Here is a 144,179-nt window from a genome sequence, read left to right on the forward strand (position 1 = left end):
GGACGGAATCATGTCCGCGACTTTCGTCCCTTAACGTTATTGAACAGCGACTTCAAGATCTTTTCGAGGCTGCTATCGGAACGTATTCGCGGCGCACTATTGCACGTCTTGTCCGGCGATCAGACGTCCTTGGGGGGACCCAACAACATCAGCACTGCGTTATGTAGTTACAGAGATCTCATCTCTCTTGCGCGGGTGAGACGTTTGCCGGCAGCCCTCGCGTCTATCGACTTTAGCCAGGCTTTTGACCGTGTGGGCCACACTTTCCTCACGGCAGTTCTACGGCGCATGGAATACCCCGACCCCTTTATCACAGTGTTGACACGCCTACTACATGGTGCAACTTCTCGAGTTCTTGTCAATGGAAGACTGACGGCACCCATGCCGATCCGCCGATCAGTACGACAGGGATGTCCATTATCAACATTGTTATTTGCATTGGCCTAAGAACCCTTGTTGTGTGGTCTGCGAGACAGGCTCACTGGGATACAGTTCGGCGGCTCCATCTATCGCTGCACCGCATATGCGGATGATTTGATGATCGTCATACGAGGAGCTGACGATATGGCCGCGGCTTTGGACTGGATTGAAACCTACGGTACAGCTTCTGGTAGCCAAATCAACGTTGACAAGTCCGTCGCCTTGAGCATCGGGATTGGGCTACCGCAGGAACACATTGCCCCCTTACGCTTCAGTGAGATTGTACGCTGCTTGGGCTTAGATTTCATGAACGACATGCGACGCGCGACGACGCTCAATTATCGACGCCTTCTTAACCAAATTAGGGCCGGAATTGCAAATCAGCGCTTGCGATCCCTCAACATCGTTCAGCGGGCGTATTATGCCAATGTATACCTTGCGTCCCGCATACCGCATGTCGCCCAAACGCTACCCATTCCGAAGCCCTTGGCTCGTAGCATTATGGCAGCGCTGGGATACTTCGTCACCGCTGGTATGTTACTGAAGATCAGATACGTATCTCTTACCCTCCCCAAGGAAAAAGGTGGTCTCGGCCTAGTTAACGTCCATGATAGGGCTATTGCCCTCTATGTTAGCTCACATTTATGTCTGCTGCGCCGTTGTCCTACGAGCCTCACGAGTCTGCTTCTGACGGCGCTACGCCCTGCTTCACTAAGAGCGCCGGTGCCACTACAGGACATCCCAGCGCACCTCTTTTATATAGGGCGTTTCTATTTAGAACAAAGTTATTGCAGTGTCGCGCTCACGACACCACAAATGGCCACAACTCGACGCCTATATCATGACATGCTGCAATGCCGCCCCCTAAATGTGGTCGAACTAAAATATCCTGACGTACGGTGGCGCGTGGTGTGGAAGACTGTACACGATGCCATGCTTGATTCCGATGTTGTTTCTCAATGGTACGTCGTCGTTAATGGGAAGCTCGTGACGCAAGAACGTCTCTACAATATTCACATGGCAGAATCTCCCAATTGTGTGGGTTGTAATACAGTAGATTCTGACGAGCACCGCCTCAGCTGTGGAGAGGCGGAACCGGTTTGGCACCTAGTGCGGCAGATGCTGGCTTATCTCTTGCGAGTTAGGCCGGAGCATATATCTGCACGCACGTTATTGTTTCCGGATGAGACATTTTACCCCAAGACTCGAACCAACTCTGTCACCTGGATACGTGGACATGCAGTCCATTACCTCTGTCGTGACGGACAAAAGGATTTCCTTGACTTCTGTCTCTATTTGCAAGAAAGACATCATGCTATTTCCGGGCATACCAGATATCGACAGTGCTTCGCAAACTACCTATGGAGTGCCTTTCACAGGCCGCCGTGTAGCTGGAATGTTCCAGGCAGTGGCAGATGAGGTCAGAACGAACTGCAAACGACCATATATTGAACAATCTTATCAGTGGGCGCAGTCGCTGGGAAGCCTCACTACGACGTGGTAGCTTTCTTTTCATGCTATTTATGTTTCATATCTTCGATGGCGTCTTCATTCTGTTTTAGTTTTCCAGGCTTAGTGACTGTTCGCACATTGATATCTAGGAGACCTGCGTTCGAATCCAAATAAATACACAAGAACAAAATGAACAAGAAATAAAATTTAATAAAGTATTATACCCTTTCCTTTCTCCTTTTATTTTATTTTTTTATACAAAGTTCAGAGGCATATTTAATTTTTGTTCGTTGGCGGAACCTGAAGTGGCGGCGAACGGCCGTCCTAGTTAGCTTTAGGATGAAAGTGGCGGTGGCACTAGCTTTGTTTTTGCTTATAGGCTAGATGGGTTTTTGGGGGTAGTATGGGTGATAGGGGCCAGCGCCTGAAGTGGAAGAGGTAATTTTCTTTCTTAAAATAAATAAATAAATAAAAATAAAAATAAATAAAAAAAAGCGAAAGGTTGTGGGTTCAAACCTTGCGTAGTGTTTAGTATTTTCTTTATTTAAAAACAATATCGTAGTGTCTTACTTCACGAATTTTATTCGTTTGAATGCAATTTTTTAAAATTTCTAGTGCTTTGTCTCTTCATTAACCCTTTCGCTGCTGCAGACACGTGCTCCCCGCATTCCACGCTGTGCGCGATTTTGCCATCACTGCACTGCTCGCCTGTGCAGACACATGGTGTTCCCACTGCTTTGACACACTTATCATTCGATTTCACAAAAACTATTTGGACCAAAAATTTGATTTTTACACGTCTTCTTTAAAAACAAAATCTTCCATCGAGTGAAAAGTTTAATTTTTTATTTTCAGTTTATGTGGCAAACTCTTATGTTTTCATCACTTTTTTGGGAGTGAATATCACATCCACAAGAAAACCTAAATCGGGTAAGGTAAAAGAATCTTTTTACCCATTCGCCAAGTGTACAAGTTAGGTGGGTCGACAACATATTCCTGTCATGTGACGCACATGCCGTCACCAGTGTCGTATAGAACATATCATATGTGTTTTCCTGTGGAGGAATCGGTTGACCTATGACCTTGCGATCAAATGTTTTCGGTTCCCATTGGAGAGGCACGTCCTTTCGTCTACTAATCGCACGGTTTTGCGATGCGGTCGCAAAACACAGACACTAAACTTATTACAGTGAACAGAGACGTCAATGAACGAACGGACAGATAATAACTATGCAAAAATAAAATTTTCACTCCAGAGAAGACTCGAACCAAGGACCTCTCGGTCTGGAGCTGCTCACACTACCACGGGACCACGGCGCTCCTGAGTTCATATGGTCCATGATGTTACCTATGTCGCCCATGGACTACTCAGTTTGTATATTTTGCTTATTTTTTCACAGTTCCACACAACTTCTTCCTGTTTTCTCAATTGATCTGTGTTCAGTTTATCAAAGCCTATCCACTGTGCCAACTTATAACTAAATCTGAGGGGGGTGCGATGGGGAGGTTCCCTTGTAAGTTTCATGATCCAAGATCGATGTTGGTAAATGGATCGATATGAAAAATAAAATTATATTACCAGAAAAGTAGTATGTTGATGAGCAAGTATATGCAAGCTTATCTTTGGATGTGGAATGTGTAATTTAAGTGTAAAAATTAAGTCAGGCCGAAATTTGTACGGAATTGAACACTTCAGCTGAGATGCTAAAGTTCTGACGTGGTAAGACTCGTTACAACCCACAAAAATATATCATTCTACGACATATACACTCCTGGAAATTGAAATAAGAACACCGTGAATTCATTGTCCCAGGAAGGGGAAACTTTATTGACACATTCCTGGGGTCAGATACATCACACGATCACACTGACAGAACCACAGGCACATAGACACAGGCAACAGAGCATGCACAATGTCGGCACTAGTACAGTGTATATCCACCTTTCGCAGCAATGCAGGCTGCTATTCTCCCATGGAGACGATCGTAGAGATGATGGATGTAGTCCTGTGGAACGGCTTGCCATGCCATTTCCACCTGGCGCCTCAGCTGGACCAGCGTTCGTGCTGGACGTGCAGACCGCGTGAGACGCCGCTTCATCCAGTCCCAAACATGCTCAATGGGGGACAGATCCGGAGATCTTGCTGGCCAGGGTAGTTGACTTACACCTTCTAGAGCACGTTGGGTGGCACGGGATACATGCGGACGTGCATTGTCCTGTTGGAACAGCAAGTTCCCTTGCTGGTCTAGGAATGGTAGAACGATGGGTTCGATGACGGTTTGGATGTACCGTGCACTATTCAGTGTCCCCTCGACGATCACCAGTGGTGTACGGCCAGTGTAGGAGATCGCTCCCCACACCATGATGCCGGGTGTTGGCCCTGTGTGCCTCGGTCGTATGCAGTCCTGATTGTGGCGCTCACCTGCACGGCGCCAAACACGCATACGACCATCATTGGCACCAAGGCAGAAGCGACTCTCATCGCTGAAGACGACACGTCTCCACTCGTCCCTCCAATCACGCCTGTCGCGACACCACTGGAGGCGGGCTGCACGATGTTGGGGCGTGAGCGGAAGACGGCCTAACGGTGTGCGGGACCGTAGCCCAGCTTCATGGAGACGGTTGCGAATGGTCCTCGCCGATACCCCAGGAGCAACAGTGTCCCTAATTTGCTGGGAAGTGGCGGTGCGGTCCCCTACGGCACTGCGTAGGATCCTACGGTCTTGGCGTGCATCCGTGCGTCGCTGCGGTCCGGTCCCAGGTCGACGGGCACGTGCACCTTCCGCCGACCACTGGCGACAACATCGATGTACTGTGGAGACCTCACGCCCCACGTGTTGAGCAATTCGGCGGTACGTCCACCCGGCCTCCCGCATGCCCACTATACGCCCTCGCTCAAAGTCCGTCAACTGCACATACGGTTCACGTCCACGCTGTCGCGGCATGCTACCAGTGTTAAAGACTGCGATGGAGCTCCGTATGCCACGGCAAACTGGCTGACACTGACGGCGGCGGTGCACAAATGCTGCGCAGCTAGCGCCATTCGACGGCCAACACCGCGGTTCCTGGTGTGTCCGCTGTGCCGTGCGTGTGATCATTGCTTGTACAGCCCTCTCGCAGTGTCCGGAGCAAGTATGGTGGGTCTGACACACCGGTGTCAATGTGTTCTTTTTTCCATTTCCAGGAGTGTAGTTCAGCAGATACGACGTCAAATACTCAGAAGCGAGAATAACATTGCCGCATCATGCACGACGCTTTAATCTATTACTACTTTGCTACTAACACTATTCGTAACACATTCGGCAAGACAGCATCAATATATGCCACTGAATGTACCTAGAAAAATATACCATTTTACGACAAATAGTTCAGGAGATACGATTTCATAAACACTGAGATGCATGAGAAACTTCCGCATCATACATGATGTTTTAATTTACTACTCATTTTTACTAACTCTATTCACAACACGTTTTGCAAACGGCAGGCACGTAGACTACTGGATGTGCCAGCAAAATTATATAATTGAACAGCACGTAGTTCAAGGCATACAACGTCGTAAACATTAAGCTTTGTGAAAATTAAACTGCAGGTCGAAATTTGCTAGACGTACAGGTGAAATATGTTTATAAATATGTGTGAAAGATGTTAAATACGTGTGAAATATATTTGACATGTGCGTATACAAGCAAAGTCACTCGTATAAAGCTCATCCTAAACCCCTCGAACAATTTCAATCAAACTTCCTGGCAGATTAAAACTATGTGCCGGACCGAGACTCGAACTTGTGACCTTGGCCTTTTGCGGGAAATTTGGTAGAGCACTTGCCCGCGAAAGGCAAAGGTTCCGAGTTCGAGTCTCGGACCGACATGCAGTTTTAATCTGCCAGGAAGTTTCATATCAGCGCACACTCCGCTGCAGAGTGAAAATTTCATTCTGAAATTTTCAATCAAATTTGGTACAAGATACTTACAATCTGGAAAGAAATACTCTGGGGGAAAGAACCGCCAGCCTCCTATTGGGGTGAGTGTGATAAGGTGGAGAGAGAGGGGAGGATATATGTGAGGGAAGGAGGAGATAGGCGCAGATAGGAAGAGAAGGAGGAGGAGATGGACAGAGGTAGAAGAGGGGAAAACGTATAGACAGAGGAGGAGATGGACAGAAAAAGGAAAGAGGAGAAGAGGGTAGAGACAGGAGAAGGAGGAGATGGACAGAGAGTGGGGGAGGAAGAAATGGACAGAGAAAGGGAGAAGAACGAGATGGACACAGAGAGGAGAGAGGAGGAGATGGACAAGGAAAGGGGGAGGAGAAGAAGAAGAAGAGAGAGGGGAGGAGGAGATAGAATTTGAGGGGGAGAAAGAGATGGACAGAGGGGGAAGGAGCAGATTGACAGAGAGAGGGGGGAGGAAGAGAAGGAGACAGGAAGAGGAACAGGAGGAGACAGACACAGAGTAGGTGTGGAGGAGATGGACAGAGAAAAGGTGTGGTGGAGGTGGACAGAGAGGGGGGAGTGGTAGAGGTGATGAACAGGGAAAGGGATAGAGAGATGAGGTAGAAAAGCTGGATAAAGAGAGAGGGGCTGGGTAGAGAGTGTGGGGAGGAGAAGGTGGATTGAGTGAGAAGGGGCAGATGGACAAATGGAGGAGAGAGGAGGAGATGGACTAATAGAAGATTGGACTATGCCAGGTTTCTCAGCCAGCCTGAACATAGGACTCACATCATTACTCACACAGAGCGCTGCTATATCCCGGTTGATTCGACATTGTCTACTTTATAGTCAACAGCTGGTAAAAAAGGTACCATCATGGAGTCCCCACAGCCTAGCTGATAGCTCTTACTGGTATGCGTCGTAGACTTGGTAGCACACTTATAAATCCTTTGAGGGTGTGATCGAAATTATTGTTATACATGTACTCCTCCTTGTACATAAAAATACGTTCATGCCTAAGTCGTTCTATAAAAATAAACCAGACCTTTAAAACAAACTTTGTAAAGCTTTAAAACTGAAAACTTTCATAGGTTGACAAGACTGTAAGTTGTCACACAACAGGACATATTTAATTGCGTTTATATCTTTCCTTTCCATCAAATTCTGTAAAAAACTTATGCTAGGAAATTCTGTTTGATCGTTCTTGTTTTTAGGATGCGTGTATATTTGTATTTGCTAGAGTGCATTCATAACTCTTCCTTACTCGCCTGAGTGTAGAATTTGTAGTGCTTTGGTAGCCTCTGAAATGGTGTGGGCGATCGCTTTCAGAAGCGTTGGCACTGTGCCCTTGTTGCTCTCAGTCAATCTAGTGTGCTCTTTAAATCCGGTCTTGAAATTACGTCCCGTCTGACCTATACGAAATTTCAGGCAACCGCCATAGTTAACTTCGCGGATTGAAGACCTTGATAAAGGATCAACTTTTCTCTTTTTGTGGTCCGTATGTTCAGTAAGGAAAGTTGCATTTACTTTCGTTTTCATTAAAAACCCGTCCGATTCTGTCCTAGATTTTACCAATTACGGTACTGAGGCGCACTTGGTTTTCCTCACTACTTCATTTTCTATAGCTGTGGTGATTTCGAAGTCAGTTGTCGTTCTACTCTTCTTCAATTTATCTGCGTATACTCTGTGTATTATTCGTGGTTTGAAATCATTGTTTTGAGCTACCTATCGCAAATTTCCCAATGGTTTACCTACCTAATAGCCTCCTAATGGACTGATATAACTCGATGCAGCGTGGAGTTGTTCTCGCTCGTACTTTGAGAATGTAAGAGAACGCACTTGTGAACGGCTAACGGCCGAAATCAGCCGATCTTTGCGTAAATAACAGTGATTATGCGACATTATCTCCAACGCTTCTGAAGATGATACCAGATTTCTGTCCTTTTGGGACGAATGTTTGACTATAAACTTGTGTGTCTGATCTATTCCTCTCTGTGAACGGGGTACTTAATAGATCACCGGCCCTTTGGAGCAGTTTCTCTAACCTACAAAAAAGTCCTCACGCTCACGACAAATGAAGAAAAGTATTCCGCCGTGGTCTTATGAGGAAATCGTTTCGCAGCTCGCGTGAGATGGTGTGGAAAAAAGATGAGGAAAATCAAAGTGACGTTAGCTAGAGAAATACGTCAGTGCTACTTCAGACGTCCGCTTGTGGCGGTACCTAGAACACATTATAACCTCACACTCTAAGGCGTTCTTAGAGGAAATAAAGTTTCTCTCATCTGATCAACACGAATACGGGAAAACCACTCGTCACAGGTCGCTGTATTCGTATACGACATCCTGCAGGCAACAGAGGCGGATGAATTGGTAAATTCTGTCATCCCAGACTTCCGAAAGGTGTTCAACACCACACGAAACCGTCGATCACTAATCAGGATTATTGGGAGTATTTTCGCAGTTATGTGGTTAGGTCCAAGAATACTTGACAGATAGAGCCCTGTACACGACACTGGAAAACGAGCGTTCGACAGTCATGAAAGTAACTTTGCGTGTGCCTCAATGAAACGTAGATCCACAAGCTGCGACACTGTCTTGAATAAAACAGTGACCCGTATATAGAATAAATTTACGTTAATTTACGTCCATGGTCACAAACTTTTTGTTCACAGATTACCGGTTTCGGTCTATAATGACCATCTTCAGATACGCTACAAAAAATATGGGAAAAACATAAATACTCTCGCAGATTGTCTACAACTTAAAAACAATAAGTAGTCTATAAGAACGAAACTTGTCTGGCTTCAAGGGGGAAACCAAATGGCGCTATAGTTGGCCCCCTAGATGGCGCTGCCATAGGTCAAACGGATATCAACTGCGTTTTTTTAAAATAGGAACCCCCATTTTTATTACATTTTCGTGTAGTACGTAAAGAAATATCAACGTTTTCGTTGGACCACTTTTTTAACATTGTAATAGATGGCGCTGTAATAGTCACAAACATATGGCTCACAATTTTAGACGAACAGTTGGTAACAGGTAGATTTTTTAAATTAAAATACAGAACGTAGGTACGTTTGAACATTTTATTTTGTTGTTCTAATGTGGTACATGTACCTTTTGTGAACTTATCAATTCGGAGAACGCTTGCTGTTACAGCGTGATTACCTGTAAATACCACATTAATGCAATAAATGCTCAAAATTATGTCCGTCAACATCAGTGCATTTGGCAATACATGTAACGACATTCCTTTCAACAGCGAGTAGTTCGCCTTCCGTAATGTTCGCACATGCATTGACAATGCGCTGACGCATGTTGTCAGGCGTTGTCGGTGGATCACGATAGCAAATATCCTTCAACTTTCCCCACAGAAAGAAATCCGGGGACGTCAGATCCGGTGAACGTGTGGGCCATGGTATGCTGCTTCTACGACCAACGCACCTGATCATGAAATATGGTATTCAATACCGCTTCAACTGCACGCGAGCTATGTGCCGGACATCCATCGTGTTGGAAGTACATCGCCATTCTGTCATGCAGTGAAACATCTTGTCGTAACATCGGTAGAACATTACGTAGGAAATCAGCATACATTGCACCATTTAGATTGCCATCGATAAAATGGGGGTCAATTATCCTTCCTCCCATAATGCCGCATCCTACATTAACCCGCCAAGGTCGCTAATGTCCCACTTGTGGCAGCCATCATGGATTTCCCGTTGGCCAATAGTGCCTATTATGCCGGTTTCCGTTACAGATGCTGGTGAATGGCGCTTCGTCGCTAAATAGAACTCGTGCAGAAAATCTGTCATCGTCCAGTAATTTCTCTTGTGCCCAGTGGCAGAACTGTACACGACGTTCAAAGTCGCCGCCATGCAATTCCTGGTGCATAGAAATATGGTACAGGTGCATGTAGCACTCTCAACACCGACGTTTTTGAGACACCCGATTCTCGCGCAATTTGTCTGCTACTGATGTGCGGATTAGCCGCGACAGCAGCTAAAACACCTACTTGCGAATCATCATTTGTTGCAGGTCGTGGTTGACGTTTCACATGTGGCTGAACACTTCCTGTTTCCTTAGATAACGTAACTATCTGGCGAACGGTCCCGACACTTGGATGATGTCGTCCAGGATATCGAGCAGAATACATAGCACACGCCCATTGGGCATTTTGATCACAATAGCCATACATCAACACGACATCGACCTTTCCCGCAATTGGTAAACGGTCCATTTTTTTTCCTTTATTGTATTTCGATTCCCCCCGAAGGGGGCGGGCTGGCAGCAGATTATTACGCTGCTCTGCATCCTACAGACTTTTTAAAATGTAAGGAGAAGTTAAGAAACAATAAAAGCAGGCGATAAAACGGGAACTTAAATTGTAAAACGGCGGGAAATTGTGGAAAGTTAAAACATAAAGCAAAGGGTTCGCGAAACTAATAAAATACACAGGATGCAGACAGATAACATAGTAGACAGACAATTAAAAAAACATGGCGACAGTCTGGTTTCTGTTCGCAAGAGGTATAAAATCACACCCAGCAACAGTATGATGGCCGTTCGCAACTCTTCGGAAAAGACACACAACACCGAACACTCACTGTAAACACTGCACTAAAATGTCGGCACAAAGAGGACACACTATAGCCTAGGGCGGATAGGGGGGGGGGGGTGTGGACCCGGACAGATGAGGGGGAAAACAAGGAGGGAGGAGAGGAAAAACGAAAGAGGGGGACCAAAGGAGGGAGAGGAGCCATAAGGGGGGGAGGGGCAGGGCAGACACGAGAGGGTGTGGGAAAAGGCAGAGGAGGGAAATGCAAAACGACTCGGGGGTGAAGGGGTGCTGAGAGAGGATAGTTGGGGAAAAAAAGAGGATGGATGGGAGGGAGAGGGAGCCCAAGAAAAGGATGGAGGAAAGAAGGGTGGGTGAGGATCAGAGTTGATAGGAGGGATAAATGGAGGGAGAGAGGGCATCATCCGGGAGGGGGAGTTGATGGAAGCCACCTTGGGAAAGGAGATGGTGTAGAGATGGAGGGTAGGGGGGACACAACAGTGAAGACGTGGCACGGGGTGGGAATGGGAGAGGAGAGGAGCAACCAGGGGGTGATGGGGATCAAGGCGGCGGGAGGTGTAGAATATGCAGATATGTTCGAGGAATAGGAACAGATGGGGGAAAGGAATGAGGTCATAGAGGATCCGCGTGGGGGACGGGAGGCATATACGGAAGGCGAGGCGGAGTGCATGACGCTCCAGGATCTGAATTTGGGGGGGGGGGGGCAGATATCCAGGCGGGACTGGCATAACAGAGGATGGGTCGGATTAAGGATTTGTAGGTGTGGAGGATGGTAGAGGGGTGCAACCCCATGTCCGGCCAGAGAGGAGTTTGAGGAGTTGGAGGCGGTTGTGGGCTTTGGATTGGATGGAACGAGATGAGGGATCCAGATGGTGAGGCCAAGGTAGGTGTGGGTGGGGGTGAGGCGGACAGGACGGGCACAGACGGTAAGGGAGAAATCCAGGAGCCAGAAGGAGCGAGTGGTACGACCTACAATGATTGCCTGGGTCTTGGAAGGATTGATTTTCAGGAGCCACTGGTTACACCATGCGGCAAAAATGTCAAGGTGATTCTGGAGAAGGCGTTGGGACCGTTGGAGGGTAGGAGTGAGGGCGAGGAATGCGGTGTCATCGGCATATTGCAAGAGGTATACTGGAGGAGGGGGGGGGGGGTTGGGGCATATCTGCCGTGTACAGGAGGTAGAGGAGAGGGGAGAGGACAGAGCCCTGGGGCACACCTGCAGAGGGGTAGAAGATGTAGGAATTGGCATTATGGATGGTAACACAGGAGGGGCGGTGGGAGAGGAAGGAGGCCATCAGACGGACGTAGTTGACAGGAAGGGGCGTAGGTTTGGAGTTTAAACAGGAGACCGGGATGCGAGACACGGTCGTAGGCCTTTTCGAAGTCGAGGGAGACAAAAATGGAAGAGCGACGGGAGTTAAGCTGGAGGGAGAGGAGGTGAGTGAGGCGGAGAAGGAAGGTCAAACGCCACATTGGGTGTCGGGGAGGAGGTGGTGTTGGCGTAGGTGGTGATGGATGCACCGGGAAAGGATGGATTCCAAGAGCTTGCTGAACACCGATGTGAGACAGATAGGACGATTGGAAGAGGCATCAGATGGAGGCTTGTTGGGTTTGGAGAACATCAGGATACGGGAGGTTTTCCACAGGTTGGGATAGAAGCCAGTGGCAAGGTGGCATTGTAGAGGGTGGCAAGGACTGAAAGGAAGGAGGGAGGGCAGTGTTTGAGGTGGTGGTAGGTAATGCAGTCGTGGCCTGGAGCAGTGTTGCGTTTAGTGTGGACTGTGAGGCTGATGTCCTGTGTAGTGATGGGAGTGTTAAGTTCAGATGGTGGTGTGTGGCCCAAGTACTGGAAGCTAGGAGCAAGGGGAGGAACAGAGGTATTCATACGGTCCATGACGTCAGGAAAGAGGGAATAATCAAAGTGGGGATCATCTGGGATGGAGAAAACATCTGAGATGTGAGAGGCAAAGTGGTTGGCCTTACTGAGGTTGTCAGGAAAGGGACGGTCATCAAGGAGGAGAGGGTACTGGGGAGTGGGGCGGTTCGGAGTAAGGCGATGGGAAGCAGACCAATACTTGGAAGAGTTTATGGGGAGTGTGGTGTAGAGTTGCATACATGTCTGGCGCCAGACATGGCGTTTCTTCACAGTAAGCAGGTTGTGGATGTGTCGTTGTAATTGCCGGTGGTGGGCAAGTGTATCCTGGTCAAGAGTGTGGAGAAAAGAGCGGTAGAGGCGGCGGGACTCTCGAAGGAGAAGGACGGCCTGTGGAGGCAGGGCGGAGCAGTCAGGGTGGATGGCTTTGGTGTCGATATGAGTGGCGACGGCGTCAGACAAGGTCTGGTGCAGGAAGGCACCAGTGCGAGAGATGTCACCAGGAGATTGGAGGGTAAAGTCGTGGCCGTCAACCTGGGTGTGAATGGAGTCCTGGTAGGCATCCCAGTTGGCATGGGAGTAATCATGGACAAGTTTAGGAGGGATGTCGGCGCGAGGAGCGTTTCGGGGAGGGCGACCATTAGAGATAGTGAGGAGAACAGGAGCATGGTCACTGTCAATGAGGTCAAGGACATCTGCGGTGATGCGCGCAAGGAGGTTGGGAGAGGCAAGGACCACATCGGGAGTGGTGTAGGATTCGGGTCGGGTGTGCTGAGGGAGGGGAACCAGGTCTCCCTGGAGGGTGGTGATAAACTGATGCCACCGTTGGAGGTCGGCAGGATCATGGCTGTGGATATTGAGTACTGCAGCAATCACGTAGGTGGAGAAGGTGTGGTAATGTGGGCCAGGAAATCGTATGGGATGGGGGTGCGAGGGCGGACATAAATGGTGGCACAGGTGATGGTAAGGGTGGGGAAGAAGAGGCTGAGGGTGAGATGCTCGGCAGGATTGTTAAGGAGAGCTTGGGGCTGGACAGGGAGGTGCTTGAGGTGGCCTATAGCAACTCTGCCACGCGCCAGAGGGTACGGGTTATCAGTGCGGTGAAGGGTGTAAGGAGCTGTGGAGATGGAGATACGAGGTTGAAGGAAGGTTTCATTTAGGACGAAGGCATCTATGCAGTGCTGATGGAGGGTGTGGAGGAAGAGGAGATTGTGGGTGGGCAGGGAGCGAATATTGTGGTACAGGATATGGTAGGGTTGTTGTACCATGGGAGGGGAGAGATAGACGAGGGTGGTGAAGGGGGTGAAGGTGAAGTGTGCCTTGTTGTGGGAGTATGTGGCATAGGTGGTAAGATGGAAGATGGAACGGGCAGCAAAGGCGATTTGGGAAAGGGTGTGGTAGCGCTGGAAGGGGTGGATGTTTTGGAGCACAATGGTGATGAAACGGATGATGTCCTCTGCAGCAGGTAGAGGGCGGAGCGAGTTGTTGGGGTGGATGGGGTCATCAACAGGACGGACAGGGACCATGAGCTCAGGGGTGACTGGAAGAGGTTTCGCTTTACACATCAAGGAGTAGGTAGGATGTGGTTCATTACAGGTGTTGCAGGAGGGGGAAGAGGTGAGGTTGGGGCAGTTCGTGAGGAAGTGGGATGCTTTGCAGTAGAGACAAGTAGGGGGTTTCTTGCAGGCAGAGGTAACATGGTCATTGTATGTGAGGCAGTGGTAGGATTGGACTGGGGAACGGGAGGGGTCCACCTTATGACAGTGATTGTAGATGAGGGCTCCCTCAGTGAGGAGGCGGTCAATGGAGGAAGAGGATTCAGTGAATATCCACATGAGATAAGTCGGCCCGGCATCATTGAAGATGCGATGTGCCAAGCAGATTTCGATGTTGGGCCAGGAGTTGAGTTCCACCAACACTTCAGTCTCTGTGGCCACAGGGCTAAGCTTTGTGATCACAGCTGTGAAGGTTGGCGGACGTCAGGGAGGTTGAGGCTGATGGGGAGTGGATGGGGTGTGGTAGGGGGTGAGGGTTGCACGTTGGCCAAATTGGATACAAGGGATGCGGGAGAGGAGATCGGTGTGGAAGGAAGCATTGGGGGATTTAATGAGGACCGAGTCCTTGCAAGGAATCGGAAGGGAGATGGGGGCATTGGGGAAGTATTTCCGGATGGCTAGGGTGAGGGAGCGGGCATCAAGGAATTGAGGGTCAGGATTGGAGAGGACAAAGGTGTGGGTGGCAGGCGTGGCAGGGGTTGGGGTCGGGGTCGTGTCCATGGGGGTCGGTGGGTCACAGGGATCAGGGGTTTTCTTTGAGGAGATTTTGGGGAAGGGTCAACATTTGGGCGCTTGGAAGGTTTTATGGTCACGACAGGGTGGAGAGGGGGCTGGGGGATGGGTTGCAGGGGGAGATGGCGGGGGTCAGTAACACCCTGAGCAGCGGATGACGTAAACGGTCCATTTTAATACCGTACGGGTAATGTATCACGAACGAAATACCGTCCGCACTGGCGGAATGTGGCGTGATACCACTTACTTATACAGCGGCATCTATCACAAAGCGAAAAAAGTTGTCCAACTAAAACATTGATATTTCTTTACGTACTACACGAATATGTAATAAAAAATCGTGGTTCCCATTTTAAAAAAACGCAGTTGATATCCGTTTGACCTACGGCAGCGCCATCTAGCGGGCCAACCATAGCGCCATCTGGTTTCCCCCTTCAAGCTAGACGCATTTCGTTCTTTGTAGTTTTTTCGTTTGATGCTTATTTCGTGAGATATTTGGCCCGGTCACTATCAATGGACCACCCTGTGTATGCATTTGTGCGCTTTAAGTATGAAGGGGCATATCTGTGTTTTATAAAAACAGTGTCCTAGTGTACTGCAGCCATAGTAGCATCGTCAAATGTTAAATGCAAAATTAGCACCAGCATCGTCAAATATATATAAATAACAGCATATGCATGAGTCATGTTGTCAGCAGCATTACTGTTCAAAACAAGCCACCGTACAGTAGCCACAATATGTCTGTGTTGCAAGTTCACCTGATGCCGTTACTGTAGGCATACACTAGTTTTCAGTGATTCAGTGATTAACTGGACAGCGTAGAATAAAGGGGGTGGGGGGATACAATCGTTGAAGTCTGTAATGAGCTTATAAGGTATAAAAGGCATTACAGTAATAAGAAGCAATGAAATAGAACACGACAGAAGTCAGATTGTTAAAAAGGGGAAGAGTGACGAGACAGTGATTGACATATGCTCAATTGTCAATATTCTAGATAATGACATAAGTAATAAACATCGTTCATAGTGCAGAAAATAATATAAAAACTGTAAAACAAATAGCTAAAGATCGTCCTGTAATGTTTTACGTAAACGATTTGTCACGTGAGGTCGGCAGCACTATGAGATTTTTGGCTAACTAGACAGTTTTTTATAAGAAAGTAAAATTGTAAGGCAATGCAAGGAGACTTGGACTAAACTTTCGTCTCTTTAAATGTGGATGAATGGAAGATAATGACTACAACTAAGAATAAATACTGACTACTGTTCCATTACAAAATAAATGGTGAACTTCTTTAATACATCAGTTCGTGTTACCATTTGACGCTAATACTAAGAAACGATGAAAAAGGGGCCGATCATGTAATTTCAGTATTAGGGTAGAGTATGGAAGGTTCACATACGCCAGAAGGGTTCAGGAAAAACGCAATGCAACTTTAATGGAAACTGCACTCAACGATTCGCCAGACCAAATAGGTCCAGAGTATCGTTCCAGTATTTGGAGCTCTTACGAAGTAGACATGATAGCAACAAAGGAACTGAGAGACGCTCTGCTGATCGTAATAGGTAGATGTAGCCATCTGAAAGTGTAACTGAAATATTCGGGGACTATGAATGGAAGAGCTTGCACTCGAAGAAGACTGTGGACAGTTTCCTTCGCTTAGTATGCGAATGTCCTTAGGTTAGTTGGGTTTAAGTAGTTCTAAGTTCTAGGGGACTGATGATCTCAGATGTTAAGTCCCATAATGCTCAGACCCATTACAACCATTTGATAAACAAAATCGAAAATATTACTTTGATGTACCCGCTATCACGCTCTGCACAAGGGATTGTGGAACATACAGAATCTTCAAAAAAAAGTATTCCAAGATTTGAGAAGTTGTAGTAAGGACAAAAGCAAGAAAACTATGTCTAGTAAGCATGGGCTTTAAGATGCATTTCTTAAGAGCTATGAGCATTCGTTCGACTTCGATACCGTGAAACGCATCTGTTCTACTGCATGTTGTTTCCTATTACGATCTTCAGAAACGGTAAATGTAGACACATACTGTTACTGTGAAACAGCAGAGCTGCTGACGTAATCTACTTGCTATTACACACGACCTGCACCTGTGATGCGTCGCTAAAGGAGGTTCTTAGTACGGTGGTCGTTCACAGTAAGGCACGCATCTGTCCGACATCTTAGGTCATCATGCGCTCTCTGAGTCCCCACGACCAAAAGTGCAAGGCATTAAGATGGAGGGAACGAGCTGGCTAACGTACTGGACCTTCAAGACCAATCCGTTATCCATTAAATATCTGTGTGAGGTGTTCTTGGACGTTTCTGAGGACTCGTGCTCCATAATGCACGGACCACAACTCAAGCCGTTGTTGGAATGGTACCTCCTCTAGCAGTACAGGGAAGTAGTTTCATAGAATGTGACAACTCGCACCAGTCAACCTGTTTGCTAGTATATTAGGTCCTATTAGTCAGTCTCAAATAATTCCATTACAGCTAATGTACGCACTATGCTTAACCAGAACTTTGAATAGGTTTACAGTAACATCACTAAGAAATTTTTCTTAAAAGACATCATAGTCGCCGTTGACTGTATAAAATATTTATTGTTACTATTGCAATTTCGGCCTTATGGACATTTTCAAGTAACACTGCAAAGTTACCTAAACACAAAAATACAAAAGTGAAGCCAGCCGCGGTGGTCTCGCGGTTCTAGGCGCGCAGTCCGGAACCGTGGGGAGAGGGGAGAAAAAGGATGCCAATGGCGGAGGAGACGGGGGCAGGAGGAGAGGGACAGGGGAGGGGAGGCCCGGGGGAGGAGGGGGGAGAAAAGGAGGAGGGAGGGAGAGGAGGGTGCCCAGAGGAGCAAGCACAGGAGGAGGGCGGGAGGATCAAAGTTGGTAGGAGGGGTAGATGGAGGGGAGGAGGGCATCATCAGGGAGCGGGAGCTGGCGGAAGCCACCTTGGGAGAGCGTAAGGAGAGTGGAGAGATGGAGACCGGGCGGGACGTGGGAATACAGGCGCGGCAGCGGGCGGGGGTGGGAGAGGATCGGGGAGACGAGCGGGTGAGGGGGGTCGAGTTTACGGGAGGTGTACAGGATCCGTATCCTTTCAAGGAAAAGGAGGAGGTGGGGGAAGGGGATGAGATCATACAGGATCCGCGTGGGGGAGGGGAGACGGATGCGATAGGCGAGGCGGAGAGCATGACGTTCAAGGATTTGGAGGGATTTATAAAAGGTAGGGGGGGCGGAGATCCAAGCTGGATGGGCATAACAAAGGATAGGGCGGATGAGGGACTTATAGGTGTGGAGGATGGTGGAGGGGTCCAGACCCCACGTACGGCCGGAAAGGAGCTTGAGGAGACGGAGTCGGGAACGTGCCTTGGCTTGGATTGTCTGGAGATGGGGCGTCCAGGAGAGGCGACGGTCGAGGGTGACGCCAAGGTACTTAAGGGTGGGAGCGAGGGCGATGGGACGGCCATAGACGGTGAGATATAAATCAAGGAGGCGGAAGGAAGGGGTGGTTTTGCCTACAATGATCGCCTGGGTTTTGGAAGGATTGACCTTGAGTAACCACTGGTTGCACCAAGCGGTGAATCGGTCAAGATGGGATTGGAGAAGGTGTTGGGAGCGTTGCAGGGTGGGGGCAAGGGCAAGGAAGGCGGTGTCATCGGCAAACTGGAGAAGGTGGACGGGGGGTGACGGCGGCGGCATGTCCGCCGTGTACAACAGGTACAGAAGGGGGGAGAGGACGGAGCCTTGGGGCACACCGGCGGAGGGGAAAAAGGTGTAGGAATCGGTGTTATGGATGGTGACATAGGAAGGACGGCGGGAGAGAAAGGAACCGATCAGACGGACGTAGTTAATGGGAAGGGCGAAGGTTTGGAGCTTGAAGAGGAGACCGGAATGCCATACGCGGTCATAAGCGCGTTCGAGGTCAAGAGAGAGGAAGATTGCGGAGCGACGGGAATTGAGCTGTTCGGAAAGGAGATGAGTGAGGTGAAGGAGAAGATCGTCGGAAGAGAAGGACGGCCGAAAGCCACACTGGGTAACGGGAAGGATACGGTGCTGGCGGAGATGCTGGTGGATGCGTCGGGTGAGGATAGATTCCAGGACCTTGCTGAAGACCGAGGTAAGGCTGATGGGACGGTAGGAGGAGACGGCGGACGGCGGCTTGCCAGGTTTAAGGAACATGAGGATACGGGAGGTTTTCCACAGGTCGGGGTAGTAACCGGTGGACAGGACTACATTGTAGAGCCTGGCCAGGGTGGAGAGGAAAGAGACAGGAGCTTCACGAAGGTGACGGTAGGTGACACGATCGTGACCAGGAGCGGTGTTGCGTTTTGTGCGGAGTGTAGTAATGAGATCCCGTGTAGTGATAGGGGCATTGAGTTCCGTGTATGCAATGTTGTCCAAGTACTGGAAACCAGGAGTGAGGGGAGGGACAGAGGTGTCAGTTCAATCGCGGATATCCGGGAAGAGGGAGTAATCGAACTGGGGATCATCGGGGATGGAAAACACATCGGACAGGTAGGAGGCAAAGTGATTGGCCTTACTAAGGGCGTCAGGGAAGAGGTGATCATCATGGAGAAGAGGATAGTAGGGGGAGGGCTTAGTTCCGGTAAGGCGACGGAAGGCGGACCAGAACTTGGACGAGTTTATAGGGAGGGTAGCATTTAAACGGGTGCATGTCTGTCGCCAGTCCCGGCGTTTCTTAGCCGCGAGCAAATTGCGAATGTGTCGTTGGAGTTGCCAGTGGCGTCGTAGTGTGTCCGGGTCACGTGTGCAGAGGAAGGCACGGTAGAGACGACGGGACTCACGGAGGAGGAGGACGGCCTGTGGGGGTAAGGTAGGACGGTGGGGGTGGAGGGCAACAGTAGGGACGTGGGCCTCCACGGCCTCAGACAAGGTCTGCTGGAGAAAGGAGGCGGCATGGGTGACATCATCGGGATGGTGGTAGGTGAGAGGGTGGCTATCGACCTGGGTGGAGAGGGTATCCCGGTAGGCATTCCAGTTGGCACGGGAATAGTCATGGACGTACTTAGGGGGAGGGTCATTACGAGGGTCGGGGCGGGGGCGACGACCGTCTGAAACAGTGAGGAGGACAGGGAGATGGTCGCTACCAATAGGCTCCAGGACATCCACCGTAATGCGACCAAGGAGGTTGGGGGAGGAGAGGATAACATCAGGAGTGGAGTTGGATTCGGGACGGGTGTGCTGGGGGATGGGAATTAGGTCGCCTTGAAGGGAGGAGAGGAACCGATGCCACCGCCGTAACTGGGCAGCGGAGCGACTATGGATGTTGAGGTCTGCAGCGATCACGTAGGAGGAGAAGGTACGGTCGATGTGGGAGAGGAATTCGAAAGGAAGAGGGGCGTTGGGGCGGACATATATGGTGGCGCAGGTAACGGTAAGGCCGGGGAAGAAGAGACTAAGGAGCAGGTGTTCGGTGGGGTCGGGAAGGAGAGGTTGGAGCCGAACGGGGATCTGGCGGTGGTGACCAATGGCAACTCCGCCGTGTGTCGTCGTCAAAATGCAGCCTTTTGACTGTGAGAGTCCCACAAGATCCGATGAGTACGACACTTATTACATCGTAATATGTTGTTAAATATATACTGAACTGTCGATGTTACCATCGTTCTAATAATTTATCACACATACAAGTTCAGGTGCACTGACAACTTGTGGAGCTAAGTCAGTTGGCGCGAAAATACATTTACTACAGATACTGCCTGTTAACGTACCAAAGATAGTGCACACCAAGGATACAACTCACAAGCTTTATATCGTAAAGTCTTTTCATCTGTCGACATCATACAGCTTACTAAATAGTGCTATGATTGTAATGGGCTGTAAGATAGGATGGGAATATTTATTTATTGCACAATACGGGATGGCCAACGGCCTTGCCGCAGTGGTAACACCGGTTCCCGTCAGGTCACCGAAGTTAAGCGCTGTCGGGCTGCGCTAGCACTTGGATGGGTGACCATCCGGTCTGCCGAGCGCTGTTGGCAAGCAGGGTGCACTCAGCCCTTGTGTGTCAAACTGAGGAGCTACTTGATTGAGAAGTAGCGGCTCCGATCTCGTAAACTGACATAGGGCCGGGAGACCAGTGTGCTGACGAAATGCCCCTCCACATCCGCATCCAGTGACGCCTGTAGGCTGAGGATGACACGGCGGCCGGTCAGTACCGTTGGGCCTTCACGGCCTGTTCAGACGGAGTTTAATAGGGGATAATACATGTGTTATCTGTTAATAAGCTCTCACATTGACTTAAGTGCTCGTAAATGAGATGAAGACAGATCTCTGATATACAGGGTGATTCAAAAAGAATACCACAACTTTAGGAATTTAAAACTCTGCAACGACAAAAGGCAGAGCTAAGCACTATCTGTCGGCGAATTAAGGGAGCTATAAAGTTTCATTTAGTTGTACATTTGTTCGCCATTTCAGCCAATAAAGTTTTTGGTCCCTTTTTCTTCGAAGGTGCTACTGTAACTGGACTACAGTATCTGGAGATGTTAGAGAATTGGCTGTTCCCTCAGCTCGAACAAGAAGCACAACAATTCATATTTCAGCAGGATGGAGCGCCACCACATTGGCACTTATCTGTCCGTAACTACCTGAACGTCAACTACCCGAGGCGATGGATCGGCCGCCAGGCAGCTCGTGACAGAGCACTTCATCACTGGCCTCCAAGAAGCCCTGATCTTACCCCCTGCGATTTTTTCTTATGGGGGTATGTTAAGGATATGGTGTTTCGGCCACCTCTCCCAGCCACAATTTATGATTTGAAACGAGAAATAACAGCAGCTATCCAAACTGTTACGCCTGATATGCTACAGAGAGTGTGGAACGAGTTGGAGTATCGGGTTGATATTGCTCGTGTGTCTGGAGGGGGCCATCTTGAACATCTCTGAACTTGTTTTTGAGTGAAAAAAACCTTTTTAAATACTCTTTGTAATGATGTATAACAGAAGGTTATATTATGTTTCTTTCATTAAATACACATTTTTAAAGTTTGGTATTCTTTTTGAATCACACTGTATAATACTTTGTATGCGTATAAATTTTACGAATATAAATGGCGTAAAACGCTCGCCAGCAATCCAGTTCACTGTGCAGCACCACAAATTCTGACAAAACACCACAATGCCTCCGCAGAAATACTTAATGCATCCTTCAACCAGGCTCTATTATAGAAAACAGGACTAAGTAAATATGTATACTATTCCATCGAAATTGTTTAAAATGTTTTCGGTAAGCGTCTAAAATAACTGTACAATTCTATGAATTACTGTTGAAGTAGATGGATACAATAAATCATAAGCTTCGGATACAATGAAATGTCGAGGCTACATTTCATTTATAAAACATACAAAAATAAAATACATTGACGTATGCTTTTCTTCCCTTGTTATAGTCCATAAACTTTTCTTTACAGTAAAATACACTAGAATATTGATAAAAGTTGTTACTTATGATTTAAGACAAAACTGGTCAGATACATCACATAAAAACCGGCGATCTTCAACTACATAAAATAAGAGAACAGATACATTGCGAGTGGTAGCGGATATGACATTACACATTTTGAAGCATCTACGTATTTTTTAAAACCTCGTTTACACGCTTGTCTATATAAAGTGTCAGGGTGAGAAGTTAAGCACTAAGAAATGTTTCCTTCATGCTGTACCCAAGGAGAATAACAGAGGAATGTCTCCTTATTTGTTTACCGTATTCTGTAGATCGTTTGTAATAGAAGAGACCTTGCAGTAGAAGAGACGTGTTTCACAGTAGAGAAGATTAGCATGTGCTCATAACTCTTAAGCTATGCATTTTAGAGCCCAGATTTAACAGGCAATTTTTTCCTTGCTTTCGTCCATCCTACTGTAACACTACGCTACTGCGCACGATACTTATTAAAGCCTGTACTATGGTAAGTTGACGGGCTTCACCTTATAAGAAAGGATTTTGGCCCACGCCCGGGTTCCCGGGTTCGATTCCCGGCGGGGTCAGGGATTTTCTCTGCCTCGTGATGGCTGGGTGTTGTGTGCTGTCCTTAGTTAGGTTTAAGTAGTTCTAAGTTCTAGGGGACTTATGACCACAGCAGTTGACTCCCATAGTGCTCAGAGCCATTTGAACCATTTGAAAGGATTTTGGTATATATGTTGACCGCGTGTACCTGAATGGAGGCAAAATCAGACTTTCACCCACTCAGTAACAACAATGATACGTCAAGCAAGCCTGAAGCGCAACTACACGTTATGACGGACAAGAAACAACACATCAGATGCTACCAATTTGTTAATAAAACGGTCGCCAGCCTAATTAGGCATTAGCTGAGTTTCTTCCCTGTACAAGTTGCTGTACTTTCATACAAAACAACACGTAATAACACTTCATAATATGGTAACTTTTAGAACCAGACAATCTACTGAACTAATAATTTCACTTTCTGTACTAATAAGGACAAGCCAAAAATACACAACAATACGCTATAATGTTTACTACAAACTTCGTACTGTCCATTGATCTAATTAAAATCGGGCATAGGTTACCCTAGAAATAGCACTTTCGAAACACACATACAATGTCAATTTTGAAAAAGGTAAAACACTAATAAATTTTGGTTTTGTATTGACTTTAACTTTGCTGGTCACATCAGTTCAGTACACTTCAGAATTTAGATGAATAGAAAAGAAAAAAAAAAAGGGGGGGACCCTGAAACTGTTATGATCACTGTACTGAAATTTTAATTATTGAGATCATGAAGCACTCAAGATTTCCAATATATGATTTAGTACTCTTTTTGTCTTATTTCCTGCTCATTTAGTTACCATTTTATCTGCCTCAAATAATTAAACTTCATTACTAAACCAATTTCAACATTATCTTCCAACTTTGCCAGACCTATATATTCATTAACAACAAAGTTCTTTAAACATCATTCTAACATAGATAGGTCTGCAGGTAAGTATTATTAACATAAACTTTAAATCTTCATTTCGGGACACTCGGATTGCACAATATGTGGAAAGGACCCTGTCTAGGTTAGTGATGAGGATAATTAAATGATAGGACAGTTCTGGTAAAAGTTAAGTTGTTATTGAACAGTCAGGAACAAAAGTAACACTGGTCCACACGAATACAGTACTAAAAGTTTCAACCTGTTCGCGTCGATGCGGCGGTTGGCGGGCGGTGAGATGGCGAGGCACAGAGCACACACACAACCACAGCTATGGCTCTTGATGTATCGGCACTTTACTTCTTCATAGCGTCGCAATATTTTTCCATTTAGTGCCTATGTAATTTTGCCATGCTGTATAGTCGTCGGAAACGGCACATCCGAGGCTCAATGAAACTACGGCTTCCAGGAGAGCCTCCTCGGTCCAGAACGTGTTACTCAGACCGATGCCCAACTCCGACTACTACTGCTGAGCCCGTTATGCCGTGCCGCGCCCGTGTGCGTTTTCCCGCGCTCGCCTGCCATCCACCTTTTACCGCTCCCCTACAGACAGGGTATTCACCAAAGGTTTTGCATTCCACATATCCTAATACATTGCCTACGTATGGACCAGGCGCACAATTACAGCTTTAACATCTTATAACAGTTTCAACATTTCTTACATTTCCATTTTGTTATATTATTGCTTGCAATTTGACACAAACATTAATATTCACATCGAAAATTGTTTACAGTTTCTTTAACATAATGACATGAAAAGAAAAAAGAAATGAAATCAGAACATCGCTTACACTAATTTATCGAAAATCAGAAGAAAAAAAAATTATATGTACAATAGAATAGCGTTGGTGTTGTTACACTACCACCTCTCAAAATATGGAATTGTTTTTTAATGCCCTGTACACTGTGGTGACAATGTCATGGGACACCTCCTAATATCGTGTCAGACTTTCTATTTCCCGGTGTCCGGCCGCAACTCGACGTGACTTGGGCTCAACAAGTCGTTGGAAGTCACCTGTAGAAATATTGAGCCATGCTGCCTCTATATCCGTCCATAACTGCGGAAGTGTAGCCTGGTGCAGGATTTTGTGTACCAGTGAACCTCACGATTACGTCCCATAAATGTTCGATGGTGCTCATGTCGGGCGATCTGGGTGGTCAAATCAATCGATCGAATGGTCCAGCATGTTCTTCAAACCATTTACGAACAATTGTGGCCCAGTGACATGGTGCATCGTTGTTTGGGAATATGAACTTCATTAACGGCTGGAAATGCTATCTAAAAATCTGAACATAATCATTTGCAGTGTTTCAGTTGGACCAGTGGAAACAGGTCATTCCATGTAAACACAGTCCATTCCGTTATGGAGCCATTTCCGGCTTGCACATTGCCTTGCTGACAACTGTGGTCCATGACTTCGTGGGGTCTGCGCCACACTAGAACCCTAATATCAGGTTTTGCCAACTGACATAGGCACTCATCTGATCAGGCTTTAATTTTTCGGTCATCTAGGGTCCAACAGATACGGTCACGAGCTGTTAGCAAAGGCGATCGCGTCGGTTTTCTGCTGCTATAGCTCATTAACAACAAATTCCACCCCACTGTTCTAACGGATACGTTCGTCGTATCTCCCTCATTGATTTCTGCTGTTATTTCACGCAGTGTTGCTTGTCTGTTAGCACCGACAACTCTACGCAAACGCTACTGCTCTCTGTCATTAAGTGAAGGCCGTCGGCCTCTGTGTTGTCGGTGGTGAAAGGTAATGCCTGAAATTTGGTATTCTCGGCACACTCTTGGCACTGTGGATATCGGAATACTGAATTCCCTAACGATTTCTGAAACGGAATGTCCCATGCGTCTAGATCCCGCTACCATTCCGCTCTCAAAGTACGAGGTGCGACAATAAAGTAATGAGACTGGTGTGAAAAAAAATGTTACTTACCGTTATAGTCAAGTTTAGTGTTGTCTCCTTCAAAGTAGTTCCCTTCTGATTGCGCACACTTTTTCCAGCGCTTCTGCCATTAATGGTAACATTTCTGGAACTCATCTTCTGTAACATTCTCCAAGCCCTCGTCACAGCTTTTTAGACATCTTGTGTTGTTTGAAAATGGCGTCCCACGACCGCCGTTTTGACTCTTGGAAATAGAGAAAAGTCGCACAGAGTGATATCTGGGGAGTAAGGTGGCTGTGGTAGTACTGAGCTTTGTATTGAGGTTAAAAATTGCTGTACTGACAGAGCAGTGTGGGATGGCGCATTATCGTGATGCAGAATCCAGTTATCAGCAATGTTGGCACGGACACGAAGAACTCTTTTACGAAGTCTTTCTAAAATTTCTTTGTAGTAATATTGGTTAACTGTTTGTCCAGGAGGCACCCACTCTTTATGAACAATTTCCTTGGAATCAAAGAAGTACACAAGCATGCGTGGTCTTCCACTGCTATCTTGATCTTCAATATTCGTTCTGCCTTCACTAAACATTTTATGCACACGAAAAACTTGAGCTCTTGACATAACCTCCTCTCCGAAAGCCTTTTGAAGCTCACTGTAAGTTGTCGTTAGATTAGATTAGGTTAGGTTAGTACTTGTTTCATAGATCATGAATACGACACTTCGTAATGATGTGGAACGTGTCAGGTTAATGAAAGGTGTCTATACAAGATATTACATTATACAAAATATTACATGGCACTCAATATTTTTAATTTTTTTGTGAGGGTTGGGGAAATTACCCACTTACTATATCCAAAAAGTCATCTAATGAGTAGAAGGAGTTGCCATTAAGAAATTCTTTTAATTTCCTTTTAAATGCTATATGGCTATCTGTCAGATTTTTGATGCTACTAGGTAAGTGACCAAAGACTTTTGTGGCAGCATAATTTACCCCCTTCTGAGCCAAAGTTAGATTTAACCTTGAGTAGTGAAGATCATCCTTTCTCCTAGTGTTGTAGCCATGTACACTGCTATTACTTTTGAATTCGTTCGGATTGTTAATAACAAATTTCATAAGTGAATATATATAATGTGAGGCTACAGTGAAAATCCCTAGCTCTTTAAAGAAGTGTCTGCAGGATGATCTTGGATGAGTTCCAGCAATTATTCTGATTACACGCTTTTGTGCAATGAATACTCTTTTACTGAATCATGAGTTACCCCAGAATATATGCCATACGAAAGCAGAGAATGAAAATAGGTGTGGTAAGCTAATTTACTCAAATGTATATCGCTAAAATTTGCAATGACCCAAATAGCATAAGTAGCTGAACTCAAACGTTTCAGCAGATCCTCAGTGTGTTTTGTTCCAGTTCAGCCCCTCATCAATGCATATACCTAGAAATTTTGAATATTCTGCCTTAGCTACCGGTTTCTGATCGAAGTCTATATTTATTAATGGTGTCATTCCATTTACTGTGTGGAACTGTATATACTGTGTTTTGTCAAAGTTTAATGAGAGCCCATTTGCAGAGAACCACTTAATGATTTTCTGAAAAACATCGTTTACAATTTCACGAGTTAATACTTGTCTGTCGGGTGTGATAGCTATACTTGTATCATCGGCAAAAAGTACCAGCTTTGCATCATCGTGAATATAGAATGGCAAGTCATTAATATATATTAAGAACAGCAGAGGACCCAAGGCCGAACCTTGCGGCACCCCAATCTTGATTGGTCCCCAATTTGAGAAATCACCAGTTTTTTGCATATTATGTGAACTGTTTATTTCAACTTTCTGCACTCTTCCAGTTAGGTATGATTTAAACCATTTGAGCACTGTCCCATTCATACGCGTTTTCACGCAATTTAACGCATACCATTGCGCAATATTATGCGGTTCCATTTCCGTGACGAGAGACACAAACACCTGTTAACTTATTACAGCACAACTCACGACTGAGCAGTTGCATCAATGTGTCGCTTCGACTAGAAGGAGCTTATACACCAAGGTCAAAGATATTGTGCCTACAGAAGCCTGCAGGGTTGCCACATATTGCAAAGAAAATCAATCTCATTATTGTCGCACCTCGCATGTTAATGCCCGTTGTGCGGCCTTCATCACGTCGGAAACCTTTTCAGATGTATCTTCTGAGTACAATGCCAGCTCTGCCAGTGCACTGCCCTTTTATACCTTGCTTACGCGATACTATCGCCATCTGTGTATATGCATGTCGCCGTCCCATGACTTTTGCCACCTCAGTGTAGATCCAAATGTCTATCTAGATTAAAAATGTGCCTCCAGTTTCTGTATCTGCCAACTGTAAGATCTCACGAAAAATTACTGTGCTCTGTGTCTTATCCTGATTTCCCTTTGACTGTAAAAGCTGCATGTCAATACTTACGATGGTTCCCTACACCGTAAAGCGACGGTAGCATCGCTTTAAACTATTACCACCGGTGCCACCTTTAAGGTTTGCCTAAGGTGAAAATAAATTACAATGCAGAGTCGAGGTCACTATGTCACGCTGACGTATGACGTAACGACGGCGTCGTCTCACGTATTCCGATGCGCGTCCGACTGCGGGATTCCCTTAACGCTGTTGCGCATGCGTCGGACGCTGAGCGAGATTAGCCGACGTAGAAAAGTGCGGACGCCGGGCGGCAGCGGTCAGTCGTTGGCGAGATGTCGAGGAACGCGCACGCCTTGTTGGTTGCGGTGCTGGTGGCGGCGGCGGCGAGCTTGCCCTGCGGCTGCCTCGCGCAGTGCACGGCCTCACAGACCACCGCCTCCGGCACCAAGGCGCCCGCCACCATCTGCAGCGGCGACATGATCTTCGCCGACGACTTCGAGGACTTCGACCTGAGCGTGTGGCAGCACGAGATCACCATGTCCGGCGGAGGGGTGAGTGTCGGCGCGAACGTCCCTGCACTGCGCAAAAAATGACGCACGCAGTGAATCTCCACATTAGCGAGAGGACGTTTCTAACATCTTACTGCAACGACCACTAGCACCTACTCCTTTCGGGTAGCACGACGGAATTCTGCCTCTACGTAATGCTTCGCAACCAACAATTACTTCTTCCCTTTTTTTGTTTTTTGAGGTTGAATGACACGTAAGCTGTTTTTGTTCTACTGATTTTTATTTCAAGCCATTTTTCGGTGTTTTGTCCTATTTTCAGGAAACCACTGACTATCGTCTGAAAGGGACACTATTTCTTAGGTAACCAAACATTATAAGCAAAGATACAATCCGCTTGTATATAGTGTTGTGCATCAGACTTGTTTCTTAAGGGGGGTAGGACATCAAACTGGCCGACTTGGAACAGGAGAGGCACCACAGGACATTTTAATTTCCACTGTCTATGCTTTTACAAATAAATTCATAAACTTTGTCAGCATGACGAGGAAGGGTTCAGGATTCACGCTCATAGCAGTGTAAGTTCAAAAATATAACAAAATATATTTTTTTACATGTGAAATGTCATCATTTTTTCACTTATTATTGGCTGCATTCGTTGCTATAGGTACACTGTTCTTCATAAGTAAGGGAGATCCTTCGATGAATTTTGCACAGCATACAAACCATACTTACAGGTGTATGAAACTCTAGAATTTTCTAAATCTATTATAAACTGTGCTAAAAATTGAGATAATTAAACATAAAATTTCAGTTTTTTCTAAACATGAAGTTTAAAATGTAACAGCTCATTCATTTTTTCATTAATTGAATAAATTCTAGAGTTTCATACTTCTGTAAGTATGGTTTGTATGCTGTGCAAAATTCATCGAAGAATCTCTCCTAATCATGAAGAAAAGTGTACCTATAGCAACAAATGCAGCCAATAGTAAGTGAAAAAATTATGAAATTTCACACATAAAAAAAATTTATTTGGTTATAGTTTTGAACTTCCATTGCTATGAGTTTGAATCCTAAATCCTTCCTGGTCGTGTTGACAAAGTTTTATGAATTTATTTGTAAAAATATAGACAGTGTAAATTAAAATATCGTGTGGTGCCTCTCCTGCTCCAAGTCGGCCCGTTTGACGTCCTAGCCCCCTTAATTTCGAAATTACAATTTATGCAATGGAAAATGTTAAGCACAGTAAATAATTAAACTACACAATATTAAAGGTTAAATGACGATAATGCTAAATTTTGTGAGGTCTTGACACTGGGTGAGAAACTGTCAAACTGAGCACTCTTCATAAATGCTATGCAACAAATATGTTGTTAAGATTAAAAGTTAAACTGGAGGCACTAACAGTATTATACACAACAATTAAAATGCACCATCTTACAGTATTAGACGTTATATTTTTATAATGCCATAGTTCATGAGGTTGTGACATTGGCTGAGAATTATACAAGTGCACTAGTAACTTACATTGAGCAACAAACATGTTTTACATTGTAAATTATTAGTACATTTTTATGAAATTGGCAATATTAAACGCATTACTTGGTTAAAATAAACGATGTTAAAGTACTACAAGTTATATTGTTGAATTGTGTAAGGTAAGCAAGGTAAGGAATAGGAAATTTTGTTGTGTTTTAATTTTGTGCAGCAATATGTGGTCATTGTGGTGGTTTTTGGGTGTAGGGCTGGTTGACTGCATCATGTGACACTTAAAATTTGTGATGTGCTCAGCTGTAATTGATCGTTTGCTTCATATGATGCAATCAAACGGCCACATACCCACAAAGCGCCACAATGCCCACATACTGCTGCACAAAATTAAAACACAACACAATTTCCTATTCCTTATCTTGCTTACCTCACAAACTTGAACAATACAACTTGTAATACTTTAACATTGTTTATTTTAACCACAGATTGCGTTTATTACTGCCTATTGCATGAAAATGTAATTTAAAATGCAAAACATGTTTGTTGTACAGCGTAAATTACTACTGCACTTAGGTAGTTCTCAGCCAATGGCACGACTTCACAAACTGTACTATCATAACCATATAAACTGTAGAAGATTGCGCATTTCAATTACTGTGTATAATACTGTTCGTTGTCTAAAGTTTACAGTCTTAAAAAACGTGTTTGTCGCACAACGTAAGTGAAGAGAGCTCGGTTTATCAGTTTCTCAGCCAATGTCAAGACCTCACAAAATTTAGCATTATAATCATTTAACCTATAATATTGTGTAGTTCAATTATTTATTGTGTTTGATATTTACATTGTGTAAATTGTAATGTCAATGTCAAGAAACAAAACTGATGCACAACACTATATACAAGTGGATCGTGCCTTTGCTTATAATGTTTGGTTACCTAAGAAGCAGAGTCCCTTTCAGACTCTAGATAGTGGATTCCTGAAGATGGCCCAAAACACCGAAAACCAGTTAGAAATGGACCGAAAACCAGTTAGAAATGGAAAAAAACTGGTAGAATGAAAACAGTGTACTTGTTATCAACCTTAAATATGGACGTTTTCTACCAACAAGTAATGGAAGAATCTATAAATGAAATTGTTTCGTCCATATGGAATGACACGAGTAATGGGCTGATAATTAAATACAAATAAAACATTGAGTGTAAGAATGAAATTTTTGTGCACTGCAATTAAATGCTCTTCAAATTTATTGTAACATCACTGCTCTCGTAGTCACTAATCTTTCTTGTATGAGAAGGTGTCAAAGTTGAGTGAATGTATGAAGATTCAAGATGACTTAAGCAAGATTTGTAGTTAGTGTGAAGAATGACAGGTATCTGTAAATGTAGAAAAATGTAAGTTAAGCGATCGGGTAGGAAAACCAAACCCCTCATAATAGGGTATAGCATTAGTAGTATCATGCTAGACACAGTAACGCCGTTTAAATATCTGGGCGTAATGCTGCAAAGCAATACTAAATAAAACGAGCATGTGAGAACTGTGATAGGGAAGGCAAATGACTTCGGTCTATTGGAATAACTTTGTGGAAGTATGGTTCATTTGTAAAGGGGACCACATATAGAACACTAGTACTGCTCGAGTGTTTGAGATCCCCACCAGATCGAATTAAAAGAAGATATGGAAGCAGTTGAGAGGTGAGTTTCTAGATTTGTTCCCTGTAGGTCGGGATAGCAGGCTAGTGTTACAGAGATGTTTCAGAAGATCAAATTTGAATTGCTGAATGGAAAGCGACGTTCCTTTCGAGGAACACTACTGAGGAAGTTTAGAGAACCGGCATTTGAAACTGACTACAGAACGACTCTACTGTAGCCAACGTACTTATTACGAACGCCAAAGTACAGACAGAAGAGAACTGAACTCCCATAGCACGTATCGAATATTCCAGAATATTCAGACATTACAGGAATAAGGAATTTCCAACTGAACTCCCAGAAGCACACATCGAATATTTCAGAATATTCAAACATTACAGGAGTAAGGAATTTCATGAACCTACCAGAAACGATGAACACTAAACAAATAATATTTCTGTTGTCAGGTCTTGAGATGGCGACCCGCAGCACGCCATCCAGACTCTCTAACCGCTACGCCACACTGCGTGCACCACTGATCGCGGCAATATGCAGGATATTAGGGATACAAGAGCAGATGTTTCTACTGGTGACGGAGGACGGTGTACCGAACAACATTAGATTAGTATTTACGTCGTTTGCACGAGGCGTGTTTTTTTTAAGTAAGGTCCGTTTTATTCTAGACACTAGTAGTTCGGAAGCTTACCGCAACGAGCGCGTGTGTCGTATACCAGCATGCCTCGGGAATAACTGTGCTCAGTTTCAGCTCTGTAACTAACCTGTATGGTTCTGTTCTGTGCTTTCAAAATGTTCAAGACTATTAACTCGCCCACCGCGTGTGAGGTTCGCTCAGCGATACGGTTTTTGTCAGCAAGAAATCTCTCTACAGCAGAAATTCATCGACAGATTTGCGAAGTGTACAGTGATACTGTTATGGGTGAAAGCAAAGTGCGTAAGTGGGTACGATAATTCAAGGATGGCCGTGACAACGTCCATGATGAGGACCGCTCCGGTCGCCCTTCTTTGAACACAGACGATTTGGTGGCTTCAGTTGAAGCGAAGCGCTTCACAATAACAGGTCTCTCAAGCGAACTTCCTGACGTCTCGAGATCAGTGCTTTTCAACATTGTTCCTGCGCACCTAAGGTTTAGGAAATTGTGCTCCCATTTGGTCCTGAAACTCCTAACAGAGGACCACAAAAACCAAAGATTTGAGTGTGCGATGAAGTTCTTGACTCGTTATCATGAAGAAGGTCACGGCTTCTTGAGTCAGATCGTAACTGGAGACGAAACATGGGTTTTGCATATCACGCCCGAATCGAAGCAACAGAGCATGGAATGGAGAGACACACACTCGCCTGTAAAGGCGAAGGCCAAACTGACTCTGCCCCAGCGCAAAATCATGGCGTCGGTGGTTTGGGATATCCATGGTGTTTTGTTGGTCGATTTCATGCAACGATGAACCACTATCAATGCAGAAGCATATTGCCAAACCCTGAGAAACCTACACAGAGCGATTCAAAACAAAAGACGGGGCATGCTGACAAAGGGAATTGTCCTTCTCCATGACAATGCAAGACCTCACACAGGTGAGACCCACGATTTATTGGACAGTTTTGGCTGGGAAGTTTTAGACCACCCACCCCACAGTCCTGATCACTATCTGCTGCTCGACCTCAAACAACACCTCAGTGGCAACCGTTACAATGACGACGACGTGAGAACGACAATGAACTCTTGGATAACGGAGCAGGAAGCAAGTTTTTATGATGAGGGTATTTTAAAATTGGTTGAGAGGTATGATATGTGTTTCAACAAACTTGGCAACTATGTCGAAAAACAGAGTGAAGTATATACTTTCTGTAAATAAATTTACTTTTTTTAAATAACCTTTCACTGTATAACTACACTCCCGGAAATGGAAAAAAGAACACATTGACACCGGTGTGTCAGACCCACCATACTTGCTCCGGACACTGCGAGAGGGCTGTACAAGCAATGATCACACGCACGGCACAGCGGACACACCAGGAACCGCGGTGTTGGCCGTCGAATGGCGCTAGCTGCGCAGCATTTGTGCACCGCCGCCGTCAGTGTCAGCCAGTTTGCCGTGGCATACGGAGCTCCATCGCAGTCTTTAACACTGGTAGCATGCCGCGACAGCGTGGACGTGAACCGTATGTGCAGTTGACGGACTTTGAGCGAGGGCGTATAGTGGCCATGCGGGAGGCCGGGTGGACGTACCGCCGAATTGCTCAACACGTGGGGCGTGAGGTCTCCACAGTACATCGATGTTGTCGGCAGTGGTCGGCGGAAGGTGCACGTGCCCGTCGACCTGGGACCGGACCGCAGCGACGCACGGATGCACGCCAAGACCGTAGGATCCTACGCAGTGCCGTAGGGGACCGCACCGCCATTTCCCAGCAAATTAGGGACATTGTTGCTCCTGGGGTATCGGCGAGGACCATTCGCAACCGTCTCCATGAAGCTGGGCTACGGTCCCGCACACCGTTAGGCCGTCTTCCGCTCACGCCCCAACATCGTGCAGCCCGCCTCCAGTGGTGTCGCGACAGGCGTGAATGGAGGGACGAATGGAGACGTGTCGTCTTCAGCGATGAGAGTCGCTTCTGCCTTGGTGCCAATGATGGTCGTATGCGTGTTTGGCGCCGTGCAGGTGAGCGCCACAATCAGGACTGCATACGACCAAGGCACACAGGGCCAACACCCGGCATCATGGTGTGGGGAGCGATCTCCTACACTGGCCGTACACCACTGGTGATCGTCGAGGGGACACTGAATAGTGCACGGTACATCCAAACCGTCATCGAACCCATCGTTCTACCATTCCTAGACCAGCAACGGAACTTGCTGTTCCAACAGGACAATGCACGTCCGCATGTATCCCGTGCCACCCAACGTGCTCTAGAAGGTGTAAGTCAACTACCCTGGCCAGCAAGATCTCCGGATCTGTTCCCCATTGAGCATGTTTGGGACTGGATGAAGCGTCGTCTCACGCGGTCTGCACGTCCAGCACGAACGCTGGTCCAACTGAGGCGCCAGGTGGAAATGGCATGGCAAGCCGTTCCACAGGACTACATCCAGCATCTCTACGATCGTCTCCATGGGAGAATAGCAGCCTGCATTGCTGCGAAAGGTGGATATACACTGTACTAGTGCCGACATTGTGCATGCTCTGTTGCCTGTGTCTATGTGCCTGTGGTTCTGTCAGTGTGATCATGTGATGTATCTGACCCCAGGAATGTGTCAATAAAGTTTCCCCTTCCTGGGACAATGAATTCACGGTGTTCTTATTTCAATTTCCAGGAGTGTATGTTGAAATGGACCTTACTTAAAAAATATGCATTGTACAGTAATGATTATAGCTATTAAAAATCTTATGTTTGAGGTTTGATAGTACCTCCAAGTACATGTGGCAAGAGCTTGATATTAATGCTTGTTCTCCCCTGGGCGGCAGGTCAGGTGTTGAAGAGTGGACGCTTGGCCGTAAAACCGGTAGTCTATACTGACAGACGTAATCCTCTTAGTGGTGCAGTTACGGCCGTGTTGAAAACATCAGGTGGTAAAGTTTGTGATGTGTTTGTGGAAAGACTGTTCGAGGTAGAGAAGAAAGAACCAACTCACTGATGTGTGTACACATCGAGATACCACATATAAAAATATTTGTATTCAGACCAGTTACATCCTATAGTTTGGTATTGTTGGTCGTATTATGGTTCACAGGAGCACAACATATGCTAATTTTGTATCACTCTAAGATTTATCGCCCAGTAGAAAGTTGACACTATTATAGTCCTGAAATGTATCGCACAGGAGCTGAACATCGAAATAAATCAGAGTCTAGTGTTTCTCCCAGCGTATTAGTTGATCGTCGACTGTTCGATTATCGAAATAATTTTTTGTACACTGAGGAAAAGTTCAACCGGACTCACTAAAAACGAAAACAAATAGCAGTTGTGTCCCGATGCCGCTGGACTTAAGAAATTTGATTTTTTGTGGACGGAAACCGGTTGTAGAATTAAAAATATCTGACATGGCTCATGTGGCTCCTCAAAAAGGGCGAAAGGGTGAGAAACAAGACAAAAGTAGTGAAGTGAAACTGCTTTCCTTAGCCTTCTGCACTGCATGTGTTTCTAGCAGTTTACTTAACATTCCGCCAGTACAACAGCACCTGTGACAATTTCACACAAGGGAACTTCTATAGTGTTATCTTTTTCGACAACTGTTTGTCCTTCAGACACAGGTAAGATTACCTAGTGTTATCTCAGCTAAACACTTCAAAGACGACTACTACTTCGTCAGATAAACAGTGCTCTTAGTTTGTATCACGTACGTGTTTTCTCTTCTGATGATATCTTGATTCAACAACGAGATATTATAGAAAACCCTAAGGTTACTGTAAATATTGTCAGCCGAATTAGTAATTACAAGGGGCAATCGAAAAGTTTTCGATCGATAGCGTTGCTGCAGAGTATGACTAACCTAGCGCTATTCCGATGCAGGTATATAGCCACCGACATGTAGGCAAGCGGTTAGTGTGGCATTTGTTTCATTCAGACCTGCGTCCGGTAAATGCGGAAACGTAAACTATGTTGACGTTATTACCAAACGCGTCCAACGAGGACCGACTTGGGGGTCTTGCCTTGGGTGCGGAAGGCGAAATATCGCTAGCCATCTAACGCAGAATGAAGAATGTGTATGGGGCAGCACGTCTGTCAAAAACCACCTTTGTGGAATGATGCGACAAGCTATGCTGTTGCTTTAGGATAACGCACGTTCCCATATCGCAAATGTCGGAACGCGGAAGCTACGCCAACTCAAGTGGTGGACGCGCGGATCCGCCCTATAGTCCTGATCTCTCTCGATGCGTATCTTACGCCTTCGGTACCTCTAAAAAGGTCTTCAAGGGTCTGCAATTCCAGTCGGGCGAGGATGTGCAACAGATAGTTAAGAATTTCTTCACGCAGTACGACACGCTGTTTTCAAAACGGGAATGTTCAACTTTGTGCATAGGTGGCATGGTTGCCTCAATGCTTCACAGCGATTTTGCCTGATTGGCATGCCGATTGTGGAGACTGTACGGCCTTCGAACGTGGCTTTTTCAATCACCCCTTATATAATATATCCGTTGAGGATCCCAACACAGTACCCTGGAGCAAGGCTAAACTTACTTCTTTCCGAAATAACGTGCTGCGTCCTCCCTTCCCAATAAGTCCTCAGTGCAGCCACGAATTTCATTTCATACACTAAAGACCGTACCTTAGTTAACGAATATTCGTGTGTAACTGAGGGAAATTCTTTCAGCATGTCATGAACCGAGTCTAAGGCTTCCATTCAGTCTCTTCTTGAAAAGTGTGGTGCAACAGCTGAAGACAGCAAAGCGAAAGCCGGCGTTTTAAGTATAACATTCAAGAAATCGTTCACACAGGAGAATCGTACAAACATACCGTGATTCGACCATCGGACAGATTCCCACATTAAGCATCCCTGTCGTAGAGAAACAACTAAAGGTTTTGAAGGCAAATAAATCACCAGATCCGGATGGGGTCAAAACTCGGTTTTACAAAGAGTACCCTATGGCATTAGCCCCTCACCTGGCCTGCATTTATTGTGGATCTCTCGCCCAGCAGAAAGTCCCAAGCGACTGGAAAAAAAGCGCAGGTGACTCCAGAAGAAGGGAACAGAAAAAAGCCGGCCGTTGTGGCCGAGCGGTTCTAGGCACTTCGGTGCGGAACCGCGTGGCTTCTACGGTCGCAGGTTCCAATCCTTCCTCGGGCATGGATGTGTCTGATGTCCTTAGGTTAGTTAGGTTTAAGTAGTTCTAAGTCTAGGGGACTGATGACCTCAGATGTTAAGTACCATAGTGCTTAGAGCCATTTGAACCATTGTTGAACGGCAAAATTACTGATCAATATCCGTAACTTCGGTTTGCTGCAATCATATTCTTACTTCCATTATAATAAACTTTCTTGAGAGTGGAAACCGTATGTCCACGAAGGAGCATGGTTTTAGAAATCATCGCTCGTGAGAAACTCAGCTTGCCCTTTTCTCACATGATACACTGAGAACTATGGATGAAGGGGAACAGGCAGAGTTGGGTATTTCTAGATTTTCGGAAGGTGTTCGACATGGTGCCGCATTGTAGGCTGTTAACGAAGATACGAGCATATGGATGGAATACGTTCTCACGTATGTGAGTGGCTCGACTACTTAAGTTATAATACACTGTGTGTTGTCATCGACGGCGAGTGTTCATCAGAGACAAGGGTACCGTCAGGAGTGCCCCACGGAAGTGTGACAGGGCTGATAGGAGCGCTGTTGGCGTACAGGGTGGGCAACAATCTGCAGTTGTTTGCTGAAGATCCTGTCGTGTACGCTAAGATGTTGTTTAATTAATCTGTGGTATGTCCTATGGGACCAAACTGCTAAGGTCAGCGGTCCCTAATCTTACACATTACTTAATCGAATATACAGAGTTAAGCTAAGGACAACACACACACCCATGCCCGAGGGAGGACGCGAACCTCCGACGGGGGGAGCCGCGCGGACCGTGACAAGGCGCCCCAGACCACGAGGCTACACCGCGCTGCTAAGATGTTGTCGTTGAGTGACCGTAGAAAGATACATGACGACTTAGACAAAATTTCTAATCGGTGCGATAAATAGCAGTTACTTCTAAATGTGGAAAAACGTAAGCTGATGTGGATAAATAGGGAGATAAAACCTGTAAAGTTCGGATACAATATGCGGTGCATTCAAGTTCTAAGGCCTCCGATTTTTTTTCTAATTAACTACTCACCCGAAATCGATGAAACTGGCGTTACTTCTCGACGTAATCGCCCTGCAGACGTACACATTTTTCACAACGCTGACGACATGATTCCATGGCAGCGGCGAAGGCTTCTTTAGGAGTCTGTTTTGACCACTGGAAAATCGCTGAGGCAATAGCAGCACGGCTGGTGAATGTGCGGCCACGGAGAGTGTCTTTCATTGTTGGAAAAAGCCAAAAGTCACTAGGAGCCAGGTCAGGTGAGTAGGGAGCATGAGGAATCACTTCAAAGTCGTTATCACGAAGAAACTGTTGCGTAACGTTAGCTCGATGTGCGGGTGCGTTGTCTTGGTGAAACAGCACACGCGTAGCCCTTCCCGGACGTTTTGTTGCAGTGCAGGAAGGAATTTGTTCTTCAAAACATTTTCGTAGGATGCACCTGTTACCGTAGTGCCTTTTGGAACGCAATGGGCAAGGATTACGACCTCGTTGTCCCAGAACATGGACACCATCATTTTTTCAGCACTTGCGGTTACCCGAAAGTTTTTTGGTGGCGGTGAATCTGTGTGCTTCCATTGAGCTGACTGGCGCTTTGTTTCTGGATTGAAAAATGGCATCCACGTCTCATCCATTGTCACAAAGACAAGAAAGTCCCAGTCATGCTGTCGTTGCGCGTCAACATTGCTTGGCAACATGCCACACGGGCAGCCATGTGGTCGTCCGTCAGCATTCGTGGCACCCACCTGGATGACACTTTTCGCATTTTCAGGTCGTCATGCAGGATTGTGTGCACAGAACCCATAGAAATTCCAACTCTGGAGGCGATTTGTTTAACAGTCATTCGGCGATCCCCCAAAACAATTCTCTCCACTTTCTCGATCATGTCGTCAGACCAGCTTGTGCGAGCCCGAGGTTGTTTCAGTTTGTTGTCACACAATGTTCTGCCTTCATTAAACTGCCGCATCCACGAACGCACTTTCGACAAATCCATAACTCCATCACCACATGTCTCCTTCAACTGTCGATGAATTTCAATTGGTTTCACACCACGCAAATTCAGAAAACGAATGATTGCACGCTGTTCAAGCAAGGGAAACGTCGCCATTTTAAGTATTTAAAACAGTTCTCATTCTCGCCGCTGGCGGTAAAATTCCATCTGCCGTACGGTGCTGGGACGTATTGACAATGAACGCGGCCTCATTTTAAAAAATGCGCATGTTTCTATCTCTTTCTAGTCTGGAGAAAAAAAATCGGAAGCTTTAGAACTTGAATGCACCTCGTATTACTAGTGTCGGGCTTGACACAGACAAGTTGTTTGAATATCTGGGCGTAACGTTGCAAAGCGGTATGAAATGGAACGAGCATGTGAGAACTATGGCAGGGTCGGCGAATGGTCAACTTCGGCTTATTGAAAGAATTTTAGGAGAAAGTGGTTCGCCTGTAAAGCAGACCGCATGTAGGACGCTGGCACGACCTACACTTGAGTACTGCTCCAGTGTTTGGGATCCATACCAGGTCAGACAGAAGTAAGACATCGAAGCAAGTCAGAGGCGGCCTGCCAGATTCGTTACTGGTAGGTTCGAACAACATGTAACAGTTACGGAGGTGCTTCGGGAACTCAAATGGGAATCCCTGGAGGGATGGCGAAGTTCTTTTCGAGAAACACCATCGGGGAAATTTAGAGAACCGCCATTAGAAGCTGACTACAGAACGATTCTGCTGCCGCCAACATGTATTTCGCGTAAGCACCACGAAGCTAAAATACGAGAAATTAGGGCTCATGTGTTGTTGCGGTCTTCAGTCGTGAGACTGGTTTGATGCAGCTCTACATGCTACTCTATCCTGTGCAAGTTTCTTCATCTCCGAGTAACTACTGCAACCAACATCCTTCTGAATCTGCTTAGTGTATTCATCTCTTGGTCTCCCTCTACGATTTTTACCCTCCACGCTGCCCTCCAGTACTAAATTGGTGATCACTTGATGCCGCAGAATGTGTCCTACTAACCGATCCCTTCTTCTAGTCAAGTTGTGCCACAAATTCTTCTTCTCCCCGATTCTGTTCAGTACTTCCTCATTAGTTACGTGATCTACCCATCTAATCTTCAGTATTCTTTTGTAGCACCACATTTCGAAAGCTTCTATTCTCTTTTTGTCTAAACTATTTACCGTCCATGTTTCACATCCATACATGCCTACACTCCATAAAAATACTTTTAGAAAAGACTTCCTGACATTTAAATCTATACTCGATGTTAACAAATTTCTCTTCTTCAGAAACGCTTTTCTTGCCATTGCCAGTCTACATTTTATATCCTCTCCACTTCGACATCATCAGTTATTTTGCTCCCCAAATAGCAGCACGCATCTACTACTTTAAGTGTGTCATTTCCTAATCTAATTCCCTTAGCATCACCTGATTTTATTAGACTATCCATTTCCCTTTTTAAATTTTCTAACCTACCTGCCCGATTAAGGGACCTGACATTCCACGCTCCGATCCGTAGAACGCCAGTTTTCTTTCTCCTGATAACGACGTCCTCCTGAGTAGTCCCCGCCTGGACATCCGAATGGGGGGCTATTTTACCTCCGGAATATTTTACCCAAGAGGACGCCATCATCATTTAATCGTACAGTAAAGCTGCATGTCCTCAGGAAAAATTATGGCTGTAGTTTCCCCTTGCTTTCAGCCGTTCGCAGTACCAGCACAACAAGGCCTTTTCTGGTTAATGTTACAAGGCCAGATCAGTCAATCACCCAGACTGTTTCCCCTGCAACTATTGAAAAGGCTGCTCCCCCCTTCAGGAACCACACGTTTGTCTGGCCTATCAACAGATACCCTTCCGTTGTGGTTGCACCTACGGTACGGCTATCTGTATCACTGAGGCACGCAAGCCTCCCCACGAGCGGCAAGGTCCATGCTTCATGAGGGGGGATTAGGGCTCATACGGAGGCATATACATGGTCGTTTTTGTTTGGCTCTATTAGCGAGTGGAGCAGGAAAGGAAATGACTAGTAGTGCTACAGGATAACCACCGCCACGCACCTTACGGTGCCTGACGGAGTATCTATGTGGACGTAGATGTCGAAAAACTATATCTGCCTGACTGCTCTGATCGTAGCTTTCAGGTTTTCACGTGAGAAAAACACGAGGAGGATTTCGCAAGGCTAATGACGGAGAAGTGCTTCCGGGCAGTACGATTGCCTGCAGGTTGTTGTCCTGCGTTGACCCCGCAAGGGACTTTTTACTCTGTTGCCTGTCTATTCGATGTTGCAATTCGCTGCTGCCCGCGGCGACCCTGTCCTCAAAACGATGTCGCCCGTGGCAGGCGACTCTACCGGAGTGGGCTTTCCCTCAAATCGAGCTACTTATGGTATGCCTTCGACATGGCGACAGGTGGGAATCCCAATGTCCGAAAGACCCCGAAACGAAGTGTTCCATACGGTGCACGACCTCGATTTGATCAGTATCAAACGCATCGATATCGGATGTCTTGCAATGTCGACGCCCACTACGTTGACCAAAGCAAGTCTTGACGACACATTGCTCACGTGATACGCTGAAGTATCCTTATCTCCGTAGCTATACGAGAGCTGTCACGTTAGCAACATTCATCCCTAATTCAGTTGCTTATTGATGTATTCTAAAAACACTCTAATACAGCAGATTTTCGTGGCCACCGACCACAGCTAGATTAATACCCTCTGGTGCTGCTGTGGATACGCGACGCTGAAAGAACCGTACAGGACTACTATAAATAATTCATTTGTTTTCAGAGCTCTATATTTTCCAAAGTATTATATGCCCAAATATGAATGACGCATGAATACAACCGTAAACTCACCAAGTTTGCATTATGCGCTCTACAAGTGTTCTACGAATTCCGTTCTGATCGCACGCTACTCGTCCAAGCGGTAGTGAAGTTCATTCCAAATCTTATATAACACCATTCCCTCACAGCAGCATTCATGCTTTCTCTGAGCTCTTTCAGTGTTCTAGGCCGTGTGGTATGTAAGCACCGTCCTTACTGTACCCCAAAAGCACAAAGCGTTACGTCAGAAGACCTGAGGGGGGAGGGGGGGGGGAGCAGAGGGAACAAAGGCCACATCATCATCACTACACCCAATCCAGCGATGCGCATGTTTGTCGTTTAGGTAGCGACGTACATCGATACTCCAATGAGGAGGTGCCTTGTCTTCTGGGAAGCTAATATTCTTGGAATCTGCTGTCAGTTGTGAAAACGACCACAACTGCAACGTAAGAGGTAGCTGTCACATACTTCTCAGGGAAGAAAAACGGCCCATACAGGTCACACTGCACAGAAAATATCAGTGTCCGCTAAATCTCCTCCGTGGGACATAACTTCACGAGGATTTTCAGTTACCCACATTCCCACGTCGTGACGATTAACCTAACCAGATAAATGGAACGAATGCCCGCTTGCAGGCCAAACGTTCATCCTCAAACGCTTCCTGCACTGTGGTACAACATTGGAGGCGCCGGCCATTATGTTCCGCTTTTAATTGTTGCACGAGCTCCAGACATTAAGGTCTTAAATGCAACAGCATGCATGCTTCCTGAGTCATCAGTATACTGACTGGTTTGATGCGGCCCGCCACTAATTCCTCTCCTGTGCAAACCTCATCATCTGAGAGTAGCACTTGCGACCTACGCCCATCAGTTACATGCTGGATGTATTCCAGTCTCTGTCTTCCTCTGCAGTTTTTGCCCTCTACAGCTCCCTCCCGTACTCGTACCGTAAAGTTATTCCCTGACGTCTTAACAGATGTCCTCTCATCCTGTCCCTTCTCCTCGTCAGTGTTCTCCATATATTCCTTTCCTCTCCGATTCCGCGCAGAACCTGACCATTTCTTACCTTCTCAGTCTATCAAATTTCCAACATTCGTCTGTAGTATCATATCTCAAATGCTTCGGTTCTTTCTTTTCCGGTTTTCCCGTAGTCCATGTTTCACTACCGTACAATGCTGTGCTTCAAACGTACAGTCGTGCTCAAAAGTATCCGAACGACTTGAATTGCATTTCGCCTGATTCGCATGCAACCCACATAACACAGCTGTCCATCAGGTCCTCTAATCGCTCCTTGGTACAGTCGTTTGACTATTGAAAATGGTTCCAACAAGTCACCACTAGAAAACACTGCTCTGTATCGCAATAACTCAAGATATAAAGTAATACTACGATACTACAAATATCAGAGAACACCTTATCACAGATAAGACTCTCCTTAACGCTTGTAGCTCACATTTATTACAATAAATGACATACCTGAAATGTCACCGCTCTCATTATTACGTCAGATAGGTAATGCACGTAGTAAGTTGGTCGTATTCATCATTTTCTCTTCAAAGTAACATACCGTACTTATTATTTAATGCAAAATGACATCAAAAACTTAAGTTATTCACGAGCAGCTAGATGAGAATATGCATGAACTTCAAATGACACGACGAACCGTCTCGTTCTGCATATGGATTGAAACCCAGACTAAGGAAAGATTTCGTGACTGACGGAAACTAACAGTCATTCCTGATTAGGTATACAGAGAGTGATGTACCTCCATTTTAGACAGTATCAATCAGCAGATACCAACTTTAAATTACATAACGCAAACATTTTTAACGGACGCGAATTCCTACCCAGCACCTATTGTCCCTGTTAACGAACTACGAGAGATGTTACATATTGCTTCTTAACAAGTAACTTACTTGAAATGCCGTGAGGTAAAGCTTTGTGTCGGACAGGGATTCGAACCCATAACCTAATAAGATAGATATCCAAGCACAATCAATTGTGACATATCGCATTTTCTCGGCAGTAGCTAGATGTTTTAACTGAAATGCCGAGGCGAAACATTAATTTTTTCCATCCCAGGATTCCAACCCAGCAGTTATCGCTGTTTTATTCTAGAGAAAACGAACGTTAAATATGGGTTTGTTGCACCAGCAGCGACATGTGAGCATGTTTGAACTAGAAATAATATGACGAAGAGTTCAGTGCTGACTGGGAATAGAGCCCCACACATATAGTTGTTGACTACACACAAAGATACGTCAGCTACCGAATTTTTCTCCACCAGCACATCGGAATAACATCTTGAACTTACAGTGATCTTGCAAATAGTTCTGTGTCTCACTGGGAGTCAAAAACGTCAAATATCGTTAGTGCTGACAACGAATGAAAATACATTAAAAATCGAAATTATTATCCACCAGCAGATAGGTATTCTCATGCTAGATCTTGATAATACATAATGAAATCTTTAGTGCCGGGCCAGGATTCGAACCCATTCACGCGCAATATGTGGAGATGTTGAGGAATCTACAGTTCTGAACAAACAACAAATTGTAGCCGAGCTGTATTGTCACGAAGGGAAGGAATTCGACGTTAAGGGCGGTCTGAGTTGCATTCCCAGTTCGGAACCAATTTTACCGAGATACAGAAGCTCCGATAAAAGATGGAATAAGTGTCCTGTGAGCCTACATAGCGTTTGTTTCACCACTAGAAATAAATAACTAGTATAAGAAAGGTTACTGGTGATAGATTCAAATGGTTCAAATGGCACTGAGCACTATGGTGGGACTTAACTTCTGAGGTCATCAGTCCCCTAGAACTTAGAACTACTTAAACCTAACTAACCTAAGGACATCACACACATCCATGCCCGAGGCAGGATTCGAACCTGCGACCGCAGCGGTCGCGCAGTTCCAGACTGTAGAGCCTAGCGCCGCTCGGCCACCCCGGCCGTCCTGGTGATAGAGTTCCTACATGTCGCCACTCCAGACTTTATTGTGGCTCAACCTAACGTCTACTTGGTAGAGAAGGAATATCATTTTTAATGTGAATTTCAGACCACAATGCCATTATATGTTTTTCACTTGGTGTAGCCAGAAGAAAATGGAATCTGTCTCTCCCTATCTAAAATCACTGACCGAAGTTGGAATCAAACCCACACCATAGATATATGAACCTCTCGTCAGCCCAACAGACCACCAAATCCTCTTCTCAGTGGCTCATTTTTCTATCATAACGCTGTTGTGCCACACTGGCTGAGAATTCCGAGACACAGGCTCCCTGTATCAATTTGCAGCATGTTCAGTAAATTCATTTACTTAGTTGACTGAATCACCATGAACTAGCTGTGTAGGCTACCCAGTGCATACATTCAACTTTATTTTGTAATCACCAAAAAAAAACTCACGTAACTGCCACCAACACAGAACTGCCAACAGTGTAGGATGCAGAAATTTAAATAGGAAGTGTTCCTTTCCACTTGAGCTACTCTATTGCGATATCTGTTTGTTGAAAACGTCGTGCAGTGCAAAAGAAAAGGTATAACTGTTTGTCTCTGGACATATGCATTATCCCACAGCGCTGTGGAATGCAGAAGTTCTGGAGGAATTGTTGTTGACTTCCGGAGCCATTGTAGCTGTGTGTTGGCTAGTAGCATAATGGTGTCACGCACGGTAGATAAGATGTCGCGAGTTCGAGTACATTCACTGCTATATTTTTTAAAACGTAATTCTGCTGTCTACTAAAGTTATCAATCTAATGGAACTTGTAACATAATTCACTTCACTTCTCAACCCAAAATAGTCACATGTGGAAAAAGGGCTAACTTCTGCGACATTTTGTTCATTTCAGGTTGAACAGACAGCCAGACAGTAGACGCATCTCGAAACTTTTGTATTATGTATGGGTAGAGCGTATCGTGCCAAAATACATTGGAAAAGTATTTTCTACATTAGCTGTCGTCTGGTAGTGTCATTTTATTCTTCTTCAAACCTTGTTTGACAGCTTTAACTCAGAACAAGTTTTCTACATGCATGTAATCAATAAACTGCATGTGCATTTTCAGACTGTTGGAATACTCTCTTTCAAATTCTGAAGGTGGCAGGAGTAAAATACAAGGGGGCCAAAGGCTATTTACAATTTGTACAGAAACCAGATGGCAGTTACAAGAGTCGAGGGGTATGAAAGGGAAGCAGTGGTTGGGAAGGGAGTGAGACAGGGTTGTAGTCTCTCCCCGATGTTATTCAATCTGTATATTGAGCAAGCAGTGAAGGAAACAAAAGAAAAATTCGGAGTAGGTATTAAAATCCATCGAGAAGAAATAAAAACTTTGAGGTTTGCCGATGACATTGTAATTCTGTCAGAGACAGCAAAGGACTTGGAAGAGCAGTTGAACGGAATGGAGAGTGTCATGAAAGGAGGGTATAAGATGAACATCAACAAAAGCAAAACGAGGATAATGGAATGTAGTCGAACTAAGTCAGGTGATGCTGAGGGAATTAGATTAGGAAATGAGACACTTAAAGTAGTAAAGGACTTTTGCTATTTGGGGAGCAAAATAACTGATGATGGTCGAAGTAGAGAGGATATATAATGTAGACTGGTAATGGCAAGGAAAGCGTTTCAGAAGAAGAGAAATTTGTTAACACCGAGTATAGATTTAAGTGTCAGGAAGTCTTTTCTAAAAGTATTTTTATGGAGTGTAGGCATGTATGGATGTGAAACATGGACGATAAATAGTTTGGACAAGAAGAGAATAGAAGCGCTCGAAATGTGGTGCTACAGAAGAATGCTCAAGATTAGATGGGTAGATCATATAACTAATGAGGAGGTATTGAATAGGATTGGGGAGAAGAGAAGTTTGTGGCACAACTTGACTAGAAGAAGAGATCGATTGGTAGGACATGTTCTGAGGCATCGAGGGATCACCAATTTAGTATTGGAGGGCAGCGTGGAGGGTAAAAATCGTAGAGGGAGACCAAGAGATGAATACACTAAACAGATTCAGAAGGATGTAGGTTGCAATGGGTACTGGGAGATGAAGAAGCTTGCACAGGATAGACTAGCATGGAGAGCTGCATCAAACCAGTCTCAGGACTGAAGACCACAACAACAACAACAACAACTACAACAACATAGATAACATCAGAGAATTTGCATATATCGTTGATGATTAATTTCTCTCTCACGTTTACTACTGTTTTAACAACATTAAAGGAAACCTTACGAAAATTGTGAGCTGTATTATAAAAAATGAAATAAAACTACCCACGAAAAACTTACGACGAAAGTCTGTTTTAATGAAACTGAGTATCTGTACACAAGCGTGCCTCTATCGTCACGAATTGGTAAAAGACTACTCACTTAGATTTTGATTGGGTCTGTGTTTAATTGGTATGCTGTGTCATACTCAAGATGCATGCAAATGTGGCATTTCATAAATAAAGTTATGTATTCCTAGAAACCCAAAATTTGCTTGTCAGCAGCGGAAAGAGGCGTTACCTGTTGTGCAGCATTGTAAGTTTTTCACCATTGCACTATAAGCCGAAAGTATTTTCTTGCGATTTCCTTATCGATGTTTGTCGCTCTTTCACAGGAGGGATAAAAAAGGTACACTTAGTTAGACTGGAACTGGGAACCATAACAGACGTGGTTTCATATTTCAGCACGTAACCACAGAGCTGGCGAAGAAGTATGTGTCTTAGGTTCCTCTTACGAAACCAATAATGACTAGAACTCGTAAACTGCTATTTAAAAGACGAGATTAGTTGCGATTTCCACGTGCAACGACTTTCCTGGGCTGAAAACCGTAAATTTACAATCTTTTGTTACACCTCAAGCGATAATAACTCAAATTTTTCAATGGAAATGACAGGTAAAATCAAGTGAACTTTGAGGCTTAATTCCGTGCACACCAGGAAGTAACTCGTCGATCACAGAGTTGCCAGACATACATTGCCTTGTTGCCAAATCTCAGTTACAATACCAGTAGGAAGAAAACGAACCGATGTGATCCTACAGTGGGCTGGGAAGTGACCATAGCTGGTGTCTCCAAATCGCTTCTGCAACGGCTTGGAATACGTAACGCGTCTGATTCGCATTTCTGTAACTAGGTTTAGGGACTGGAGCGTAGTTACTAATAATACTCATATCTGACTGCAAACTAAGCATAATACATTAGTAACTCTCATAGATGTTTTTCTATTTGTTTCGTAAGCGCACTCAAAACTAAGAAACTCATTCACACACATTTTCGTGCCTCACCGATAGTCGGGCACAACAAACAAATAAAAAAAAAAGAATGATTGTGTGTGTGTGTGTGTGTGTGTGTGTGTGTGTGTGTGTGTGTGTGATAGAGAGAGAGGGAGAGAGATACAAATAAAAAGAATGAGAGAGAGAGAGAGAGTAAAAAATTGTTGTAAAGAAATTGAATCATGGTATGTAAAGACATCTTGCATTAAAATGACACGTTCCACTTCATTACGAAATATCGTATTCATGAACTATGATAAAAGAATTGATCTAATCTAATCTAATCATATCATATTGATGACTAACCACGAAGAGTCATGAATTACCGAAATTTTTGCCAATACCAGTAACCAAATCTAGACTTGAAAATAAAAGAAGACAATTTTTGTAATAAACCTGGATTTCTATCAATACCCTTTCGTCCCCTGTTAACTAACCACGAAAGATGTCTGATATACCTCCATTCTGAAGTAATAAAGTGTGCATGCATTTAAAGGTGAAGTGTATGATGTAAAGTCCTGTGACAGAGATACGAACCCAACACGTAAATGGATTGTTAACTAAGTAAAATCAAATGTCACGTATCGGCTAGCTGCTAGGTGTTTTAATCTAAAATAGGGATACAAACTTTTGTTCCTAAGCGACAATCGAACTGCACACCTACTGTGCATCCACGAATATAGCTTAAATATCAGTTGCGTACTCACCAACGGTAAGATGTGTGCGTGTTTGACCAGAAATAACGACACCTATTGCGATTGTTGGCAACACATGAACAGACATTAAAAATGTACGTTAGTTCTCAATAACAGGCTGGTGTGCACGTGATAGGGCTTGAAATGAAATTATGAATATTTTTGTACTGGATCAGTATTCGGACCCACATACTTACCTTTTGAGGAGATCTAGAGAAGATTGCAGTCTTGACAAAAGGAACGAAATGATTGAACTATACTGTTCCGAGAGATTCAGATCCTTGAGATACGAATCACAGTCCAGCACCAAATTTTTCAACGTCTCTAGTTCAATCAAGTACAAGTAAAGTAAGAGCCCTGTTCCTTTAAATGCCTATCGGTTCATCAAATAAAATAAAATTTTCTAATGTAAGTAAGTTTACTGGCGACTATATTCTGTTTACCATGACTTCCGCTAAGTCTTTCCCAACGTAAACCGGCTCTGCCCGGTTGGTAATGAAGGAACGTGATGTTTAATGCGGATTCTGGATTATAATGTCTTTCTCTTGATGTTACCAGGGGTAAAGTGAATCTGTTTGGGCCTCTTAAAATTAAATGCCTGGACCCACGCATTGCACCTGTGATAGTTCGTTCCGCCAGACCATTGTGGCCACATTTCCTAGCCCCAGGAGTTTGCTGTAACAGATGATGTGCTTAGCTTACAAAATTAGTCACGGTGGAAAAAACGCGAGTCTATTAAATGGTTAAGTAGAAGCAAGCTTCTGAAGCGGAGATTATGCTATTCTCATGTTAGCAGGATGTAAAGACTCTTATAGGCACCACAGGCTCGATGTGAAGCCATTTTGAAATTTTCACAAATTTAGCAAATTTCTTAGTTCGAAAAAATCCACTGGGAAGTGTGAAGTTACCGGATAATTCGATTATTACCGTCATTATTACTATCATTTTCTTCATACCACTGCTGGGACACTGTACTTTAAGATCATGTGATGCCTTTTGGTCACTATAGAAGTAGTTTCCCAAGAACAGGTTCTTTCCCTGTCTACGCAATCCTTTTCATGTTAATATCGAACATCAGTAAATACTCGTAGATTACATTAAAACTAAAGTAATTGATGAAGACGTTACTTGGTAACAAAAACGCGCTGCCTTTCTTCATTTACTTGCGCCCAGAAATGGCTATCGAGTACTGCCAAACCTAAAGGCAAGAGATCTTACTGCCTTCCAATATACGTCGCTGTCAGTTCTTCCCTATGATTTGGTCGACATGACCTGTTTCAAGTTGTGTATGATAAACAATGTTATAGAAAATCAATTGTTTTCCTTTGCAATAAACAGAAAGATTTTCATTCTAAGCTATCCAAGTACAAAATTTTCGCAATATTAGTTCAAATTTAATATTCGCTCCTATCATGTAGGAAAGTATTTCGCAGTAGCAAAACTCGCATCCGACTCATTGACCTTACACTTAGTCGCTGACCATAAATTCTAGCTCAGAGTGACACCAGTTTAAGTAACCTAATGTAGCGAAGAGTGTTTGCCAGTGCTCTTTCTCACTGGAAATTACGCAATCCACTCATTGGGCTCCATAAGAACACTGTAACAGTAATTTCTGTGTGTATGCAATGCATACGAATTAGAATTTAGTGTTGCTCTTTCCAACTTCTGTATACAATATGCCTGACCTAAACGGGCCCTTTTCATTACAGGCCCTGGGCAGTGCAACATCATACTGACAACAGTAATGTGCTTATACTTACAACCTGGCTGTTCGTTTTAGGTGGTTTTGTAGTCATTTAAATAAAACAACATGATCTTCCAGTGGGAGACATTTCGTCCCCCTTTTCCTTCTGTGAAATTAGTCAGTAAGCTTTTTGCCTTGCAACCAGTGAAACGCGACAGAGAAACCAAAATTCTTACCTCAGTAAAACTGCATCTATATCTGCTCTTATTTTATGGCACAGATTCGTGCAATGCTTGCCCATGTTTAATTTTGATTCTTGGAGGGAATGCAAAGGAAATATTATTTAACTTGAAATGAATCTTTTTCTTTAAAAAGGGTTACTTTGTAGAAAAATTATTATTGGGGCAATTCTTGAACAAATTAATTACAATTAACATATGTTATTAGCTGAGCGCAATGCTGCTTCATTACCTTCGATAACAATATACCTCGTCCAGAACCGTGACCAGAGATGCAAGGAGAGCACGCCGCCGACCCATGTCGACGCCCGCTCAGTACAACTGTCTACTCGCTACTACTATTGCCGACAGAGTGCAACTCCCAACTCACTACTCGCTCTTCCGACTCCTCACACACAACTACTGTTCCTGCCGACTCGCTACACGCAACTGAACTCTCGCGCAGTCAAGCGCAGACTAGCAACGATAAATAACTCTCTGGTCAGAGATTCTGTCATGCCTCGCCATCGCTGTTAATGAATACATACGTGTTTCACTATTTGAATTTCTGCATCCTACACTGTTGGCAGTTCTGTGTTGGTGGCAGTTACGTGAGTTTATTTTGGTGATTACAAAATAAAGTTGAATGTATGCACTGGGTAGCCTACACAGCTAGTTCATGGTGATTCAGTCAACTAAGTAAATGAATTTACTGAACATGCTGCAAATTGATACAGGGAGCCTGTGTCTCGGAATTCTCAGCCAGTGTGGCACAACAGCGTTATGATAGAAAAATGAGCCACTGAGAAGAGGATTTGGTGGTCTGTTGGGCTGACGAGAGGTTCATATATCTATGGTGTGAGTTTGATTCCAACTTCGGTCAGTGATTTTAGATAGGGAGAGACAGATTCCATTTTCTTCTGGCTACACCAAGTGAAAAAGATATAATGGCATTGTGGTCTGAAATTCACATTAAAAATGATATTCCTTCTCTACCAAGTAGACGTTAGGTTGAGCCACAATAAAGTCTGGAGTGGCGACATGTAGGAACTCTATCACCAGGACGGCCGGCGTGGCCGAGCGGTGCTAGGCGCTACAGTCTGGAACTGCGTGACCGCTGCGGTCGCAGGTTCGAATCCTGCCTCGGGCATGGATGTGTGTGATGTCCTTAGGTTAGTTAGGTTTAAGTAGTTCTAAGTTCTAGGGGACTGATGACCTCCCATAGTGCTCAGTGCCATTTGAACCATTTGAATCTATCACCAGTAGCCTTTCTTATACTAGTTATTTATTTCTAGTGGTAAAACAAACGCTATGTAGGCTCACAGGACACTTATTCCATCTTTTATCGGAGCTTCTGTATCTCGGTAAAATTGGTTCCGAACTGGGAATGCAACACAGATCGCCCTTAACGTCGAATTCCTTCCCTTCGTGACAATACAGCTCGGCTACAATTTGTTGTTTGTTCAGAACTGTAGATTCCTCAACATCTCCACATATTGCGCGTGAATGGGTTCGAATCCTGGCCCGGCACTAAAGATTTCATTATGTATTATCAAGATCTAGCATGAGAACACCTATCTGCTGGTGGATAATAATTTCGTTTTTTAATGTATTTTCATTCGTTGTCAACACTAACGATATTTGACGTTTTTGACTCCCAGTGAGACACAGAACTATTTGCAAGATCACTGTAAGTTCTAGATGTTATTCCGAGGTGCTGGTGGAGAAAAATTCGGTAGCTGACGTATCTTTGTGTGTAGTCAACAACTATATGTGTGGGGCTCTATTCCCAGTCAGCACTGAACTCTTCGTCATATTATTTCTAGTTCAAACATGCTCACATGTCGCTGCTGGTGCAACAAACCCATATTTAACGTTCGTTTTCTCTAGAATAAAACAGCGATAACTGCTGGGTTGGAATCCTGGGATGGAAAAAATTAATGTTTCGCCTCGGCATTTCAGTTAAAACATCTAGCTACTGCCGAGAAAATGCGATATGTCACAATTGATTGTGCTTGGATATCTATCTTATTAGGTTATGGGTTCGAATCCCTGTCCGACACAAAGCTTTACCTCACGGCATTTCAAGTAAGTTACTTGTTAAGAAGCAATATGTAACATCTCTCGTAGTTCGTTAACAGGGACAATAGGTGCTGGGTAGGAATTCGCGTCCGTTAAAAATGTTTGCGTTATGTAATTTAAAGTTGGTATCTGCTGATTGATACTGTCTAAAATGGAGGTACATCACTCTCTGTATACCTAATCAGGAATGACTGTTAGTTTCCGTCAGTCACGAAATCTTTCCTTAGTCTGGGTTTCAATCCATATGCAGAACGAGACGGTTCGTCGTGTCATTTGAAGTTCATGCATATTCTCATCTAGCTGCTCGTGAATAACTTAAGTTTTTGATGTCATTTTGCATTAAATAATAAGTACGGTATGTTACTTTGAAGAGAAAATCATGAATGCGACGAACTTACTACGTGCATTACCTATCTGACGTAATAATGAGAGTGGTGACATTTCAGGTATGTCATTTATTGTAATAAATGTGAGCTTACAAGCCTTAAGGACAGTCTTACCTGTGATAAGGTGTTCCCTGGTATTTGTAGTATCGTAGTATTACTTTACATCTAGAGTTATTGCGATTCAGAGTAGTGTTTTCTAGTGGTGACGTGTTGGAACCATTTTCAATAGTCAAACGACTGTGCCAAGGAGCGATTAGAGGACCTGCTAGACAGCTGCATTATTCAGGTTGCATGCGAATCAGTCGAAATGCAATTCAGGTCGTTCGGATACTTTTGAGCATGACTGAACATTCTCAGAAATTTCAACCTCAAATTAAGGGCAGTTTTTGATACTAGTAGATTTCTCTTCGCCAGGAATGGTTCAAAAAATGTTCAGATGTGTGTGAAATTTTACGGGACTTAACTGCTAAGGTCATCAGTCCCTAACCTTACACAGTAATTAACCTAAATTATCTTAAGAACAAACACACACACCCATGCCCGAGGGAGGTCTAGAACCTGCACCGGGAGGGAATGGTTCACAAAATGTAAATAAACCAAAGGGCATGCCGAAAGTTGTGTTCAAAGAGTTTGTGTTGAGGTAGAGAGTTTCTTCGTCTAGCACTTACATTGCACATTGGTGACAGTAATTGTGTATCAGTTTATATTTATTATATTCATTATGGCAAAAATAACATCTATTTACAATGCAATTGCGTTTGGCATTGATATAAACATCGCTCATTATTTATGAGATCAACGTTGGAGCTCTGCATGAAGCTTTTTTTAGAGTTAAATTTTGTGGGCATTTGTAAGGAGGGGTAGTGGGGAGGGGGCGGGGGGGGGGGAGGAAAGAGAGAGAGAGAGACTGTTCTTTGTCCTGACTTGTTTAGGTTTTCAGTTTTAAAGATTGTTTGAAATTTTGAAAAGTATGGGTTATTTCCTGAGACAATTTGTCCGTTGTTGCAGAACTGGGAGTTCCAGATCTACGTGAACAACCGGTCCAACAGCTTCGCCAGGGACGGCTACCTCAACATCAGGCCCACCCTGACCTCTGACCAGTACGGAGAGGCCTTCCTGTCCAGCGGCACCATAGACCTCAACGGCGGCTCGCCTGCCGATGAGTGAGTATGCGCCGAAACGCTCACGGCCGTTTAACTGTGTCTACTACTGAGCTTGTAACGTTTGACAAATAATCCGTTTACGACGGTGGGAACCCACACAGACTCAAACTCCGGAGAGCTTTTACATAGACGAAGCCCTGATTTATTGAATGTTACATAAATGTTCATGAACCAATAGCCAGTTTTGTAATGCTATCTGCTGTCGAAATAATGGCAGGAGCACACAGTACAGAAAATCGGCGCAACGTGAAATTAATATGCACAGCTTGCGTACCTGAACATCAAACAGTGTGTAGACACTCTCAAAATCCTCTCAAAATTACCTTGTAACTGAACACAGTGCCATGAGGTGACTTCCCTAGAATGTTATCGGAATACCTTAACCTGAAAATGGACTAGGACAGACAACACCTCACCAAGTAATTCAATAGTGAGGTAGTACAAGAATTAAATCGACACGTACTACTACAAAAGCTATGACCTTACTACCGTTACAGCACAAATTATTCCATGAAACATCAAAATATACATTTCCAAAAATGTGCCACAGCAAATCTTCTTCCTGGTCTCGTCTACGAAACTTGCTTTCCACAATGTGATAATTTTACATGCGGAGATACGGATGTTTATTATTCATTCGTGGGAGAAACAGTATGTGACTGAATAACTTCATTATCTGTATCGCAGACGATCTACATCTGCATCTACATTCATACTCTGCGAAACGCTTTGAAGTGGATGGCAGAGGCTACATCCCACTGTACCAGATATTAGGGCATTTTCCCGTTCCATTCACGTATGGAGCGCGAGAGAAATCATTGTTTAAATGCCTCTGCGCGTGCTGTAATTGTTGCACCTTATCTTCACGATCCCTGTGTGAGCCATACGTGGGGTTATATATTCCTGGAATCATCATTCAGAGTCAGTTCTATAAATTTTTGAAGTAGGCTTTCTCTGGATAGTTTCCTTCTATCTTTAAGAATCTGCCAGGTCAGTTCATTCAACATCTCAGTGACATTCTCCCCGAGTGTCAAACAAACCTGTCAGCATTCGTGCTGCCCTTCTCTGTACACGTTGGATATCCCCTTGTAGTCCTATCTGGTACGGAACCAACATCCCAGGATAAGTCGCACGAGAGATTTGTAAGCAATCTCCTTTGTAGACTGATTTCATTTCCCTAGTATTCTTCCTATAAACAAAAGTCTGCAACCTGCTTTACCCTCGACTGAACATATGTGATCGCTCCACTTCATGTCCTTTCTAAGTGTCACACCCAAGTATTGGCATGAGTTTTCAGAATCCAGCTGTCACCCACTAACATTTTATTGATAGGATACTGTGTTTTTTGTTTTGTTAAGTGTACAATTTTATTTTTTTGGACATTTAAATCAATCTGTCAATCATAGCGCCATTTTGAAATCTTATCTAGGTCTGACTGAATATTTCTACAGCTTCGTTCAGATTCTACTCCGATGGACATAACTGCGCCATCTGCAAAAACTCTGAGGTTACTATGAATATTGTCGGCAAGGAAATTAATACGGAACATGAACAACAGGGGTCCGAACACACTTCCATGGTGCACACCTGAACTTACTTCTACATCTGCCGTGCCTCTCCATCCAAGATACTATGCTGCGTTCTCACTACTAAGAATCCCCCAATCCAGTCACTTATTTCGTCTGAGACTCCATATGATCGTACTTTTCTTAGTAAGCGGAGGTGTGGTACGATTCAAATGCATTTCGGAAATCGAAAAATATTGTATCTACCTGACTGTCTTGATCCATGGCTTCCAGTACGTCGTATGAGGAAAGTGCGAGTTGGTTTTTATATTATCTATCTTCTCGAAATCCATGCAGGATGGCCTGGAGGAGCTCGTTCTGTTCGAGATACCTCACTATGTTTGAGCTCATAATATGTTCTAATATTCTACAAGTAATGGATGATAAGAATATTAAACTGCAGTTTTCTGCGTCACTTCTGCTACCCTTCATGAAGACCTGTGTGACCTGTCCTTTCTTCCAACATCTGGCCAGAGTTTATTTGTTAGAGGGATCTACGATAGATTATAGTTAACAGAGGATCTAACTCAGCCGTGACCTGGGTAAAGATTGTGATAGGTATTCCATAGGACCTGGGGTTTTGTTCCATTTCATGATTTCAGCTGTTTCTCAACACCATCTATTTGACTCATCTTTTCAGCTGGATGAGAATTAAGTTACGTCAATACTCCTGGATTTTCCGTTGGAAAGGAATGTTTTTTAACATAGTTAAGCATTTCTGCTTTTGTTTGGCTACTCTCAATGTCAGTTCAGTCTCGTCCATGAGTGACAGGGCACAAACGTTGGTGCCACTAACAGCCTTTACATATGACCAGTATGTACGAGGATTCTGTGAAAGTTGATTTGACAATATTCTGCTACGGTAATCATTGGAGGTTTCCTGCATTGTCCTCTTTACTGCCATACGCGGTTCCTTCAGTATTTCTCTATCTATAGGTCTAAGCTTTCTTTATAGTTACTATGCCGTAGTCTGTTTTCTACGAAGTTTGTTTACAGTGACTCTATACCATGGGGTATCTCTCTCATCATGAACTGTCCTACTGGATACGTATCTATCCAGTGCATGATCAGCTATTCTTTTAAACTTTAGCCACAGTTCCTCTACATGCTCCTATTACCAGCTAAAAGTTCCACATTACTTACTGAGGTATAACACTATTGTTCCTCTGTCTAGTTTGCTGAACATATAAATCTTTCTGCTTGCTGTAGTTGCGCTTTGCGTTTTGCTATTCACTGTTGCCAAAGCTGAATTGTGGTCCCTGATAGCAGTTTCGATATGGACTTCCACAAACAGGTCAGGTCTGTATGTTGCTATTAGATTTAGTACATTTTCATCATTAAAGGGGTTCTAAAGTATCTATTATAGGAGAAGACATTTAAAAAACAAAAAAAAAACGCTTTGCAGGATGACCTGTCACACCCACCACCAACAAAACTACACTGGTGTCCAAAATGAAAGCATCATACCTCTATTTCCCCGTGTTGTGTCTAATTCACAGTATAATCACACAAACTGCCAACAAATGTCCGTACAATCGTGTACTGCTCGGAAGGCTGCATTCCGGTCAACGGAAAACCTCGCCAACGATGACGTCAGGGCATTTATCAAACGGTGTAGTGTGTGCCGGGTAGTCCCACATCCACAATCGCTGTGTATGCAGTCACAGGCGGGGCGGTATGGCACAAAGATGGCCCTTACCAGACTCTCTGCGGTGGAAGACGATAAGAAGAACGGAAGAAGGACAGTCGCAAACTGGCTTGGCCTCGGATGTGGCGACAATATATGGAGACCGAAGACCAGGGCAGGGCCGACCAGGTGTGATAACATACAGAGAGGAGTGTTATTTGGCTGTAAGGGCACGACGGTACCGCCTTAGTACTGCATGGCAACTGGCATTTTACCTCACATCATCCACTGGACGTGTTCTATTGAGACAAACGGTGACAGAAGGCTTTAGAAGAGTGGCCTATATTGTCAGAGGCCGGCTGTATGTGTACCTCTGATACCCCACAGAAGAGAGAAGTCGTCAACATACCACCTGGACGTCGAAAATAGGCCAATGTTCTTTCCACAGATGAGCCCCGCTTTGGTCTGGAGAGTGATTCTCCAAGGAATCGCATCTGGAAGGAACGTGGAACACAATTTCGAGACCCAAGCATTGTGGAAAGAAGTCGATATCGAGGAAGATCCTTAATAGTATGGGCAGGGATAATATGGACCACTAGAACACATCTTTATGAAATTTTACCCGTGAATCGGCAAGGTTTAAGTGCTGTCAGGTATCGTGACGAGATTTTGGGACGTGTGCGGTCGTTGCGAGGTGGTGTGGACCCAAGCTTCGTAATGATGGATGATAATGCTCGACCTCATAGAGACTGAGTAGTTGATGTTTTCTTGGAAGCGGATAATGTTGCATGCATGGCGTGGCCTGCTCGCTCTCCCTATCTGAATTCCACAAAGCATGTCTGGGATGCAGGTTGCATCACGTCAGCATCCATCAACCAGACTCCAAACCTTACAGCTCTGCAGCAATAATGGGCGTTATTGCCTCAACAAGAGGTTGATGACGTCATTCCCAGCATGCTCCATCGTCTTCTGGCCTATATGGCTGCCAGATGTGGTCACGCCCCATACTGAGCACATTAACCAGTTGTCGAAATGTCGTGCAAATCTGTTAAGTTGGAAAAAGCGAAGAACATTTTTGTCTATCGTTATGCACATAGCAGTTATTTATGTTCTGTATTCTTTACATTGTTCCTACTTTACTATCACCTGTTTATGCAATCTTGCAAAATTTCAGTTTGTTGCTTTAATTTTGGATACCAGTGTTTATTTATCACAACTGCCAATTGATTGTTGGATGATTAAAGTCCTCTCCAGTGGTTACAGTATCTTTAGGGAACTTATGTACAGGCGAACTGAGGTTTCCTCTAAAGTTTTCGGTTACATCAGGAGGAGAATCTGGTGGTCGATAGAAGCACCCTAACATAATTTTTTTTGCCCATCTTTGATACTGAGTGTAGCTCAAAGAGTCTCACATGCAATTACAATTTCGATCTCGGTGGATCTGAGTTCCCTCTCTACTGCGACAAATACACCACCTCCATTTCCCGTTTCCCTACCCTTTCGGTATACTCTTTTCGCCAAAGATCTCACTACTCTCAACGTCAATATTTAACCAGTTTTCTGTACCTAATACTGAGCTTCAGTGCCCTTTAGGAGCGCTTCAAACTCTGGGACTTTGTTGCGAATGCTGCGGCAGTTAACGACTAGCATTTTGAAGCTCTCATCTGCGGGTGGCATTTCTCTGGATATTGCACTGGAACTTCTGGGTTCCCCGCAGCTATCGTTATCGGGATTGGATCGAGAGTCGCGTAATATAAAAAAAAAAAACCTTGTGTGCCGCCTACACACAGTCCGGTAAATGGGTAGCTGCCTCTGATGTGTAGTGAACAGCTGACTCATTTAGGAGGAACGTACTGTTCTCAACGCTATGGACCAAGTCTATCAGGTGACAGCCTAGCTTGTCACAGAATCCTCGGAGTCTCCGGCTCAGTCGGTCCACTCGACTCAGAAACGCGGGCCACGTTCTGTTCCGGGACAATGCTGCAGATTGGAAGTTTCGTTGAAACTCTGTGAGCAATGCTGGTATTCTCGTACCTCTATGTCAGGTATGACCTCAGAGCCCAGACGACAAGCATATTTTATTCGAACGTTTGCCACAATCTGTATTTGGTTGCACACTGTAAACTCAATCGCTGCCGGGATAAGCTCTTCACTGTGGTGTATTAGGCCTTCACGCAAAGAAGCGTCAATCACAGTCAAGTGGACGGGTAACGCACATTTCACCTAAGGACCATGAAGATAAGATTAGAGAGATTAGGGTTCGTACGGAGACGCATAGACAGTCGTTTTCCCCTCATTCTGTCTTCAAATGGAACAGGAAACGAAATGATTTGTAGCGTTATAGTGTACGCTACGCCACGCACCAGATGGTGGCTTGTGAATTATGTATGTGGATGTAGATGTAGATGTAATGATGTGGCGTGTATTTCCTGCAAAAGAAACGGTGTCCACAGGAGAGGAGAGTACTTGAGGTATCTTTGGTACGCAAACCTTTAGTACCCTCTCAGTACACCCATTCACAGCAGCTTCCAATCGCTTGACAGTAGTCAGGGGAGTTGTCGAAGGGAATATTAGTAACAGCTGTGCCCTAGATGGAGCCGCGTAGATGAGCATCAAGGTTATGTACGATAATTAAATAAATCCCTAAAAAAATGGTTCAAATGGCTCTGAGCACTATGGGACTTAACCTCTGAGGTCAGCAGTCCCCTAGAACTTGGAACTACTTAAACCTAACTAACCTAAGGACATCACACACATCCATGCTCGAGACAGGATTCGAACCTGCGACCGTAGCGGTCACGCGGTTCCAGACTGTAGCGCCTAGAACCGCTCGGTCACCCCGACCGGCTAATAAATGCCTAAGGAGAGGATACATGAGTAACCACAATACTGAGTTGGTACTCTCTATTAACCTCGAAACAATCAAACGGTACATTTATGCACCACATGGGGCTGACAGAATACGTGAACATGAATCGAATTTCTAGAAGTCTCGGAAAACATAAGTTTTGTATACACGTCTTCCAGTAATGGATTGAATAACCTCAAGAGCAGAAGAGAACGACGAAACTTACTGCACTAGGTTGAATAACTACAACTAGCTCCCAACTTGGGGAAAGTAATGGACCTCTGAGCCTCTGTAATACCATGTACCGTCATATGCCGAGCGGTGGGAAGTCGCAATGAACCCAGGAACATGGTCGAACATAATGGTATCGGTGGTCCAACTGGTGTGAGCAGACAGACATAATATTGCACCGTTCTGACTTCCAAACCTCCAGCGGTACGCTAACCTCTCGAGGTTATTATGACACTGTATTCCTTCATTATGTGCGTGGTTTCAGTGGTGCATTAGGTCCTGGAGCCGTTTTTATGGATGATAATTGGGCGACCGCGTCGAACTGCGCAGGTGTAGGACCCCTTGGAATGAGGGGATATTCGGCGAATGGACTGTCCCGCCTGTTGCCCATACTTAAATCCCACCGAGGACGTGTGGAATGCTTTGGGGCAGACGTACTGCAGTACGTCAGCATGCACCAACTACCATCCAGCAGTTGTCAGACGTGCTGGTGGAGGAATGGAATGACCTACCAGAAGAACTCCGTACGAAACTTGTGGCCATGTGGGAACAAGCTGCAGAGCACGGATTGTCGTTTGTGATCACACTCCTGATTAAGAACCAGTCCCGCCTTTTGTAATGTCCAGAGGAATTTTGCAAATTTTTGGTAAGATCTTATGGGAGCGAACTGCTGAGATAATCGATCCCTAAGCGTACACACTACTTAATCTAACTTAAACTAACTTACGCTAAGGACAACACACATACCCATGTCCGAGGGAGGACTCGAAACTCCGACGGGGACAGCCGCGCGGGCCGTGACAAGGCGCCTCATACAGCGCGGCTTCCCTGCGCGGCAATGTCCAGAGGACTATCCGAAATCGCGCTGACTTCAACGTAAATATTGTTTTTGAATATGTGTGTCATTTTTGTTTGTCCCATTGCGTACTTCTCTAAGTAGCTTCTGTACCATACCGTAGTAGTTCTCCGATCAAGCGAAAGCTACTTGCGTCCTTACGTTCTGCACAACCTGTCTATACAGCACATTGGTTAATACACTTTATCTGCTTTTAGGAAAACTCGGGTTGAAATCAGTGTCCAGTGACTTGCGTAAGTTAGATGGGTACTATGTACCTGTATACACTGAAGAGCTAAAGAAACTGGTACACCTGCCTAATGTCCGTCCCCGGTAGCTGAGTGGTCAGCGTGACAAGCTGTTAATCCTAAAGGCCCAGGTTCGATTCCCGGCTGGTTTGGAGATTTTCTCCACTCAGGGACTGGGTGTTTTGTTGTCCTAATCATCATCATTTCAACCCCATCGACGCGCAAGTCGCTGAAGTGGCGTCAAATCGAAAGATTTGCACCCGGCGAAAGGTCTACCCAACGGGAGGCCCCAGTCACATGACATTTTATTTAACTGCCTAATTTCCTGTAGGGCTCCCGCGAGCACGCAGAAGTGCCGCAACATGACGTGGCATAAACTCGAATAATGCCTGAAATAGTGCTGGAGGGAATTGACACGATAAATCCTGCAGGCCTGTCCATAAATCCGTAAGAGTACGAGACGGTGGAAATCTCTTGTGAACAGCACGTCGCAAGACATCCGAGATTTTTTATTTATTTATTTATTTATTTATTGTTCCTTGGGACCACATTTAGGAGAAGTCTCCATGGTCATGGAACGAGTCAATACATGAAATTATAACACGATTGTAGAAACAGATAAAATGAAATATAAGAAACATATTCAGGCGACAAGTCGTTAGTTTAAATAAAGAAAATCAAGAATGTAACACTGGAATTTGCTTAATTTTTTAGCTCTTCCAGGAGCTCCTCGTCAGAATAGAAGGAGTGAGCCATGAGGAAACTCTTCAGTTTAGACTTAAAAGTGTTTGGGCTACTGCTAAGATTTTTGAGTTCTTGTGGTAGCTTATTGAAAATGGATGCAGCAGAATACTGCACTCCTTTCTGCACAAGAGTCAAGGAAGTGCATTCCACATGCAGATTTGATTTCTGCCTAGTATTAACTGAGTGAAAGCTGCTAACTCTTGGGAATAAGCTAATATTGCTAACAACAAACGACGTTAAAGAAAATACATACTGTGAGGGCAATGTCAAAATTCCCAGACTATTGAATAGGGGTCGACAAGAGGTTTTCGAACTTACACCATACATAGCTCGAACAGCCCGTTTTTGAGCCAAAAATACCCTTTTTGAATCAGAAGAATTACCCCAAAAAATAATACCATATGACATAAGCGTATGAAAATATGCGAAGTATACTAATTTTCGTGTTGAAATGTCACTTATTTCAGATACTGTTCTAATGGTAAATAAAGCGGCATTTAGTTTCTGTACAAGATCCTGAACATGGGCTTTCCACAACAGCTTACTATCTATCCGTACGCCTAGGAACTTGAACTGTTCCGTCTCGCTTATAACATGCCCATTCTGTCTGATTAAAATGTCAGTTCTTGTGGAATTGTGAGTTAGAAACTGTAAAAACTGAGTCTTACTGTGATTTAGCATCAAATTATTTTCCACAAGCCACGAACTTATATCATGAACTACATTATTTGATAATGTTTCAATATTACACACAAGATCCTTCACTACCAAGGTGGTGTCATCAGCAAACAGAAATATTTTTGAATCACCTGTAATACTAGAAGGCATATCATTTATATAAACAAGAAACAGCAGTGGCCCCAGCACCGACCCCTGGGGAACGCCCCATTTAACAGTGCCCCATTGGGACTGAACATCATTACCACTCTCAATATTGCGGAGGATTACCTTCTGCTTTCTGTTCTTAAAGTAGGAGGCGAACCAATTGTAAGCTACTCCCCTTACTCCATAATGGTCCAACTTCTGCAGTAATATTTTGTGGTCAACACAGTCAAAAGCCTTCGTTGAATCAAAGAAAACACCTAACGTTCGCAACCTTTTATTTAATCCGTCCAAAACCTCACAGAGAAAAGAGACTATAGCATTTTCAGTTGTTAAGCCATTTCTAAAACCAAACTGTACATTTGACAGCAAATTATGTGAATTTAAATGCTGCAGTAACCTTGTATATACAACCCTCTCGATAACTTTAGCAAACACCGATGGCATAGAAATAGGTCTATAATTGTCAACATTATCCCTGTCTCCCTTTTTATAAAGTGGCTTCACTACCGAGTACTTTAATCGGTCAGGAAACCGACCACTCCTAAAGGAAAAGTTACAGATATGGCTAAGTACTGAGCTAACATACGTGGAACAATACTTCAGTATTCTGCTAGATACCCCGTCATATCCATGAGAGTTCTTGGTCTTTAGTGATTTAATTATTAACTCAATCTCCCTCTTGTCAGTATCATGGAGGAGCATTTCAGGTAACAGTCTCGGAACACTTTTTTCTAAGAGCGCTATATGATTCCCTATTGGGACTAGGTTTCTATTTAGTTCACCTGCTATATTCAGAAAGTGATTATTAAGTACTGTACATATATGCGACTTATCAGTAACACGGACATCCCCACTACGCACTGATTCTATATTCTCGACCTGTCTCTGCAGACCAGCCACTTCCTTTACGACTGACCATATGGTTTTAATTTTATCCTGAGACTTAGCTATTCTATCTGCATACCACATAGTTTTTGCCTTCCTAATAACATTTTTAAGCACCTTACAATACTGTTTGTAATGGGCTGCTGCATTTAGATTTTGACTGTTTCTAACGTTTTGATATAATTGCCACTTTGTTCTACAAGATATTCTTATCCCATTAGTCAGCCACCCAGGCTGCCTGTTTGTGCTAGTACCCTGTTTTGAACGTTCTAACGGAAAGCAACTTTCAAAGAGCACGAGAAAGGTCTTGAGGAAAGCATTATATTTATCGTCTACTGTATCAGCACTATAAACATCTTGCCACTCTTGTTCCTTGATAAGGTTTACAAAAGTCTGTACAGCAACTGGATCAGCTTTCCTAAAAAGTTGGTAACTATATTTAACATGTGTTGCAGCACAAAAATCTTTTAGACTTAAAATTTGTGCATCATGATCTGAAAGGCCATTCACCTTTTTGCTAACAGAATGCCCTTCTAATAATGACGAATGAACAAAAATTTTGTCTATGGATGTTCTACTGTTCCCTTGCACTCTCGTTGGAAAGAATACGGTTTGCATAAGATTATATGAATTAAGGAGGTCTACCAGCATCCTTTTCCTTGCACAATCACTTATACAATTAATATTGAAGTCACCACATATAACTAAGTTTTTGTATTTCCTATAAAGTGAACCAAGAACCTCCTCTAGCTTTAGCAAAAATGTTGTGAAATTGGAGTCTGGGGATCTATAAATAACAACAGTAAGAAGTTTAGCTCCACTAAATTTAACCACACCTGCACAACATTCAAACACCTTTTCAGTGCAGTACTTTGAAACATCAATTGACTCAGTAATGCTCAATATGCTCAATAATGTTCATGTCTGGCGAATTTGGCGGCCAGCGGAACTCAGAAGACTCTTCCTGGAGCCACTCTGTAGCAATTCTGGGTGTGTGAAGCGTCGCATTGTCCGGCTGGAATTGCCCAAGTCGGTCGGAATGCACAATGGACATGAATGGATGCAATGATCAGATAGGATGATCACGTCCGTGTCACGCGTCAGACTCGTATCTAAACGTATCAGGGGTCGGATATCACTCCAACTGCACACGCACCACCCCATTACAGAACCTTCACCAGCTTGAATAGTCCCCTGCTGACATGCAGCGTCCATGATTCATGAGGTTGTCTCCATACCCGTACACGCCCATCCGCTCGATACAATTTGAAACGCGATTCGTCCGACCAGGCAAGATGTTTCCAGTCATCAACAGTTCAATGTCGGTGTTGACGGGCCCATGCGAGGCGTAAAGCTTTTTGTCGTGCAGTCATCAAGGGTACACTAGTGGGCCTTCGGCTCCGAAAGCCCATATCGATGATGTTTCGTTGAATGGTTCGCACTCTGACACTTTTTGATGGCCCAGCACGGAAATCTGCAGCAATTTGCGGAACGGTTGCACTTCTGTCACGTAGAACGGTTCTTTCAGGTCCTTTTTCCGCCCGCAGCGATGTCAGCGATCTGATGTTTTACCGGATTCCTGATATTCACGGTACACTCGTAAAATGGTGGTACGGGAAAATTCCCACTTCATTGCTATCTTGGAGACGCTGTGCCCCACCGGTGGTGCGTCGACTATAGCACAACTTCAGACTCACTTAAATCTTGATAACCTGCCATTGTAGCAGCAGTAACCGTTCTAACAACTGCGCCAGACACTTGTTGTCTTATGTACGCGTTGCCAAGTGCAGCGCGGTATTCTGCCTGTTTACATATCTCTGTATCTGAATACTCATACCGGTTTCGTTGGCGCTTAAGTGTAACTTCATATCGCATTCAAGGGCGTATAGATGTGTGCGAAAGCCACTTTCAGTTGCGCTTAAGTGTAACTTCATATCGCATTCAAGGGCGTATAGATGTGTGTGAAAGCCACTTTCAGTTTTCGGTTTAGAATATTACGGAGCCCATTTTGTTTTTTGTTTTTTTCTAACAGAACAGCTGATGACGACTTTCTAAGAAGTCGTAACCGGTTATGTGACCCGAGAATCGAAAAATATGGGGTGAGCACACCGTAAGGAGTGATCAAAAAGTTTGCGTTCGATGTCCGTATAGTCCAGAATCGGTATGTCAAATGGTTCAAATGGCTCTGAGCACTATGGGACTTAACATCTTAGGTCATCAGTCCCCTAGAACTTAGAACTACTTAAACTTAACTAACCTAAGGACATCACACACATCCATGCCCGAGGCAGGATTCGAACCTGCGACCGTAGGAGTGCCGCGGTTGCGGACTGCAGCGCCTAGAACCGCATGGCCACCGCGGCCGGCTCGGTATGTCAGTCAGGAAAAATTTCCGTGAGCACTGAGGCAATAATCCCACCGACGCACTAGGTTCACGGTACTCTTCTGGTAAAACACTGTGTCCTGCTGCGTGCAGAAATCCATAACCATCTGCTGCACTTCCTCCTCCGACAGGAGTCGCCGATCCTTAAAGTCCTTTTTTAAGAGACTGAAGACGCGACAACCGCATAGGGAGAGATCAGGACGATAGGGCGGTTGCTCGAAACACTTCCACTTGCGTTGGCATAATTTCTGCGTTACGACATCTGCGATACGGGGATGGGCGTTATCATGCAGTAGCGGCACACCTAGTCGTGCACCATTCGAGAACGGTGGTTTTCGATAGATATGCCGCCCCATATACATTCTTCTATGGATTTCTACCGGTGTTTGTCCTTCAGCAGCCAAGAAAAGAACAACAGCACGTTGGTCCTGTTTGGAAACTTCAACAGATAGCTTAGCGGCATATCTACCAGGGTGCCAACTGTGTCTACCCTTTTAATAACGAACGCTCGCAGCCAGAAGACGCAGTGTGGTGAAGACGTGTGAAGCAAGCAGGAAACCATGCCACGGAGACGCACTCGTGCTTCCTGTAGCCAACTGAGCGAGTTTGAAAGGGCTCAAACTGTGGCCTTCCGAGTGGCAGCACGGTCCTTTCACAGAGTTGCCACACAAGGTGGACGTGCTGCGTCAGCTGCGCAACGATGCTGGTATCAGTGGGCACTTGAATATTTGGTAATAACGTCGCCGTATTTCACGTTTCCGCATTTACCAGCCGCACGTTGGAAGGACACGAATGCCACACTATCCCCTTACCTAGACGTCAGTGCTTATACACTCTCATCTGGGTCGCGCTACGTTGCTTATACGCAGTAGCAACGCCCTCAAACGGAAACTTTTTGATCGCCTTTTATAAAACTTGCACTATGGTATCTGTGAAAATGAACTCGTGCCCAGGTAAATGTATTTGCATGAAGAAGAAGCTCGCTCATACAGAACTACTGCGAAAGAAAACCTTTATGTCTTTTTAACAACACCAGAACATAATCAACATATGGCTGGAAAATAGTAAGAGTATGGTGCTGTTGGTCTAAACTGACAACATTCGTCTTCAGTAAGTTCGCTATGAATAGAACAAGGAGCAACTGACCACGGATGCAGGACGCCGGATTTAAAAGTTACGTAGGACGCACCTCATTGGGCTCTTACATGGCGTATATGCAACCCATCTACATCATTACTCAAAACCCATACCCAAACTTCGCCGGCCGCTATGGCCGAGTGGTTCTAGGCGCTTCAGTCCGGAACCGCACTGCTGCTACGGTTGCAGGTTCGAATTCTGCCTCGGGCATGTATGTGTGTGATGTCCTTAGTTAGGTTTAAGTAGTTCTAAGTCTAGGGGACTGATGACCTCAGATGTTAAGTCCCATAGTGCTCAGAGCCATTTGAACCATTTTTGAACACCCACACTTCTGCGCTTGGTGGAGGACTCTTCGAACCACTTTCAGACTAATTCTCTACCGTTCTACTCTCTAATCGCACATGAAAAAAATGAAAACTTACACCTTTCCGTGCGAACTCTGATTTCTCTTATTTTAGTACGATGGTAAGTTTTCCTCATGTAGATGGGAGTCTACAAAATATTTTCGCATCGTAGCCATTCTCAACACCGTGGAGGATGATCTTTTGCTATTTGTTGTTAAAGTAAAAAGTGAACCAATTGTGAGCTACTCCCCATATTCCATAATGGTCCAACTTCTGGAGCAATATTTTGTAATCAACACAATCAAAAGCCTTATTAAAATACGAGGGCGGTTCAGAAAGTAACCTCCGATTGGTCACAGTGCGGGTTGTGGGGGGAGTAGCGACGCCATCTGTGCGTTCACGCACTCAACAGGTCAGTCGGCATCAAGCCGTGGTCGAGTGAACGTCGTACCTGCGCTAGTTTAGTTTTTGTGGCAGTTTGAAATGTGTGCTGCAATAGAAAACCCCGCCAAATGTGAAGTGCATGCTGTCATAAGGTTTTTTACAGCCAAAGGATATTCTGCAGCAGCTATTCATCGTGAGCTTTGTGCCGTGTACGGACCAAGAGTTATGAGTGAAGGAGTTGTCCGTGAATGGGTACGTTTATTTAAAAGTGGACGAGAAAACGTTCATGATGAAGAGAGGAGTGGTAGACCATCATTGGTGACTGACGAACTCGTTCAGACAGTTGATGCAAAAGTTCGTGAAAATCGACGTTTCTCAATGTCGGAGTTGTCTACTGGTTTTCCACAGATTTCTAAGACTCTCTTGTACGAGATAGTGACAGCAAGATTGGGTTACCGTAAGTTCTGTGCACGATGGGTGCCCAAAATTCTTACCGACCACCACAAAACTCAAAGAATGGCCTCTGCATTAGACTTTCTGTCACGTTATGAGGACGAAGGAGAACCATTGTTAAACAGAATCGTGACCGGTGACGAAACCTGGATTAAGTACATGAACCCTGAGACAAAAGAACAATCAAAGATGTGGGCACATTCAAATTCGCCTACCAAACCAAGAAAAGCCTCGCAAGATTTTTCTGCCAGAAAGCTGATGGCAACGGTGTTTTGGGATGCCAAAGGGGTGTTGTTGGTTGAATTCATGGAACGTGGTACGACCATTAATCAAGACGTGTACTGTGAAACAATAAAAAAGTTACGACGGGCTATACAGAACAAACGCCGTGGTATGCTGACTTCCGGTATCGTTTTTTTGCACGATAACGCCCGTCCTCCCTCTGCTCGCAGAACAACGGCCCTTCTTGAGTCCTTCAAGTGGGACGTTATCAACCATCCACCTTACAGCCCAGACCTGGCGCCAAGTGATTATCACCTCTTCATGCATTTGAAGAAATGGCTCGGGTCACAGCGGTTTGATGACGACGAAGAGCTCAAAGATGCGGTCACAGGCTGGCTCCAGGCACAAGCGGGTGATTTTTATGCAGAAGGAATTTCAAAGCTTGTGAAGAGATACGATAAGTGCCTCAATCGCTATGGAGACTATGTAGAAAAATAGTGCAAAGATGTAGTTGTAAGATGTATATATTAAAATATTTTTATTTAACTTGGTGTATTTTTTTAAATCAACCGGAGGTTACTTTCTGAACGGCCCTCGTAAAAAAAGATACCTAGCGTTCAAAACCTTTTGTTTAATCCATCCAGTACCTCACACAGAAAGGAGAATGTAGCATTTTCAGTTGTTAAACCACTTCCAAAACGGAACTGCACATTTGATAGCAAATTATCTGAAATAAAATGCTCACTTATCCTTAAATACACAGTCTTTTCAATAACATTAGCAAACACTGATGGCACAGAAATATGTCTAAAATTGTCTACATCATCCGTTTCTCCCTTTTTATAAAGCCGCTTTACTACTGAATACTTTAATCGTTCGGGAAACTGACAATTCTTAAAGAAAAAATTACAAATATGGCTAAGTACAGGACTAACATGTCCAGCACAGTACTTCAACATTCTGCTAGGCACTCCATCATATCTATGAGAGTCCTTAGTCTTCAGTGATTTAATTATTGATTCAATCTCTCCCTCTTCAGTATCACAGAGGAGTATTTCATACATCAATCTCGGAAAGGCATTTGCCAAGAGAATTATACGATTCCCTGTAGAAACAAAATTTTTAATTAATTCACCAGCAGTGCTCAGAAAATGATTGTTAAGGGAAGCCGGAACGATGAAAATGACAAAATTAACGTTTTTTTGTTTTTTTAATTATAAAATTATTTGGAGTTTTCTGATTAAAACAAATCAAGTTTCACCCTTCTAAGTGAATTCTAAGTCTGTTTTTTATCACTGCAAAGTTGACGCGCTGCGTAAACGGTTGCAGTGGCTTGTTGTGTCACCTTTTACGGGGCCGCTCACTGGAGGTCAGCACGCCCGTGCAACATATGCCTGCCAACACCATAACACCTAGTGCACGAAAACGATCATGTTCGACTAGGATCCTGGCGGCAATATGTGCTGCCACCTCTCGCCGTAAGAGGGAACGCAACGCACCCAGGAAGACTGTGGAACATGACCGTTTTGGTGGTCCAGGATTGATGGTCACGAAGTAGATGACGTTAAGGAATTCTGCTACCTAGGCAGAAAAGAACCAGTGACGGAAGAAGCGTGGAGGATATCAATAGCAGAGTAGCAATGGCAAAAAGGGCTTTTCTGGCCAAGAGAAGTTTACTAGTATCAAACATAGGCCTCAATTTCAGGCAGAAATTTCTGAGAATGTATGTTTGGAGCACAGCATTGTATGGTAGTGAAAACTGGAATAGAAGAGAATCGAAGCATTTCAGATGTGAGAGCATAGACGAATGTTGAAAATTAGGTGGACTGATAAGGTAAGCAGTGAGGAGGCTCTGCGCAAACTCGGAGAGGAAAGGAATATGTGGAAAACACTGACAAGGGGAATGGACAGGATGACAGAACATATGTTAAGACATAAGGGAATGACTTCCAAAGTACTAAGGGAGCTGTAGAGGGCAAAAACTGTAGAGGAAGATGGAGAAGGGAATACATCCAGCAAATAATTGAGGACGTATGTTGCAAGTGCTACTCTGAGATGAAGAGGAGAGCAGTTCGCGGCGGACTGCATGAAACCAGTCAGAAGACCGATAACTCGAAAAAAGGTACTATACTGTAACAGCTATTTATATGTATGCTTCAGCTAGTACACCCAAAAGTCCAGGTGTCAGACATTCAGATCGGTACCAAACGCTGTGTATCGATAATCAACCAAAACCCCTATTTAGTTCGTATCTGTATAGATAACACCACACCTATCTATACAAATGTTCTCTACACGTTTCAACTAACGAAGCGAAAGCAGAATGCCAAAAGAACATTGCTACAAACTCCGAAAAGTCCTTTAACATGGCAATAAAATGTTCTCCCATATAACTATTTCACGCGTAATCTTAAAAAAAATTACCACCACTACCACAGATCTTCACATTAACTTCTCACAGTTGCGCTCTCCCTATACTCCATAGTTCTGGTGTCACTTTTAATTACCGTTTACGCATCTTCTACTGGACGACAGCACGAACTAAATCTGTGTTTTGGTTGATATTCTATCTACCTACAACTTTTGGTACCTATCTGAGTTCCAGAAATCTGGAGGTTTGGGTATAAGCAGTGAGATATCGTGGGAAAGTTACTTTTGTCCTTGCACAGTTGTGTACTTCTCTCTCTACATCTAACGAACAGAAGTCATGTTCGCATCTTTAGGCAGCACAACTGCTAAAAACATCCAAGAATAAAACTACCTACAAATATAGGAAAAAACTTTAACATTTGTATGAATTGCAGTCAATTTCAAGATTTTAAAATTACTTAAGAGGTTGTCTTGTAAACAATTTACAAACAATAATTTCTGGGAAGGAAGCAGGAAGTTGTCAACTCGTAACATGTAAACATTAAATTCTATTTTGTGTTTATTGTTTTGTCATCATTCATTAAGTATGTACAACATTTTAAACATTGGCAAACGTAATTGGTTTCCCTAAGAGTTGCTCATACAACAATAGTGGCACAATGCAGCACCATTAGCTTTCTTCGTGTTTGCTTTGAATCTAATATGAAAGTAAGTAAAGTGAAGTCGTATGGCACAAATAGCAGGGACTCTGAAGGGCAGGTTCAGCCGCCTAATTGGAAAGGACTTTCCCTATCCTTCGCGTCTGTAGGCACCTTTCCTCTGCAAAGTATGAGAGCTGCATGCGCAAGTGTATCTGTTAAGTGTAGGTGTCTGTGATGTGTGTATCTGTGCGGGTGGTTGGGTTGGTGGGTGGGTGGGTGTAGTGTAGTGTAGTGTGATGTCGTCTTTGAATGAAGAGAGAAGAGAGAGGGTGAAACCCAGCGCCGACACATAGCATATTCTTCTCGGAGATCATCAATGGGACCACCGAGCTCAACGTCACCAGCCGATGGACGGATCACCATCAACAGCGTCACATGCCCTCACTTCACGAGACACTGCGGAGAGGTCTGGAATCTAGTTCAAGATGTTGGCGCTCTAACTGGTGATCAGAAACTCTACGCTGCCACCTCTCCTCCCCTTGCCAGCCAAATGCTGGCAGTGAAAATTTCTTCCACCACCAGAATTCCAATCGGCTTACCAGTGCCACCAAATTGGCATCCATTAGCGACCTCAACCACGGAGGCAGGTATCCAATATGAATACACCCAGTAGCAATAAATAGTTTTTTCGGTTGCAAATCGAAAGGAAAAATACACACACTATTTATGGCACCATCTTTTAGCGGCTGTGTGTCAGCTCCCGGTCGAAAGATGTAGGTGCTTTTTTGTAAAATGATTGTAGCAAACGGCGCTAAATTTCAACTGAGTGTAGTATTATCTTCGTTCTGCGTACGCCCATTCCCTTAGAAGTACTGGGCGCTGGTGACGAAATCTGAAAAGACTTTAAAGATATTTGTAGTTTATCGACCATAATTTCCTTCACAATATATTAAGGGGGGTAGGACGTCAAACGGGCCGACTTGGAGCACGAGAGGCACCACAGGACATTTCAATTTCCACTGTCTATACTTTTACAAACAAATTTATAAAACTTTGTCAGCATGACCAGGAAGGATTCAGAATTCACACTCTTAGCGGCGGAAGTTGTAAAACGTAACGAAATAATTTTTTTTTTACATGTGAAATTTCATCATTTTTTCACTTACTAATAGCAGCATTTGTTGCTATAGGTACACTTTTTTTCATAAATAAGAGAGATTCTTCGACGAATGATGCACAGGATACCAACCATACTTAAAGCTGTATGAAACTCTAGAATTTTCCAAATCTATTAAAAACTGTGGTAAAAATTGAGGTAATTAACTACAAAATTTGTGTTTTTTCTAAACATGAAGTTTAAAATACAACAGTTCATTCGTTTTTCATAAATTAAATAAATTCTAGAGTTTCATGCACCTGTAAGTATGACATGTATGCTGTGCAAAATTCATCGAAGAATCTCTCTAACTTATGAAGAAAAGTGTACCTATAGCAACAAATGCAGCCATTAGTAAGTGAAAAAATGATGAACTTTCACATGCAAAAAAATTTATTTTGTCATGTTTTCGAACTTCCACTGCAATGAGTGTGAATCCTGAACCCTTCCTGGTGATGCTGACAAAGTTTTATGAATTTATTTGTAAAAGTATAGACAGTGGAAATTAAAATGTCCTGTGATGCCTCTCCTGTTCCAAGTCGGCCCGTTTGACGTCCTACCCCCCTTAAAGCATATGTAACTTACTTGTCGAACTGAATTCAACTTCGTGTCGTCCATTTGTATACAGCACTATTTTTGTAAAACAAAATATAATCACTCTAAAGTCACAAGCAGCAAAATTACAACCAGCCATGAATGCCACTTTCCAATATGGCGGCTCCACCAAAGACCGTTACGGATTTCTTGGCAGAAAGCACATTTATGTTATCTCTCCAGTTGAGTGTTAAGCCCACTGGTCTGAAGCAGAGTGCCGGTTGGTGTTGCAGGTGCACCAACCCGTCGTTCTACGGCTGCTCGCGCACCGGCACTGCTACCAACATCCTGAACCCGGTGACGTCGGCGCGCGTGCGCACCGTCAACTCCTTCAGCTTCCGCTATGGCCGCGTCGAGGTGCGCGCCAAGTTGCCCGCCGGCGACTGGCTCTGGCCCGGTGAGTAGGCCTGCTTGCCGCCGCTTTCCTCAGATGCCCGCTAACCACACCCTGGGTACATATGTACACGAGGAAGCAGAGTCTGCAGGATGGCGAACCACCACTGCAAGTGTTCCACAGGGATCGACATTTAGACCGCTCTTGTTATGCATACAGGGTGTTGCGAAAGGGTACGGCCAAACTTTCAGGAAACATTCCTCACACACAAAGAAAGAAAATATGTTATGTGGACATGTGTCCGGAAACGCTTACTTTCCATGTTAGAGCTCAGTTTATTACTTCTCTTCAAATCACATTAATCATGGAATGGAAACACACAGCAACAGAACGTACCAGCGTGACTTCAAACACTTTGTTACATGAAATGTTCAAAATGTCCTCCGTTAGCGAGGATACGTGCATCCACCCTCCGTCGCATGGAATCCCTGATGCACTGATGCAGCGCTGGAGAATGGCGTATTGTATCACAGCCGTCCACAATACGAGCACGAAGAGTCTCTACATTTGGTACAGGGGTTGCGTAGACAAGAGCTTTCAAATGCCCCCGTGAATGAAAGTCAAGAGGTTTGAGGTCAGGAGAGCGTGGAGGCCATGGAATTGGTCCGCCTCTACCAATCCGTCGGCCACCGAATCTGTTGTTGAGAAGCGTACGAACACTTCGACTGAAATGTGCAGGAGCTCCATCGTGCATGAACCACATGTTGTGTCGTACTTGTAAAGGCACATGTTCTAGCAGCACAGGTAGCGCATGCCGTATGAAATCATGATAACGTGCTCCATTGAGCGTAGGTGGAAGAACATGGGGCCCAATCAAGACATCACCAACAATGCCTGTCCAAACGTTCACAGAAAATCTGTGTTGATGACGTGATTGCACAATTGCGTGCGGATTCTCGTCAGCCCACACATGCTGATTGTGAAAATTTACAATTTGAACACGTTGGAATGAAGCCTCATCCGTAAAGAGAACATTTGCACTGAAATGAGGATTGACACATTGTTGGGTGAACCATTCGGAGAAGTGTACCCGTGGAGGCCAATCAGCTACTGATAGTGCCGGCACACGCTGTACATGGTACGGAAACAACTGGTTCTCCCGTACCACTCTCCGTACAGTGACGTGGTCAACGTTACCTTGTACAGCAGCAACTTCTCTGACGCTGACATTAGGGTTATCGTCAACTGCACGAAGAATTGCCTCGTCCATTGCAGGTGTCCTCCTCGTTCTAGGTCTTCCCCAATCGCGAGTCATAGACTGGAATGTTCCGTGCTCCCTAAGACGCCAATCAATTGCTTCGAACGTCTTCCTGCCGGGACACCTTCGTTCTGGAAATCTGTCTCGATACAAACGTACCGCGCCACGGCTATTGCCCCCTGCTAATCCATACATCAAATGGGCATCTGCCAACTCCGCATTTGTAAACATTGCACTGATTGCAAAACCACGTTCGTGATGAACACTAACCTGTTGATGCTACGTACTGATGCGCTTGATGCTAGTACTGTAGAGCAATGAGTCGCATGTCAACACAAGCACCGAAGTCTATATTACCTTCCTTCAATTGGGCCAACTGGCGGTGAATCGAGGAAGTACAGTACATACTGACGAAACTAAAATGAGCTCTGACATGGAAATTAAGCGTTTCCGGACACATGTCCACATAACATCTTTTCTTTATTTGTGTGTGAGGAATGTTTCCTGAAAGTTTGGCCGTACCTTTTTGTAACACCCTGTATACAATGCCATTCAAAAAAAAAAAAAAAATGATGCACCCAGGAAGAGGAAACGAAATGAAACTTCACAGGTTGACAGAGTATTTCATATCCTTTCATTTATGTATTTATGTGATAGCAAAATCGAGTCAACGTTACAGAAAACTTCCCAGTGTGAGCCAACCTGCCAGTATGACGTAGCAGCCCCTCTGGTCTGGATTTATGCACTAATTCAACTGTGAATGGTGCATTAAAGCCGTTGTGTCCTCTCCTGAGGCAAACTGGCCCACAACTGTTGTAACCGATCTCTGATATCCTGGATACTGGCAATGTGATGGAGCAGGCTAGCGAACTGGTCCCATACACTTTCTATTGAGGAGAGATCTGGGGATCTTTCTGGCCTAAAGAGCACCTGAACATCATATAGACAGTTCACAAAGACACGTGCCATGTGACGACATGTACTGCCCTGTTGAAAAGTGGCCTCAAGACACTGTTGTGTGAGAAGTAACACATGAGGACATATGATGTGTGTAACATACTGTTGCGCCGCCAGAGTTCTCTCAAATACTACCAGACGTGTCCCTAATTCATATACAATGACTCCTTGCACCATGCCTCTCCAAAACTTTGGGAGAATGGGATTTCTCTGTGGGCCGCTACCATACTCAAAGATGGACATATGGGGTATGCAGAACCGCAATTCATCACTGGACACAATGGGAAGCAACTCGTCGATATTCCATTCTTCCCAGTCATGACACAACTCCGAATGCAGCCATTTGCGTTGTGGTGAAGACCGCAATTTATACATGGGACAGTAAATACGTAGTCCAGCTGATTGGTGACGAATGACACAAAATGTTGCTGGGAGGCCATTACTTGTTCTTGGACGGCAGACGCAAATGAAAAAGGATTACGGTTTTCTTCATTCCCACAACAGAAATCCCTAAGTCAGGTGCTGAAACCACTGTATATGACATATCCATGTCCTTCACAGTAATAGCATCTGACGTTGTTCATGCCCCTTACGTAACCTACTAGGTCTGATAACGACACTAACCACGAACAACACCTACGAACAATTCTAATCTAAGCTACATTGTTATCGGACCATGTCTATTGGGTGCTTCACTCTCTGTACTAGGAAGTAAATTTAACATAAGTTCCAACATGTTGACCGATGACCGTCGCAGTCTGGTCCCTTTAATCCCCCCAAACCAACCAACCAAATCCAACATGTGAGATATATATATCTCACAACCTCTCCACTAATAAATACAGGGTGTTTCAAAAAAATATACATATTTCGAATATATATATTTAATAAACTTTAAGACATACGAATATGAAACTTTACACACATGTTTACGAACCTCTCAAGTTCAGATTACAGATGTTCAGTATGTCCTCCATCACCAACGCGAACAGTATCACATCGATATTCAAATTCCTCGCATACTCGGGCAAGCATGTCCTCCGTCACTGATGTTATGGCAGTACGGATCCGGTTCTTTAACTCTTCCAGGTTCTGTGGGAGTGGTGGTATATAAACGTTGTCATTAACGAAACCCCATAGGAAGAAGTCAGAAAGTGTCAAATCCGGTGACCGTCGAGCCCAGCTGAGACATGGTAAGTCGCCAGCTCCTTGACGACCAATCCAACGGTTCGGTAGAGTTTCATTCAGATATTCACCACTTGAGGACTCCAGTGAGGGGGTGCCCCATCTTGTTGAAAAATGAAGTTGCCTTCGTGCAGCCTCGGAAGCAACCAGTTTTGTAAGATAGCCAGATACTGCTGACTGTTAACCGTGTTTCCATCAAGCAAGAATGAGCCGTAAACAGATAATCGGGATATCGCACAAAACACATTGACTTTGGTCGAATCTCGTACATGGCTGTATGTAGGTCCTTAGGCCCCCAAATTCGAACATTGTGTTTGATTACCTGACCAATAACATGGAAAGTCACTTCATCATTGGACACGATGCGTTGTGCGAAAGTTTCGTCATTGTCAATAGCATCAAGAATCTCTCTACAAAAAGTCACACGTTTGCGTTTGTCATCAGGACGCAGAGCTTGTAACAGCTGTAACTCGTACGGCTTCAGAACCAACCGACGTCTCAAAACACGACAGATTGTTGTTGTAGGCAGTTGTAATTCCCGGCTGGCATGACGAGTTGATTTTGAAGGACTACGTTGGAAAGCAATTTGAATTCATACAACATTTTCTTCAGAAACACGAGGGAGGCCAGGACTCTTTGCTTTACATAGACATCCTGTACCTAGAAACTATCGATATCATCTGATAATGTTTCACCCATTCGGAGGATCAATTTGATACCTCAACCTGAAACGTCTTGGCACTGTAATCACGGAATTGCACTTCGCAAACTCGAGAACACAAAATTACTTCTGCTGCGGAGTAGCCATTTTAAAGATATGACGATTACCAAGCAAAACAGAAGACAATTGACATCTAGCGGCAATTAATATAAACTAGACCATGTATTCGTTTCTCCAAAAGCCTAACCGAGGTGCAGAGATCGATAGTTTGGACCAAATAATACTTTGTAAAACGTATATTCTTTTTGAAACACCCTGTGCAGTGTAGATAAAGACGAAAAACGACGCAACATGAAGGAAGTATCTGAATGGGACAGAAATCCTCAGATGCGATGTACATATACATACGAAAAAATAATTGCAATTTCAGAAGAAGTGGTTGATTTATTCAAGAGAAAGAGCTTAACTAATTGTGGAAGTCAGTAACGCGCTGTTCCAAATCTGCCCCTTATGCAAGCAATTATTCGACTTGCAATTAATTGACAGGGTTGCCAGTTGTCCTATTGACGGATGTCGTGCCAAATTCTGGCAAATTGGCGCATTAGATCGTCAAAATCCCGAGCTGATAGGAGGGCCCTGCCTGTAATGCTACAAACGTTCCCAGCTGTGGAAAAATGTGACCACCCTGCTGACCAAGATGGTGTTTTACAAGCACAAAGACAACCAGTAAAAGCTCTCGCCGCAAGCAGGCGGTCATTATCTTGCTGAAATGTGAGCCCAGGATAGCTTACCATGAATGGCAACAAAACGGGATGTGATATATCATCGACGTGCTGTAGTGACGTGGATGACATACAAAAGGGGTCCTGCTATGAAAATAAATTAGAGCCATCGTTACTGTTTGTCGGACGTTATGTCGTTTGACAATCAAGTTGTTATCCCAACGCTGCCTGGGGCGACTCTAGACACGTCTTCGGCCTGGACCCTCATTGACAGGAGCAGAATTGTCTTCAGTGACGAGTCCCTCTTGGAACTGAGCCACAATGACCAGCTAATACATGTCTGGAGACGTTCTGGACAGTGGCTGGATACCAACCCGACTGTCGTCCACCATAAGGCCAGACAACCAGCAGTGATGGTCTGGTGTTTCATTTCATTTCATAACAGAACCACTTTGGTTGTCGTCCGCGGGATGATCTTCTACGCACAGTTTTGTTACCCGTCAAGGCAAGCCATCCTGGACTTACATTTCAGCAAGATAATGCCCAACCGCACACGGCGAGAGTTTCAACTGCTTGTCTTCCTGCTTGCCAAACCCTATCTTGGCCAGAAAGGTCGTCATGTTGAAACGCGTACGTTTCATATGTATTCATTACCAGCGATGGCGAGGCATGACAGAATCTCTGACCAGAGAGTTATTTATCGTTGCTAGTCTGCGCTTGACCGCGCGAGCGTTCAGTGGCGAGTTGCACTCTGTCTGTAGTAGATGTCGGATGCAGTTGCATGTACCGAGTCGGCAGGAACAGTTGCGAGTTGCACTCTGTCTGTAGTAGAAGTCGGATACAGTAGTGTGTGGCGAGTCGGCAGAGGGAGCAGACAGTTGGATAGTTGTACTTAGTCGGTGCTAGTCTGCGGGAGTCGGCATGCGTCGACGGCGTGCTGTTCTTCCGAATCTGGTCAGGATTGTGGTGGACGATGTGTAATATTGTAGAAGGTAATGAAGCAGCATTGCGCTCAGCTAATAATGTATGTTAATTGTAAATAATTTGTTCAAAAAAATTCACCAATAATAATTTTTCTATAAAGTAAATCTTTTAAAGAAAAGTAATCATTTCAATTTAAAGAATTTTTCCTATGCATTTCCTCCAAGAATCAAAATTAAATATACTCCAGCATTGCACGGAGCTGTGCCGGAAATTTTTTAAATAAGAGCAGATGTAGATGCAGTTTTACTGAGGTAAGAATTTGTCATGTTTAATTATTTCACAGGGCCGAAGGTCAGCGTTGCTGCCCTTATAAAATTTATCAGGTTTAATTATTTGTGTTGAGATGTTACATTCAGTTCACGGTTCATCATTTAATTAATATTATTGTGGGTTTAATGAGCAATCATCTTAACGTTAATTTTGTGGGGACTTTACATTTGGGCCATTATTATTCCTTAATTTTTGTACAACTATCCAACTGTCTGCTCCCTCTGCCGACTCGCCACACACTACTGTATCCGACTTCTACTACAGACAGAGTGCAACTCGCAACTGTTCCTGCCGACTCGGTACATGCAACTGCATCCGACATCTACTACAGACAGAGTGCAACTCGCCACTGAACGCTCGCGCGGTCAAGCGCAGACTAGCAACGATAAATAACTCTCTGGTCAGAGATTCTGTCATGCCTCGCCATCGCTGGTAATGAATACATATGAAACGTACGCGTTTCAATGTCTCTCCCCAACTGAGAACGTTGGGACCATTATTGGTATGGCCCTCCAAGCATGTCGGGATTTTGACGCTCTAACGCGCCAATTGGGTAGGGATGATGTGCCTCAGTTGGACATCCAAGAACTCTTTCAATTAATTCCAAGCCGAATATCTGCTTGTATAAGAGCCAGAAGTGGACCAATGCGTTGTTGACTTGGTCGATTTGTGAAGTTCCTTCGTTTGAATGACTCTCCCATTTTCTCTGAAATTGTAGTCATTTCTTACTCTGTGCCTGTACATCACATTTACCAATTGTCGCCCAATTTAGATAATTCCTTCATTGTGCGTCGTTTTTTCTTGCCTTAGAGCGTATTACAAAAACAAAAAATTTGTAAGAAATAGTATAGGTTTCCAGTGCCGTCGTTTCATTTCCAAACATCTTACGTGTTCAAGAGGTAAATAAAATTGAATTTCAGTTCACGTACAGCAAATTCTGCATTACATTAGCGTCCTTCAGCTCTTTGATCACTCGAGAAGCACGTAAAGTAAGCAAGTGGCAGCACGCCATTCGCTATTCAGCTCAGTGCGATACTGCGATCGATGTCCACACCCGTTCGTGAAGAACAAAAGGAACCGCCGTCAGAGCCTTCAGATCGTGTAGTAAAGAGCATTCTGTTCCGCCAGACGATTCGTGCTGCTCCTGAGGGATACCCAGAGCCCATATTTAAATCTTTGTTTTGAGGACTTATCTGTATGCTTGCGAAACAGACAGTAACTTAACACTTGTCTGGAAATGTCGAGACTTTGCAAGTGTAATTTATCAGTCGAAAAGAGTAGTTAATTTACTGCACAATACTGCAGTGTTGTTGAGCAGTATAATATCTTTATCATCTTTAGTTGCTTTTTGTACGATTTTAAATGACGTTTACAAAATATTTTTTCTTCTTAGGTATTATTAACTGTTGAACATGTTGCTTTTCGACGAGAACAGATATTTCTGACACGGAAGTTTGATGTCGGTATTACTTTTTTACAATGAAGCAAAACTTAACGTCTTCCATGAAACAACATCAGGGCGTTTTTGATTTCAAATGTTATTACCGAGGATAAAGAGTTTTGAAACACATCCGACCTCATAGTAATTAAAGCTACATAAAATTGTCATTTCGCGATATAATTGCTTACGAGAACGCATTCCTATTTCTGTGACTCAAGATCTACATTTTTGTCTACACTATAATCTGCTGCCTGCTGTGAAGCGCATGCCAGTGGGTACCCCGCTTTGTACCAGTTATCAGGACTTCTTCCGCACCACACATTTCGTGAGCGTGGGAACAATAATTGTTTAAATGCCTCCATACGCGCTGTAACTAATCTAATCGTGTCCTCACAATCCGTGTGAGAGCCGTATGTAGGAGGTTGTAGTAATTCCTTAGATCAAGATTTAAAGCCGCTTCTTCAGACTCTGTAAGTTGGCTCTCTCGTGAAATTTTGCGACTATCTTAAAGTGTCTAAGTTAACCCAGCATGTTTGTGACAATCTTCCACGGGTCATCCATCCTGTGACCATTCGTGCTGTCTTTCCCTGCATACGTTCAGTATCCTCGGTTACCCCTATTTGGCACGAGTCCCACACACTTGAGTAATATTCTAGGATGAGCCGCACGAGTGATTTGTAAGCAATCTCATTTGTGTGCTGTTTGCATTCCCTACCACTCTACAAAAAAAAAAGACTCTTGTTTTACCTACGACTCTCCCTATGTAGTCATTCAATTTCATATCCCCACAAAGTGTTATACCATGTGTTTGTATGAACTGAGCTATTCCAGCCACGTCTTGTTCATACTGTAGTCATAATTGTGAAGAGCACAGGCTGCCAGCCTTTGCATCACTTTGAAATCTTATCAAAGACTGACTGATTTATTTGTATAACTTCGTTCAGACTGTTTTTCGTTGCAGATATCTGCATCATCTGTGAAACGGCTAGGGTTGTAACCTCCCCACAAAATTCATTCACATTTAGTGTAACCTCAAAACAGAAAATTCCTAAACTTCTCAACAGTAAAAAATTATAATTATGTCGTTCACATTCAGTGTAACGTCCCAACAAAAAAATAAATTCAGTAACCTGGTAATAATACAATGTAACCAACCTCTCCATTAAATTGTCACTCACTTATAACTTTTCAATAATTGACTGTGAATTTGACCTGGTAAATTTTGGACGTCAGCAGTGCTGCGTCATTGCCCTGAAAGATCATTCTGAATAAAAAAGAGAAAAATTCTTACCTCAATGAAGTCGCCGGATGACGCATATATACCTGCTCTTACAATAAATTTTTCTGGTACAGCCCTGTCCAATGCTGGCCGATAGATTTGTCATTTGTGAAAGGAAAACAACTGATTTTTGTTTTGCAACAATCAGGATGATCATGGATTGGAGAAATTAGTAAATGCTTTAAATTGAAATGAATGGTTGTTAAAATTACTTTATATGAGAAAGATTATTATTATGACATTTTTAAAACATTTACATGGGACTTCAGATAACATTACTACATAAGCGCGAGGCTGCTTTTTACCTTATACAATAATGCTCAGGCTCCGGCATCGCTGCACCGCGACCGGCCCAGCCAATACCATACACCAGACCAGACCAGAGCGGACTGCAGACTAGCAACAACTTACTGCTACAGCTACACAGTTCGTACTGCAGTCAACACTGCTCTCTGGTCAGAGATTCTCTTATACCTTGCATATCGCAGGCAGCGTATGAGCAATACATCGAAATTACATCTGCTCGGACCTCTTACATAATCCTCCACTGGGGGGGGGGGGGGGGGGGGGGGGGCAAAAATTTGGCAGCGATGGTGAGTCAATTGGACTTGCCATGAGCAACAAATTTTTCTATAATCTACTTAATTAACTAAGTCTACAGTCACAGAGTGTATATATATATATATATATATATATATATATATATATATATATATATATATATATATATATATAAGTGCAGAACATGAAATGAAATAGAGTGCACATGCACTGAGTACAGAACATATCAAGAAATCACAAAATGTATACGCAATGAGTACAAAACATATTAACAAATGACATAAAGTGCACACGCACTGTATATATTTTTACCATTTTACAAGAACTAGGAAAGGAATGGGAAGGATTGCGTCATGGTTGTAGCACAGTACGTTGCACGTAGTTGCACTGAAAGTCCATATCTTTCTACAGAAGCACAACACCAAGTGAGACAATCTGAAGTTCTCTTCCCTGAAGTATTAATCAGTGTAGCCAAGACACTGAAATGTTGTATTAATATTCAATGTTATCATTTTGGTAGTACATTAGGTACACCAAACAGTGGGACCATAACAACATCTCCATCGTTCATGGTGGTGGACAGCTTGATGTGTCAACACCACATTCTTGTAGAATCCATACTCTTTCACCAACGCAGAATTAGTGCAAAATCCAAATATAGTGCTCCATGATCATGAGGATGGACAGGACAAACGGATATTGCAGTAATTTCTGGTAATTAGGTCAGAAGGTGAAGGACATTAAGTCTTATGCTAGTCATCATTGAGAATTACACTAGTCTATCAACCGATTTGAGTAATTGTTGGCACTCATTGCCTAGTTACTAAACATTTCTGTACTATGTATGGAGTATTACAGAACATTATTCATAAGTCATCTGATTACAGTAAATATTGGCACTCTTTGGCCAGTTAAAAACCATTTTTATGCATTATTCAGAAGTGGTCATTCAAAGCAAGAGTTAATTAATGACATAGCATTTACATAATTCATCTAACTATAGTAATCATTGGCATTCATTGGCCAGTTACAAACCATTTTTATGCATTGTTTAGAAATCATCATTCAAAACAAGAGTTAATTAATGGCACAGCATTTACATAATTCATCTAATTATAGTAATCATTGGCACTCATTGGCCAGTTACAAACCATTTTTATGCATAATTCAGAAGTCATCATTCAAAACAAGAGGTAATTAATGGCATAGCATTTACATAATTCATCTAATTATAGTAATCATTGGCACTCATTGGCCAGTTACAAAGTATTCGTATAGTTTTATTCAGAAGTCATCATTCAAAATGAGAGTTAATTATTGACATAGCATTTATAGAGTATAACAAAAATATTATTTACAGAAATTATTGGCATAGCATTTATGCATTATTACAAAACATCATTTAGTATTACTCAGAACTCATCATTCAAGTGACATAGGACATATTTAAAATGTAACACACTGTAACTATTACTCAAGGTCTGTGGTCCAATAACACATAGATATAATGGATTCAATACATCTGAGAAATTTGAATTATATTTAGAACTAGAAATATCTCTTAAACTGGTAGCATTATTTGTGACTGGTAATACATTTTTTTGTACTAGCAATGCATTTCGTTGAGATCGATAATTAATTGCTGGGGCATGAAAATATTTGCTTTTGACTTATTGCTGGAAATAAGGATTAATAACGTCATTCGTCATGAGTCAGCTGTAGCAAGGTTATGAACAAGTAGAGTATATGTGATCACATTCATGAATGACACACACAAATGGGTAAAAAAAAAATGCAAGTACTAGAACAGGTTTAACGACTAACTGCTTATGGCACATTAATTTCATGAATAGCTTCTCCTGGTTCAAATGGTTCAAATGGCTCTGAGCACTATGGGACTCAACTGCTGAGGTCATTAGTCCCCTAGAACTTAGAACTAGTTAAACCTAACTAACCTAAGGACATCACAAACATCCATGCCCGAGGCAGGATTCGAACCTGCGACCGTAGCGGTCTTGCGGTTCCAGACTGCAGCGCCTTTAACCGCACGGCCACTTCGGCCGGCTAGCTTCTCCTGGAAAAAATACAAAATGGATTATTGAGCTGAAAGAAGGCTCCGGCATCGCTGCACCGCGACCGGCCCAGCCAACACGATACACCAGACCAGACCAGAGCAGACTGCAGACTAGCAACAACTTACTGCTACAGCTACACAGTTCGTACTGCAGTCAACACTGCTCTCTGGTCAGAGATTCTCTTATACCTTGCATATCGCAGGCAGCGCATGAGCAATACATGGAAATTACATCTGCTCGGACCTCTTACAGGGTTACTATTAATATTGTCCACAAGATCATTAACATACAACTTGAACATCAAGGGGCACAACACACTTCCTTGCGGTACACCGGAAATTGCGTCTACATTTGGCAATGAGTTTCCATCCAAGACAGCATGTGGCGTCCTCGCTACCAAAATATCCTCAGAGTACGAGTTGGGTTTCCATGATCGATGTTTTTAGAATCCATGTCTGTTGCCATGAAGGAGGTCATTCTGTTCGAGATGCCTCATTGCGTTTGACGTCAGAATACGTTCTAGCATTACACAACACATGGAGAGTCTGGGGTGGAGCAGGACGACCACGAACCAGTCTGTCAAGTATGTCCCACATATGCACGACGGGGTTTAGGTTGGGACTCACCACTGGCCATTCCATTACTTCAGTGCCAAGGCTTCGCAAGACGTCCCTGATGACACTTACCCACATGGGCCCTCGAATAATGTACAGCAGTCACCCCATGGTTCAACAGGATCTGTTCGATGTACTGACTGACGGTAAGGCGACCATGGACAACGACAGGATCTGTATGGCTGTCAAAACTGAAGATCCCACACCATCACAGAACCTTGGAAATCTATCGATTTGCTGGACAACTTTGGGACACTCTGCTCACCATAGGTCTCTGCACATGATCACGGCCATCACCTTGCGTCAGAGGATCTCTGGACTCTTCTGTGAATAACACGTTTCGCCACTGACATGGGGATGGCAGAACTGAAGGCGAGCTGTAAGATGTTGTTGTATCAATAGGGGTACTCTAACAGGACGCATGGGTTGGATCATCCTTCCTATTAACCTGTTCATTACAGTCTGATCGGACACTGTGGCTCCAGTGGCCTTTCTGTGACTGTCCTGCACTGCTCTGAAGGTATCTGCGCTTCACCGCAACGCTGAGATGGCCGAGTATCGGTCTCGAAGTGGGGTTGTAATGCTTCGGTGACCTTGTCCACCTCGCCCTGTGTAGAGTGTCCACAACCTTGGATGAGGGGTGGAGAGAAACAGCCATCTGCAGCAACGTGACGGAAAGTCTGTCCTTTTCGTTGCAAACAGACCGCCATTGCTGAACCGTAAAATTACTACTGGTTCACCAAAGGTTATTAATCACAATTAATACACAAAATGTAAAGTGGAAGTAGGTGCCAAGGAATAACTGGTGAAATTACACACAATTTTCAGTAACACTCTTTATTCAAATTTGGTGCAAGACCTTACGATATTTTTTTAAAAAAAAAAACAAGTATCATTTAACGAATAAGTCACAATTTACGTTAGGAAAGGACCTTTAAATTATTATAAAAAAATTTCATGCCAGTAAAAGACAAGTACAAGCAAGCAATTTAACGTATACAACGCGACGCTGAATAATATTTCAAGCTCAGCTAAATTACAGGTGAATTTAACTCGATTAATAAATAAATACAATTTGAATATATATGACTTCACCTTTGGGCAGACAAATTTCCCATTTGGTTACAACAACCGTAGCTACAGCCGCCCACAACAGCCTCACTCAGGCTAATTAAATGGCGCAGAATCTAACTAGTCTGCAACATATAAAGACAATGCACACGGGGGGGGGGGGGGGGGGGGGACTCACAGTTAATAAGTATTAACATTTCCAAAATATATAAAAAAACAAATTTTACAAATTTCTGCCAGTTAACTTACGGCAAACACACACGCTCGCAAGGTAGGACTTGCGAACTTTTACAACATTCTCCTTTCAAGGCAATAATTTCTACCCGTAATGAAATGGCAAACTTTTGCATGGCAAGAAAACACACTAATAACCAACTACCTGTATAAAACGCATAAGCACGTTGAGTAAAAGCCTTAAAAGGTACTGAATTGGAAAAACACAACAGTTTTTGCTGACTAGAAACAATATAAAAAAATCCACTACGGCGTACATTAACAACCCTGCTTAATTATATTCAAATATACATAAACACAAATTTACGTAAGTTACAGCTTCCAGATGAGCAGAAATTCGTTATGCAACTGACTAGTTCTTACCACGAGGCAAAAGGCATTTTCTTCTTTCTTAGAGTACCTTTTACTCGTGAGTCTAGTAATAGTAGTTATGGCAGGCGAGAGAATGGATCAGGTCTTAGTGCCTTGCATTATAACAGTACAGCCATTGGTGCCTTAGACTTTCACAGACATGGCAGAGGCTAACAGTCGAATAACCCGTAGGTAAGCTGGGAGGGGAAAGAAGCAATCCAAACCACAGATTTACTCTCACTCCCCCCTCCCCCCTTTCGTCCTCAATAGGGGACAAACGGACCACCCTTTCTAATATTACCACCTTCCCGCGGGTGGGCAGACGAGAATGAATGGCGGGAAACCCCCAATAATACGGCTGGTATAATTAACGAGAATAAGTAAATTGAATTGAATTAAACTTCATAAAATCTGTTAACAATCAATACTCAACTTCTGGTGCGTTACGACTCCCAGGACTGAACCAACACAGCCGCCCGCTGCCAGCCGTTTCAACGGACGCAGGAAGGCGCGCCGATTTTCAGATCCTCCTCGCCGGTCGACAGCATACGGCCGAACTGCAAATTAGGCCCCTTGTGGACCCACGCTCAGGAATATTCCTTTCGCGACGACCAGTTAATGCCCCATACCACGGAGCCGCTGCTCGCGTCGCTTACGCTGATGCCTCGGTCTTCGTGCTGTCCCTCTATCACCGGCAGAGAAGTCGCTTCTTGATGCCCGACTGCCAACTCTCCACGAGAGCCCATACAGCCACTTCTTAAACCCACGCGAACAGCCCACTTTTCCCCTTTCCCGCTAGAGGGAGACACCGAAGCCTTCAGTTGCGACAACGGTGCCACCGCCAGAAAACGGAGGGCGACTGCTTCACGCTACGCGCTGCGGCGCGCTTTTCAAAGCTAACTTTACTACTGCTCAATTGCAACTTGTATTGCATTAAGCTGTCGCATTGCATGTGCTTGGTTGAACACAACATCCACAAATGAAACCTGCCATCTGTGTACTTCACTAGAAAACACTAGGACAATGGTACTCCCTACCTTCTGAAAGATCACCTTACACTGTCACACACGAAACAGCCAATACATGGCGAACGATTTTAACTGTTACATACATTCCAAACGAAGATGTGAAGAAATGCAATAATACCAAAGGTACTGTCTGTATCAGAGTAAATTTAACATACTGAACATTGATTCGCGTGTTCTTCTAATTCTTTTGAACAGTGTATTTGTTGACTAGCGTTACACACTGCTGGAAACAAAATTAGGACAGTCTTTTAGAGTTTTCCAATTCACTCAAGATTTATTGTTGCAACAGTGCATGTTGTTGTTGCTGTTGTTGTGGACTTCAGTCCTGAGACTGGTTTGATGCAGCTCTCCATGCTACTCTATCCTGTGCAAGCTTCTTCATCTCCCAGTACCTACTGCAGCCTACATCCTCCTGAATCTGCTTAGTGTATTCATCTCTTGGTCTCCCTCTACGATTTTTACCCTCCATGCTGCCCTCCAGTACATGCCTCAGAACATGTCCTACCAACCGATCTCTTCTTCTGGTCAAGTTGTGCCACAAACTCCTCTTCTCCCCAATTCTATTCAATACCTCCTCATTAGTTATGTGATCTACCCATCTAATCTTCAGCATTCTTCTGTAGCACCACATTTCGAAAGCTTCTATTCTCTTCTTGTCTAAACTATTTATCGTCCACTTTTCACTTCCATACATGGCTACACTCCATACAAATACTTTCAAAAACGACTTCCTGACATTTAAATCTATACTCGATGTTAACAAATTTTTCTTCTTCAGAAACGCTTTCCTTTCCATTGCCAGTCTACATTTCATACCCTCTCTACTTCGACCATCATCAGCAACAGTGCATATGGAGTACATTAAATGATTATATTTACAGATCAAGCAGTTCTGTGGTCCAGGTTCGAACCATGCTGAAGCACACATATTATTACATGGTGTAACCTCCAGGCGATCGTACAGATGGTGAATACTGTCCTGGGATACATTGTGCCACGCCTTCTCGAACAGCTCACGTTTGTTCTATACGAGGTGTTGGTGGGCCCATATTATCCTGTTCGAAAAACACATCATCTTCCTGTTCCAAGAACAGCAGAAGAACGGGTCTAACAACTTTCTGCGCTTAGCGAGCGCTGGTTAGCGTCCCCTCCAGAAACACCAAAGATGAACGAGAGTTGTAGCTTATCGCATCCCAGACCATAAAGCCTGTGTACGTCTTGGGCAAATGCACTCTACGAGACAGTGCTCATGAGGTTTACATCGTATGTGCAACGACCGTCACTTGCATACAGGTAGAATCTGTGTTCATTGCTTAAGACCACGGCGCGCCATTCCATCTTCCAAGTTATCCTCTGATGGCACCAGTCGAGCCATGCATGTCGATGCAGTGGCGTGAGTGGAAGACGGGCTAGGGATGTGCGTGCCCGTAGTCCCACTGGTAATAACCGGTTCGCAACAGTTCGTGTTGACATGTTAGGGCTCACAAACCCTCTTACCGTTGCTGTGGTAGCTGTACGGTCTGCCCCTGCTGCTCTTACACTACGACGATACTGGCGGGCGTTTGAGCTGCGTAGACGTCCAGAACCTCGTCTGCAGGTGTGAGAATGTTTTTCGCGTGAGTGCTGATACCAGCATCGTTACACAAATTACGCAGAACGTGCTAGTTGTCTGGCAACAACTTGATCCAACTTGCTCAGTTGGGCGTAAGAAGCACGGGTGCATTTCCGTGGCACGGTTACCTACCTGCCGCACACATTTGCCCCACACTGAGCCTCCTTCCTGTCGGCATTCCATATTGAAGGGTAGACACAGATGACACTCTGGTAGCTATGCCACTGCGCAGTCTGTTGGCGGACAATGTTGAAACCATTATCGGTACATCTATCATCCCCCAGGTGGCATATGTTGTCATCGTATCAAAATCCACGTCGACTCTGTGGGTGTACTACTTTTTCTCTCGGCAGTGTATTAAAATTAAGAATGACAAAGTTATCAACTGCAGCTATGACCATTATCACATCCACAACTTATGGATCGAGTCGTTCATTTCTGTAAAGGGTCGTGTTGCAAGCTAATCTGGTACTTTACAAGATATCGTAGCTTCACCCTGCTAGGGCAGACAGGTTAGATGTAACAGAAGGCCTGTAGACTGCCCTCTTACCAGATGAAAACAAGTACGAGTAGATAAAGTAGTATTCCCGGGCACTCACTTTTCTGTTTTGCAGCTATCTGGCTGCTGCCACGCAGCAACAAATACGGCGGGTGGCCGGCGTCAGGCGAGATCGACCTGATGGAGTCGCGCGGCAACCTGGGGCTGACGGTGGACAACGTCAACATCGGCGCCGAGCAGGTCGCCTCGACGCTGCACTTTGGCCCCTACTACCCCGTGGACGCCTACCAGTCGGCCAGCTTTTCGCAGAACAGCGCCGCCGGCCAGGGCTACGACAAGGACTTCCACTCCTACCAGCTCGAGTGGACGCCAGGTGGGTACAAGTCGCTCTGGAGCAGTGGTTCCTCTAAAGGGTAAATTGTCCCAGGGGCAAAAACGAAAGGTTTTGATTATGTTTTGATCAAGAGACTAAATTATTTTTAAAAGATTGTTACTACGAGGGTTGTCCAGAAAGTAAGTTCCGATCGGTCGCGAAATGGACACCACAGTGAAAACTTGATGAAGCTTTGTACAGACGTGTTGGGGAGTGTCTCTAGTATGACCGTCAATTGCACCAAGGCACTCTTTTCAGTTGTGAGCACACTGTGAGCGAGTAAAGGTGCCTAAAACAACGATGTCTCCCGCAAAGTAGAAGGGTCCGCTGAGAGGCTTCGCCTTAATGAATGCAGCCCACTTAACACAACTGCCAAGCACTTCCTTCTTCATGGCAGTTCTCAGCCGCACTCTGCAGGGGCAGTGAAGATGCTCCTGCAGCATTTTCGGTGGGAAGTTATCACCCACAACATAGCCCTAATTGGCTCTGTTCACGCTGGATACAAAGACAACACTTGGGCGCAGGCTACGCACTATAGACCATCGTAGAGAATTATCTGAAAGCACAGGCGCCTGTCCTCTATGACGATGGTGCTGGAAATTTGGTATAACGCTCCGACAAATGTCTAAGTCAGAGCGGAGACTATGCAGAGAAGTATCTGGAACGTGTAGCTAACTCTTGCAAATAAAATGTTTCTGATTTTCACTGTGGTTTTCATTCAGCGACCGATCGGAACTTACTTTCTGGACAGCCCTCGTATTAACACTAAAGGCGAACATCACTAACAGTCCATAGCGGCCATAGAACACTATACACAGAATTGCTACTCTAATCATTTACACTGATCAGTCAGAACATTATTACAGCCTACGTATTAGTAGCAGTATGTCCACCTTTCACATGGATAACAAATGCGACGCGTCGTGGCATGTAAGTAATAAAGCGTTGGTAGGTCGCTAGAAGGAGTTTTCGTCAAAAGTCACCTAATTCCATAAATTACAGGGAGAGGGGCGAAGAGCTCTGACGCCATGCTCAATTACATCCCAGATGTGTTCGTTTGGGTCCTGATCTGGCGAACAGGGGAGCCAAGACATCAACTGGAACGCGCCACTGTGTTCCACGAGGCGCTCCTTTACACTCCTCGAACTGTGATATGGCGCATTATCTTGTTCAAGATTGACACTGTCTTCGGGAAACATGATCGTAATGAAAGGATGTACATGGTCTGTAACCAGTGTACGATACTTTTTGGCCGTCTTCCACAAGCTCTACTGGACACATGGATGCCCATATAAATGTTATCCAGAGAGTTATGGAGCCTCCGCCATCTGATCTCCATCTTGCAGGACAGGTGTCAAGGAGCTGTTCTCCTGGAAGATGACGGATATGCGCCCTTCCATCGGCATGATGAAGAAGATATCGGGATTTATCATACCATACAACGCTCTGCAACTGCGCCAAAGTCAGAGTCGATGATCAAAAGCCAATTTCAGTCGTGGTTGCGTATGTTGTGTTAACATTGACACATGCATGGGTCATCGGTTGAGAAGGCCCATCGTTGCGAGTGTTCGGTGCACTGCGTGTTTAGACACTCTTGCACTCTGCCCAGCATTAAAGCCTGATGGCGTTTCCGCCACAGATTGCCGCCTGTCCTGTCTTACCAGTCTGCCCAGCCTACGACGTCCGACATCTGTAATGAGGGGTCGCCACCCACCCCCACGACATCTGGACGTGGTTGCACCTTCGTTTCGCCACGTGTTGAAGGCACTCACCAGAGCAATGCTCGAACACCCGACAAGTTGTGCAGTTCTCGGAATGCTCATGCCAAGCCTCTGGGCCATCACAATCTGCCCTTGATCAGATTCAGATAGATAGCCCACCTTCCCCGTTCTACACATGGACAGCAATCTGAATGATATTAACATGCAGCGTGCGTGTGTTTGACAAGCAGTCAGTGCTCGCCAGGTGACGCTGCTATCGCCTAGATGGGTTTACAGCGATAGTAGGACGGTGGTTACAATATTCTGGCTGATCAGTGTATATAGAAGGAGACTCCAAAAACTAAGTTAAATATTATAATGACTGACCAAGTAGCTTTCATTGATTGACAGAGAGTCATGACACTATCTTTAAACATAAGCACCTAGTCTCTGTAGACACCGGTTGGAACGTTCTAGCAATAATTCGCTTCCTCGACAATTGGTCACGGATCCATTCGAGAACCGCTGTGTGAACGTCTTCATCGTTGGATAATCTTTCCATTCATATGTACTTTGAGACTGACCAAATGATTGCCCTCCCTCCCGATCAACATCACCAACAGTTGTGTGGCCTCGGTGAAGTATTTCCACCATTTCACTACTGTTGAACCCGGCGCTGCAACTGGTCCATGTACTGCCGGGATTTCACAGCAACTCTGTGTGCAATTTAGACATTTCCTCACAAGAATCGTACTGTCCCACTTACTTCATCTGTTGAATATGTTTCCGTTTTTCGCACCTTTTCACTCGCGCACTTGCACACTGCTATCCGTATCGCAGGAGAACTCTGGCAGCAGCAAACCCTGGAGCATGTACTCTCATCTGACAACGCGCCACACTTGTTTGGCAATGTTCTTAGCGTGCGACGACAAATGTATCTTTATTTCTAAACTCTCTTGCTTCATCCAAAAGTTCTTCTAGCCATTATAAGGAATTGTCGGCACATATGTTCTCAGATTCTGTCTGAAGTTACACTACTGGCCATTAAAATTGCTACACCAAGAAGAAATGCAGATGATAAACGGGTATTCATTGGACAAATATATTATACTAGAACTGACATGTGGTTACATTTTCACGCAATTTGGGTGCATAGATCCTGAGAAATCAGTACCCAGAACAACCACCTCTGGCCGTAATAACGGCCTTGATACGCCTGGGCATTGAGTCAAACAGAGATTGGATGGCGTGTTCAGGTACAGCTACCCATGCAGCTTCAACACGATACCACAGTTCATCAAGAGTAGTGACTGGCGTATTGTGACGAGCCAGTTGCTCGGCCACCATTGACCAGACGTTTTCAATTAGTGGGAGATCTGGAAAATGTGCTGGCCAGGGCAGCAGTCGAACTTTTTCTGTATCCAGAAAGGCCCGTACAGGACCTGCAACATGAGGTCGTGCATTATCCTGCTGAAATGTAGGGTTTCGCAGGGATCGAATGAAGGGTAGAGCCACGGGCCGTAACACATCTGAAATGTAACGTCCACTGTGTTCAAAGTGCCGTCAATGCGAACAAGACGTGACCGAGACGTGTAACCATTGGCACCCCATACCAACACGCCGGGTGATAGGCCAGTATGGCGATGACGAATACACGCTTCCAATGTGCGTTCACCGCGGTGTCGCCAAACACGGATGCGACCACCATGATGCTGTAAACAGAACGTGGATTCATCCGAAAAAATGACGTTTTGCCAATCGTGCACCCAGGTTCGTCGTTGAGTACACCATCGCAGGCGCTGCTGTCAGTGATGCAGCGTCGAGGGTAACCGCAGCCATGGTCTCCGAGCTGATAGCCCATGCTGCTCCAAACGTCGTCGAACTGTTCGGGCAGATGGTTGTTGTCTTGCAAACGTCCCCATCTGTTGACACTGGGATCGAGACGTGGCTGCACTATCCGTTACAGCCATGCGAATAAGATGCCTGTCATCTCGACTGCTAGTGATACGAGGCCGTTGGGATCCAGCACGGCGTTCCGTATTACGCTCCCGAACCCACCGATCCATGTTCTGCTACCAGTCATTGGATCTCGACCAACACGAGCGACAATGTCGCGATACGATAAACCGCAATCGCGATATGCTGCAATTCGACCTTTATCGAAGTCGGAAACGTGATGGTATGCGTTTCTCCTCCTTACACGAGGCATCACAACAACGTCTGACCAGGCAACGCCTGTCAACTGCTGTTTTTGTATGAGAAATCAGTTGGAAACTTTCCTCATGTCAGCACGTTGTAGGTGTCGCCACCGGCGCCAACCGTGTGTGAATGCTCTGAAAAGCTAATCATTTGCATATCACAGCATCTTCTTCCTGTCGCTTAAATTTCGTGTCTGTAGCACGTTATCTTCATGATGTAGCAATTTTAATGGCCAGTAGTGTACTTTTACTATCTATTGGATGTTTCACATCACTGGGTAACTGGCCAAACATTTTAATCGCCAACTACCTCACTACATTCTGCACTCTGCCAAAGCTGGGTACAATTTGGTGTATACACTGATGAGCCAAAACGTTATGACCGCCTGCTTCATAGCTTGTTTGTCCATCTTTGAACCGAAATGCATCACTGGTTCTGCGTATCAGGGATCCGACAATTTGTTGGTAGGTTTGTGGAAGTATGTGGCACTAGATGTCTACGCACAGCTCATGAAATTCGCATATGTAAGGGGCTGCTGACTCGCGTACGCGGTGATGGCGCCAGATAGCGACCCAAGTGGGTTCCATAGGATTCACGTCAGGCGAACGTGACATCAACTTGAGTTCACTGTAATGCTTCTCAAATCACTGTAGCAAGATTCTGCATCCGAGACACGTACAATTATATACTGCTGAAAGGTGGCATCACCGTCGGGGAAGACATCAAGCATGAAGAGATGCACGTGGTTCGCAGCTGTCAGCGTGTCTTCGGTTACTGTCACAGGTCCCTTGCAAGCGCAGGAGAATGTCTCCCATAGAATAATACTGCTCCTATCATCCTGCGTCCGTGGCGCGCTGCACGTTTCGAGCCGCCGTTCACCTCGATGACGGCGTTTGTGGAGCCGATCAGCGACCTAGTGTAGCAAAAATGTGATTCTCCCAAGAGCCGACTCGTTTCCATTGACCGACGCTAAAATCCCGATGGACCGTGCCCACTGCGATCATAACTGATCATGCCATTGGGTCAACATGTGAGCTGCGCAGCTCCAAAAACAAATGTTCAAATGTGTGTGAAATCTTATGGGACTTAACTGGTAAGGTCATCAGTCCCTAAGCTTACACACTACTTAACCTAAATTATCCTAAGGACAAACACACACACCCATGCCCGAGGGAGGACTCGAACCTCCGCCGGGACCAGCCTCACAGTCCATGACTGCAGTGCCTATGACCGCTCGGTTAATCCCGCGCGGCTGCGCAGTTCCGTGTTCAATAACATACAATGAACGATGAGCTCCGAAACACTTGTGCAGGCACCAGCATTGCGCTCTTCCGGCAGGGATGCCACAGATCACAATATATCCCACTTAACACAACAGAGAAGCCTCCGAATCCCACATTCTGTGAAGAGTCGTGGACGTCCAACCGTTTATCGCGTAGTGGTAGTTTCACCGTCCTTCTACCTCTTTCCGTAAACGCTCACGACAGTAGCTGGTGCACATTCGACCGCCATTTCCGAGATACTCGCTCACTGGCTCTGCATAATAATAATCTGTCCTTTGTCAAAGTCGCTCACCGCAGTTGATTTCGCCATTTGCAGCCCATATTTTCGCCAGGGCAATTCCCCATCCGTCTCTTCTGCGCTTAGGTACTTTCCATAGCGCTTCATGTGCCCGCAAAGTCACTAGGCAACATCTAACCTCGCGGTGGGCAGTGGTCATAATGTTTGGCCTTATCAGTGTACATATTATTGTTGTTTTCCAACTGTCATTGATTGTTGGCAACATTGTTTATAAGGGAGGTAATGTTCGACAAGTCTGTTGTCAGTATGCGCAACTATTGTTTAAACTGCTAGTGAAAAATAATCTAGACTGGACACCACATATTAACCTCATTACGTGCGTCTGTGCAACAAACACTTTCCCTAGTAGGGAGTTGTCCCAGAATATGACGCCACAAAAAATCAGTGAATGGCCTTGGGAAAAGTACGTCTTTTTTTTTTTTTAGAATTTCATATCCACTCTTCTATCATTCTTAGTGCAAAAGTTGTAGAACTTATAAGTTTAAGGAGATCTGTAAATGCGATTTACAGTTCGTGTTCTTAGCACTACAACCACTTAACAATTTAGATTAATCTTTCTTTATTTTTTGATGTTCTCCCATGCTCTTATTTCTAATGATTTGGTAAGGCTTTGGTAGTAATAAATTACATTTATTTTGTTTTATCTAAGTTCAAAGACAGTGAAATTCTTTTGTAACAAAGAAGTTATCTACCTCTGCCGCGCTAACGACAGCAATATCACGTGTAAACGGCGCAATTTACAAAATAAATTGCACGACTATCAAAAAACCTCTCAGCAGAGCGTCTAAACTACCTCTTCACACATTGGAACCTCAAGGCTTGGCAATCCCCTTGCTGCATGTCACATTTTTTATTAATTTCACAACGCTTTTACCATTTTCTGAAGTATATCATCTATATTTTACAAACACAAGTATACGTTTGCCGAAATTCAGTTATATACATACTGTACATATAATGTTAAGGAAGCTGTTTTCAAATACATTTATTATTTTCTGAAAATGCAGAAAATTTCCGTGATTTGTAAGAAATGGCAGACCATTGGACTGAAATTAACAAACATGTGTCAATAATGAGCAAACAGATATGATCAAAAATTCGTCAAGTTGTAAGTAGGCTGTTTAGGTTTTTATGTTGGTAACGCCATGTAGCGCTCTATATGAAAATCACTGACTGTGCTGTGTGCAGTCTGTGGCTGGTTTGCATTGTTGGAATTCGCTATTGTAGTGTTGGGCAGTTGGCTGTTAACAGCGCGTAGCGTTGCGCAGTTGGAGGTGAGCTGCCAGCTGTGGTGGATATGGGGAGAGAGATGGCGGAGTTTTGAGAGCGGATGATCTGGACGTGTGTCCATCAGAGACAGTAAATTTGTAAGGCTGAATGTAATAAACTGATATATATATATATATATATATATATATATATATATATATATATATATATATAATGACTTTTGAACATTATTAAGGTAAATACATTGTTTTTCTTTATCAAAAGCTTTCATTTGCTAACTATGCCTATCAGTAGTTAGTGACTTCAGTAGTTAGAATCTTTTATTTAGCTGGCAGTACTGTCGCTCGCTGCATTGCAGTAGTTCTAGTCATGAAGATTTTTGTGAGGTAAGTGATTAATGAAAGGTATAGGTTATTGCTAGTCAGGGCCATTCTTTTGTAGGGATTATTGAAAGTCAGATTGCGTTGCGCTAAAAAATATTGCGTGTCAGTTTATTGATGATCAGAATAAGTAAAGAGAGTAATGTCTGAGTACGTTCAGTTCTGCTCAGCTGTTTGAAAATCAAATAATGTAAGAGGTTCATCAGCACAGTAATTCATAAATTTTTCTAAGGGAACGTTTCAAAGTCTTGGACTATATTGACTGCTCCACTGAATGTGTAACATCCTGTTACGCACACTATTATGATGCAGACGTAATCTCGGGTATTTCCTAATTATGTCTTATCACCTACCGACGGATATCTTATCTCCACTTTTTTCCGATGCCACACACACTTCATTATCATTCGTTTAATCAGCTGCAAGAAAGTAAACATTTAGGAGAGGGAGTATTTTTCAGTGGACCTTAATCCATGATCCTTTAAATCACGAATACCTTCATGAGGCGTTGTTGTTGCTGTTGTAATCTTCTGTCCAAAGACTGGTCTGACGCAGCTCTTTATTCCAAGTAACTACCGCAAATCACATCCTTCTGAATCTGCTTGCTGTATTCACCTCTTAATCTCCCTCTGCGATTTTCACCCCACACCCTTTCCTCCAGTACCACACTGGTGATCCCTTGATGCCTCAGAATATGTCCTACCAACCGATCCCTTCTTCTAGTCAGGTTACACCACAAATTTCTCTTCTCCGCAGTTCTATTCAGTATCTCCTGATTAGTTACGTGATCTACCCATCTAATCTTCAGCGTTCTTCTGTAACACCACATTGCAAAAGCTTCTATTCTCTTCCTGTCTAAACTGTTTATCGTCCATGTTTCACGTCCATACAAATACTTTCAGAAAGGACTTCCTGACATTTAAATCTGAACTCGATGTTAACAAATTGCTCATCTTCAGAAACGCTTTTCTTGCCATCGCCGATCTACATTTTATATTCTCCCTGCATCGACCATCATCAGTTATTTTGCTTCCCAAATAGCAAAACTCATCTACTACTTTCAGTGTCTTATTTCCCAATCTAATTCAATCATCATCACCTGATTTAATTCGACTACATTACATTATCACTTTCGTGATTTTGTTGATGTTCATCTTACGTCCTCTTTTGAAAACATTGTCTATTCAGTCCAACTGCTCATCCTAGTGTTATCTTTAAGAAACTGTGACCCATCATCAAAATACTTTGTACACTTGCAGCCGTGACGCAGACTCCTACGCAAGGGAAGGAAAGAAATATTTCACATTTTTAAAAGTCGCCTATCTCAAAATTTCTACAGTTTCCCGAGAGCCTAAGAAAAAAGTTCTTCACATACAGTTTGAGTTCTTATCACAAGTCAATTTTTATTTTATTTCATCAGTACTAAGCTACTCCTGTTGAAAACCATCAAGGATGTTGATCAGCCTTGCATTTCGCTATAGAGGTGAGACATAGTATTTTGTATATGACATTCGAAAAAGTCTACTATTTAAGTATAGCAATTTCACATTTCAAACTATGAAATACCACATTAATGTTCTTTGTGATAAAATTCAAGTGACAGTTCCATTCTCACACTGATACTGTATTATAATGTACATTCCACACACCTTTTCAGGAATTAAATATCTTGAGCCTGCCATTAAATTTTTGTTATATCATTGTTCCATGTTCACAACAATATTTCAATCTCTAGCACGTTTTTCTTTGTAATCTACAGACTACATAAAGTTCAGCATTGATGGTACCGAGATAGGAACGGTTACTCCTACGGATGAAGGTTTCTGGGCCTATGGAGGATTTAATACAAATGTACCAACGGCTGAAAACCCATGGAGATACGCTACTAAAATGGCTCCTTTCGATCAAGAGGTAAGACACAGTCAGTTTCTGGCTTCGCTTGTTTTTGTAAGACGTACATTCGGTTTATAGGTATATTTTACATTCAAGATTCTTACGACCTTACGTTACTTACTTTGCAATAAGCCTTTCTGTAGCTTCTCAAATTGTTCTTTCACTATACATCAGACTACACCACTGAAGGCAAAATTTGAACACTATCTGAGGTGCATAGTGTATGTGGAACTACAATGAAGAAGGAACGAAGAAAATATATATCTGTGTATCAAAGGAAACGTCACTGGAGCTATAATTATGCAAGTTCGTAGAAGATTGAAGAATCAATCAAATCCAGAAACAGTAATAGTGCAGGATTTTATCGTTCAAAGGCTATGCAGTATTGTGTTTTTATACAGGGAACAGAAGCTATAACTTCAGATTTACACTTCCTAAGCAGTCGTCAGATATACTGCAATGTAAATTACATTAGGTATATATTGCAAAAAGCTTTATGTTTCAGTACAAGATAGTAAATTATGATGGTCAGATTTTATTTGTAGACATCGTGAGATCACTGCAAACGCAAAGAAGAATAAGATATTTAAAATGTGGTGAACAAATACTGAGCATAGAGGCAAATAATGAACGTGATGTACAGCATTTACTTTCACAAACAGGCATTAACTAAGGTGAAAAGGAAACAAGAGGGAAAAGGGTCTGGAGAAAATATAGCTTCCTTGCGACGAAAGTGGTGTATAAGATCTTTATTCAACACATATGCATATCAAGAGAAACTGACAGAAAAATCATTCTAAATATAGAAGTTCACAAGTTGTTGATGTTTGCTTTGCTCAGTACAATATGGTCACAAAGACTTTTGAAATTTATTCTAACACTTCATATGTTCACTCAAATGTAGATTCAACACAGATATTAAGAAAAGTTAAGGCATTAAGAAGTCCAGAAGTATGTGCATCATCTCTAAGATTAGCGCCTCTGATGATAAAATTAGAACGATTTGGAATATTCTTAAACAACATTTTTTAACAATCATTTTTAAGTGTTCTAAAGAAAATAGGATCCAGCTGTTCATTAGAAAGTGCAAGCCTGTATATGGAAGAGGCAATATCTGTGCAATTCAATAAAACAGAAATTCAACGCAACTCTCCCACTGAAATCAGGAAAATAATAAATTCACTCACAAGTAAAAGCTTGCATGAGATTGATGGCATTTCCAACAGAGTACCAAAAGCTTGTTCCCAACAGATAAGTAGGATTCTCAGCCACATATGTAGTAGCTCACTGAAAAAGGGCACTTTTCTGGATAGACTGAAACATGGTGTTGCTAAACCACTGCATAAAAATGGGATAGGTCTGATACTAACTACTACTGTCCAATCTCATTTCTGACAGCTTCATCCAAAATTTTTGAAAAAGTAATATTCCAGAGTAGCTTCACTTATTTGTAAAAATGAAGTACTAACAAAGTGACAGTTTGGTTTTCAGAAAGGCTTTTCGACAGAAAATGCCGTATATGCTTTCACAAATCAAATATTAAATGCTCTGAATAACCAGACACCACCAACTGGGATTTTTTGTGATCTCTTAAAGGATTTTGACTGTGTGAATCATGAAATTCTTCCAGATAGGCTCGCATATTGTGGTGTGAATGGGACAGTGCCAAAATGAAGAGTCCTCTAGTTGTGGAGGTATCAAGAATGGTGTACCACAGGTTTCAGTCTTCTGTCACTTATTGTTCTTATTATACACTGAAGAGCCAAAGAAACTGGTACACCTGCGTAATATCGTGTAGGGCCACCGCGACCACACAGGAGCGCCGCGACACGGCGTGACGTGGACTCGGCTAATATCTGAAGTACTGCTAGAGGGAATTGACACCATGAATGCTGCACGGCTGTCCATAAATCTGTAAGAGTCCGAGGAAGTGGAGATCTCTTCTGAACAGCCCGTAGCAAGGCATCCCAGATATGCCCAATAATGTTCATGTCTGTAAAGTTTGGTGGGCAGAGGAAGTCTGTAACTCAGAAGAGTGTTTCAACTGCGCCAGAAACTTGTCTTACATAAGCGTTACCGAACGCAGCGCGATATTCTGCATATTTGCGTATCTTTGTATTTGAATACACATGCTTATACCAGTTTCTTTGACGCTTCAGTGTGTATTAATGACTTGCCACTCTATGTTCCTAAAGATGCAAAGTCATTTCTTTTTGCTGATGATTCAAGTATATAATCGTAACCAAAAAAAATGGTTCAAATGGTTCTGAGCACTATGGGACTCAACTGCTGAGGTCATTAGTCCCCTAGAACTTAGAACTAGTTAAACCTAACTAACCTAATGACATCACAAACATCCATGCCCGAGGCAGGATTCGAACCTGCGACCGTAGCGGTCTCGCGGTTCCAGGCTGCAGCGCCTTTAACCGCACGGCCACTTCGGCCGGCGTAACCAAAAGATAAGAATTAGCTGAGGAAACTGTGAATAATATCTATAGGAAATTCATTAAGTGGTTCTCTACAAAAGGACTCACTAAATTTTGAGAAAACACTGTATATACAGTTCTGTAGAGTAAACGGCATTACACTATTGATAAATATACACTTCGAACAGAATTTTGTTGCTAAGGCAGAATATTCAAAATTCCTGGGTGTGTTGCATTGATGAGAAATGGAACTGGACAAAACAGATTGATGATCTACTGAAACATTCAAGTTCAGCTTCTTATGCTATTAGGGTTATTGGCAAATTTTGGTGATAAACATATCAGTAAATTAACCTATTATGCCTATTTTCAGTCACTGGTTTCGTGTGGCATCATACTATGCGGTAATTCATCATTAAGAGAAAAAGTATTCATTGCACAAAAACGTGTAATCAGAATAATAGCTGGAGCCCACCCAAGATCACCTTTATTTAATGGAGTTAGGATATTCACAGTAATTTCGCTATACATATGTTCACTTACGAAATTTGTTATTAATTGAGCTGGGAAGGTAAGGGAATTAGAATTAATGGAAGAAGGCTTACCAAGCGGCGCAATTCGTCATACGGTTATTTGGTAAGCGTGATAGCGTTACGGAGATGTTAGCAAACTCAAGTGGCAGACTCTGCAAGAGAGGCGCTCTGCATCGCGGTGTAGCTTGCTGTCCAGGTTTCGAGAGGGTGCGTTTCTGGATGAGGTATCGAATATATTGCTTGCCCTTACTTATACCTCCCGAGCAGATCACGAATGTAAAATTAGAGAGATTCGAGCGCGCACGGAGGCTTTCCGGCAGTCGTTCTTCCCGCGAACCATACGCGACTGGAACAGAAAAGGGAGGTAAAGACAGTGGCACGTAAAGTGCCCTCCGCCATACACCGTTGGGTGGCTTGCGGAGTATAAATGTAGATGTAAATGTAGAACTTGAGATTTGCTGATGATATTGCCTTACTGGCCAAAGACTTCGCAGAGCTCCAAAACTTAGTTACAGATCTTGCATCGGAATGTCAGCTGGTTGGCTTGAACATGAACCTTTCCAAAACAAAAGTAATGTCCAACAAATGGGTCCCAGCTGGAGATGTGAAAGTCAAGGACAGTCTATTAGAGGAGGTCAGTGAATATGTCTAGCTTGGCCAGATTATAAATATGAAGGGAGACATAAGGCCAGAAATCTATCGACGCATCGACCTTGGCTGGCAAGCATTTGGGAAGAATTCAACAGTATTCAGATCAAAAATGCCAGTAAATCTGAAGAAAGCAGTATTTGATCAATGCATTCGTCCTGTGATGACGTATGGCTGCGAGACATGGACACTGAACTCATTTACAAAAGGGAAACTTAGAACAGCACAGAGAGCCATGGAGAGATCAATGCTGGGCTATACAAGAAAGGATAGGAAAAGAGCAGATGACATACGGTCTGTGACGAAGGTTAACGACATCTTAGAGACAGTAGGTTCCTTGAAATGGCAGTGGGCTGGCCACGTCGCAAGAAGATAAGACAACAGATGGACGAAGCTAGTACTGGAGTGGAGTCCGAGAGAGCACCGGAGGCCTAGAGGAAGACCGCCAGACAGATGAGACAAAGACATCAAGAAGATCGCTGGTAACACCTGGCGGAGAACTGCCCAAGACTGTCCCACTTGGAGAAGACTGCTAAAAGCTTACCTGAATCCACGACTCGAAGAGGCCACATCATTTAATGATTGAATTGGCTGATGATGATGATGATGATGATGATGGTGATGATGATGAACCCATCCAAATTCAAAAGTAATAGCAAAGTGCATAGATATAATACTAGAAGAAAGAATGATCTTCAGTATTCCGGGTTAGATATAACTTTGGCACAAAAGTAATAGCAAAGTGCATAGATAGAATACTAGAAGAAAGGATGATGTTCAGTATTCTGGGTCAGATCTGACTTTGGCAGACAAAGGGGTGAATTATGCTACCATAAAAATCTTTGGTCATTTACCAAATACCATTAAAAGTCTGACAGATAGCCAACCAGAATTTAAAAACAAATTAAAAGAATTTCTGAATGACAACTCCTACTCAGTAGCTGAATTTGTATTACGTATGAAATGCATCAAGTAGTAATTGTAAAAAAAGGTATATATAACGTGTAAAGGAAACTTGCGTTAAATGACACATCCCACATCATTGCGAAATGTCGTAATCATGATCTATGGAACAATATTAATGTATTAACGAAATATTATTATATTTCACTATACGAAAGATGTAATGATTTGACATATACATGACATTTGTAGGTTTTACGTTTCTCATTGTGCATACATTTTCTTTCTTCTTTTACCAGACTGACAGGTGCTGTTTGGAGCTATGGACAATATCTCCTTCATAACATAATAAAATAATCAGAAGATTCTCTAAACTATAGCGGTGAATTTTACTGTCTAATCTTGTTACTAGAGTTACATATGAACAGAAGTGTTTCATTAAGGTCCAATAATATTTAACAATGTTTAACAAACATAATAACTATATAGAAGCAGTAATAAATGTACACTTCAGTGATAATACATTTTTTCTACATACTTCTTAGGTCAATATACGAGCCCATCACATATGAAAACAATGTTATTATAAATGTTATGCAGCATAGTAACAGTTTTAGGTGAATATTTCTATTTAGTAGTGACTTTTATTTTTATGATAGCTTATACTTACCTGTATAAAATATTTTCAGTACTACATCATCATTAACCTGGCTGTTGGAGGAACAAATGGGTACTTCCCCGACAATGCACAGAACACAGGAGGAAACAAGCCATGGATCAATTCGTCACCCACGGTATGACGCTTTTTTTTTATAATATTCATTGCCTCAGGTTATCCAGTGTGTGAATTTTTGACAGCGGCGGAACGTACTAAGATCTTGTGTCCAAGTATAAGGAATGAAAGGTATTATTATTACATAAAACATTATGCAGATTCTGATAACTCGCTTTATCTTTTAATAACTGAAAATGGTAACTTCGAAAAATTACAGATGTGAGTCTATAGCCGACATAATTCTTTATCCCTCATCCAGGACGTAACAAACACTTCACAATTACCACGAGCGAAACATTAGCAACTATCCACTTCGCTGATGCCTGAAACTTACATAATGCTTTTAAATAGTATTCTGTTTCCACTAGAAGCAAAAGGAAGGTTAGAGTTAAACATCCAGTCGACAGAGAGGTCATTAGTGACGGAGCCCAAGCTCAGATTTCGAAAATATGGGGAAGGAAATCGGACATGCTCGTTTTCAAAGGAACCATCCCGGCATTTTCTTGGAGAAATAGAGAAATTACGGAAAACCTAAATCTGGAGTGTGGAACGGGGTTTTGAATTGTTGTCCTCCCGAATGCGGGTCCAGTGTGCTGATCACACTCCACCTCGCACTGTGTTTCCTCTAGGGAACATTATGTTGGAATGTATGAAAGAGTTCGTCTAATTTCTTCGTTCTTGTATCTCAATGCGAGATGCTTTTAATAGTTTGCACAGCGATATCTGTCGCGAAATCTGGTAGGGAATCCAAAGGGATTGTGGTCGTATGAAAATACACCAGCAGAAAGACACAATCAATAGCTTCAGAGCGCGATAACAATGTCGCTAATCATAGTGCCACTACACCAGAGTTACTAAGAACGGTTTTCCAAAATCCCTTCACCAAACAAGACAAATTAAGTATTCCAGAACTGGCAATGGGAACAAGTGCTAACACGTAACAGACGTAGATGTCCCCGATGTAGCCAAGCAGCTTAAATCAATTAATAAAGGCCAGACGTCTGGTTCAGATTGTACATCTTTTACGTTCCTTTCAAAGTATGCTGATACAAATATCTCCATACTTAGCAGTCATAAACCTACAATGCTCTCTTGTAGAAAGATCTGTACCTAAAAACTGGAAAATTGCATAGGTCACACCAATAGCGAAGAAAGGAAATAGGAGTAATCCGCTGCGTCACAGACTCTTATCACCAACGTCGATTTGCAATAGGACTCTGGAACATATACTGTGCTCGAACGTTATAAATTACATCGAGAAAAAGAAGATTTATTGACAAGTAGTCCACACAGATTCAGAAAATGGAGTATAGTCTCAGTTGCGCGACTGGATAAGTGATTTCCTGTTAGAAAGGTCACGGTTCATAGTAACTGACGGAAAGCTATCGAGTAAAACGGAAGTGATACCTGGCGTTCCACAAAGAAGTGTTACAGACCCTCGGCTTTTCCTAACCGATATAAACGGTTTAGCAGACAATATAAGCGGCCTTCTTTGACTGTTTTGCAGATTTCTCGACTTGCGCCATAGGGTGGTTGGGCTTCAGGTTCCGCAAAATTGATCAGGAGTCCACTACACGCAGGAGGCGGCTACACGGGTTGCAAGGGCTGTGTGGCGTGGACAGGGCGGTTTTTTTGGGTCAGAGGGTCTTGGGAAAACACAAAAAGGGCTTCAGTCTCAAAGGGTACAGATCGAGCACAGGAAGAACGTAGATCTAGGAACCATAGGTATAACAGTTGTAAACTGTCTTAGTTGTGTTGGGAACGTACCAGAGCTCTAAACGCTAATAGAAAGCACTGATACTCAAATCATTGCAGGCACTGAAATCTGGCTAAGGCCAGAGATAAGCCCATCCGAAATTTTTGCAAACAACCCAACGGTGCTCCGAAAAGATAGGCTAAACACAGTTGGCAGTGGCGTGTTTGTTGCTGTTAGAAGTAGTTTATCTCGTGGCGAAATTGAGGTAGATAATTCCTATGAGTTAGTGTGGGCAACCAGAATCAAATAATAATTGGACCCTTTTGCCGATCTCCCAATTAATATGATACAATTCCTCAAAAGTTCAGAGAACTCTTGAGTTTAATTTCAAATACGTACCCGACTCGTACAGTTACAGCTGATGATTAATTTACTCTTGATATGTAGGTGAAAATACATGTTAAAATCCGGAGGTACGTATGAAATATCATCCGATACTGTGGTAAATGAATTCCCTCAAAATGATTTCGAGCAGTTAGTTCATGAGCCCACGCGAATAGTAAACGGTTGTGAACCCACGCTTGGCCTCTTAGCAATAAATAATCCTGAGCTAGCAACGATTATCAAAGCGGATACAGGGTTTAGAGAACACAGGGCTGTCGTCACGCGACTGAACATTGTAATCCCCAAATCCTCCAAAGTTAATCGAAAAATATACCTATTCAAAAAAGCAGATGAAAATTCATTTGACGCCTTCCTGAGCGACAATGTCCACTCCTTCCCAATTAACAATGTAAGGGTAGACCAGATGTGGCTTGAATTCAAAGAAATAGTATCGGCAGAAATTGAGAGATTTATACAAAATAAATTAACAAACGACGGAGCTGATCCTCCGTGGTACACAAAATGGGCGAAAACACTGCTGCAGGAACAACGACAAAAAAACATGACAAATTCAAACGGACGCAAAATATCCAAGATTGGCGATCTTTTACAAAGGCTCAAAATTTAGAGTGTACTTCAGTGCGAGATGCCTATAATAGTTTCCACAACCACATTTTGTCTCGAAACCTGGCAGAAAATTGAACTAATTCTGGTCGTATGTAAAGTATGGTAGCTACAAGACACAATCAGCGCCTTCTCTGCGCGATAGCCACGGAGATGTTATCGACGACACTGCTGCCAAAGCAGATAAGATATACTAAACACAGCCTTCCGAAATTTCTTCACCAAAGAAGACGAAGTAAATATTCCAGAATTCGAATCAAGAACACTTGCCAATATGAGTAACGTAAATGTAGATATCCTCTGAGCAGCAAAGCAACTTAAACCGCTTAACAAAAGCAAGTCTTCTGCTCCAGAGTGTATACCAATTAGGTTCCTTTCAGAGTATGCTGATGCAATAGCTCCATACTTAACAATCATATACAACCATTCGGTTGACGAAATATCCGTACCCAAAGACTGGAAAGTTTTATAGGTCATACCATTATTCAAGAAAGGTAATAGGAGTACTCCACTAAATTACATGCCCGTATCATTAACGTCGATATGCAACAGGATTTTGGAACATATATTGTGTTCGAACTTTGTGAATTAACTCAAACAAATGGTTCAAATAGCTCTGAGCACTATGGAACTCAACTTCTGAGGTCATTAGTCCCCTAGAACTTAGAACTAGTTAAACCTAACTAACCTAAGGAGATCACACACATCCATGCCCGAGGCAGGATTCGAACCTGCGACCGTAGCGGTCTCGCGGTTCCAGACTGCAGCGCCTAGAACCGCACGGCCACTTCGGCCGGCTAACTCAAACAAAACGGTCTATTGACACAGAGTGAACATGGATTTAGAAAACACCGTTTCTGGGAAACACAACTAGCTCTTTATTCACATGAAGTGTTGAGTGCTATTGGCAAAGAATTTCAAATTGATTCCGTATTTCTTGATTTCCGGAAGGCTTTTGACGCTGTACCACACAAGAGGTTTGTAGTGAAATTGCATGCTTATGGAATATCGTCTCAATTATGTGACTGGATTCGTGAGTTCCTGTCAGAGAGGTCACAGTTCGTCGTAACTGACGCAAAGACATCGAGTAAAACACAAGTGATTCCTGACGTTCCCCAAGGTGGTGTTATAGGCCCTTACTGTTCCTTACCTGTATAAACGATTTGGGAGACAATCTGAGCAGCCGTCTTAGATTGTTTGCAGATGACGCTGTCGTTTATCGACTAGTGAAATCATCAGAAGGTCAAAATAAATTGTAAAACGATTTAGGAAAAATATCTGTGTGGTGCAAAAATTGGCTATTGATATTAAATAACGAAAAGTCTGAGGTCATCTACATGAATGTTAAACGGGATCCGTTAAACTTCAGTTACACTATAAATCAATCAAATTTGAAGATCGCAAATTCAACTAAATACCTAGGAATTAAATTCCTTCCAATTTAAGATGTTCATAATTATAATTCCTAGGTATTTAGTTCAACATATGGCCTTTATATTTGACTGGTTTATCGTGTAAGTGAAGTTTAACGCATTCTTTTTAGCACTCATGTCGATGATCTCACACATTTCGTTATTTACAGTCAACTGCCGATTTGTGCACCGTGCAGATATTTTTTATAAATCGTTCTGCCACTTGTTTTGGTCGTGTGAAAACTTTACCAGTCGATAAACGACAGGATCGTCTGCCAAAGACGGCTGCTTAGATTGTCTCCTAAATCGTTTATATAGATAAGGAACAGCAAAGTGCCTATAACACTATCTGGGGAAACGCCAGAATTCACTTCTGATTTACTCGATGACTTTCCGTCAATTACTACGAACTGTCACCTCCATGACAGGAAATCACAAATCCAGTCACACAGCCGAGACGAGACTTCACAGTCATGCTAGTCATTTCATTAGTATCTGCTTCTGAGGAACGATGTCAAAAATTTATTGGAAATCTAAAAATATGATATCATTTTGCAAGTCCCGTGTCGATGCCACTCAGTAGTTTGAAATGACGTGTAAAGATTGCTAGGAATCACAAAGCGCTCTCATTCTCAAATACTCTCAACCACTCATTAGTTTGCGTGAATAAAGAGCTAATTGTGCTTCAGAAGAACAATAATTTCTGATTCAGTTTTGTCTGTGTGCCAGTAGGTCGTTTTCTTCGAGGTACTGAAAATGTTTGATCACAGTGTATGTTCAAAACGTCCACTGCAAATCGACGACAGTCATATGAGTCTGCAATTTAGCAGATTAGTTCTATTTCCTGCCTCGTTGTTTGATCCACACAACTTTGCAGTCCTTAGGATCTTTCGTCTAGCCAGCGGTTGTATATGACTGCTAAGTATAGAGCTATGACATCTGCATACTCTGAAAGGAACCTAGTTGATATGCAATGCGGACCAGAAGACTTGCCTTTATTAAGTGAATTAAGTCGTTTCTACTTCCGAATTACTTGTGTTGGCAGCTGTTCTTGATTCGAATCCTGGGACATTTGCATCTTCTTCTTCACTGAAGGAAAATCGGAAAACAATGATAAGTAACTCCGCTTTGTTGACAAAGTCATTGACAACATTACCATCGCTATCACAATTAGAAAGGACAGGGACTGTTATTGCTGTGTTCGGATGAGGGCTGAGTTGGTATCCCTTTGCTCACAGCTGCAGGCGGCGCTGACTTCGGTCGTGCAGCTTGAGGCAGTTGCCAATGGGCACCACTGTGGGGAGCCGGACTTAGGTATCACGGGGATGTCAACCTCGTACCGTCTGTCCCCAGATTGGTCTGCCACTGTGGTTGCCCCGGTTGCTGCCCGCAGTGGGGCTGAGCACTCGCCTGTGGTTGATTTGGAGGTCGTTCCAAGGCGTGGCAGGCAGCAAAAGACGTCCCTGGAGGCTGATCAGAAAGCCTCCCCGGTGCGTCTGACAAACGGGTTTCAGGTACTGTCTCTGGCTGAGCCAGATGCAGCTGTCTGCCCTGTTTCCGAGGATGATTCTAAGCCTTCAAGGTCTGGGCAATCGCAGAGGTTGGGCTAGTTGGGAGCTCCAATGTTAGGCGTGTAATGGGGCCCCTTAGGGATATGGTGGCTAAGGAGGGGAAGAAATCCAGTGTGCACTCCGTGTGCATTCCGGATGGAGTCATTCCTGATGTGGAAAGGGTCCTTCCGGATGCCATGAAGAGCACAGGGTGCAGCCAGCTGCAGGTGGTGGCACATGTCGGCACTAATGACGTGTGTCGCTTTGGATCTGAGGAAATTCTCTCTGGATTCCAGCGGCGATCTGATTTGGTGAAGGCTGCCGGTCTTGCTTACGAGATGAAGGCAGAGCTCACCATCTGCAGCATCGTTGACAGAACCGACTGCGGACCTTTGGTGCAGAGCCGGGTGGAGGGTCTGAATCAGAGGCTCAGACGGTTTTGCGACCGTGTTGGCTGCAGATTCCTTGACTTGCGCCATAGGGTGGTGGGGTTTCGTGTTCTGCTGAATAGGTCAGGATTTCACTACACTCAGCTGGTGGCTACACGGGTAGCAGAGGCTGTGTGGCGTGGACTGGGCGGTTTTTTAGCTTAGAAGGCCTCGAGAAAGTACGGGGTGGGCTGCAATCTCAAAGGGTGCATGGCAAATACAGGACGTGCTTGTATCAAGGAACAGTCGGAATTGTAGCTGTAAATTGTCGTAGTTGTGCTGGGAAAGTCGCTGAGCTTCAAGAGCTAATAGAAAGCACAGAAGCTTAAATCGTTATAGGTACAGAAAGGTGGCTAAAGGCTGAAATAAGTTCTGGAGAAATTTTTACGAAGTCTCAGATGGTGTTCAGGAAAGAGAGGTTTGGCAGAATTTGTGTGGAGTGTTTGTGTCTGTCAGTAGTGGTTTATCTTGTAGTGAAGTCGAAGTAGATACTCCCTGCGAATTGGTATGGGTGGAGGTTATACTTAATACTAATAATTGGCTTCTTCCACCGACCCCCAGACTCCGATGATATAGTTGCTGAACAGTTCAGAGAAAATTTCTCGCAACAAATAAATACCCCTCATATGGTTATAGTTGGTGGGGACCTCAACCTTCCCTCGATATGTTGGCAAAAATACTTGTTCAAAACCGGTGGTAGGCATAAAACATCTTCCGAGATTGTCCTAAATGCTTTCTCCGAAAATTATTTCGAGCAGTAAGTGCACGAACCCACGCGAATTGTAAATGGTTGCGAAAACACACTTGACCTCTTAGCCACAATCAATCCAGAGCTAATAGAGAGCATCATGACTGACACAGGGATTAGTGATCACAAGGTCGTTGTAGCTAGGCTCAATACCGTTTCTTCCAAATCCACCAGAAACAAAAGCAAAATAATTTTATTTAAAAAGGCGGATAAAGTATCACTAGAAGCCTTCCTAAGAGACAATCTCCATTCCTTCCGAACTGACTATGCAAATGTAGACGAGATGTGGCTCAAATGCAAAGATATAGTAGCAACAGCAATTGAGAGATTCATACCTCATAAATTAGTAAGAGATGGAACTGATCCCCCATGGTACACAAAACAGGTCCGATCGCTTTTGCAGAGGCAACGGAAAAAGCATACGAAGATCAGAAGAACGCGGAATCCCGAAGATTGGCTAAAATTTACAGACGCGCGAAATTTGGTACGAACTTCAATGCGAGATGCCTTTAATAGGTTCCACAACGAAACATTGTCTCGAAATTTGGTAGAAAATCCGAAGAAATTCTGGTCGTATGTAAAGTACACAAGCGGCAAGACGCAGTCAATACCTTCTCTGCGCAGTGCCGATGGTACTGTTACCGACGAATGTGCCGCTCAAGCGTAGTTATTGAACGCAGTTTTCCGAAATTCCTTCACCAGGGAAGACGAATGGAATATTCCAGAATTTGAAACACGAACAGCTGCTAGCATGAGTTTCTTAGAAGTAGATACCTTAGGGGTTGCGAAGCAACTCAAATCGCTTGATACGGGCAAGTCTTCAGGTCCAGATTGTATACCGATTAGGTTCCTTTCAGATTACGCTGATACAATAGCTCCCTACTTAGCAATCATATACAACCGCTCGCTCACAGATAGATCTGTACCTACAGATTGGAAAATTGCGCAGGTCGCACCAGTGTTTAAGAAGGGTAGTAGGAGTAATCCATCGAGCTACAGACCTATATCATTGACGTCGGTTTCCAGTAGGGTTTTGGGGCATATATTGTATTCAAACATTATGAATCACCTTGAAGGGAACGATCTATTTATACGTAATCAGCATGGTTTCAGAAAACATCGTTCTTGTGCAACGCAGCTAGCTCTTTATTCGCACGAAGTAATGGCCGCTATCGACAGGGGATCTCAAGTTGATTCCGTATTTCTAGATTTCCGGAAAGATTTTGACACCGTTCCTCATAAGCGACTTCTAATCAAGCTGCGGGCCTATGGGGTATCGTCTCAGTTGTGCGACTGGATTCGTGATTTCGTGTCAGGAAGGTCGCAGTTCGTAGTTCAAATGGTTCAAATGGCTCTGAGCACTATGGGACTTAACATCTGTGGTCATCAGTCCCCTAGAACTTAGAACTACTTAAACCTAACTAACCTAAGGACATCACACACATCCATGCCCGGGGCAGGATTCGAACCTGCGACCGTAGCAGTCGCGCGGTTCCGGACTGAGCGCCTAGAACCGCTAGACCACCGTGGCCGGCTCAGTTCGTAGTAATAGACGGCAAATCATCGAGTAAAATTGAAGTGATATCAAGTGTTCCCTAGCGTCCTGGGACCTCTGCTGTTCCTGATCTATGTAAATGACCTGGGTGACAATCTGAGCAGTTCTCTTAGGTTGTTCGCAGATGATGCTGTAATTTACCGTCTAGTAAGGTCATCCGAAGACCAGTATCAGTTGCAAAGCGATTTAGAAAATATTGCTCTATGGTGTGGCAGGTGGCAGTTGACGCTAAATAACGAAAAGTGTGAGGTGATCCACATGAGTTCCAAAAGAAATCCATTGGAATTCGATTTCTCGATAAATAATACAATTCTTTAGGCTGTCAATTCAACTAAGTACCTGGGTGTTAAAATTACGAACAACTTCAGTTGGAAAGACCACATAGATAATATTGTGGGGAAGGCGAGCCATAGCTTGCGTTTCATTGGCAGGACACTTAGAAGATGCAACAAGTCCACTAAAGAGACAGCTTACACTACACTCGTTCGTCCTCTGTTAGAATATTGCTGCGCGGTGTGGGATCCTTACCAGTTGAGATTGACACAGGACATCGAAAGGGTGCAAAAAAGGGCAGCTCGTTTTGTATTATCAGGTAATAGGGGAGAGAGTGTGGCAGATATGTGGGATGGAAGTCATTAAAGCAAAGACGTTTTTCGTCGCGGCGAGAGCTATTTACGAAATTTCAGTCACCAACTTTATCTTCCGAATGCGGAAATATTTTGTTGAGCCCAACCTACATAGGTAGGAATGATTATCAAAATAAAATAAGAGAAATCAGAGCTCGAACAGAAAGGTTTAGGTGTTCGTTTTTCTCGCGCGCTGTTCGGGAGTGGAATGGTAGAGAGATAGTTCAAATGGTTCAAATGGCTCTGAGCACTATGGGACTTAACAGCTGTGGTCATCAGTCCCCTAGAACTTAGAACTACTTAAACCTAACTACATCACACACATCCATGCCCGAGGCAGGATTCGAACCTGCGACCGTAGCAGTTGCACGGTTCCGGACTGCGCGCCTAGAACCGCGAGACCACCGCGGCCGGCCCAGAGAGAGATAGTATGATTGTGGTTCGATGAACCCTCTGCCAAGCACTTAAATGTGAATTGCAGAGTAATCAAGTAGATGTAGATGTAAATGTGAAGGTATTGATTGTGTCTTGCCGCTGGTGTACGTTCCACAGGACCAGAATCTCTTTGGATTTCCTCACAGATTTAGACAGATTTTCGTTGTGGAAACTATGTAAAACATCTCGCATTGAAGTCCACGCAATATTTGGAGCTTCTGTAAAACACCGAAAATCATGGGGATTTCACTTTATTTTAAGTGTGCCATGCTTTTTTCGTTGCTTCCGCAAACAGTGCTCTGACCCGTTTAGTGTACTGTGGGCTGCCCGTTCTGTCTCTTATGAATTTATTGGGTCTTATTGAGATACATTTTTCTTTAGAGTAAGAAAGTTACTTAATTTGATTTTTAACAAAATTTCTCAGTCTGTAGTCGTATGCTTATTCTAACATGTTTGTATAAGACGCACAATTATAACAGAAGACGAAAGATTTAAATGAAGACAAAAAATTTACAAGAGATGATATTGGTGAGAAAGAAGTACATATTGCAAAGTGGCCAGCCCCATTTTATGTTTGTTTTTCAAACACCCTAGGAGCTTAAAGCCAGGTTCTCATTCAAATGGGCAAAAAACAGACAAAAAAAATTTGAGACAGTGAAAAGACCTACAAATATCTGTTTTGGGGCTGTGATTGATCATACTTTGTACTTTATTTTAGATCAGCGGTACAAAAAAAGAAAAACAAAACAAAATGGCGCCCATAATTATTGTTTGATCAAAGGCCTATGTGTTTGAAGTACGCAGATTTCGTGCAGTGAAGCTCATCAGGAGTTACTTGAAATCAAAAATAGTTAAGATCAGTCGATGCTACATTAAATTTATGGTAGTTTGATCCTAACCACAACGAAATAACCTTAAATTTAACAATATAGTGCTTGCTTGAACTCTGAGTTCGATTTTTGAGGTTTCCTTTCACTCTTTATGGCTTTCCAAAAAATAGGTGATATTAACAAATTTCTTATATTATAGGTATAAACTCTTAAAAACAGTGGTCACTTTCCGGGGGTCAAAGGTAAAAGTTAAAAGGTTGAAAAGTTTTTGTTTTATGCTGCACGCAGTTTTGAAAAATCGTCTCTCGAGAGAAAAATTATATAAAACTTACGGAAAACTTTAGAACGTATTATTGGTTCAATTTGCCTAACAACTACATGTTATTATATATTCTTCACGTCGGTGAACACAAATTTGATGTTATATTTTCAAAATTCAAAATGGGTAATGCAATATGGCGCTCCAAAAAAAATGTTTTGACCAGTTTTGACCAAAATTTGACCGAAAAAAAGTGTTTTCGTTTCCTACGTTTAGTCTGCAATGCCTGTACCGTATATCAATTCGAACAGTTCCCGGAGAGCAATTCCCACGTTCTTCTTGGCGAGAAAAGCCGATCTGGCTGAAGTGGATTTGCAGCGTCCGGCACCCTGCACACGTTGTTCGTCAGCTTTTTCGGGGAATGTGTTCGCACGCATACTGCAATATAAATCATTTTGTGAAAGTGCGTCACGGCACGAGAAGTGTTGTGGCTGAGTCGGCGGTCCCCGGCTGAGAGCGTCCCACGCTAGCCGTGACACTGCTTCGACAAACGGGCTGTAGAAACCTTGGTATCGCAAGGATTAAAAAACCTTTGTCGTCCCAACATTCTAGACACATGTATCGTTCAGAAAATGCAATAAAAAATCGAATTATCGACCATTTTGAATGAGAACCTGGCCCTAATTTCACAAAATCGTTTTTTAATTTTTTTTCGGTTTAGCATGTACGAGGGGGGACCCAAAAGAAACCGGATTGTTGTCATAAAAAATTTATTGATGAACCTGTCACCTTCAAAATACTCTCCATTACATGCGATGCACTTGTCAAGTCTCGTTTCCCACTGTTGGAAGCATGTTTGGAACTCTTCAAGTTTGATATTGTCCAGTGCCCTTTGCGAAGCTGTTTCTACTGCCTCCACATCGTCATAACGCTCCCCTTTTAGCGTTTTTTTTTATTCGTAGAAATAGGAAAAAGTCGCACGGGGCTAGGTCCGGCGAATACAGAGCGTGGGGAGCGACAGACCACCTTTGAGATGCCAAATAATGGGTAACTCGTAAGGCCGTGTGTGCTGGAGCGTTGTCGTGATGCAGAAACCAGTCATCTGATCGCCAAAGTTCCGGGCGTTTCCTCCTCACATCCTCTCGCAGACGCCTTGAAACATCCAAGTAAAAGTGCTGGTTAACAGTCTGGCCAGGGGGTACGAATTCCCGATGCACAATTTCACGAACATCAAAAAAGACAATGATCATCGTCTTCACATTTGACTACACGTGCCTCGCTTTTTTTGGTCTGGGAGAGTTGGGAGTCCTCCACTGGCTTGACGCTTGCTTGGTTTCTGGGTCATACCCGTAACACCAACTCTCATCCCCTGTAATGACTTTGTTCAAGAAGTTTGGATTACGTGAAACCTCTGTTTTCACATTCATGCGGATGGTTTTTTGCTCCTGTGTGAGAAGGCGCGGAACAAATTTAGCAGCAACACACGTGCAAATCCTCACTCAAAATCCGCTGGCACGAGCTCTAACTGATTCCTGTCTCTGCTGAAATTTTGTCGATCGTTTGGTGACGATCCTCGTTGATCTTTTGGCGGACCTTTTCAATGTTCTCCTCATTTCGCGATGTTGAAGGGCGTCCAGAACGAGCTTGGTCTTCAACACACATCTCACCACGTTTAAAGCGCCCAAACCACTCGAAAACCTGTGTGCGGCTCATAGCGTCCTCCTCGAAAGCTTCCTGAAGCGTTTGGTGTGTCTCCGTTGCAGTTTTTTTTAAGCAGGAAACAAAATTTTACACACGCTCTTTGTTCTTTTAAAGTTGCCATAACGACTTCGCAGAGGTAACCCGCCAAGTCAGCGAAACACAATATCACACTTGCAGGTTCAGCTCTACACTGATGCCGTCCGCACAGCTATTTCATGAAAGTCTCTACTAACACCATCTAGCGTGAGAACCCTGCACTACGTCTACGAGTGGCAGCGCCGTCGGAGTCCGGTTTCTTTTGGGTCCGCCCTCGTACATCGTTTTTGGGCTTCATTTTTGTTGGAACTATGTATAAATTTTGTGTGTAGTCACTCTGTTGGTGACTTTTAATTTTATCTATTACTTAATAACTTCCTAAATTACACTTTTCGAGTCTGTGCACTGTATCTGCATTTTGTTTGTTTATTTCCAGGCCTTTACGGACTTCTGGAATGGGCGTAACTCGTGGCTGTCCACGTGGAACCGTGATGAGGGAGGCTCTTCTTCCCTCCAGGTTGATTACGTCAGAGTCTGGGCTCTCTAGAAATATTGAGTGGAAAACTCACACAACACAATCAGTGTTACTGATTCCGGCTTTGCTAGACGCTCTGAAGGATTCATTATGCAGCAATACTATCAAATTTTTTTCAAGTTTTCAGGAACCAAGTACAATGTATTAACTAGCAACAACTCTTCCTAATCCTATCTGTACACTGACTATTGCCAATAAAGGTTTTTAAAGACAAGAAAATTATACATTTAACTTACAATAAATGTGTAAGCAAATTGTGTTTTGTATGTTGAATTGTCATGTACTTAATATCTCACTCATTACAGCTGAAGAATTCAACTCACAAAATAGGAGGACAAACTGCCACTTACCTGCAGTAGAATCATTGACGTACAGCAAGGTCCGATGATCGCATGTAGGCTAAATACTAACATCAATGTGCACGCGTGGAATTACAATCAGCCAAACGCCCACGTCTGTCATGGCCTCGACATTGGTCAAACGGTGTCGTAACCAGTGAAATTCGCACCCAGTAAAATTCGAACCCAGAAAAGGTCTAGGAAAGGTCCTCTAATCTCTCCGTCTGATCTTCGCCCGGCAGGGAGAATCGCCGCTCGGCAGGTAGGAGATTCAAATGGTTCAAATGGCTCTGAGCACTATGGGACTTAACTTCTGAGGTCATCAGTCCCCTAGAACTTAGAACTACTTAAACCTAACTAACCTAAGGACACCACACACATCCATGCCCGAGGCAGGATTCGAACCTGCGACCGTAGCGGTCGCGCGGTTCCACACTGTAGCGCCTAGAACCGCTCGGCCAGCAAGTAGGAGAGCCGAAGGTCTCATTTTACGGCAATGTGTGGCCGCAATAGTGTTACCAGCAACATTGCTGCCACGCGTCAACGTCCAGGCCATATCCGCCTCAGTTCTTGTCGGTATGTGTTTGCCTTTCACTCTCAGCCTCCATTCTTCTTCTTCAGCCGACAGTGCTGATGTGTCAAGTCACGTGAGACGTGAGATTAGGTTCGTCTAATGAACTACACGAACCATTGCTCCAAAAATTCAGAAGCAGCTACAGGTATTCAAAATTGGGCAAACGAGACAACCAACGAGAAATCCATGAACGTGATAAATACAGCTACAACTAGAGCGAAAGAAACTGAAAGTAATGTATACAAAAAGCGAATTCTGAAAATGGACGTTCTCACAGCTGTCGTTTTAGAAGATCTGCAGTACTGAACAAAAATTTTATTCTAGATCGGTTATTAAGAAGCCTGAACGTTTTTCAAGCTTCATCACGCGTTTTAAATGGGCATTAATTTGGCTCTGAGCACTATGGGACTCAACTGCTGAGGTCATTAGTCCCCTAGAACTTAGAACTAGTTAAACCTAACTAACCTAAGGACATCACAAACATCCATGCCCGAGGCAGGATTCGAACCTGCGACCGTAGCGGTCTTGCGGTTCCAGACTGCAGCGCCTTTAACCGCACGGCCACTTCGGCCGGCTGGCATTAATTTGCCAACTGTTATTATTTTATTGCGATTGTTATATACATTACTTTGCACGCCCTATAACTCTAGTCAACTCTGGTATACTAGTTTAATAAAGTCTTCGAACCCTTCCACCAAAGCATTGCAAACGCCTTGTACTAAGAAGCATACAGATGAGAAGTAAACTTTAAAGATAAAAAATTTTTCAGTGCGTCGCGTCTAGCAGCTCAAAAATGTGGAAGAAAATACAGTTTTAAATATTTACAACAAATTTGATAATTAATTATTTAATGTTGGTTGACTAGTTTCGGACTTCGCCCATTTTCACAAGCCACATTTACGCAGAACAAAATCCGTTACGAGTGGATGCGCAGATTGTAGATAATAAAGGTATCATAGATAATATGGTTCATATGGTAAGTATTTACGTATTTTGTATTTGTGATGTGTTTGGTATGGACAGTTCTATTTCTGTGGCCATACTTTAATGTACATCAGATTTGCGTTCGAAGATGTCAGAATTTTATATATATATATATATATATATATATATATATATATATATATATATATATATATATATGGTCAGAAAATATGTGAAATGCTTGTAGGGATGTTACAGGGCAGGTTGTACTGAGACATAAATGTTATGAAAGAAATTCGATACGTTGCTCCGTTTCCGAGTTATTTAGCATAGAATGTAGGCAATCGGGGCGGCGCAAGCTCAGACTCAACCGGCCTGCCAGGGGCGGTGTTGCCCACCGAGTGTTTTGTCTCGTTAGCTGACACTTGAATTTACGCGCGCGACGATCTGACTGGCTAACTTCAATGCTAAATAACTCGGAAACGGGAAACGGCGCAACGTATCCAATTACTTTGTTAACATCTATGTCTCAGTACAATCTCCTCTGTAGCATCCCTACAAGCATTTCACACATTTTCTGACCATGTATATATAATTCTGACATCTTCGAACGCAGATCTGATATACATTAAAGTGTGGCGACATAAATAGAACTGTCCATACCATATATATATATATATATATATATATATATATATATATATATATATATATATATATATATACTCCTGGAAATTGAAATAAGAACACCGTGAATTCATTGTCCCAGGAAGGGGAAACTTTATTGACACATTCCTGGGGTCAGATACATCACATGATCACACTGACAGAACCACAGGCACATAGACACAGGCAACAGAGCATGCACAATGTCGGCACTAGTACAGTGTATATCCACCTTTCGCAGCAATGCAGGCTGCTATTCTCCCATGCAGACGATCGTAGAGATGCTGGATGTAGTCCTGTGGAACGGCTTGCCATGCCATTTCCACCTGGCGCCTCAGTTGGACCAGCGTTCGTGCTGGACGTGCAGACCGCGTGAGATGACGCTTCATCCAGTCCCAAACATGCTCAATGGGGGACAGATCCGGAGATCTTGCTGGCCAGGGTAGTTGACTTACACCTTCTAGAGCACGTTGGGTGGCACGGGATACATGCGGACGTGCATTGTCCTGTTGGAACAGCAAGTTCCCTTGCCGGTCTAGGAATGGTAGAACGATGGGTTCGATGACGGTTTGGATGTACCGTGCACTATTCAGTGTCCCCTCAACGATCACCAGTGGTGTACGGCCAGTGTAGGAGATCGCTCCCCACACCATGATGCCGGGTGTTGGCCCTGTGTGCCTCGGTCGTATGCAGTCCTGATTGTAGCGCTCACCTGCACGGCGCCAAACACGCATACGACCATCATTGGCACCAAGGCAGAAGCGACTCTCATCGCTGAAGACGACACGTCTCCATTCGTCCCTCCATTCACGCCTGTCGCGACACCACTGGAGGCGGGCTGCACGATGTTGGGGCGTGAGCGGAAGACGGCCTAACGGTGTGCGGGACCGTAGCCCAGCTTCATGGAGACGGTTGCGAATGGTCCTCGCGGATACCCCAGGAGCAACAGTGTCCCTAATTTGCTGGGAAGTGGCGGTGCGGTCCCCTACGGCACTGCGTAGGATCCTACGGTCTTGGCGTGCATCCGTGCGTCGCTGCGGTCCGGCCCCAGGTCGACGGGCACGTGCACCTTCCGCCGACCACTGGCGACAACATCGATGTACTGTGGAGACCTCACGTCCCACGTGTTGAGCAATTCGGCGGTACGTCCACCCGGCCTCCCGCATGCTCACTATACGCCCTCGCTCAAAGTCCGTCAACTGCACATACGGTTCACGTCCACGCTGTCGCGGCATGCTACCAGTGTTAAAGACTGCGATGGAGCTCCGTATGCCACGGCAAACTGGCTGACACTGACGGCGGCGGTGCACAAATGCTGCGCAGCTAGCGCCATTCGACGGCCAACACCGCGGTTCCTGGTGTGTCCGCTGTGCCGTGCGTGTGATCATTGCTTGTACAGCCCTCTCGCAGTGTCTGGAGCAAGTATGGTGGGTCTGACACACCGGTGTCAATGTGTTCTTTTTTCCATTTCCAGGAGTGTATATATGGTTTTGGTACCTTCATTACCCAGCACGATGTGATCCGCGTGACAACGATATTTTATATACAGTGGAATATTTGTTCTCATTGGTTTACACTGGCTGATTTATTGCAGACATTATCGCCGTTCTGACAGAAACACACTCGACACCAACATTATTTTTAAAGTAAGCAAAATATGGTGATATAACTATTCTGGCACTTAAAAGAACAAATGCAACGATTGTAATAAAGCCTACGTTGGATAGACGGACGTTTAAGGGGACCTGGACGTGAAATGATTGAAAATTTCGAAAACATATTTCTGTCACCATCTGAAATACAAATTTCTCCCTTTTCAATAGATGTATTTTTACCTACTTTTAAATCGTTGATTTAGTCTTAAACGCTATTTGAACAAATGTCTGCGAACCAGCTACGCTCATGCGACAGGCAAGGAATATCACCACAAACATTTATTACCTGCCACAGTCATCTAAACAATAAAGCCAATATACAGGGACGTTGATATACAAAATTACTTAGCAGATGTCTACGTGGCCATACACCAAACCATAATGACAGTTTCAAAATCTGTGTGTGGCAAAGAGTAGCAAAAAGAGAGTTAGTTGGATTGACAGTACTAAGGTGTAATGGATGCTGCCATCTGTTTCAGTGATGCTAATGGACAAATTAGGCACCCAACCAGGAAATAATGTGATAGCTGTGTTTAATGCCAAAGATAGACAGTTGAAACAGAATGGGTAGCGAAAGTCAGCACTAACGATCCAAGAAAAAAAAAGAAGAGCAGGAAAAAGATTCACGAAAATGTCTACAGAGACAGAGGATGAAGAAGTAGCTGGCCAGCAAGAATAATGCAGCTGGAATGTTCTGAAAGAGGCATGCGGTGAGTCAAAAACACTGACAACAATCTTTTCTCATTTTCTTGAAACTACATTTTCAGGACATTAGGTACACATAGCTTCACAAGCATTTGAGCTGTGATCACTAAATTCCTCCAAAGTGAATAATCTACTATTACACAATGCCATATTTCTTAAACTTTCCTTGTTCAGCTTCAGTTAATGTCATTCAATGTTAGTAAAATATCACAACTTCCTTCACATTGTAGATCAAGGGTAACAAACGACGAGAGCGAGGCATACAGGTAGATACGCAGCCCGTTGAACTCCAGGTTCCCCTAAAAACGAGATATACAGGATATATAAAAAGAAGCAAAATTAACCTTTCAATTTTCAGCATGCACCTCAGAAAGTAGACTACTGGCCATTAAAATCGCTACACCACGAATATGACGCGCTACAGACGCGAAATTTAACCGACAGGAAGAAGATGCTGTGATATGCAAATGATTAGCTTTTCAGAGCATTCACACACGGTTGGCGCCGGTGGCGACACCTACAACGTGCTGACATGAGGATAGTTTCCAACTGATTTCTCACACAAAAACAGCAGTTGACCGGCGTTGCCTGGTCAGACGTTGTTGTGATGCCTCGTGTAAGGAGGGGAAATGCGTACCATCACGTTTCCGACTTTGATAAAGGTCGGATTTTAGCCTATCGCGATTGCGGTTGATGGTTTCGCGACATTGCTGCTCGCGTTGGTGGAGATCCAATGACTGTTAGCAGAATATGGAATCGGTGGGTTCAGGACGGTAATAAGGAACGCCGTGCTGGATCCCAACGGCCTCGTATCACTAGCAGTCGAGATGACAGGCACCTTATCCGCATGGCTGTAACGGATCGTGCAGCCACGTCTCGATCCCTGAGTCAACAGATGGGGTCGTTTGCAAGACAACAACCATCTGCACGAACAGTTCGACGACGTTTGCAGCAGCATGGACTATCAGCTCGGAGACCATGGCTGCGGTTAACCCTTGACGCCACATCACAGACAGGAGCGCCTGCGATGGTGTACTCAACGACGAACCTGGGTGCACGAATGGCAAGACGTCATTTTTTCGGATGAATCCAGGTTCTGTTTACAGTATCATGATGGTCGCATCCGTGTTTGGCGACATCGCGGTGAACGCACATTGGAAGCGTGTATTCGTCATCGCCATACTGGCGTATCACCCGGCGTGATGGTATGGGGTACCATTGGTTACACGTCTCGGTCACCTCTTGTACGCATTGAAGGCACTTTGAACAGTGGACGTTACATTTCAGATGTATTACGACCCCTGCCTCTACCCTTCATTCGAGCCCTGTGAAACCCTACATTTCAGCAGGATAATGCACGACCGCATGTTGCAGGTCCTCTACGGGCCTTTCTGGATACAGAAAATGTTCGACTGCTGCCCTGGCCAGCACATTCTCCAGATCTCTCACCAATTGGAAACGTCTGGTCAATGGTGGCCGAGCAACTGGCTCGTCACAATACGCCAGTCACTACTCTTGATGAACTGTGGTATCGTGTTGAAGCTGCATGGGAAGCTGTACCTGTACACGCCATCCAATCTCTGTTTGACTCAATGCCCAGGCGTATCAAGACCGTTATTACTGCCAGAGGTGGTTGTTCTGGGTACTGATTTCGCAGGATCTATGCACCCAAATTGCGTGAATCACATGTCAGTTCTAGTATATTTGTCCAATGAATACTCGTTTATCATTTGCACTTCTTCTTGGTGCAGCAATTTTAATGGCCAGTAGTGTACGTTCTCGTTTGTTCTCTGCATTCCGTAGGTAATTCGTGATAGCAAAGCAGCAGAAGAGATGCGTGTAACATTAGCGAAGACGAAAAAGCGCTCATAGCTATTAAAGTATACTTGACGTTTATGTCTTGATTTGATCCGTACGAACCATAACCCTTGAAAATACTGAGTACTTCGTAACACCCTGTATAAAAGTATACATCAGTGGAGGGGAGGGGGTCAAATGATACATCGTTTGTGTGCAAGAAATGGTTCTGAACTCGTCCTGCCTTAATTTCTTCTTATATTTTTTAAGTTCTAACATGTTGAAGCACAGTTTTCTGTGAAAACTGTGCTTCAACATGTTAGAACTTAAAAAATATATCTTACATGCATACATGTCGTTATCACTTTGATAATGGCTATTTAACATCATTGTCATCTTATGCATAAATAACGACTAACGTGTTTACTGATTACATGCAACATGAACGTCTTAGTGTTTTAATGTCATGTATGCTAAGGATCTCGACCAACGCGAGCAGCAATTTCGCGATACGATAAACCGCAATAGCGATAGGCTACAATCCGACATTTATCAATGTCGGAAACGTGATGGTACGCATTTCTCCTCCTTACACGAGGCACCACAACAACGTTTCACCAGGCAACGCCAGTCAACTGCTGTTTGTATATGAGAAGTCGGTTGGAAACTTTCCTCTTGTTAGCACGTTGTAGGTGTCGTCACCGGCGCCAACCTTGTGTGAATGCTCTGAAAAGCTAATCATTTGCATATCTCAGCATCGTCTTCCTGTCGGTTAAATTTCGCGTCTGTAGCATGTCATCTTCGTGGTGTAGCAATTTTAATGGCCAGTAGTCTATTTTGTTACTGTGGAACAGCAGAGCTTATAATGTAATGTCCGAGCCTTAGGGAAGCACTTACTCTCGGAGAAACTCCAGGTTAGTCACGGATGCGTTGGCACGTATTGAGACGCATCGCCCGCATCTCGTGGTCGTGCGGTAGCGTTCTCGCTTCCCACGCCCGGGTTCCCGGGTTCGATTCCCGGCGGGGTCAGGGATTTTCTCTGCCTCGTGATGGCTGGGTGTTGTGTGATGTCCATAGGTTAGTTAGGTTTAAGTAGTTCTAAGTTCTAGGGGACTGATGACCATAGATGTTAAGTCCCATAGTGCTCAGAGCCATTTTTGAGACGCATCTTGTAGTGTTTGCACACTGGTGCGAAAAATTTAAGGACGAAAGGAACTTCCGCGTGCTGTGTGTCTGCCAAGTAACATAGCCCGATGAAATGTGGAGTATACACAGAAAGAGCTGCTACACTGTAGTACAAAGGTTAAGTGAAAGAAATCCGCAATGACACTAACAGAAATGATGCTTTTATTCAAAGACGGTTACTCCACCAAAGTCACTGCGATTTATGACCGTCCCCTGGACACTACTAAGGGCGAGTCATAGTTCTTAAGAGGGTATGTGATCACTAGAGACCGTATTATATGCATTTGCATGTTGCATATGCATTTGCATATTTGGCTCCTTTTCACCAGTTATTGCATATTTTAACTAAAAACTAGTGACGATGCATATTTTCGCTCTATGTTTACAATATTTTAAAAATTTAGACAGGCGGCCTCTAGCTCGATCTAATTTTGATGTCTCATAGATTGACCGCAATCTAGAACTGCGTGCAATCGCTAACCGAGAAGCCACTGCCTAGCGGAATTATTACAGAACAGTAACAGGTACAGGCAGAGTCAATAGTCCGGCGCCCGCGCGCGCTCAATCAAAAAATGTTCAAATGTGTGTGAAATCTTATGGGACTTAACTGCTAAGGTTATCAGTCCCTAAGCTTATTCACTACTTAACCTAAATTATCCTAAGGACATACACACACACCCACGCCCGAGGGAGGACTCGAACCTCCGCCGGGACCAGCCGCACAGTCCATGACTGCAGCGCCTAAGACCGCTCGGCTAATCCCGCGCGGCCCCGCTCAATCCCCTCCGCTGCCATACAGTAAGCGTCGGCAACAATTAAATTAAACTACGCAAGCTTCTAGTCGCTCGTCCTTTGTTTCAGTTTAGCTTTCTATTTACTTGTACACAGTTGAACTTGCTTACGACGTGTAATGTGTAACGTGCTGTACACCATGCCGCCCGAAAAAAGAAACGTCGTTTCGTGAATAGCTGACTATCCTGGAACATTTACACACGACGTAATTGTTTTATATTATCGAGTTTGCGAGAAAAACGTTTCGTGCAAAAAAAGTTTCAAATAGACCAGCATGTAAAGACAAGTCTTCATATCGCAGGAATGCAGAAGAAAGGACCACTACAACAACTTCTGACAACGGCAATTTGCAGTAGCAGGGATTTGTCAAAAGGTAACCGATTAAGTCGGTTTAACATGGATCTATGTGTAGCGTTCAATGCAAGCAGTATTACTCTTCATAAACTTACAAACCCTATCCTTAAAGGATTCCTGCGCAAACATTGCTTTAATCAAAATATACCAGATGAATCAACATTGCGTAAAAATTACATATCGACGATTTATGTAAATATAGAAGAAACGCAACGGACTCAAGGACAGCAGTATCTGGATTTCAGTTGACAAAATTACGAATACTTGTGGCCGTAACATTGCAAATTTAATTGTTGGTGCTTTGAAAGAAGAACCTTGTTCCTCCTATTTAGCAGCCTGAAAAGAACTTCAAAAGTAAATCATTCTACGATCGCCATATTTGTGAATAAGGGTATTAGAAAAATATTTCCAGAATCTTCTGCAGATGAAAGGGTGTTTGTGTTTATTTCAGAGGCTGCTGCCTATACGATCAAAGCAGGAACATTCCTCAGAGCATTTTATCCCAATTTGATTCATGTGACGTGCTTTGCTCATGGAGTACATCGCCTTCCTGAAGAAGTATGTTCCACGTTTGTGAATGTAAATAAACTGATTTCATCCACAAAGAAAGTGTTTCTAAAGATTCCTGCTCGCATCGAGACCTACAAAGAAAACAACCAAATGTGCCTTCATCTCCCGAACCAATGGTAACTCGATGTGTACGTGGGTCGAAGCTGTGTTGTTTTACAGTGAACGTTTCGAGGCCATTAGAGGCGTAGTAAACGACTTCGATAGTGCAGAGGCTTTGGCAGTTTGCCAGTGCAAGGAAGCTTTTAATGATTCCGGTATTTAAAAAAAAATGCTGTGATTAGCACTCATTTTTCCCATGTGCCTGCAAGTACTAAAAAGCCTGAAACTCAAAGTTTGGTGTTGAATGAATCTATTCAGTTAATGAATAAAATTATTCTAGTGAACTCCTGATTGCCGGAGATATTGCCAAGAAATTTTAAAGAAAAGTTTGAAAACATTTTAAACGATAACCCAGGCTTTGAACCCTTGTGCCAAATTGGTAGTTTTTTTAATGGGGCAGGTGAACTTTTACAAGAAACACTAAGAGCCAACATAGCACCCAAATACTGTCCAGTTACCTCAGTAGAAGTAGAACGGCCCTTTTTATGCTTATAAATATGTTTTGAGTGATCGAAAACACAATCTTACTACCGAACATTTGGAACAGTACTTGATCGTTTATGTTTACAGTAGCAGAAAAATGTAAAATAGATTGTAAATTATGCTTTAGTCCAATAGTATTAATTAAAAGTGAATGCTGTTCAAAATAGTTCGTGATTTTTTTAATATAACATTACGGAGGTTTTGAGCGTGCCCCACCACGTGCGAAGTTGATCCTGTACATATCGATTGTTTCGCTGCGCCCCACTCGAATCGCATCCGCTTGTTACTGATAACAATAGAATCGGTAATTGTAAAAACAACACATGTCCACTTTTTGGCAAAAATTAGATATATGCAGAGAAGCCTTCAGGATACTTAGATGCAGCATCTATGTCAAAATCACACTTGTCCTTCACAATTTAATGCTTTTACAGGCATACAGTTTTTCGTGTTCTTTGCAGTAACAACATCAGTCCAGGACTTACGTTATTATTGCAAGAAATGGCAGATGGCAGCACCAAACGAACATACTCGGATCTTTTTCCATGTAGTGAATATAATGCATGCCAGGTGGCAGCATATTTGACGCCTGTGATCTAATTACCTGTGTGCATTGTTGTAGCAGCTGCATATACATTGCCGTTTAGTTTTGTTTATAGAACACGTTTCTTTGGATTATCTATGCACAATGTCGAAGAAGAGAGGTGCGCAACCGGAACTATATAAAAGAAATATCATAAAAGCTGCCAGAACGAAGGGAATTGGTTACGTGAATCACAGTGGAAGAGAAATTAATGCTGTAAAAATAGGACCTGACTGTGGGTGAGTTCAAAGGCTATGTGAATTAATCTCCTGTCTGTGTATTTTTTACTTCTTAGAGGTTCCCATCTGTTCTAAGTTTTATGGTACGTAAATATCATATGGATAATTTACTCTATCAATAAAAAATAACTGATTTTACGTAAATAATTTTTTTGCAACTCTTTTACAATTCCTGCCATTGGTATTCGTGTATTAATATGTTTCAGATGTAAGAAACTGTGTTTCAAGAGGATCTCTGAACATGAACAGATAGATATATTCACTAAATTTCACGATTTTGAGAGTAAGAACACACAAGATGGTTCCAGAATGAGATTTTCACTCTGCAGCGGAGTGTGCGCTAATATGAAACTTCCTGGCAGATTAAATCTGTGTGCCCGACCGAGACTCGAACTCGGGACCTTTGCCTTTCGCGGGCAAGTGCTCTACCAACTGAGCTACCGAAGCACGACTCACGCCCGGTACTCACAGCTTTACTTCTACCAGTACCTCGTCTCCTACCTTCCAAACTTTACAGAAGCTCTCCTGCTCTCCTGCTGCAGAGTGAAAATCTCATTCTGGAAACATCCCCCAGGCTGTGGCTAAGCCATGTCTCCGCAATATCCTTTCTTTCAGGAGTGCTAGTTCTGCAGAGTTCGCAGGAGAGCTTCTGTAAAGTTTGGAAGGTAGGAGACGAGGTACTGGCAGAAGTAAAGCTGTGAGTACCGGGCGTGAGTCGTGCTTCGGTAGCTCAGTTGGTAGAGCACTTGCCCGCGAAAGGCAAAGGTCCCGAGTTCGAGTCTCGGTCGGGCACACAGATTTAATCTGCCAGGAAGTTTCATATCAGCGCACACTCCGCTGCAGAGTGAAAATCTCATTCTGGAAACATCCCCCAGGCTGTGGCTAAGCCATGTCTCCGCAATATCCTTTCTTTCAGGAGTGCTAGTTCTGCAAGGTTCGCAGGAGAGCTTCTGTAAAGTTTGGAAGGTAGGAGACGAGGTACTGGCAGAAGTAAAGCTGTGAGTACCGGGCGTGAGTCGTGCTTCGGTAGCTCAGTTGGTAGAGCACTTGCCCGCGAAAGGCAAAGGTTCCGAGTTCGAGTCTCGGTCGGGCACACAGATTTAATCTGCCAGGAAGTTTCATATCAGCGCACACTCCGCTGCAGAGTGAAAATCTCATTCTGGAAACATCCCCCAGGCTGTGGCTAAGCCATGTCTCTGCAATATTCTTTCTTTCAGGAGTGCTAGTTCTGCAAGGTTCGCAGGAGAGCTTCTGTAAAGTTTGGAAGGTAGGGGACGAGGTACTGGCAGAAGTAAAGCTGTGAGTACCGGGCGTGAGTCGTGCTTCGGTAGCTCAGTTGGTAGAGCACTTGCCCGCGAAAGGCAAAGGTCCCGAGTTCGAGTCTCGGTCGGGCACACAGATTTAATCTGCCAGGAAGTTTCATATCAGCGCACACTCCGCTGCAGAGTGAAAATCTCATTCTGGAAACATCCCCCAGGCTGTGGCTAAGCCATGTCTCCGCAATATCCTTTCTTTCAGGAGTGCTAGTTCTGCAAGGTTCGCAGGAGAGCTTCTGTAAAGTTTGGAAGGTAGGAGACGAGGTACTGGCAGAAGTAAAGCTGTGAGTACCGGGCGTGAGTCGTGCTTCGGTAGCTCAGTTGGTAGAGCACTTGCCCGCGAAAGGCAAAGGTCCCGAGTTCGAGTCTCGGTCGGGCACACAGATTTAATCTGCCAGGAAGTTTCACACAAGATGGTTACCTTGCAGGGCTGATCGAAAAAGAAGACGTGGTACGCAGAAGACCCCGGAAAAGTGATGGCCAGCCTAAGCCAAGAGCACTAAATTATCGATATCACGTGGTAACTGGAGATGCTGGGCGGGTCGAAGTGTGCAAAAAGGCATTTTGTAGTCTTTTTGGCATTACAAATGAACGTGTGTGACGAATTTGTAACTGTGTGAAAAATAATGTTCGCCCATGTGACAGTAGAGGACGTACTGCTTCAACCAATGCAACACCACAGGAAGTCCTATCGATAATTGAGGAGCATATTAAAACATTCCCTACGAAAATCTCACATTATTCAAGCAAAGAAATGTATTACTTAAATCCTGAATTATCTGTAAAAAGTATGTACGAACTGTTCATGAAGTTATATCCTCATACCAGAGTGTCATATGGAATTTATTTAAGGGTTTTCAATGAGCGTTTTAACTTACGCTTTGGGCGGCCGCAAGTCGATACTTGCTGCTCTTGTGAGTCACTTTCAGTGAAGATTAAGAGTCCATCATTGAACGATACTGCAAAGCGTGTGGCTGTAGCGGAACTCATGGTACATAAAAGAAGAAGCAAAAAATTCTATTTAAAGATGGATGCTGTTAAGGAGAAGTGTGCAGAAAATGAGCATGTGGTAGCATTGTGTTTCGATTATATGCAAAATCTGCAGTTGCCTAAGCTCCCAGTACAGGAAGCTTTTTATTTACGGCAAATTAACGTTAATGCGTTCTGTATTACAGACCTAAAGAGCAACAAATCCAAGGTATATATGTATCACGAAGGTACTGCCCACAAAGGACCTAACGAAGTATGCTCGTTTTTGGTTGACTACATCAACACAGATATACCTGATAGTGCTACTGAATTACACCTGTTCTCGGATGGGTGCCCTGCACAAAATAAGAACAACACAGTGGTTAGGGTAATGAACTGCCTTGTAAGTTCTGGCAGATTCAAAGATGTATTCCAGTATTTTCCTGTGCGTGGCCATTCATTTTTACCATGTGATCGTACATTTGCTTCCATAAAGAGGGTGATAAGAAGAAAAGACAGAATATATTCTTTGTATGAGTATGTTCAATGTATGGTGACATCATCCAAAAAACAAAATATTAATGTAAAGCTTGTTACCTCGGAAGAGATTTTGAGTTACAAAAAATGGTGGCCCAAATTTTATAAGCGATCCTGTTTGTCTGACGACAGTTATGGGACGAATGTGGACAAAAGCAGTAAAGTGAAATTCACAGTGTCCTCATTTATGAGCTTCCATCACAGTGAAATGCTTCCAGGTAAAGTTGACTGTTACTATCATATTGATGGTCTCGTAAAACACCGCTTTTCATTGCGACATTCATTACAGACAGAACCAAAGTTGCCTGCAGAAATTGCATATAATAACAAAGTTGCAATCGATGTCAAAAAATTGAAAGATGTGGGACAATTAATGCAATATATTCCCGATGAGCACAAAGCCTTTTATCTGGAATTGACTGAGTGGCCTTCTGTGGACACTCCTGAAGATGATTCATAATACATTTTTGGTATAAAATAACCTGTATAGTGTAGTGTTAATCCTTCATTGTCCTGTTAAGTGAAAAAAGAAATTTAATTCCTAATGTCACGATTTACATCGTCATATCTTTAGTCTTTCCATACAGTGTGTGCATACATGAACAATATTTTTCAATTTATCTGTAAAACAATATTAGACAATGTACAAGTAATATTGTATATTAAATTTATACAATAAAGTAATTTTTGATAACATAAACAAATGTTGATGTTAAAATGTCAGTCCAAAATGTTCATCCTGCAATAACAACATAAGTCCGTACAATTAAAAAAAATCGTTCATGCAAAGTTATTACATTTAAAGTACTTTGTTTTATTGTTAAAGCTTACCTAACATACACAGTCAATATTAAAATTAATGGATTTATCCTTCTGTTCATTATTTAGCCTGTATACAGTTTTTTGCTTCTCCTGAAAAATTTACTTTTTTGGACTAATGTTGTTTTTACAATTACTGATTATTAGCAAAGAGGGGACAACTCTTGAAACACGTTATGCGTCCCCATTTTGCAAATTTTTAGAAAATAATCCCAGAAAAGCCCCCTTCCTAACCCCTACCAGAAGGTATACAGAAAATGATATCAGCGTTGTAAATGTATCGATTTTTCGCGTGGCAGGCGCTCTTCCTCGTAACTCATATGCACAGGTTCGACTTTGAGACATAATGCAGGCAGTAACTACGATTTTTTTTTATTATTTGATCTTGGGTATTTCGATACTTTTCGTACATTTTTAAGCATTTTTCATGCATATTTGCATGCATATTTTAAGGTTTTTGTGATGCGTAAAATCCGGTCTCTAGTTATCAGAACGGACGGCAGTGCACCCTCTGCAGCGTGCTCCCATGCTGGCCACAAGGTTGGAAGGGAGTTCTTGTGACAGGGAACCCTTCCTCCACCAGCGTGGTTGACAGTCGTGGACGTGGACGTGAAGCAGTGCGTCTCCGCAACGCATCCTGCACGCTCTCAATGGGATCTAAGTCTCGGAAGTGGGCAGACCAGTACATCTGTCGAATATCTTCTCGCTTCAACTGCTCCTACACCTGCGCTGTCGGCGCACTCGTGCATTGTCGTCCATAATGAAGCTTGGGCTCAGTGCGTCTCCGAAAAGACGCGTGTAGAGAAGGAGTACAGAGTCACAATAGCTTTGACCGATGTGCGTACCGTGTTCAAAGATTTGGCGGTCAGTAGTCCCATATAACATTACGCCTCCCCACAACATTACACCTGGACCACCGTAGCGGGCATCTACATCGACATGTACATGGATACTCTACAAATCATATTTAAGTGTCTGGCAGAGGGTTCATCGAACACCTTCACAATTCTCTACTGTTCCAGTCTCGTATAGCGGGTAGAAAGAACGAACACCTATATCTTTCCGTGTGAGCTTGTAACCTCCCCCTCACTTATCGACCTTAATGACAGTGAAAAATTAAACCGCGTGTACCTAATGGAAATTTGGGAAAAGCAATCGTCACCGAAGTCAATTTGTCGGTAAAGAGGGAGGAAAGGGTTACATCTAAATGAAAGGAAAAATGCAAATGAAACTGGTGGAAATTAATTTTGAAAAGGGGTAAAGTTAATAAAAAAGTAAATGTGCGGCTGTTACGTTAACAATTAACTAGCGGTAATTAGATATTTGAGATTTGGGGGAAATTACGGTCGCCAGTCCTAAGGACAATTACTATAGTAACTGAAAAAGAAAGGTTATTACACATATAATTAGCACTAGAAGCGTGGCAACTGAAGGTTGACACGTGTAGTGTGAAAACTGAAAGTTTGTCAGAAGTAATAAATTTCGCTACACTCTGACTTAATTTAGCAAAAGAATTAATAAAACCGGAAAATCGAAAGTTAATTTAGTGACTGAAGTTAATAGTGAGCTTTCTTTCTGAAGCACATCGAAATTCAGTAAAATACGGTTAGTCTTGGACTACCTCAACAATCATTTCAAAAGCTACTTGAATCTATGCAGTTTAAAAATAAGAGATTTAACTTTGAACTTGAATTAAATGATTCTGAACAATTAACAATAGTAAAATTTAGTACGTACCAAGCTGAGCTGCAGTCACAGGTAACTAAAATACGGTAACAAAACTCGCACTCTTAATTTGTGCTTGTGCAATCTAAATATTGTAGCCAGCTATGAATACCTTAACTGAACTTTGAAATTAAAGCAGTGAAATCGAATGATGCTGGCGTTTGAATTTCAATGACACTCGGGCTCATTTCGGAAAAGGAAGGGACCCTGCTTGGCAATGCAATTGGGACAATGAGCAACAAAGGTTCATGCTAAGTTGCTGTAATTTTGTGATGCAACAATTTTAAAAGTTTAAAAAGCTGAGGTCTGCCATTCAGTTCTAAAACTTTACGTGCTTCCAGTCTTCCTTGTTGGCTGATTGAAGGTTTGAAGCCGTCGATCGAGGAGGTGGCGACAGTCACTCATTGTCGGCCGTCGCTGTTGCAGAAGCTGGATGTTGGCGCGCCTTCTTCTCGACACGGTCACCAGACGAAACGGGCTCTTGATGTGCGCCAGCTAATGCTTCCCGTCCGCGACACCGTGTCAGAAACTACCATCGCAAGTCGAGCGCAATTACATGCTGCCAAACCCCGAAAGCGCGGCAACTCGCGGGAGCTTCACACAACACACCTGCTCCACTGCACCACCCCAGCCAGACTCTCTCTGCTCTGACCGCGCTCCATGCGGCAGAGTTAACACTACCAAAGATTCTAAACACTTTGGTTCTCCACACGACCTATCGATGTAATGGTTCGATAGCATAGTTTCCCTAGGCCAGATCCAGCGTAATAATACAAATAATCTTTACACAACAAACCAATTATACATCGACATAAATGCATATATATACAAATAGTAAAACAATTACAATATACAAAGACACAGAAACGTCATATATTCAGGTAACAAAATAAGGAAAAAAAATTATAGTACAATAGATGGAAATACGAGGATATGCATTTCTGGCGTTACAAGCTCTGATTTCCCTTCTTTTATCATGATGATCGTTTCTCCCTATGGAGCTCGGGGTCAAAAAAATACTTTCGTAATCGGAGGAGAAGGTTGGTGGTTAGAATATCGTGAGAAGATTCCTCTGCAACGAAAAACGCCTTTGTTTTAATGACGTCCATCCCAAACCCTGTATCATTTCAGTGACACTCACTCTCCTATTTCGCGATAATACAAAACGTGCTACCCTTTCTCGAACTTTTTCGATGTACTCCGGCAATCCCATTTGGTAAGGATGCAACACCGCTCAGCAGTCTTCTACAAGAGGACGCACAAGTGTAATGTAGGCAGTCTCTTTAGTAGATCTGTTACATTTTCTAAATGCCCCGCCAGTAAAACACAGACTTTGGTTAGCCTTCCCCACAACATTTTATATGTGTTCCTTCCAATTTAAGTTCTTTGTAAGTGCAATTCCTAGAAATTTCGCTGAATTTGCGGCCTTTAGATTTGACAGACTTATCGTGTAACCGAAGTGTAACGGATTCCTTTTAGCACTCATGTAGATGACCTCACACTTCTCGTTATTTAGGATCAATTGCGAATCCTCGCACCATACAGATATCATTCCTAATTCCTCTTGCAATCTGTTTTGATCTTCTGATGATTTCACTAGTCGATAAACCGAAGACCGGCTGCTTACTGACTGTCTACAACACGGCGCCACAACTAACACACAGCGGTATGTGGACTCTTTTTTTTTTTTTTTTTTTTAATTGAAGAATAGCATCAAGTCCAATCAGTCCCGGGAATATTGACGGTAGGCATCATTCCGTTGCAGGATAACGCCCGCCCACATGCTGTCAATGTTGTTTCGTTCTACGCTGCAGAAATTCCGCTGGGAAGCCCTTACAGTTCCTCCATACCGTCCCGAACTCTCCCCATGCTGATTCCGTATTCTTGAAGTCCTGAAGAAAGAAATTTGTTGATTAGTTCCGCAGGCAGCCGCAAACATTGTAAGCACAGAATTGTGTCGCTGACTGTCGACAGTCGCCTCTCTGCCGAGCGCAGAGTTACAGTGGGGAGTCGTGGAGTAGCTTTCGTGGAGCGTGGGCGGAGTATTGTGTTGATGCTGGGGTTGCAGCACGTATCTTACAAGTTATGGTGAAGTAATTGAAAATGTTTGCCACACAAGTTTTGCGTTTAATGTCAGTATTCACGACGCAATATCAATGTTTATCCAAAAGGTGATTTTTCTCGGCTTCGTGTGTCATGTCAGGAGAATAACAATAAACCGCGTCGCGACGGTTACAGAAAAATAATGTAGACTAGTATAATCCTAACTATAAGTTCTAAGTGAAAGAAACACAAATCGTTTTGACTAAATGAATATCACGAGCGCAGGTACTTTCTCGTTTGTATATCGTACGCGAAATTTTACGAAGCATCCGCGTCGTGGTTCGGCCACGCGCACGCTCGTGTTATAAGCTATTGAATTGTTTAGTACTGTTGGCAGAACTGTGCCAAACGTCGACTGATAAAATATCCGTTGAATAATGATTATTTTGCGTTCTATGCATCGTGTTTTTGCGTTTGATGCCATCATTTAGACAGCAACGTTATACGTCACAACGGACAGGTACTTGGAGTACAAATATAGCTTCCACAACGAAACATTGACTCAAAATTTGGTAGAAAATCCGAAGAAATTCTGGTCGTATGTAAAGTACACAAGCGGCAAGACGCAGTCAATACATTCGCTGCGCAGTGCCGATGGTACTGTTACCGACGACTGTGCCGCTCAAGCGGAGTTATTGAACGCAGTTTTCCGAGATTCCTTCACCAGGAAAGACGAATGGAATATTCCAGAATTTGAAACACGAACAGCTGCTAGCATGAGTTTCTTAAAAGTAGATACCTTAGGGGTTGCGAAGCAACTCAAATCGCTTGATACGGGCACGTCTTCAGGTCCAGATTGTATACCGATTAGGTTCCTTTCAGATTACGCTTATACAATAGCTCCCTACTTAGCAATCATATACAACCGCTCGCTCACCGATAGATCTGTACCTACAGATTGGAAAATTGCGCAGGTCCCACCAGTGTTAAAGAAGGGTAGTAGGAGTAATCCATCGAACTACAGTCCTATATCATTGACGTCGGTTTGCAGTAGGCTCTGAGCACTATGGGACTTAACATCTATGGTCATCAGTCCCCTAGAACTTAGAACTACTTAAACCTAACTAACCTAAGGACAGCACACAACACCCAGCCATCACGAGGCAGAGAAAATCCCTGACCCCGCCGGGAATCGAACCCGGGAACCCGGGCGTGGGAAGCGAGAACGCTACCGCACGACCACGAGATGCGGGCGATTTGCAGTAGGGTTTTGGAGCATATACTGTATTCAAAAATTATGAATCACCTCGAAGGGAACGATCTATTGATACGTAATCAGCATGGCTTCAGAAAACATCGTTCTTGTGCAACGCAGCTAGCTCTTTATTCGCACGAAGTAATGGCCGCTATCGACAGGGGATCTCAAGTTAATTCCGTATTTCTAGATTTCCGGAAAGCTTTTGACACCGTTCCTCACAAGCGACTTCTAATCAAGCTGCGGGCCTATGGGGTATCGTCTCAGTTGTGCGACTGGATTCGTGATTTCCTGTCAGGAAGGTCGAAGTTCGTAGTGATAGAAGGCAAATCATCGAGTAAAACTGAAGTGATATCAGCTGTTCCCCAGGGAAGCGTCCTGGGACATATGCTGTTCCTGATCTATATAAATGACCTGGGTGACAATCTGAGCAGTTCTCTTAGGTTGTTCGCAGATGATGCTGTAATTTACCGTCTAGTAAGGTCAACCGAAGACCAGTATCAGTTGCAAAGCGATTTAGAAAAGATTTCTGTATGGTGTGGCAGGTGGCAGTTGACGCTAAATAACGAAAAGTGTGAGGTGATCCACATGAGTGCCAAAAGAAATCCGTTGGAATTCGATTACTCGATAAATAGTACAATTCTCAAGGCTGACAATTCAACTAAGTACCTGGGTGTTAAAATTACGAACAACTTCAGCTGGAAAGACCACATAGATAATATTTAGGGTATGGCGAGCCAAAGGTTGCGTTTCATTGGCAGGACACATATAAGATGCAACAAGCCCACTAAAGAAACAGCTTACACTACACTCGTTCGTCCTCTGTTAGAATATTGCTGCGCGGTGTGGGATCCTTACCAGGTGGGCTTGACGGAGGACATCAAAAGAGTGCAAAAAAGGGCAGCTCGTTTTGTATTATCAAGTAATAGGAGAGAGAGAGTGTGGCAGATATGGAATGCGCGTTGGGATGGAAGTCATTAAAGCAAAGACGTTTTTCGTCGCGGCGAGATCTATTTACGAAATTTCAGTCACCAACTTTCTCTTCCGAATGCGAAACTATTTTGTTGAGCCCAAGCTACATAGGTAGGAATGATCATCAAAATAAAATAAGAGAAATCAGAGCTCGAACAGAAAGGTTTAGGTGTTCGTTTTTCCTGCGCGCTGTTCGGGAGTGGAATGGTAGAGAGATAGTATGATTGTGGTTCGATGAACCCTCTGCCAAGCACTTAAATGTGAATTGCAGAGTAGTCATGTTGATGTAGACGTAGATGTAGAATAATGTTATTGTGAATAGTGCAGCCCCACCCTTTGCGAGTGTTGAACAGAATACTGTGAATTCTACCAGACGAACTTGGTATTGATGGTGTGAGTGGCTCCTCTCCCTGCTAGACAAGAGTTATTACAGAACACACCATAGCACGCAGTGCAGAGAGGAGCAGGTCAACCGCCGCGGAAAGGACCAGGTACGTGGGCTTAGGCACACAGTCGTTTAATATCCAGCTCCGTTCCTGTGTCTAGGGAGTGGTGCAGTCTCGAGTGCTGAACGCTAGCTGTTTTTAGTACTACATATCTACCCTCTTTCCTCCCGGGCGTGTTATGACATTTTTCCGTGGAGGCACTGACTATCTTGTCTCACAGTGGATAAATTTGTTAACAGTTATGGCATTACCTTTGAAAATGAACAGTTTACTTACCTTTTCCCGTCTGTCTCGTTTTCTCTTGACTGCCTCTTACATATTAGCTGCGCGGGGTAGCCGCGCGGTCTCAGGCGTCTTTTCAAGGTCCGCGTGGCTCCCCCCGTCGCAGGTGCGGGTCCCTCCTCGGGCATGGGTGTGTGTGTGTTGTCCTTAGCGTAAGATAGTTTAAGCTAAATTAAGTAGTATGTAAGCCTAGGGACCGATGACCTCAGCAGTTTTCCCCATAGGAACTTACCATATACACTACTGCCCATTAAAATTGCTACACCACGAAGATGGCGTGCTACAGACGCGAAATTTAACCGACAGGAAGACAATGCTGTGATATACACATGATAAGCTTTTCAGATCATTCACACAAGGTTGGCGCCGGTGGCGATACCTACAACGTGCTGACATGAGGAAAGTTTCCAACTGATTTCTCATACACAAACAGCAGTTGACCGGCGTTGCCTGGTGAAACGTCGTTGTGATGCCTCGTGTAAGGAGGAGAAATGCGTACCATCACGTTTCCGACTTTGATAAAGGTCGGACTGTAGCCTATCGCGATTGCGGTTTATCGTATCGCGACATTGCTGCTCGCGTTGGTCAAGATCCAGTGACTGTTAGCAGAATATGGAATCGGTGGGTTTAGGAGTGTAATACGGAACGCCGCGCTGGATCCCAATGGCCTCGTATCACTAGCAGTCGAGATGACAGGCATCTTATCCGCATGGCTGTAACGGATCGTGCAGCCACGTCTCGATCCCTGAGTCAACAGATGGGGACGTTTGCAAGACAACAACCATCTGCACGAACAGTTCGACGACGTTTGCAGCAGCATGGACTATCAGCTCGGAGACCATGGCTGCGGTTAACCCTTGACGCTGCATCACAGACAGGAGCGCCTGCGATGGTGTACTCAACGACGAACCTGGGTGCGCGAATGGCAAGACGTCATGTTTTCGGATGAATCCAGGTTCTGTTTACAGCATCATGATGGTCGCATCCGTGTTTGGCGGCATCGAGGTGAACGCACATTGGAAGCATGTATTCGTCATCGCCATACTGGCGTATCACCCGGCGTGATGGTATGGTGTGCCATTGGTTACACGTCTCGGTCACCTTTTTTTCGCATTGACGGCACTTTGAACAGTGGACGTTACATTTCAGATGTGTTACGACCCGTGTCTCTACCCTTCATTCGATCCCTGCGAAACTCTACATCTCAGCAGGATAATGCACGACCGCAAATTGCAGGTCCTCTACGGCCTTTTCTGGACACAGAAAATGTTCGACTGCTACCCCGCCCAGCACATTCTCCAGATGGCTCACCAACTGAAAACGTCTGGTCAATGGTGGCCCAGCAACTGGCTCGTCACAATAAGCCAGTCACTACTCTTGATGAAGTGTGGTGTCGTGTTGAAGCTGCATGGGCAGCTGTACCTGTACACGCCATCCAAGCTATGTTTGACTCAATGCCCAGGCGTATCTAGGCCGTTATTGCGGACCGGCCTGTGTGGCCGAGCGGTTCTAGGCGCTTCAGTCTGGAACCGCGCGACCGTTACGGTCGCAGGTTCGAATCCTGCCTCGGGCATGGATGTATGTGATGTCCTTAGGTTACGTAGGTTTAAGTAGTTCTAAGTTCTAGGCGACTGATGACCTCAGATGTTAAGTCCCATAGTGCTCAGAGCCATTTTTTTTCGTTATTACGGCCAGATGTGGTTGTTCTGGGTACTGATTTCTCAGGATCTATGCACCCAAATTACGTGAAAATGTAATCACATGTCAGCTCTAGTATAATACATTTGTCCAATGAATACCCGTTTATCATCTACATTTCTTCTTGGTGTAGCAATTTTAGTGGCCAGTAGTGTATTTCCAATATGTTATGTTACTTTATCTAGCTTGTTCTTAAGTTTTCCGGACCAATGTACATCACCACACGAATGACTTCCAATGTCGCCACAACCAAAAATCCAAGGGATTAAGGTCAGGAGAACGAGCTGAGCTGGCCAATGTACTAAACCTCCACGACCAATCCATTGAGCGTTAAACGTCTGTGTGAGGTGTTCTCGGACACCAAATTGAGCACCTCCTTCAGCAATGGATCACAAGCGCAGGTCGTGTGTAGCAGTAAGCAGATTACATTAGAAATTTTGTTGTTTCTCAGCTGTAGAATAATGTGTTCTTATTTGTTTACTCATTTGTTTGCTGCATCCTGTCGGTCGTTCGCAACCGCAAAGGGCGTGCAGCAGAAGAGAAGTGTTTCACAGTAGCGAAGATGAACAAGTGATAATAGCACTTAATATGTGCATTTTAGAGCCTGTGTGTATTCGACATTTGCGCCTTATTTTGGTCCATACTACTTCGTCTCAAAATATGGAGTACTTTTTTCAGTATCCTGTACACATATGGATCTTGTAAAGTAAAACACAAATTTGTGTCTGATGCGAAAGAGAAATATTCTGTTAACAAAGTCATGTATAATTCCTCCAATTGTACAGACAATTTATACCTTGGTTAAAAATATTATATTGAAATTTTGTCTTGTCTTAGCATAATCTTTCAAAATATGATCAGAATAAATTGACTGCATGGTATCGCTTTCCTTGGCTGAAATTGACAGCTCACACAATCATTCTTGGGAAAAGTGTTGATGTAAGGTACCGGTACGTCTTTATCAATTTCACTTTTAAAAGAACTCCTTGCAGTTATAGCTATGGATATAGGTGAAGTCAAGAGGATTCGGAAATTGCAGAACTTTTGCGAAGAAAGCCAAAGAAAAATGCCACTAAGACAAAAATTTCATTATTTAGGTCCTTTTCGTTGGTGTCACTTTCTTCACCATTTAACACAGTTTCAAGAGCCATGGCTCTAGCTTCTAGTTTTCCACAATCCCACACATGCAGATAATGAGTATTGCATACTTACTACGACTGTCCATAAACTCAGATCTATCTTTTTGTGGGAAATGGCAGTACCGACAATAAGGTAGAAAGAATTTACCTTAAAGGAGCATTCTCATTCACCTGCATCATAAGGTTCATCGTTAGACAGGTAAATTGTCTCCCGACTCTCCCTGCCGAACAGACGTCCCTTCCAACAATGTTGTTTTCCGGCATGCATGCTTTGCAGGCGAGCCTCTCAACAGCACAATCCTCAGCAGCTGTTAGCAGAGGTCGCCTACTTTGCCACACCCATCACGGACACCAACCACAGATTACGATGATACGAGGTGTGGCTAGAAAAAAACCGGACTAGTACTGGTGAAACAATAAAACGAATGCAATAAGGCTGAAAGTCGCGTGGACTGTCACGTGACTCTCGCTCCGCCTACTGCTCGAGTTTCATCTGCCTCCTGCACTGTCTGCCCGTGGCGTCTGTTTTGTGTAGTTGACGTTTTGTCTGTGCGTCGGAAAATGTTGAGTGTACAGAAAGAACAGCGTGTTAACATCAAATTTTGTTTCAAACTAGGAAAATCTGCAAGTGAAACGTTTGTAATGTTACAACAAGTGTACAGCGATGATTGTTTATCGCGAACACAAGTGTTTGAGTGGTTTAAACGATTTAAAGATGGCCGCGAAGACACCAGTGATGACACTCGCAGTGGCAGACCATTGTCAGCAAAAACTGATGCAAACATTGAAAAAATCGGTAAACTTGTTCGACACTTTCCTTGTCAACTCCTGTTAACTCAGACACTGCTCTGATTGTTAAACGGCGATCTTGTCGAACAAGTTTACCGATTTTTTCAATGTTTGCATCAGTTTTCGCTGACAGTGGTCTGCCACTGCGAGTGTCATCACTGGTGTCTTCGCGGCCATCTTTAAATCGTTTAAACCACTCAAACACTTGTGTTCGTGATAAACAATCATCGCTGTACACTTGTTGTAACATTACAAACGTTTCACTTGCAGATTTTCCTAGTTTGAAACAAAATTTGATGTTAACACGCTGTTCTTTCTGTACACTCAACATTTTCCGACGCACAGACAAAACGTCAACTACTTAAAACAGACGCCACGGGCAGACTGAGTGCAGGAGGCAGATGAAACTCGAGCAGTAGGCGGAGCGAGAGTCACGTGACAGGCCACGCGACTTTCAGCCTTATTGCATTCGTTTTATTGTTTCACCAGTACTAGTCCGGTTTTTTTCTAGCCACACCTCGTATCATCCGGCCGGAAGAGCCAACGGGCGAGGAGCTTTTTATCTCAGACAGCGGTAGCCCATGTAGCAGTCCCCACAGTGTTACAAACTGTGGCCCGAGGTCGCAGAGGCAGTTGCGGTTCTACTCCG

General features: G+C 43.7%; 1 protein-coding gene and 1 pseudogene across 1 annotated transcript; both read left to right on the forward strand.

Annotated features, from left to right (window-relative positions):
* Nucleotides 1-20,432: 20,432 nt before the first annotated feature.
* LOC126254137 (5S ribosomal RNA) lies at nt 20,433-20,550 on the forward strand (annotated as a pseudogene).
* A 7,563-nt stretch (nt 20,551-28,113) lies between these two features.
* On the forward strand, nt 28,114-118,795 carry LOC126253307 (beta-1,3-glucan-binding protein-like). Its single transcript, XM_049954537.1, has 7 exons — nt 28,114-28,340; nt 54,334-54,488; nt 74,214-74,377; nt 91,232-91,489; nt 100,339-100,490; nt 105,672-105,776; nt 118,478-118,795. Exons 1-7 carry the CDS (start codon nt 28,122-28,124, stop codon nt 118,586-118,588), a joined length of 1,164 nt encoding a protein of 387 aa, XP_049810494.1. The 5' UTR covers nt 28,114-28,121; the 3' UTR covers nt 118,589-118,795.
* Nucleotides 118,796-144,179: the final 25,384 nt, after the last annotated feature.

The sequence above is a fragment of the Schistocerca nitens genome, chromosome 4 (assembly GCF_023898315.1).
Source record: "Schistocerca nitens isolate TAMUIC-IGC-003100 chromosome 4, iqSchNite1.1, whole genome shotgun sequence".
In the NCBI taxonomy this organism is placed as follows: domain Eukaryota; kingdom Metazoa; phylum Arthropoda; class Insecta; order Orthoptera; family Acrididae; genus Schistocerca; species Schistocerca nitens.

Excerpts from the sequence above, each read along its gene's own strand:
- LOC126253307 (XM_049954537.1), top strand. The coding sequence starts at position 28,122 with ATGTCGAGGAACGCGCACGCCTTGTTGGTTGCGGTGCTGGTGGCGGCG. Across the intron at positions 28,341-54,333 it reads TCACCATGTCCGGCGGAGGG|AACTGGGAGTTCCAGATCTA; the intron begins GTGAGTGTCGGC and ends CCGTTGTTGCAG. Across the intron at positions 91,490-100,338 it reads CCAGCTCGAGTGGACGCCAG|ACTACATAAAGTTCAGCATT; the intron begins GTGGGTACAAGT and ends TGTAATCTACAG.